Below are 126,266 nucleotides of genomic sequence, written 5' to 3' on the forward strand. Positions count from 1 at the left end.
AGCACGAGAGCAGCAGGGCTTTGCCTTGCAGAGGAGGAGGGCAGCACACGCGCTTCGAGGCCAGGGAACACAGGTTTTTGCAGCAAAATTCCAGAGCGAGTTCCCTTAGGGAGCGCTCCCACAAAGCGCCTGCCCGCCGCACGCGGCCACGGCAGCTCCCGGGCCACGAGGAGCCCTCCCTGCCCGATGCGGACCTGGAACAACCCCCAGCTCTGCTTTTTCCTTTAGTGTTTGTACCTGAGTTGAAAGCGGATCCACAGCCTCCATCCCGAGTGCCGCAAGGCTCCGCTCCGGCGGCGCCAGAGGGGCCCTTCCCGCCGGGGACTCGCTCCGAGGGGAGAGCGACCGGCCGGGCCCGCCCGGAGGGCTCTGTGGTGGCCCCGGGGCTTCCAGCGAGGAAGGGACGGCACCTTCCCAGGGAAGGCCACAGGAGCCCCGCAGGCAGGAGCCGAGGCCTTCCGAGGAGCCCGTCCCACGCGGCTGCGGGAGCGGCGGGACAGCAGGGTCCTGCCGCAGGCAGCGAGATAAGGCAGGTATGGAAACCTCGGGGCCGGAGCTCCCACGTGAGGTTAGCGCCTGGAGCCCACTACAGAGTGGATTTTGAAAGAGAAATCCAATGAGGAACTCGGAGCTCTTTTGAAAATCCATCCAGAGTGGAAACTCTGTGTGCTCAAATACTACAGTAACAAAAAACGTAAAAACCCCAGGGTGATGCTATGCACCAAGGGGCAAGATCAAAGAGGAGGAGAAACTTCTGTGTTCGAAGTCTGTTACTGGCAGAATCTCACGCTGCTTGTAAGAAAGAGAGTATTGAGAGCATCCCTGTCTTGCCTGGGCTTGCAGGGCTGGCTGGGCTCCTGCTGCCCAAGAAGCAGCTTTATTTCCTTGCAGCAAAGGCTGTGGAGCCCAAGCGGGCCCAGGGAGGGCTGGCAGCCCCGCTCTGCCAGGGCCCAGGCTCCCACCCGGGATGCTGTTGTAGTGGTAACCAAACAGGCTGCACTTCTATTGCAGCAAGGCAAGGAAGTGGCTGCCTGGGTTCTGCTTCCAAAGCAAGTCTTTTAACAAGAAAATGCAATTGTACAGATCTTTGGTTAAGTCACTGCAGAGCGCTGAGAATGGGGCCGGGGCCCCTGACCTAACACTGAACACAGCACTGTGAGAGCTAAGGGTACTTCCACTTCAGAGAGCAGCAAGTGTCCAGCTACCTCCTTTCCACAGGGGTGGCACTTCAAGAAGCACAAGAGGGGCAGGAAGCATCGGAGGGGAGTCCCGGCTCTTCGTCTGGATGCCTCGTCTTGCCCAGGTCCTTCATTTGTTCTCAATCAGAGTCTGGACTTTGTACACGAGATCCCGAGCCAGCTTCAGGATCTGCTTGGTGTTGTGCCGCTCCGCCATCTCTGCAAGAGAGACACACGGAGCCGTGAGCAGCCTCGAGCCAGAGCCCCGGCGCCTCCGGGGAGGACCCCGCGCCTGTCTGCTGCACCGAGGACTTCCAGACAGCAGCTACAGCTGCCAAGTTGTGTCTGAGTCCCCGGGCACCATGCGGAGACATCTGACTCGGACGGCCCTTCTTAACCAACTCATCGCTGAACGATCCCTGCCAGCAGGAATCGAGACCTGTGCCCAGTGCTCACGTTAAGCACAGGGGATGTTTAAGCGACTCAGCAGCAGACTCCTTCCCCAAGCAGCACAGGACCCCTCAAAGCCCTGCCCTTCGCAGCGTGTTCCGAACGCCAGCGCCTCACAACCACACGCTGCTCTGCTAATTTTAAACATTTATCAGCATAGTCAGACAGGTAGCCTCATCACAGACATTTGCTGGTTACATCTGAGGAGCTGCCACAAAGTCACGCCAACAGAACACAAGCTGTACCATTGAAAAACTTGATGATGTCTGTAAAATCCATGTTGTTCTCCAAGATGATGTCGCGGTACATTTCCACCAGAGCCAGGGCTATGAAGAGCACATAGTGTGCAGAGGAAACGTGTGCAGCTGCCCAGATGGTCTCCCAGACAGCAAAGACATCATCATACACCAGTTCTGTGAACAAAGGAAAAAGCCCCAAAAGTTACTAAGCCAGGCAACGTTTGCAATCATCCCCATTCCCAGAGGCCACAGCAACCCTGGGATGACAAGCGAGGCAGTTTCTTCCCCAAGAGCCAGTTCCATTGGAAAGAGCAAGCAGAGACATCTGTAGAGACAAATATTCTGGCCTGCAGCAGGTGACAGGCTGCAGGGCACAAACGTGGCAGAGGCTGAGCACCCACTCCGGGGAAACAGGCTCTATCTAGACAGAAGAGTCAGCCACAAATCTACCAGAGCAAAGCAGAACAGGATCACACAGCAAAAGACGACCAAACAGCTGAAATTGCAGAGTCAAAATGCATTTAGAAAGAGGGAAGCACACCAGACCTAGGCCTTCCCTTCCCATTTGCTGGTCTCAACTGTCCCCCTCCTCGCACACACCTCTCTTGAAGTCCAGGAGAAACCATCGGTAGCAGAAGTAGAAATGAGTGTAATCACCATTCTGGTGCATCAGCTCAAAGAGCTCAGAGTCTAGAATCTACCAAGAAAAGGAAAGGAAAATCAGTTCCCATCAGATGCACCAGCCATTCTGCTACCTCCTTCCCTTCGTTCCACTCCTCTCCTTCCATGCCCGCCACCTCCCAGCCAGTGTCTCCCTGCTTTGCAACCCTGTCCACGTCACTCCCGGCCCCCCTGCTCTCCTCCTGCTTCCCACCACAGAAAACCCCCCTCTCGGTCTCCCCTGGAGGTTTCCTTGCCCAAGAACAGGTTTCTCTCGCTGGCCCCAGAGGCTGCCCCCGTGCCAGGACCCACCTACCTGGATCAGAGATCTCATGTTAGCAAAGTGGGTGTCCATGGCTCCCCCATGGGGGAAATTCTGGTTCATCCTTTTCATAAGTTCAGTGAAACAGCTGAAAGCCAGAGCCTCTGGAGATGGAAAAAGAGAGTCACTGCTGTGCTGGGACAGCCACTGCTGGGTCTATATTCCAGCATCACTGCATCTGGCCATCCAGGAGCACCAGGAATTCCCCTCCACGTTGCGCACGCAGGGAGGAAGGCACCTCTGCTGTCACACAGTGGGGCCTGGCCCTGGCACAGAGCCCAAGGGGACCTGCGGAGCGGGGGTGGCAGTGCCACCACGGCAGGACACCCCCTGCCCTGCCTGGGCTCTGCCAGCAGGAAGGACAAGCAGGATCCCGGGCTGGTCCCACCTCTGAGCCCGCCAACCGCAGGACAAACGGACCCAGCAAACCGTCCCCACGCAGACCCAGCCGGGCACGAGGGAACGGGCAGAGCCGCCCACTCACCGTCATCCAGGATGACCAGGAGAGGGGCGAGCAGGTCACACATGCCCTGCACGTAGCCGATCTCAATGTGCTGCCAGATGTAGCTGCGAGAGAGAGCGGGGAAGGGGCCGTGAGCCCTCCCGCGCCGCCCCGGCCTCCCTCGGCACCCGCTGCCACGTCCCCGTCTTCCTCTGCACGTGCTGCAGCAGCGCCCTGCACCAACACCACCAACGGCCGTTCCCGGGGGACCGGGGCAGGGAACAGCGGGATCGGAGCACGGCGGAGGGGTGGTTTGACAAGGGACAGGGACCGAGTTTGCCCGTCCGGCTCCCCTCCGCATCCTGCCCCGATTCACCCTCGCGGGGAAGGGGCCGCCCTGCGGCGCTGCCTGCAGCTGCTCCCCTGCCCTCGGGACCAGCAGCCTCGCCGGGATGTCTTCCCATATTTGGTAGCAAGTCAAAACGCGTTCCGAAAGGACTCGGATCCGCCGCTGGCACAGGGACCAATCTTTTCCATCCTGCCCACTAGTCTTCCAAAATTTGCTGTATTGTAAGTCTCATCTCAGCAGAGATCTCCAACTCTGGCTGTCAGATACAGTGACAACTCTAATAAAATATCTGCTTCTCCTCATATTTGCAATATGAGTAACCAAGATTCAGCTTTCGCTGTCTCTGAAGCAGCTGCAATGTCTGAGCTGGAGGTGGCTGTGTCTGTAAATGTCATACAGAAACCTCTTAGTCAGAGGAACAATAATAAAAAATCATCATAAACCTACCCAGGTATTCCTGTCTCCCGGGTTCATTCTTAGGCACGAACCACGAGGCTGTTTCAGACTCTTGTCATTAGCACTAGAGCTCTGCAGGGCAATGCTCATTATAACGTGTTCCTAAAGCAGCGGGGCTGCGCGCCCGGGGCGGAGGCAGCATCACGGAGCCGCCGGAGCCCCCGCGCCGGCCCAGCCGCCCGCGCACGGCGGCCGCACGGGAGGAGCCTTCCCAGCACGAGGCCCTGGTGACTGCGAGGTCCCTGCTGCTCTGCGTGGCCACCAGTAAGGGAGACCATGAAGGGGTGTTGGGGAAGGAGGAGGCAAAACCCAGTAACTGAAGCAGAGGCTCAGGCACCAGGGCCAAGTCAAGAGGTGCGTTAGGATTGCGGGGAACATTAAGAGGTGACTTCTGGGAAGCCAAGAACCATCAGGAGCCTGTTCCCAGACAGACCCATCTGCAGGGATCCCCTCCAGCCTCCCCCGGCCCCACGCAGCTCCCACCTGCACATGATGTTGCGGAGTTTCTCCAGGTTGGCAGGGGTGAAGTACCAGTAGTTGCGGTCGCAGCGCTGCACGTCCTTCTCAATGCGGTGCAGGTTCACAGTGTACATGTCCAGCAGCTCCGGCTGCCCAGAACAAAAGCAAAGTGGATTGATTTTCAAGTTAAAAAAAGCACAACAGGAATCTTGCAGGGGCAAAAGAGCGACAGGGCAGAGCTTGGGTGAAGGTGAGGAGCCGCTGTGCACATGCAGCTCGACCGGCATGGAGCAGAGGCAGGGAAACAAGATGCCTGTAATGAAGCCTGCTCAGCACCCATCCCAAGCAAACACTTACAGAGTAGGTAACACCCGACGAGGAGACAGGAGATGCTTCGTTGTTGGCCAGATCAGCAACCGCCAGGGAATCCAGCTGCGGATACAAACTCTCCATCTCTGGCTCCTCAGAGAGGTTATCTTCGCTCTCCACCAAGCTCTGCTTTTCCGCTTCGCTGTCTGCCCAGCTCTCTACCACAGCGAGGGCCACCGCGTCGCGGTCCTGCAGCGCGGCCACCGAGCTCTCGCCCGCTCGAACGAAGTCCATGGCTCCGGCGGGGGGAAACTCGCCCTCCAGGCTGTCCTGGCCCTGCAGAGCAGAGTCTGAGCTCTGCGGGGCTGGCGCCTCGGACCCGCCGCCCTTGCCCTGGGAACTGGCCGAGGATTTGGTGGTTTCCAGGGCGCTGTCCTCGTTGCTGAAGCTGCGCTCTGAGAACCCCGAGGTGATGGAGAAGTTCTGGGAAGATGGATGGCCAGAGTCAGGGGAATATGTGCCGTTGGGAACCGTCCCATTGGGGATCTTGCCTTGTTTGCCATCTTCCAGTTGAGCATCTGCATCAGTCTGCTCCACTTCATCCACTGATTCGAACACCTGCACAGCATAAGCAGAGCCTCATGAGAGCAGGCAAGTCCTCCGCGCTCAGCACCCTTGGGGACCCAACGCCCACGCTCCCCACGGCAGCAGGGACAAGCTCTGCTCCAGAGAGCCCTGTAGGAGGGTCACAAACAGATATGCAGACAGGAAGGTAAGCAGCAGATCACTCTTGCTCCTGGTTAGCCCTCCAGCCCCGCGATGGGATGCTGACTGGCACCCAGCAACTGGCAAGTCCCTGAGGAACAGTGTTGGGCACGTCAATGCTCCAACAACAGCACAGCAACTCCAAAATACTATACTTTACTCAGCTTAATAGAGTGGGCAGAATGGCATTTAAAGCCACTGCTTAGACACGTGGTTGTTAACGCATGGAGCAGCCAGGAGCTCTGAAGGGTGCAGGCCACACGGGGCAGGTCTCCCCCGGCGCCAGGGCAGAGCAGGTTGGTGAATGTTAAACCTGGCCGAGCAGTGCACAGCCCTGAGCCCGGGGCTCCCACAAACACGGCTTAGGTTTGCCAGAAACCATCCTGGTTATAGAGGAGCTGCTGGGGAGCAGCCCGAGCTGGGGAGCAGGCGGAGGTGGCAGGCGCTGCCCGTTACCTGCGTGCTGGAGCTGGAGTCGCTCTGCAGCCGCGCGTGGTTCTGCCGCCCGGAGCTGCAGCTTTGCGAGGACTGCAAGAGAGAGCGGAAAGGGCAGCAAAAAGGCAAGAGGCACCGACAGCACACAGGGAGAACGAACGGAAAACACAACCAAAGCGCTCGCACAGAACACGTCTACTTCACATCTGCTGCGTGGATCCGCCACCCAGCCCTGCACCCTGCCTCAGAGGGCCATGACATTTACTGCTGCAGAAGATGATAAAAAACAAAGTCTCAGGCCAATTCAGTTGTTCAAACACTGTGGGTTTGGTCTGAAATGAGCTGCTTTCTTCTGGCCTTCTGAGAGGTCAAGCTGTCTCCCCGGACTGCAAGTTTCTACTAATCCCTATCCTAATTTGGCAGCAACGCGACTCACACGATCTTGGTTTACATAAACGATGAAGTCACCGGCTATAAAACAATCCCTTTAAGCATACTAATGCTTTTTCCCTATTCTTAAAAGACAAATATTGATGTTTGAAGCCAGTCTCAGTCTGTCAGAGTCAATGGCACCATTTTCCGCTTCCAGCTGAAAGGCAGAAACGCGCCCTGGGCTCTGCCCCAACCGGTTCCAGGCCCCGTCCTGGGGGTTTCCTCGGGGCGAGGAGCCCTCCCGCAGGGCCGGTCCTGCCCCGGGCCGTGCAGGGCAGCCCGCAGCTGCTCCCACGCACATCCAGCCACACGGAGCCCGCAGTCACGTCCCGCGGATACGAGAGTTTTAAGGAAACGCTGCACTTGGGGCACGGAGCAGGAGCCGTCCCCACCCTAATACTGTGGGTGTTTGCTGGGAAGGGCTCTGATGGAGAGAGGAAGGGCGAAAATTTTCCTCCATTTCCATGGGAGCGTTTTAAAACAGGAAATATCAGGTTTTATAATGGGAAAAGAGTGAACCTGTGCCTGCATTAACTCCGTTGGCTGCCCTGCCCGCACATGTCCCCGGAGCAGGGCAGAGGGATACAAAAAGAGAACAAGAGAGGAGGCGCTGCAGAGTGAGAACGATGCAGAGCCCCGGCAGGGCCGGCCGAGCAGCCCCCGCGCTCGGCGCCCGCGAGAGCTGCGTCACTCCAGCCCTTGCAGCAGACCCGGCCTCCCGCTGGCCTTCCTTGCACCTCTCGCTCCATATACACCCAAGTAGCCCTCGTGGTTGGAACCAACCCCTCGTCTCTCCAAAAATACCCACAGCAGCTCCCATAGGAGGCCAGATGAAGCCTCCACGGGGCAGGCTGGAAGCCGAGCGCTCTGTCCCGGCTCCGTCCCATGCTGGCAAGCTGCACACGCCTGTCCCAGAGCCACCCTCCTCCTGCCACCCGCAGGGCCCAGTCCTGCGTCACGCTTCTTGCTGCAGAGCTGCAGGTGCTGTCGTGCTGCCAGGGCACAGCAAAGTCACCCCGCTGCATGTCAGGCACCCACGGGGGCACAACCCGGGCTCCCGGCGCAGTGCGGAACCCGGGCAGTCCTGCAGCTGCTGCCGCTGCAGCTTCCGAGCTCCCCGGCAGCGCACACGAAAGGCATCAGAGGAGAAAGCTCCCGTGTTAACTCGCACGCAGCAACCAGCTCTGGCGCCCAGGTGCAGGTGGAGAGCAGGGCAGGAGGGCGAGCAAGGCTGCAGAACCGTCCCCAGCCCTCCTGCAGCACAGGCTGAAATGCGTCCCGGGGGCAGGGGCCCTTCCCAAGCCCCTGCTCCCTTTCCCTTACCTCGTTGCTGATGGTCGAATCTCGGTGCATCATCCTCTGGATGTGGGAATCCAGACTAGCTCCAGAGGAGCACTTGGCCAGAGCGGCCGCGTGCGACTCCTTCTCGCGCTGCCGGACGATGGCCTCGCAGCCCAGCCACTCGGCCATGGTGTGTTCGTAGCACGTGCGGGTCTGCGCGTCGGCCTGCAGCGACGGGACACGGAGCCCCTCTGAGCCGCTGTCCCGGGAACAGCCCGGAAACCAGCGCTTCCTGCACCCCCAAAACAGCCCCCAGAGACGAGCTGAGCGCATCCTTGTGTCACCTACGGCTAGAGGGGACGTAAAACCCCGTTTGACCTGCTCTCTGCTAGACAGTCTAACCGGGAAGCCTTGAAAAACTAGGCTGGAAAAGCCATCATCCACCTCCTTCCTATGCACAGATGGGAACAGGGCACTCTCTGAAGATGAGTAACTGGCAACTGCACAGAGGGACTTCGCCCTTGGTCCTACCAGCTCCTGAGCATCTGGATCTTTCTCCCATCTCCTGTCTATGGCCCCAGGACAACGGGAACACAGTGGCCTGTGGGTTCACAGTGTGGGCTCTGATATATGGATGCTTAGAGCTAGGCAGCATTCAGGACACACAAGTGCAGCCATACCCACCTCCTTCCTCTCCGCCTCCGTCATCCCAAACTGATAGTGGCCCAAAAGGAAGGGCCAGACAGCCCTCCTGATCTCATGCTGGATCCCACCGTAGTAGATCAGCCGCAGCAGCTCCCGGTCCTCGTAGCTCTGCGGGCAGAACTCTGCATCACTGCGCAGCCCCGGCGGCACTCGGGGCCCCTCGGCTCACAGATCCCAGGGCAGCCCCAGCTCCGTCACCCGCCAAACGGGCGCGTCCCGGCTGTCCTCCTGCCGTCCCTACCGTGCTGTCCTGCAGGTATCTCTGCCATATGTCCACGGTGAGGCCCGAGCTGGCGCTGCAGGGCACGTCGGGGGACACGATGTTGTGGTTAACCAGCGCAGAGAGGTGGGTTCGCACGGTGGACAGGTGCCTGCAGTAGGCCAGCCCTGCAGCAAGCAGAAGCAGACGCTCATCTGGAGCACGTGGGGGGCAGAGGAGATAAGATGAAGGGCAGAAAAGGGCTCTCGTGAATCTGGTCCCCAAAGGGCAGCCTATGAAGCTGCATCCAACCTAACCAGCAAAGCAAGGAGTCCGCTGGGACAGGCCAATATTTTGCTGTCTTAATCCACCAGCATCACTGCTCCTCAGGTCAAAGTCTGAGGATGGGAACCAGAACGTCTGCTCCCAATCGAGACCACGTCTAGTGCAACCTAGTGCCCCAGTGCCCTCAGCCACCACCCTGCTGCCCTAGCACCACTGCTCGCCTTGGGCCCAGGTCCTCAGCCCCGGCCCCTCACACATCTCTGGGGCATCACGGGGAAGACAGGTACTCACATCCATAGAAAGCTCTGGAGAGGATCTGGTACTTCATATTGTCACACAGGAGCTTCAGTGGGGCTCTGCCAACAGGAACACATGAGATGTGGGGAGCACAAGCGCCCAGCAGAGCAGGCCGGCCGGCTCCAGGGGGTCCCACCAAGGCGCTGGGCTGGCAGGTACCAAAGTGTGACCTGCCCCACACCTCCGCGCAGCTCAGGATGCGCCCGGGGCAGGAGGGCACCCTCCCTTCACCCTGGACACAGCCCCAGGCTGCCCACGGCCAACCCGCAGCCCATCCCGCCGGGCCTCCCGCGGCCGCCCTCGCGCTGCTCCATGCCCCGCTCCGAGCGCGGCCCGGGGCCGCCGCGGCTCCGCGATACCTCTCGTGGCTGCAGCCGTTGGCCGGGCCGCCGTCGGAGGAGCCGCTCTGCGAGCAGGAGGAGCAGGACGACTTGCGGGTGCTCGGCTGCCACATGGGAGGCAGGGCACCCCCCTGCGCGTCCATCAGCTCCTGGGGGACTGCGGGAGCGCAGAGAGAGGCAGCATCAGCTGCGGCCCGGGCACTGCCCCCGCAGCTGCCCCACGGGAGGCCAACAGCAAAGAGATTTCATTAGCAAACACATGGTCTTCCCAAGGAGACTTCAGTGACCAGGCAGGACCCACGCCAGGTGATCACAGCCCCAGCACTGACGAGCTCAGGAGAAAGGAGGGACACAAAGAACCCCGATGACAGAGAACAAGAGAGCACCATCTGCTAATTATTTCCAGTGCCTTCAGCAAGCTCATCCTGAATCACTGAGTGCCAATCCAGGCAGAAAACCCAGCCCAGAGAGAGCCAAGACAAGGGGCTGCAACAGGCTCCGTCACAAAGAGAAGCAATAACCTGATGAAACTTTGTCCCAGGAAGAATGGATCACTGGAAGAAAAAAGGCCCCATCTATCAAACATCAGGGTCCCACACGAGCCTTGGAGAAAGAGAGGAGCATCCCAGTCACAAGACAGGAAGAAAGAATTGATGGAGCAGTTGAGAGGGACAGCAGGAGCAAGCAGCAGCTCTTTATGTTGTCATTTGCTAAATCCCTGCTTAACCTCAGAAGCTCTGCTGACCTGAGCATTGGGCCTCCCTAGGACAGGGACTGTCCTGCAACGGCCCTTTAGTGTTGCATCTCCCTAGGACAGGGACATCATGAAGAAGGTGAACTATGGGATGAAGACAAAGAGCAGGGAAGAATAATCCTATTTGTTCCTCACTAGAAATCAAAACATGGTAGAAATTGAAGCTTTCATCTAGGAGAGGGCTTGCTCCTTGCGAGGCTCACCAGCTCTCCCTGCTTGCGATACTGAATAACTGCTGATACAGGCAAGAAGAGACTGCCATACTCTTACTAAAGCCTCTTCCCTCTCCCTCTGCCTGAGCAGGTGCCGATAGGTCTGTTATGGTCAGCGGTGACAGGGGACACCTCGCTGCAGGAATTGCCAAATGACAGCACAGAGAAGCAGTGGTACCAAACATGAACGAGGGCTGCATTACAGTGATGCCGAACGGCCCCCAGAGTGGCAAGGGGAGGTCGGGACGTGGCGAGGAGGCTCAGAGACCATTTGGGGATCACCACCGTCTTGCTTGAAGCTGGAGTCCTCGGGATCTTCCCTCTCCCGGCAGGGACGGAGATCACAGAAGCAAGTAATGTAGGAAAATTACCATTACTGGTAACTAAAGAAGACACAGAGACAGGACAAAGGCACAAATGAATGGCACAAAAACATAGTATGTAAAGAGCTGACGCAGTTCTACCCCCTCCTGGGAACATCCACAGGAACCGCACAGGCCTCTGACATCAGCTGAGGAGATGGAAACAATTCATTTAACAGAAAATTTGGCCTCCAGCATGGAATTTCATGGAGGAGATCAAAGGGAAGCTACAGAAAAGATCCTCTCTATCAGCTATTTTAGCTTCAGTCAGATTTTTATCTGATTCAATTCTGTTACTCAGCTAAAGGCAGCGGGGGAGACTAAGAATAATTTTTACTGATGTTATGGAGGAGTTGGAGGAGATGTGAAGCCCCTTATAGCCTCAAAAGTGTAGAAACAGATTTTTGATCAAATTTCATGCCTTTTAAAAGCACACCAGCAGGTTTATGTTGCACTCTCTGTTTCTCCTCTTATAAAAACATCTACAGACTTCCAGAGGGATCGTTGTAAAAGCGTTCATGGTATCCCAAAAGTTCAGACTGAGATGTACAGTCAAACACATTATTTAGATCATTCAGAACTAGATATTAAGAGAGATTTCTGGTCTGTGAGTTAGGCAGGATCATCTGCCTTGCCCTGTGAGCTAAGGAGGGAAGATACATGGCTCAAGCTTGGCAGTGCACAGAGAAGGTTGCTGCTACCACCTCTTTCTGCTGCAGGAGGAGCGAAGGAACACGGCTGGATTTAGTAGAGTGCTTCCCTAGTTGGCCTGGTGATAGCAAGAGAAGAATCAGACCTGGAGGCCAGAATGATGAAAACTGACCCCATCCACAGACACCTGCTTCCTTGAAGGAGAAGGCCCAAGAACATGATCAAAATGAACACTGGCACTGAGCTAAGTACAAGATTTTTTTCCCGCCATATCGGCACTTGTATTCTATTCTACATCTGCAGAAACAGAAGATTCAGTAGCAAGCAAAATGTCATGTTTTTTAAAAAAGTTTCTTTTAATAAAAGGCAGTTCTGCTATAAACAAACTCTTCTCTGGAACCACGTCCACAGTTCGCAATATGCCTGACCACGTTGGGTCTTGGGCTTTTCATACCGGCAGTGATAACCCTCCCGAAACGCTCACTGCCATCACACTTACCAAACTCAGACTGTGTCCCTGGATAGATGATTCTGAAAACATAATCTGTGGCTTCATCATCTTCCTTGTCAGACGCAGACTCGGAGGAGCCCTGGGGACTTCGCTTCCTCAGCTTGGGAAACACCTTCCCCTAGGTGAATAAAACCTGCCCTTCACAAAGATGCCCCATGCCCTTCTTGTAGTAAATAACCCTGGTTATGCACACAGCTGCTATAATCCATGTATCATAGATTATAGTAATCCATAATTCATGAGGAGGTCCATTGGACAAGGACCTAAACCCCCCATGCCTTGTGGACAGGCAGCACCCCCACACCTCCTCCCTCGCTCCGTGTGGAGACCCTGCTCTTCTAAGGCCAAGCAGCCACAAGAAAATGGCTTGGGATTAGCCCAGAGGCTCAAGGGTACGAGCTAAACCAGTCTGCCGTATTTCAAGTCTGTCTTTCTTCCCACTTTGGAGGGTTTGCCATTTGAAATACAGCACCAGTAACACTAGGTAGAGGGTCCTCCCCTTTAGATCTGCCCTGAGAGTCCCCAACACCGTGTCCTCAGGAACAAGCCCCGTTCCAGGTGCCTACCTTTCCCCGCTGCGACCACAGGGGTGGATCCAACTGCCCATGGGGTAGGAGGCCGTTTTCCAGGCAGGACAGGAACTGCAGCAAGTGTCCCCCTTTGGGGAACCTCAGTGGAGGCCGCTGAATCCCATCCTGGCTCACCAAGACGACGGTCCCACCACTGTCTACTATTAGCAACAGCAGAGAAAAGATATATGCACAAGTGAGGGAAACAAGAGCAGCCAGAAATGCAGAGGAAAATTGTCTTTCTGGCATTCAAAGCGCCAGGATTTTGGTGTTTTGAACTTGATGCTAAAGACATCTGCCCTGGAGCTGAATGAAACCATTCCCAAAAGAGCACATCCCCAAAACATGATGCAAATGTCAGGATGATAAAAGGAGCCCACAGAACCATCCAGTCCAGCAGCCCTCCACACTCTGGCCTTACCTTGCTGGTGACAGTGCAAATAGACGATTTCCTCCAGGCGAATAGTCATGGCATAATCCCAGTACACACTGGAAGAGAAGAAAAAGTCCTGAGTGGAGGGATGCAAGGAGCTCTACTTCACATCCACTCCAGATCCTGTCCCCAGCTCTCCTAATGCCTTGGGAAGGCAGGGAAAGGACGTGGCTCCACATCAGTCAGTGACAACATGTCTCCCCAAACAGCCCCTCTCTGCTCCAGCGCAACCAGAGCCGGTCTAGTCCCGCCTGCCCCAGGCTGCTCCTCTGCCCTTGCGTCCCCGTTGCCCAACAGGAACTCGGTGGCGGCAGACGGGGCGCAGAGGGCAGGGAGCCGAGCACTCTGCTCCAGGCACCCTGGAAGTGACTCCCGCGGTGCTGGGAGCCCCCAGGAAGCCAGGATGAGCAGCTCAGGAGCCCCGAGGGGACACGCGGTGCAGCCTGAGCCTGGCCGCTGCTCCGATGAGCTCCTTTATCCAACGGAGGCAATAAACCCTAACGACTTGTGCCTTTTCCAAAGCTCAGAATAGATTTGTCTCTGTTTGCTTCTGCTTCAGAATTGCGCTACCCCAGCACAGGCAGCCCTGGGCAAACACAGAACGTGCCAGGAGCATCGCGGGACAGAGGGCACGGGGACACCAGGAGGAAGCTCAGCAAGAGGACTGCCCTGCGAGACTGTCAGCATTTAATAATATCCTATTTCATTGGGAAAAATCCAGATCCTAAAAATCAGTATCTGGCACTTTGCAAAAATAGTGCTTAAAATATAGGCCTTAAAAAACATCTCGTAGGGAGAGTTTAATATGAGGAGGAGTGTGTAAGAGTCACTCCCAAGAGATACATACTCACTTTGTCATCTGGCTCCTCTCTTCTTTGGTCACATCTTGACACTGGGAAGTTTTAGAGCTTAGGCTGATGCCCAAGCCAAGAACTCAGAGAGTAGCATAGAGATGGAAATAGCAAATTGAGGGTGAGGGTACCAGTTATATGGAACAGCCCCCAGGAGCCAAAAGCAAAGACAAGATGAAAAGAAGACAGAAAAACAAAATGCAGAACTACAATTGAGAATCAACAACCCGAAAACAAGTTTTACTGAAAAGTCTTTTCCCCAGGCCAAAGAAACACGCTATGTCCTAAATGCTCCAGCTTTCCTGGAGCATCTACTAGGAGAAAGAGATTTTCTGTTTGTTTTGTTTTGTTTTTCAGGCAAATCGGCCTGGCATGATTCAGTAGTTGTTGAAGGATTGCTGCTGTCAAGAGAAGTGCCACCAGCACAGATGTCAATCCCAGATGCAGGGGCTCTGCAGCACATACTATCGAGTAAACTTCTCTTAAGTAGATTTCAGCCCTACCAGAAGAAAAAAAAAAAGAAATCCAGGGACTCCATTAAATCCAAAGGACTTTGAATACCTCTGCGAAAGATCAGCTGCAGAGCGCACTGATAAACAGCAGTCTGAAATGGCACACACTCTGTTACAGAGGCACAGTTACTTGGGAGCTGTTCATGTCTCCTCTCTCTGCAGATGCTCTTCCCCTTTCTACAAGCTCTTTGGTTCCCTAGACTAACCAGGGATAACAAATACACAGTGCAGCATGTGGTACATGTTCTCCCCAGGAAATCACTGGGGGCAATAAAGCAACCAGCTTTGCAGCTTCCAGAATAACCACCCTCCCCAGCTCATCTCTGCCATCACCACAGGCCTTCCCCTTCCCTCTCCCACCCTCTGTTACAAACTCCGGGAGGACAGTTCTGCTCTGCAAAGTCGGTGAAAAAACCTCACCGAGGGCAGCAAGTGCCAGATCCAAGCTCTGAGCTCCCAGGGTCACCTGCCTCCCTGCTGCCCACGTCAGGACGCGCTTAGAGCCAGTCACCTCCTCTCATAGTCCAGATCCCCCACGGAGCCGTTCATCAGCTGGTTGGGAGTCCACTTCAGGGCCATGATGTCGGCAGTCTGGTGAAGCGACAGATATCCCGGGATTGCTTCCATGTCATCTCGCTTTAGAAAGGCAACACAGGGAAAGCGTGAGCCAGTGCGAGCAGGAGCGTGCAGGCCCAGGGAGGCACCCCACACTGACCCACGGCCTGGAGCAGAGTCCTGGGTGGCAACGGGGCCCGGCTGCTGCCCGGAGCCCATCTCCTCATTGCTAGCGAGCAGCCTGCAGCAGCTCTGCAAAACCTCCCAGCAGAGCTACCAGGAGATCTTGCTGGCTTGGCAAGAGGCTGAGAGCAGCTGCCTAGCTGAGGCAAACCATCAGTGTAAGCAGTTCTGCTTTATTTGATTACAGCAAGCAGATGCGGAAGTCTGTCTGTGTTCAGACAGCAGCAGAGATCTTCCATTCCACCAGGAAGATCTGTATTGCCAGGACCTCAATAAATGCATTCCAGCTGCTGCCCTCACAGACTGAAAATGAGCTTGTCCCCATCTCCATCAGAGAGCACCCTGGGACAGAATTACCTGTAGGGGAGCAGAGCAGGAATTTAAAGCCCAGACATCCCATCGGGCACTTACTGGCTGCACCAGGACGTTGTTTTTGCCATAGAGGAGTGTGGCTCGGGAGTTCTGGTGCAGCGACTCCACGTAGTCCCTGGCAGACAGCGATGGCCGGTCATCCATACTGCCACTCGAGTGCCTTTTCTGAATCTGGAAGAGATCGGCTATGAATGTGAGTTGAGAACACACATCTACCATTTTAAAAAAGCCCATCCTGAAAGCTTCTTCCTTCCCTCAGTTACACACTGAAGAAATGCACTCTCCTTTGTGCCCTCCAAGAGGATTCTTGGCTCTAGCCAAGCTCAGGTTTGTACTTTCAAAAGCCCCAGGACTGCACTTGTCTGCAGTAAGCAGAGTAAGCTACAACTGCCTTTACCTTTAAGTCACATATGGTGTTCCCAAAGGGCAAACACCAGGATGCCCTACTGCTCCAGCAAGCCTGTGCTCCCCGCAGCCCACGTTTTCAGCTGTGCCACCTTGGAGGCTTCAAGTAACTGCACATTTCTACCCGCTCTCCTCAGAGGGCTTCAGAGCTCTTTGCAGAGACGGAGCCTCCAGCCCCGGCCCCGCGGGAGGCTGCCCACGCCAGCGCCCTGCCCGCACTCACACAGAGCGCAGGGCGCTTGGTGGGGGAGTCCTGGCGGCAGTGCGAGCTGTGGATGCGGTGCCTCTGCACCAGCTCGTCGGCCGACGGGTCTGTCCAGAAGTGATCGGCCGTCTTCATCTTGGTGTACTCCAGCGCGCAGGGCCCCACTGCGCAGGGAAGGAAGTCGCAGACCGGGTCAGTTTTAGGAAGCCACCAGTACAACACTCTGCTCCAGGACCTGCAGAGCCCAGCGCCCGGAGCAGGGCGGTGGGGTGGCAAGCAGCCAGCTCCAGGCCCAGGACACATTGCTGTGCTATGTGAGAGCAGCCAAGGCACAGCAACACGCAGCCACCCCGGCAGAGCAGCCAGCCCGTTACACCACCAGCCGTACGCACGCAGAGCCCTGCGTTACAGCACTTCACTGCTCTGCAGCTCCAGGCCTCAGGGCTGGGTTCTGCCTGTGAGCATTCCCGAAGCCTGGATCCTCCCATCAGCAGCCGGCTGTGCTCTTGCTACAAGCCCCATGCAGCTCCAGGAGCTGGTCCAGTACTATGGCCTCTAGAGTCCTCGCTAAACATCATGGAATTGGGAACACAGGTTTGGAAAGTCAGCTATGACAGTTGGATAAGAGGAAAGTGTTACCCAGTAAAGACGCAAGAATTGGCCCATCCACAGGATCCATCAGGAGAGCTTCTTTCTCATAGTACTTACTAGAAGAAATAAAAGAAAGAGAAGACTGCAGCATTTCAGCCCCCTGGGAGTGCGAAGAGATTCAGACAGCGCTTTGAAATCACAAAAATGCCCTTTTCTTTGTCCCCCCTTGCTGAAGAGACCACAAGTCTATTACAGGCTGCTCCTGCCAGCTGTGCAGTTGCGGGGGAACAAACCTCCTGAGGGCTGGAGACAAAACCTTCCAGAGCCAGACCCAGACATGCCCTCTGTAAAAGCTAGGGAAGGACAAGGAGAGCACAAATGCGGAGCGCTCGGCCACCAGCAGAACAAGCCTGTCTATTTTAGGAGCGGTCTTTTCCCTCCAGCGCTGCTCCTGCAGCAAGGGATCAGCTGGAGGCCTGTCCTGAGCACAGCAGGACACAGCAGGGCTGTTCCATCCCGGGTCCCCCACGGCCCCCCTGGCTGCAGCTCAGCCAGCAGCCCCTCCAGCACCCCGGCGAGATGCAGACTCTGGGGATGCTCCCAGGAGCAGCAAAGGGGTGGCCCATGCCAGCACTCACCTGCTGTTCTCAACTAAGTAATGCACGATTTTATCCAAGACCTTTTCGAAGAGGGCTGTGCGGATCCAGAGGTGCTTGATGGCCTGAGGAGACAGGTTAGGCAGCTTCGGCACTTTGCGCACGCTCTCCGGGACGCCTTGGACTTGGTTTCGTCTTTAGAGGCACAAGGCAGAAGACAAGATCAGCACTGAGGCCTGCAGGACTCACCCAAGGCCCCGCGTGGGCTCCAGCTCAGGATCTCGGCGGTGTCGGCTGCCACTGCCCAGGGAAACACGCGGGGACGGGGACGGGTCCTGGGGCCTGCTCCCTTCAGCCACTCCATTCCCTGCTCCCGAAGGCCCAAATCTACATTTGAAAAGGGACTTCACTAAAACCATTTCCAATAATAAAAACGTCCTGGTGAACTCTCCGGCTCAATGCCGTACTCAGACCTGCAGACCTTTTCCCTGGTGCCTGAAGATAGAAGTCTGTAAGCAAAGCAGCTTATCTTAGGACAGCTTAAACATTCCTGCCCCCAGGTAGTGCTTCATGCCTCTCCCTGGTACCCGTCCAAGGATGAGTAAGTCACTCTCAAGCAGCAGCTGGATAACTGCAGGTTAAAGCCCTATACACTGAGGAATTTGCCTCCAGTCGACTTATTGATCCATAAACTGTGACAGCTCAGGCACAAGCATGCTTAGCAGGGAGGGGACAAGAGGCACAGGGAATAGCTGGGACACTGTGCGTGCACTCAGGACACCCACAGCTAAAGGAGCAGCCCGTCCACCCTGCAGAGCCTCGGTTGAACCTGCGGCCATCCCACACGAGGACGCAAGCGACCTGCGAGCAGGCAGGAGTGCAGGTGCCTTACGCATTCTCAATAAGCTGCTCCAGGTCTTGCACCTTCTTGCAAAGCTCCTCTGCCAGGGGAAAGCTCTTGCCCACCTTCATGAACAGAGCCGCTATCTTGTTGCTGCGCAGGAATCCGGCCGCCCTCCGCTTCAGCCCGTGCAGGACACAGGCTTCCACCGCAGCTGCAACACAGGAGAGCAGCGTTGCAGGAGACCCCCAGGCCGCGCCAAACGCCCACGAGGAAGCCAATCCCTTGCTCTAGGCCCTGCCTAAACAGATAGAAAAGGTCAAGGTACCCAGATGTCAGCTGAGCCAAAGCAGCAGGTCTTTCTGCCTTGCAGCTTTGCAAAATGGAAGATGACAAACTGAGCTTGTTGAAGTCCACTACAAGTTTGGCTAGTCTGAATAAAAGCACTAGTTTCATGCACATAAACATAAACTGTGGGCATGCCAGGACACAAGTACTTTGGAGGAAAGTTAACTCATGCCTCATGATGAAGTAGGCCCAGGGTCCCCTTGAAAGGGGCTATTCAGCTGGCCCAGTCCATCTCAGACACGCTTCATCTGAGCAGCCAACAACCCAAAGAGAACTTGGGAGATGGGCAATGGGCAGGGAACGCGCAGCTTCCAGACAAGAGGCGCCCCTCGTCGCGACGCCCCGCGAGCGGCCTGCCCCGGCGCGCCAGCCGAGGCACCGCGGGGAGCCACCCTGCCCAGCGCCCACGGAGGGACCCGCAGGGCGGATGAGGGGGCTCCCGGAGCAGGAGACCTTCCCGGCGGGAAGGGCAGCCCGGCACGCGCCGCTTGGCCGGCACCGGGTCATGCCCGAGCTCCCCTGCTCCCACGGAGCCGCCGCGCCGAGGAAGCTGCCCAACCGCTGCAATCAGAGCACGGCAGACAGGCTCTAAGCTGCAGACACCCAAGAGCCAGGCAAAACTGCTGGGGCATCATTAAGAACCAGAAAGAGCCAGTAAGTCCTTCGTGCCTGGATGCCTCAGCTCCGTGTTGCAGGAGGCTATAAATAATTCCAGGCTGCGAAGCCTCGTGCTGTAGAGAAAAACAGAATGAGTCACACCTGGAGATCTGCTCTGCTCTTTCGATGCCGTTCTGGCAGCAGCGAGCAGACACACGCGGGCCGGGGCCAAGCACTTGCATGGCTTCTGTCCAGGGCCCTGGAGAAGGAGGCGGCAGCCCTTGTGCTCTCCAAAGCAGCCAAAGGAGAACCCCAGCTCCCTTCCTTCTCGCTTCTGTGCATCTGTCTGTGGATGCTGCAATCTCATTCAGGGCTGACAGCACCGTGTGAGTCTTCTCAGAGCATCTTCTCCAAGAGCGAGTTGTCCTCGTTGGGTCATTTTCTCGCCAGCGTCCAAGGCAGGATGCTGCCCTTCGGCGCTTGGTCAAACCGGCTGCCCGCGGCGCTCGCTCCCGGCCCGGCGCACACGTGCTCCGGAGTGGCGGAGGCAGCAGGCCGAGGAGGCTCGGAAGGGCCACGGCCTCCGCGCTCTTACCTGGAGGCTGCAGCTCCTGGCACTGGTGCAGGAGAGCAGCTTTAGCGCCCTGGGCATCTACTAAACTGCAAGCACTGGGCCGTGCAAGAGCTAGGGGCAAAATCTCTACCCTTGGGGAGGGTCAAAACTCATGTGAAAGTGGCCCTGAATCATCCAATCTGCCCTTGAAGCTGGCCCTGCCTAGCAAGGGACTGGACCAGACACCTCCAACGGTCACTTCCAGCTCCAGTTATTCTGTGACTACAAGTCACCGCAGCCTTTAACAGCCGCTGTCCTTGGCAGCTCCAGTTGCAAGGCTGAGCCGTGGGAAGACGATGGGGTTTTCCACCTTCAGAAAGTTTGGGGTTTCGCCCTTTAAGGAAGATTGCTCAGCCTAGGATCCCGCTTCCAAAACACATTCCCATCTCAAGCCCTGGGTGCAACAGCACCGAGCAGACGCCCCAGCGCAGCGGAGGCTGCCTGTGCTCCCCGGTCTCCTCTGCTTGCAGGATGGCAAGGTCGGACAAAAGGGCAGTTCAAAAGGTTCCAGCCGAGGCAGCTTGAGCATCAGCTCCAGCGCCAGGCCGAGCTCTGCTCCGCAGCACCGCATCCACCTGCACGTTGTCACAGACGCCGACGCAGCGGCCGCCAGCCTCCCTTTGCAAGGGCTCGTGGCAGTCTGGGCACCCCTGGTTGCTCAAGAACCTGCTTTACCCAGGGCATTAATGTGTCAAAGACAAGCACCTATTTTCCAGTTTAAACAGATGACTGAAACTTCAGAGAAAGGCCAAAACAAGAGAAACAATCTGATTTTGTCACCTTGGTTACAAACTCTCCCCGATGATCATGGAAAGCAGCTTAACAGAACAGAGAGATTCTGTTCTCATCTGTCAGAGGAGAGACGGGCAGCCGACGTGCTGGGCTATTAGCACAGCCCCGTGGGTTGCTCCAGCCCCCAGGAAACCTTCTCCGAGGCTTTGGCAGCCACTCGGCACGTTACTGCACTGCAGTGTCAGCTCGGCTGCTCGGAGGGAGCCGGCAGGACCTTCTCCCCCGTGAACTCCGCACACGGGGGCACGCGGAGCCGTGTCTCAAACCCATCATGTGTTCCAGCCAGGGCACCCCGAGGCACCTGAAACAAGGCTGCTCCTGCTGCCCTCCAGGTTCCTTTAAGATAAGAATCCTCCCGCTGTCCTGAGGACCTCTGCTTGCTCCTTGCTGAAAGTCCACCAGAAAGGTTATTTAAGAAAAATGTTTTGACAACATTTTGATGGGTTAATTCCAAAATACTTCCATGTTTACAAAATTGCCACTAACCAGTAGAATCAAATAAATAAAAAAAGAACAGGTCTGGCACAGCTAGCAGAAAACAGGCCCTAAACCAGCATGGCATCTGAGCAGATCCTCCTCAAACCCAGCTGTACATGGTATCAAGCAGTTAGTCTTGCTTTTCCTGCATTCACCCAACCTGGAGACTCCTTTCCATAAATTCCTATTTCATAACAGCAAATACCTATTTAGAGTTAACAAATCTCTGCTGCACTAACTCTCAAGGGGATTAAAGAGAGATCATTTTCAGTGATGCTAAAGTGATTGCATACACTGCCAATGTCCTTCCCTCCTCCAGCATGAATCAGTTCTAAGGACAGAGCAAAGGCCTCGGCACTGGCTTGCTGCCAGCACAACCCTCTGTGCCAGCCTGAGCACTGAGGTGCAGGAAGGACGTGTCCCCCCCAGGGACAAGGCAGCAAGAGCCCAACACCACAGAGGGCTCCAGAGGGGCAAAGCCGACTTCAGCGTCCTGCCGCGCGGGCCTCACCGCAGAAGGAGATGATGTGGCTGCTGTCCTCGTGCACGAACTTCCTCGTCACAGCTTCCTCCATGATCTGCTTCACCTGGGGAAGAGAGGCCCGAGTGAGACCCCAAATGGCCCCCCTAAACCAGAGGGGCCTGTGGCAGAGCGGGTACACGATGCTCTGCTCAGGCGGCAAGAGGCAACCAGGGCCCACGTGCACAGGGCAGGGACACGCACGGAGCCACCGGCCCCGCGAGGTCCCTTGGGGACCGCGGCACCGTCACTGGCCAAGCGCCACAGGCCGTTTCAAAGAGCCAGGGAATAGCACGGGGAGAAGCAAATGTTCTGAGAAACTTCAGGAGACATTGGACAGAGTATTAGCTGCAGGAATCAAACATGATTTAGATACAAGGCACCTTAGGGCCACTAAATCTTATTTAATGCTACTATAATGATTTTATTCTCCTTCATTTTATGAGGATTTGATGAATTTCACATCACAGAGCCACCCCAAATGACTCAGACCTCTTGTTAATGTCCAAGTCACCACCACCTGCTCACCTAACGTGAGCAGCAGAGTTATTTGCATAGCAATGCACCCAGCTCTGCCCTCCTAGTGACTCAGGCTAGATTGCTGGAGACACATTCTTGGCACTCATTTCTGTTCCCTCCATCAAAAAGAAACTGTCATATCAGGGGCACGGTAAGGGGAAGAAAATATGTGGGAAGAAACCCACATAAAATAGGAGCGTGACGTTTGCAGGCACAAGAAGGGATGTGGGAAGGGGACGCCACCATCCCCGGGCAGACGGCTCCAGCAGCCACGGGATCTTAAGGGCATTGCATTTTAAATGCTGACCTGCCATCAGGCCCTGCTGCATCTTTCAGTGCTCTAAAACGCCCTGCTTTTCACGCTCTGGGTTCAGAAAATGCAGGGGAAATGCAGGAGCCGTGGGTGCAAGAGGGACTCTTACCAAGGTGTTCCCTGTGGAGGGACACAGCAGAGAAAAACGGGAGGTCAAGACTTGCCTAAGCGAAGCCTGCCATGTAGGAGAGCCCTTTAACAGCATCATTTGGGGAATTAAACCCCTCTGGAAGCTATAACCAAGGCCAGTTATGCACAGCTTAATTAAAGAAACCCTTTTCCAAAAACTGATTAAGCAGAAGTCACACCTAATGCCCAAGAGCCCCTGCGGGTGTCAAAGCAAACAGGGCAGCTCTGCTCCAGCATGTGCAGCGACGCACGGAGGCTGCTCCGGCACCCAGGAGGGAGCAGGGCTCGCGCAGCGGCTTCACCCGCGTCCCCGGCAGCGCCGAGGGGCTGACGTGAGTCAGGAATTTGCAGCAGGGAATGTAACGGAGATGTGCAGCGAAGACGTTCTGGTCCGCTTGAGCTGGAGAGGGGCTGAGAACCGCGTCTGTGCGTGCAGGAGGGCCCAGGAGGATCAAGACTGGGATGCTGGGACAGTGACACGGCAGCAGCCATGGTCCTGCCAGGCCCCAGGAAACAGAGTCCTACGGCCACACGCTGCGGGTTTGATCTCCTGGCACTCCATAGCGGGGACAGGTGACCGAGACTGAACGCGGCTCCGCGCGCTGGAGGTTCCCGGGGGGTCACAGCACCTCCAGCTCCTGCGGTTGCAGCGTCACGACTCGGCACACGGAGCGCTGGGCTCAGCTGCCACGCAGAGCCTCCCCGCTGCCCCAGCGCTGCAGAGGAGCCAGCACGGGAGCCCTGGCAGCCCCTGGCAGCCCCTGCGCGGCTCTGCCCGCGGCCCAGCGCCGGCACCGTCCTGGCCGCCGCGCGCCCAGCGCCAAGCCGGGTCCGCACGCGAGCGCCAAGGCTGCCACCGAGCGTCATGTGGGACTTCAGCAGAGCAGAGGGAACACTGTGAAACAGGAGCGGGGACAGCACAGGGGACACCAGCAGGGCAGGAGGCCCTGATTTGCTGCACTGTGCCCAGGCACCTCTTTGACCTTTGCTGCACCACAGAATTAGACACAGGAAGAAAAACACAGGGCAACCTCTCACCCACCAGGAACCAGTGCCCAAGCACTTGCTGCACCAGATTCCTTCCTTTTCTGCGGTCCGACAGAAGTTTCTAACAATGAAGCATCATTCCCTTCTTTTGAGACATGAAACAAGCCAAGAATATCCCTGAACATCCCTCCCGCGCTGCTTTTATCCTAGTTCCCGCACACTCCACTGCCTCCTCTCCCACCCAGGCCCCTGCTGCCCTCACCTTCTTGTCGTGCTTCATCCGTCAGCGGCCCTGGGCACCTCTCTCTCATACTGAGCTGATCTATTAGAAAATGATTAACCCGCACAGATATAAAACACGCTTTCTTGGCAAGGCTGGTCTCTTCCCAGCCCCAGGAGCCCGTTTCTGCTTCCGTATTCCCGCGTGCAGCTCAGAGGACACCGCTGATCGTGGGGACACGCTGCTAACCATGCAAGGCGGTTCCTAAAACCTCTCCAAGAAAGAAAAGAGAGGGGGGATTTGTCAACTCCAAATAGTTCTGTGCATGTGGAGTTTCTTCAAGAACGTTGTGACTAGGAACTATCACAGGGAACTGCAGCTTCTCTATGAATCACCCAAATGTGAAAATCAACAACCCATCTTTAAAAAAAAAAAGAAATATATATATATATATATATACACACACACACGCACTTGGGAACAAACACACACAGTCCGTTACCATCCTCTGACTGAAACTTGAAGCACATTCAAACTGAAATGTTCTGTGCAAACCCTTCTCAGCTGCCTTCCACCCGCGTGTGCGCGAGCGCGGGAGCCGCCAGCCCCTCGTCCCGGCGCGGAGTCGGACGCCCGTCGGCTGCCCCGGCTCCAGGACAGGAAGCAGATGTTTATTCGGCGCCTCTAGAACAACCAGCACAACAGGAGTCTGCTCTGGTCAGGCACCTTGGTGCCAATGTAGGACAAATAACCTGCATTCACAAGGAAACCTTCCAAGAGATGCGGTTTAGTGGAAAATTACCCATTAAAAGAAAAAAAAGGCAAAAAAAGCACCCTATTGACTGAGGTTATCAAGCTAAACAGCATAAATCAAAGATATTTAAAGCTGCAGAAGTGGAAAGGGCATCGTACCAAGGGCACTCACCTGACAAACAAGGTGCTAGAAGAAAAGGAGAGCGGCTCAACAAGCAGCGGGGAGGTCAGAGCACTAGGGCCTGCCCAGACAGCTGCAGGTTCCTACCAGGAAACAAGGGTTACGCAGAAAAGGGTTTCTGGATGTTTGGACGGCTGCAGCGGGTCCCCAAAGGAGGCTCCGTGTGCCGGGCGCGCGGAGCGGCGCGGAGCAGAGCCCCCCCGGCCCACGCTGCGCTCTGCGTTTCACGCCAGCTCTCACATTGCAGCCGGAGGAACCACAGCAACTCTCCTCAGAGGAAGCTGCCCGCTCTTCCGACAAGCTCAGAGGAAGATGAGATGTTTACTCTTTTATTAGAAAGGAAATTAAAACAGTGACTAATAATTCTAGCTGGAGGTGAACTCGAGAGGGGGTGTTGTAAACTCTTGGACAGTAATGCAGCACTTCCCGAGCCGTGAGCGCGGAGCTCGCCGCGCGCCCAGCACGGCGCCGCACAACCCGGCAGCCCCAGGCCCTGCTCCAAACCGCCGGGCAGGGTCGGCTTCGCCGGGCACAATTTTTGGAATCACTGACTCGCACTAAGATACAAGCTTCCTGCACAGACAAATCTGATTTTTAAGGAAATTTTCTTCCCTCCTTGCCCTCCAGAACAGTTTTTACCTTTTAAACAGGGCTATATGCAAACCTCACTATATAGTAATTTATACTAAATACAGCAAAGGCTGTTCTAGTGGCTTAGAAGGAAGCACACGGTCGTTTTTCTTTGCCCTACACATGCAAGATCTCTCAGGAGAGCAGAACTAACAGCCCGTCAAGTCTCCCGCGTTTTTAGGCCTCCCAGCCCTCACTTTTCCTCGAACGGGCAGAGCTATCGGCCGAGCAGCCGCGAGGATCCCGTCCTGCTCTCCTGTCACGCAGCTCCACCACGGGACACGGGCGCTGCTTCCACGCAGCCGCGCTCACCTCCCGGCCCGGCACGCTCCCTCCAACAACCGTTCACAGGACTCGGGGTTCCAAATGCACAGGCAGAGCTGGCGCACCAAACGTACAGATGTTTTAGAGGATCCCAGCCCCAAGGAGCCAGAGCTCTCTGCTAAAAAATTCCCAGGGAGCTGCTGCACCTCCACGTTTGGTGTCGCCCGTTCCCAAAACCCAGTTCCCAACCGATCCCAGTCCCAGCTGGCACTCGCCCGGGTGGAGCAAGCCCAATATTACAGCAGTTCCAGTAAGAGCCACGGGGCAGCCATCAGGAGCAAACCAGCAACGCGGCGTTTAATTACTCTAAGGCAATATTTACCCACAACTCTTTTCACCTGGCTGGATTTTTCCATCCAATTTGCTATCCAATCTGTCCTCTAGATTATAAAGTGATGATGTTTACACTCACAATTTCCTCTGCCATCCCTCTTGCAAAGCCTTTTACCGGTTATCAAGGCATTTGTATTGGAGCACAGTATCTCCCATATGTTTCGTCATGCTCATAACTCTGCTGAACTGTTTATTGCCAGCCAGATGCAAACGGAGCGGGAGCAGCCAGGCAGCCTCGGGCACGGGGACCCGCTGCAGCCTTGGGAGGCCGTGGCACTTGCACGGGGGCATCCCGCACGTCTCCAGGCGGGACACGGGGCTGCATCTCCCTTTGCACGGCCTTGCTCTGCACATCTGCGCTGCGGCTGCGAGCGGGGCAATTGGCACCGTGGTTGGTTGTGCTGCACAGAGCTGCTTGCTGGGGCCGGGGCGATGCATTTCTGTGTCCAGCCCTGCAGATCCAGGGAGAAGGAACCCCGGGAAGGCTTCCTGGGGGGGACATACCGGTGACTGAGCAGCAAAGCCGAAAGTCGGCGCTCGGATTCCTCGGTCCTGCAGCGCGGGGACAGCTCCAAGTCCCCCGGCTTCCCGCGCTGACTTGCACTTAACGCTCTTTGGCAGCTCCATATCGTTGCTGCCACAGAAACATTGATTGCAATCCTGCCGACTGAGACCTTTGGCTTTTCTAGAAGTCTTGTTAAATTATTTAGCAACACTTACTAAATAAAATATAACACGTCCTGCAGCTGGGGTATCACTCACGTGTTACACAGGGGACTTTCAGGCCTGGCAGCAAAGCTTACACAGGAGCCACATGTACTCCAAGCTGGGAGCGCGGGTGCTTTTATGGAGGATGGGGAGGAGATGTTACTGGGTATAATATCTTTCTGATTTATAAATTCTGAATATTTGGAGTCAGCAACCCAACATTGTACTATGGGGAGAAGAAAACAGGAACCAGTTGTATCTGCAGACAGAATTTTGCACCAGACTGCCTGCAAGCGACCCCCTTCAGAGGGCATCGACTCTTGGCCCAGAAATCCATACACAGTGTATCAATTTAGGATTCCTGCATACACTGGAGCAGGTTCTATTCATTTGTCAAATGCAAATTTCCCTGTGCTTCTGCTGGCACTCCTGGGGCAGTTATCCGTAGGATGTTCAAGGCATACACAACAATATTTCAGGAAAAACTTCAGTCCCGCTTCTGTTTCACAAGTCCCACATGAAAACCTCATCCTGTCTCGTTCTGCACCCATCAAACCAGAAGCTTCTGTCTTCTGACATGCTAAACATTACATTGGCAAGTACTTTGGATTTAATTACCAACGTGGCAAAGACCGGCATTATTTGCACTGCAACCAAGTGCAACTTCCAAGCCTGCCTTGCTCTGGAGTAATGACTCTGTGAAAAGATTGGTATTTCTAGAATTTCTATGGCAACAGCCACGATGCCACAATGACAACAGGATGATATTTTGGCAGCCTACAAGAATCATAGAATCATAGAATGCTTAGGGTTGGAAGGGACCTCTAGAGATCATCTAGTCCAACCCCCCTGCATACGCAGGGACACCTAGAGCACGTGGCGCAGGACTGCGTCCAAGTGGGTTTTGAAGATCTCCAGAGAAGGAGACTCCACAACCTCTCTGGGCAGCCTGTTCCAGTGCTCTGTCACCCTCACTGTTAAGAAATTTTTCCTTAAGTTCCTATGGAATTTTTGATGTTTCAGTTTCCGGCCATTTCCTCTAGTCCTATCAGTGGCCACCACTGAAAAGAGACCATGACCGTCCTCTGCACTCCCTCTCTTGAGGTAATTATATACACTGATTAGATCCCCTCTCAGCCTTCTCTTCTCCAGGCTGAACAGGCCCAGCTCCCTCAGCCTCTCCTCATAGGGCAGATGTTCCAGGCCCCTGATCATCCTTGTGGCCCTGCGCTGGACTCTCTCCAGCAGCTCCACATCCCTCTTGTACTGTGGAGCCCAGAACTGGACACAATACTCCAGATGCGGCCTCACCAGGGCTGAGTAGAGGGGCAGGATCACCTCCCTCGACCTGCTAGAGATGCTCTTCTTAATGCAGCCCAGGATCCCATTGGCCTTCTTGGCCACGAGGGCACACTGCTGCCTCATGGTCAACTTGTCGTCCACCATGACACACAGGTCTTTCTCCGCAGAGCTGCTCTCCACAAGCTCGGTCCCCAGCCTGTACTGGTGTCTGGGGTTATTCCTCCCCAGGTGCAGGACCTTGCACTTGGCCTTGTTGAATTGCATGAGGTTTTTCACCGCCCAGTTGTCCAGTCTGTCCAGGTCCCTCTGGATGGCAGCGCAGCCCTCTGGGGTATCGGCTACTCCTCCCAGTTTGGTATCATCAGCAAACTTGCTGAGGGAGCACTCTGTGCCTTCATCCAGGTCATTGATGAATAAATTGAACAGGACTGGACCAAGGACTGACCCCTGGGGGACCCCACTAGCCACAGGCCTCCAACTAGACTCTGCACCGCTGATCACCACTCTCTGGGCCCTGCCATCCAGCCAGTTCCTAATCCATCTCACTGTGCACTCATCTATCCCACACTTCCGGAGCTTGCCCAGGAGGATGTTGTGAGGGACGGTGTCAAAAGCCTTGGTGAAGTCGAGATAGACGACATCCACCGCTCTCCCCTCGTCTATCCAGCCGGTCATTTCATCATAGAAGGCTATCAGGTTAGTCAGGCAAGATTTCCCCTTGGTGAATCCATGCTGACTACTCTTGAGCACCTTCTTGTCCTCCATGTGCCTGGAGACAACAGCCAGTATGAGCCGTTCCATCACTTTTCCGGGGACGGAGGTGAGGCTGACTGGCCTGTAGTTGCCTGGGTCCTCCTTCTTGCCTTTTTTGAAGACTGGCGTGACATTGGCCTTCTTCCAGTCTTCCGGCACCTCCCCCGTTCTCCAGGATCTTTCAAAGATGATGGCAGGTAGGTAGGAAGGAGTCTGCTCTGCAAGACACGTCTCATCCCCATGAGCACGAGGAGGGAACATGAAACCTGTGCAGGGTATGAAAGACCTTGTGAGGGTTGGCCAGAGCATGAGAGCCCCTCCGCACACGCGTGCTTTTATCTTCAGAAGGAGAGAAAATGCCCCTGGTGATTAGAAATACTCCTTTAGGCAGAGATCAAGGCAGACAGTCCAGAAATGCTATATTAAAGCCTTCCGTTTACCTTTGATATAGGAATATTTTTAAAAGGCTGATTGGGTGCTTGAGAGACATCAGAAGGTCCCCTGCAAACAGCAACTTCCATTGCAGACCAAGAGTGTATCAGCCTCATCTTCATTTTGTCTGAGCAGTTTTGACAGCTACATAAAGGCCTTTTTTAAATTTGGCCTTGAAAACATTTACAGCCATCAACATTCATTTTTCAGGACATCCGAATAACGTTAAATTAATTTACAATTTTCTACCCATCCAAATGAGCTAGCTGGCAGGGGCACTTGCAGGCTGGTATTTTATAGCTCTAGACATACATCCCCGCTCCAAAATCGCAGCGCCGGGCTGCCAAACAGCGCTATTACAAGGCACGCTGGATTTATTAGCCATGAAGCAAACTATCCAGTTGGGGAGCCGGGCCACGTCGGGAAGGTGCAGAAGGACCTGGCTGTTGCCCCCGTGATCTAGGGGAGAAGCAGCGAAGAGCTGAGCAGGGCCATTAAAAAAGGAGCCATTAAAACAGGAGCAGTGAATCTGATACAGACAGACCGTGGGAAGGCAGGGAGGGAACAGGCTCTGGTCAATCAACAGCTGCTTTCTATGAACATATCAAACACAAGCACATCAAATATTTATTTTTAAAAAAATCTTAAAGCTATTAGCTGAGCAGTAAGTTAAATAAAAACTAAGTTTTAACAGAGAAATGAACAACACAACTATAACTTTCACGTTTCATTTGATCATTTGAAGCACTATGACTTTCCAGACAGCTAATTTTGCAGACACAGTGTAGTACAGCCTACAATTTAACAGCAGCACCAGCTTTTCCACCCATTCTGTATGCAGTGCAATTACTTAGAAGTGATCAAAAACACATCACGAGCTTCTCCTCTATTACCAATGAAGGTGCAAAAAGAAAAAGGGGAAGAGTATGGGCTGCAGGAAAAATATCTTGATTTGAAAACCCAACACCCTTGTAAACCTTGACATTTCAGGGAAATGCTTTTTGTTTTTAAATAAGCCTTGTTTAATCTGATAAAAAAAAAAAGGTTGCGTCTTTTCCCCAACTACATAAAACAGGATTTCTCAGAAAGTCATGCAGCTGCTTCTGCCATTCTGCTGACAAATAGTCAGTTTTGCAGCTTTCAGGATTAGTTTGATTTATTTTAACCATATGGACTAAACAAAAAGAAGGCGACAGTGGCAGCACGACTCATTTCAGCCTGTGTATCTACTGCAGAGACTTTTTAAAAATTAAAATTCACTAACCATGGCAACAACAGAAGGCTGAAGTCCTTTTGCTTGTGGCAGTGCTCTGGGTAGTTGCCTTAGGAGATCTTTTTTCCCCATTTATCGATTATTTACCTTTTCTAATCAGACTTGGAAGTACCAGGCTTTACTCCCTCAGCTCCTGCAGCGGGTCTGGACGTGGCTTCTCCGGGAGGATCCGTGGCTCTCCCGGACCCGCTGTGCTCAGCTGCGCTTCAGGATCCCACTAGATCACATAAAGCTGTGGCTAAACCCCTCGAGCGCAAAAAGCCTCACAAACAAACCAGCAATGGTCTAAACAAACAAGAACACGTAGCCTAGGGAAAGGGAAAAGAATCCACGGATAGGTAGAAGGGGAAGGACATTTCCACAGTTTGGTTCTTTCTTTTACTGCCCAGAAATCCTTCAACCTGAAGTCAGGAGAGGAGAAAACAACGCAAATGTGACTTAAAATGGCCCCAATGAGCAGAGAACAACGGACAAGAAAATGGACAGACAACTCCCTATTTCAGGGATGTTGCTAGATAATTAGCTATATAATCTGCGAGCTCATGTTTCCTCAACTATTTTAATTCTAACAGAGAAAAAAATAGATGGAAATAGCGCAGGGAAGGGGTTTGGCATGGAATTCAAGTGACTGCCTTGCTGAAGCCAGGCCTCTGTGCCCCATGTCCCTGCTGGGGGCAGTTCCTGCAGCCACCTGGGCAAAGAACCGGCATGGCCAGACGTGCTGCGGCTGGGGAGCCCCGGGCTCCCGGGCACTGCGCGGGTGTAAATCCGCTCCGCACGCTGGCTAACGCGCTGCTGGAGAAACAGGCTGCCAACGCTGGCGTCACGAGCCCACGGTGGGCTGGTGGCATTTCACTGGCGTGGAAAGCCTTTTCACATAGCCCACCTCTCTCCTTCGATGCGAATGTCATTTTTGCTAGGCTCTGCCAACAAACTGCACAACGAGGTTAATCTACAGCCAGCCAGAGACGTTTCCCGTGTTTCCAGAAGGGCATTCCACAACCCCGCGCTCTTCCAGGCACAGGATGCACTTTCTTGCACGCAGGCGCCTGCGCAAGGTGAACGTCTACCCAGAGAAGCACGAGGCACTGCCTGCAAAAAGCAGCTCCCGGGGGAAGAGCAAAGGGTGCCGAGAGAGGCGCCCGCGCCGAGCGCCAGCCCCAGCGCTCCCTGCAGAAGGCAGGGCCCAGGCGCCCGCAGGAAGCTCCCGCTCGCCGGCCAAGCCGTTTCCCTGGCACCGGCAGCGCCGGGCAGCGCGCGCCGCGCAGCCTCCATGCGCAACCCGCGGGGCTGGCGCTCTCCGAGCCGCAGCAGTCGCAGACGGACCGTCGTAACGAGATGCCAGCGTTATCTACAACGCTAAAATAAATGTCATACCCTTTTCCTGGTTTAATAGCCGTTGTCAAGGCAACAAGTAGCATTCCTCACCACCACACCCAGCACAGGATTAGAGGTGCAGGAGGATCTGGATAAACAAACACGCTGCTCCATCCGATTCCCAAACCCCCCGGCGCCAGCCCTCGCTCATCCTGCTCAGCGCAGGGTCTCCAGCAGGGATGCTCCTCTTTCCCGAGCCCCTAAGCTTTCCATGAAGATGACCACAAGGCCAAAACCAAAGGGGACACAGCCCAGGAGAGACGACCTGCAGGGACAGGCCACAGGCAGGAGAAGGCAAGAGCTCCCACCAGCGCTGTCCTCCATCACGAGGCAGAGCCGGGGCCCGGCTTCCTCGGCAACGTGTCCCCCGAGACGCCACCACATTGGACTTGCCAGCCATGGGTGGCCAGCACAGGCTGTCCAGCTGGCCACGCTCCCGTGGCGCCGGCCTTGCAGCCTATTCCATCACACAGGCAACACATGGACCTCCTGTGCGTGCAGAGCGCTGCCCCAAGCCCAGACCTACCCTCGGCTCGCTCGATTAACGCTGCACGTACTTTAAACGTCAACCTCTGGCCTGAAAACGCACACACTGAGGCATTTCAAAACAACTATAAACTAAAGAGGTGGAAATATCCCCGAGAAAAGAGACTAAAGGAATAAGCAGACTTAAAACGACATCCCTTAGCACTGGCCACACAACACACAAATACAAATGCACGAGTGCCCAGCACCCATTTTTCTGTGGTCGTCACCCCAGAAGCACCGTCCTTGCAGGGTCCACAAACACCAGACTCTCTCCCAGGCCACGAAAGGTTGTTTTGCCATTAAAAAAAGGGTCGTGTCCCGTCCCAGCTCTCAGGGCAGGTGCAATTTTAAATGCAGAGACACCTCTTTTCCCCCAGCAGAAAGCCAAGACTTGTGTGCCCAGCTCTGCCAGGAGAGCGGGGCAGTGCCACGAGGGTGGCACAGAGCAGCCTGCGCCGAGACCAGCTGCCGCCCTGAAAACGCTCCCCGCGCTGCTGATGGACCCAGCAAGGAGGCAAGCACAGAGATCGCGCTGGACGGATTACCAGGAAAACAGATAAACCTGCACGTTTTTTTTTTTTTTTCCCCTCTCCAGACCGTTACATTTGATGCAGGGGACTATGACCGCAGCACCCGCAGGAGGCAGCGAGAGCCCGCACCGGGGGAGGGAGCCGCCTGCCCGGGCGGGCCCGGCAGCGCAAAGGGGGCCCCGGGCTGCGCGGGGGGTGGTCGCGCGTGGGGGGCAGCTGGTCCCGTGGGGAGGGGGGCTGGTTGCGCGTGGCGACTCCCGCGTGGGGCCCCGCTTCCCGCCGCCCCAGGAGTCATCCCTATCCCCGCACCGCAGGGTCCGCGGAGGCAGCGCTGGCCCCGCACCGAGGGTCCCGCAGCCCGGCGCCCCCGCACCCACCTCCTTCTTGACGGTGCGCAGCAGCCGCTGCCGGGTCTCCGCCTCTGTGGGGAGAAGGGGGAGAGCGCGGTTAGCGCGGCCCGGTGGCGCGGCCCCGCTGCCGGCCCCGCGCCCGGCCCCGCTGCCGCCCTACCCGGCGCCGCCGCCATGGCCGCGCTCCGCCGGCCCCTGCGCGACTGACGGGGCCGCGCGGCCGCCGGGGCCGCCCGCCGAGCCGGGGGCGGGGCCTCGGCGGCGCCCGCCAATCCGCGCGCGGCGCCGCCCGCGGGACGGCCCCCTACGGGCCGCGGGACACGCCCCCTGCAACGGTCGCGGCGCCTCAACGGCCAACGGCAACGGCCAACGGCAACGGCCCGTTAACGGCAACGGCCCCGCAATGGCTCCCCAACAGCAACAGCTCGTTAACGGCAACGGCCCGTTAACGGCAACTGCCCCGCAACGGCTCCCCAACAGCAACAGCTCGTTAACGGCAACGGCCCCGCAAAGGCCCCTCAATAGCGCCTCAACGGCCCCGCAACGGCAACGCCTCGTTAACGGCAATGGCCCTGCAGCGGCCCCACAACGGCACCTCAATGGCCCCTTAACGGCGCCTCAAGGCCCCTCAAAGGCCCCTTAATGGCAGCTGCCCCTCAACAGCCCCTCAGTAGCACCTCAACGGCCCCTTAATGGCAACGGCCTCTTAAGGGCAACATTAAGGCAACTGCCCCTCGACAGTCAGTGGCCCCTCAACAGCAACAGGCCCAAGGGCAAGAGGCCCCCAGCCAGCAGCGCCCTCCCCAGGGGCAGCAGCGCCCATGGCGGGCAATGGTGCCTCAACAACAGCGGGCGAACAAGCAGCCCCGCAGCCGCTCACCCTCCTCGGCGGGGCTCCAGTGTGCCCCAAAACGGGCACCTCCACGGCCAGGCATCCCTCAGGCAGGCGCCAGTGCTGCCGGTGTCCCCAGGGCCCCCAGTGTAAAAATGCAGTAAAAAATTGGGGGTTCATCTGCCTGCTGCATCCTTGGGCAGTGCTGCTTTCACGAGATGATCCGCTCTGGGAACACAGAGCGCCCGTGTGCTGGACAGAGGGGCAGTGAGCCCGGGTGGCACCAGGGCAGGAAGCTCCGTGCCACCCCGTTCCACAGGCAGCCTGCCAGGGCAGTCGTTTCCAGAGAAGCCGGGGGATAACCCGCTGATACCGCGGGGTTTACAGAGGCTCGGGAGCTGGATGCGCAAACCGCGGTCACTGCAGGCGCGAAGTGCCAAAGTCCTCTCGCTCTGCAGAGCCGCGTCGCCACGTGGCTCTCGGGAGGCAGCCGGGGCTGCAGAGCGCCAGGCACGCGGGCACGAGTGCCACCGGCCCCGCCGGTAAACACTGCGGAGAGAGCCCTGCCTGGCTGCCCGCATTAACATATTTTCTGTTGTTCCGTTCCCTCATTTGATGTTCCAGGACATTTCCATAGAAACCGGATCTTTGTTCCTGAGCAGTCCGGTTTCCAATAACTACAGAGCGCATTAGAGCGAGGGCAGCTGCCCCCGGCTCTGCCGCGCGCACGTCGGCGCGGCCGCGGGCTGCTGGCAGGTCGGAGCCGCAGCCTCCGCACATCCCTGCTTGGGAACGGAGCGAATTCCAGAGCTGCAGAGCGTGGCAAGAGGGCCCTGGCTGCTCGGAGGGTGCCGGCTGCTCTCCCTCCTCCGGCACTGCTCCGGCCTCTCATCCCAGCTGATGGATAGTAGGAACGCTGACCTGGCGATCCCCTCCGCAGTCTGCTCTGGGCATTAATCCAGCAGCACGTGGCTCTGCAAGGGAGGAAATCCCGGACTTGGGAGAAATTCAGCCTTTTCTGGAGTTTACCTTTTGCCCGGGCCCCTGGGAGTAACTAAGCAAACTGCTCTGGAGGAAACAGAGGTCTATTTGGAGTTTGCTGCCTTTTAATGTTAATTTGCCTGCTAAATAAACTGTTAACAGAGCTGCCGACAGCCCAAATGCTACTGAACTGTGACAACAGGGCTGGCTGGCGCAGCGGTGCCGTGACGCTGTAAACGGGCTGCAGACAGAGCCCGGGATCCCGGCCGGCCAGAGCCGGGTCCCCTGAGGCCGAGGCCACCAACTCCCGCTGGCAACCGCTGGTGTCGGCCTGAGCCTCGGGCTGCTGCCCTCAGCCCCGGGGCTGGGTTTGCGCCTGGCCGTGGGCACGGCGGCGGTGCTGCTCCCCGAGAGGCCTCGCTGGCTGCCGCCTGGCACCAGATGGCACCGTGACATCGGATTTAGCGCCCACGGTCTGCCTGGGTGCCCCAGAGAGCCGGGCAAGGCCTGGGCAGGAGCCTGTCCCGTCCCGCACCAGCAGCCACCCAGGGCTGGGTGGTTCGAGGCTCTTAGAACCGAGACCAGCCAAACGCTCCGTGGGGAAAGGGGCAGGTGCCGCTGAGCTGATTGCACAAAGCACCCTGAATCGGGGAATATTCTCTGCTTCACAGCAGGTTTCTCCTGTGCTTGTACCTGCACGCACCCCGTCTAGCTGGGGACAGGGCAGTGTGACAGCGTGGCAATGTTCATCAAAGCTGCATGGCCCGACGCAGTGTGGCCTCGGGTCAGGTTTTTTTTGACTCCCTTATGCAATTACACCAACACGGCAGGCTCTGAACCTGGACCTGGCTTCAAACCGCAGTGCAATGTGCTGATGTCTCGGGAAAGCTCCGGTTGCGTTCCGAGTCATCCCGTATGGCTCGTACACAGCTCTGCAGCGCCGAGTTCCTCACTGTCAGATTTATTTATGACAGCAGGTCCTACAGGGTTGCACAGGCGATTAAGACAGGCTAATAAACAATCGTAGTGAAAGCCTCAAGGGCTCGTGGAAGCCCGTGTAGGAGCTCCATCGGGTATCAGCAGTGCCTCCGGTCTCCAAGGGCAGCGACAGCCGCTTCGCTCCCGTGCCCCAGATGGCTCTGCATGTCCGCTGCCCAAGCTGGAAAGGTGCCAAGTTCCCCAAGGGCCGAGGGACATCACGGCTGTGCCGTGCCGAGCGCTCGCGCTGCTCTGATCTCCCTAAGGCTTCTCTGATCCGCGCTGAGAGGGTCTATACATACACTTACACCAAAGGACCTGCCAGCTGTGCCCACGGAGAGGGCCGCCTGGGCTGCTTGACCAGCTCTGCGTTGTGCTGGGGCAGGCAGGTGAATTCCTGCCTGATCCTCAGTTTTGCTACTGCAAAAATGGCACTGGAGCCATTGACCTGTCCCTCGGTTTATGAGCGAGGCTGAGCAAAGCAGCAGACCCTTCCCGTGCAGAGGAGCTGGCAAAAGCACGGAGCCCTGAGGGAGCTGCTCAGGTGCCCGATTCAGGAAAAGCCTCCGGCCGGCCGAGCCAGAAGGACAGTGGCTGGCGGGGGTGGCTGCTCTCTGCACTTCAGTTCATCAGCAGCTCTTTCCACACCCCCTTGTCTCTGGGGAAGAACAGAGCTATGCAAAGCAACAGGAGCTATTACTATTTTCTTACTCTCCTTTGGGGAGAAGTTCACTGAAATAAGCACAAGGAAAATGTCTCTCTCAACCTCATCAGTTTTCTTTCTAGCAAATGCTGCTTCTCAACGGATTAAGGATGAGCGGGATGCAAGTGGCCCCAGGTTTCCGAAGGCTGGAGAGCTTAAGCAGGGGCACGTTGATCTAGCCTTAATGTGATTAAGTTACATCTCTCAGTATCCTGCTAATTAAATTAAATTCCCCATTGCTGACTCTGCGGCTTGAATGGAATTGCCCAAAGTTGTTTCAAGACCGCAATTCGCTTCTCTGCGTTTCATTGCATGGAAGAGCAGGTAGGATGAAAGCAATCTGCTAATAAATAATCACATGGGTTAGAGACCTCTTCCAACTCAGTGGGAATTCAAGTTTCGGTCTGGTTTGAACTAGATTTAAACTACAAATGTTAAATCTATAGTGATTTTTGCTTTGAGTAAGGAAAGTAACTGGAAAAGCGAAGGTGAGCTGCTGGAGGGAGAGTGCAGAGCCGGCAAGCAAGGAAGGCAGGACCAGCTTCTGCAAATGGCCAAGCTACGGCAGCAGCGAGGCCATCCGCCACTATGGCAAAGCCACCCGCCGCCGTGGCAAAGCCACTTGACACCATGGCAAAGCCACCTGCCCGCACGACAAAGCCACCCACCGCCACAGCAGCACGTTTCCGCATGGCCCTGAAGAGCTTGGGACACTCAGATCCGCATTTACAATAGCCGGGCGAAAGAAGGGCCAGCCGTGGGAGGAGACATTACTCCGTGCGCGCTCTGGGGCACCAGCTCTCTTTGCTGTCATTCGTGCCCTTAAGGTGTTCTTTGCCAGGCGGGATGGCACGTGGCTTCCAGCCACACTCCTGTGACAGACCCGTGGGCAGAGGGGAGCCCTCCTGTTGTCACTAGAAAGGAGGACACGAAGGCCTCGGCTGCCGCAGCCCCACGCTCACACCCAGCCCCTTCTTGAACCTCCTCATTAAAGGCATTAAAAGGGCAGCAGCTGAAATCCCTCTCCTTGTGAAGCCCAGGAGCGACACAAATGCCACCAAAACCCGCCGGGATTACCTTGTCCCTCACCCACACAGCAGAGCCCCGCGGGGCCTCGTGCGCACGGGCCACACCAGGGCAGGATGCCCTGGGCCCTGTGCCGGGGCTGGCACGGGACGAGCTCCACAGTGCCCGGCTGAGCGGCTCGGCCCAGCTCTGCCTACCCAGGCCAGGGGTGCCCGAAGGAGGAGATGGGTTTTTAACGAGGCTCTTCCAACACGTCTTTGTGCCCCTGCCTGCAGGCCCCAAGTGCCCCGAGGAGGTCCCCCCGGTTGGCCCTGGGCGAGCGGAGCTGGTGGCAGTGCAGGTGTCCCCGGAGCACGAGGCGACTGTGTCACACCGTCACAGCAACCCGCTCCCTGCTCCGGGAACCGCCACCCGCTTTCATCTCCTTTGTAGATTCTTTTAATTACAGATGAGAGGTGCCAGCGTGGCCGGGGCGCTGGCGGGAGCGGCGGGTAGCACGTGGGCAGGGTGAGGGCTCCGTTGGCCCCGGCCAAGCTCCCCGTGTGCCCAGGCCCTGCAGCCACTGCCTGCGCGTGGGGCAGAGCCCAGGCTCGTCCCTGCAACCTGCCGTGTGACAGGGACAGCGCCCGGAGCGGTGCCCGCAGCGTGTGCCGTCGCCTTGAGCCGCGGACGCCGCGATGCTGCCGGGCTGCGTGACTGTGGCGAGCAGGGGTCGAGCCGGTGTGGGTTGAGTTGGCAAAACGCATCCCGCTCCTGGCTCCTTGGCCCGGAGCCGTTTGGGGCTGCTCTGGTGGGGGGCACCCTCGGTGGCGATGGGGATGCGAGGGCACCGGGCAAAGCGCCCACAGGCGCTGGCGAGAGCAGAGGCGGCAGCGCTCCCGCCTGCTCCAGTGCAGGAACGCGCTGGCCCCGGGGCCGTGCGCGCTCGGCCGCACCGCGCCGCCCGCGTGCCCTCCCGCCGCACAACGTGGGGCGCCCGCAGGACCTCCCTCCCTGCACGGGGCTGGGCAGCGCCGCGCTCCTGCCCGCACTGAGCGGCAGCAGCGGCACCATGGCCCGGCCGCCCTCCCCGCCGCCCTCCGTGCGCCACAGGGACAAGTGGAGCAAGAAAGTGGATTTCCTCCTGTCCGTCGTGGGCTTCGCCGTGGACCTGGGCAACGTCTGGCGCTTCCCGTACATCTGCTACCAGAACGGAGGCGGTAAGGGCGCCGCGAGCGCGATTCCAGCCTTCTTTTTGAGCAAGGACATTGTTTTTTTTATCCCTCAGAGCCCACAAACTTGCTCTTCTCCCCTTCGCTGTGTCGGCCGCTGCTCCGCTCCAGCCAGGGCAGCTCCAGCGAGCGCCCGGCTCGTGCTCCCCTCCTGCACGGCTCTTTTCAGTGCCTTTTCCAGTAAAACCCTCTTGCACCCGCTGCTCTGCTGTGTGATCAGAGGTGCGAGCCCACAGCTGCGGGATGCCCCGCGCACCTCACACCATTAGCGGGGCTGGGATTAAAACGGGAAAACTGAGGAGATTCAAACTGAATTCAGCGATGAAGTGTGAGCGGGGCAGGAGGTTCGTGCGCTCCAAACCCAGTGCCGGGGGCAGTGACTGGAAGCCTGTAGTAAACGATAGCTGAATGCACCCATTGCCCAAGAGTAGAATCCCCTTTCCACGGAGTGGCTGGAGTGGAAGGAGAACTCTGCGGTTCACAGAAATGCAGGGGATGCGATTGCCAAATCCAGAGGCGTTCAGGGAATGTTCTCTTAGTGATCGAGGAGATTGGGAGGAAATAATTAGTGCTGCGCTCAGAGGGGCTGCGGGAGCCCGGCACACGCAGCCGGAGCTGCACGGAGGCACCGAGCGCGCCGAAGGGAAGGGAAGGGAAGGGAAGGGAAGGGAAGGGAAGGGAAGGGAAGGGAAGGGAAGGGAAGGGGAGTGTTTGTGGCCGCGAGGTCCTCGGGGGCTGCTACCGGGAGCCCCGCACTTGCCCCAGCGCCCAGGATGGCCCCGTGCCAGCTGGATCCTCCAGGAATGGGCTCGGAGGAGCTGCGAGGGGCAAACGGGTGACCGCGGCGGAGTCATTGGACGAGCAGGGAGAGCGGCTCCCGTCCGAGCAGCCCCGTGGGTGCCGGCGCCGCTGGGAATCGCGCAGACTACGCACGCGTTACGCACAGCCGGGGTGACAGCACAGGCTTGGGGGGATTTTCTGAGCTCCGAGAGGACTCGGTGCCCCCTCGGCCGGGCCCTGCTGCCGCCTGCGCCGCTCGGGCGGGCGATCGCAGCTAGCGCGGCCGTCGCTGCCCGCAGGAGCCTTCCTCATCCCGTACACGCTCATGGCCGTCTTCGGCGGCGTGCCGCTCTTCTACATGGAGCTGGCGCTGGGGCAGTTCCACGGCAGCGGCGCCATCCCCATCTGGAAGCGCATCTGCCCCATCTTCAAAGGTGAGCGCCGGGCCGGGCGGGCGCCCCGCGGCACCGCGACCGCACCAACCTGCCCTCCTCCCCAGGCATCGGCTTCGCCATCTGCATCATCGCCCTCTATGTCTCCTTCTACTACAACACCATCATCGCCTGGGCGCTCTACTACCTGTGCTCGTCGCTCTCGGGGACGCTGCCCTGGGCGAGCTGCGACAACCCCTGGAACACACCCCACTGCACCAACTACTTCGGCGGCAGCAACGTCACCTGGACCAACTCCTCCCGGTCGCCCGCCGAGGAGTTTTACACGTAAGTGCCCATGGGATGATGCCACTGAGCTGGGGCAGGGCCCGAGGACGCGCCGGGGAGCAGGAACGGGAGGCGCCGCAGCCTCCCTGCACTCGGGAAGCTCCTGGGGATCTTCCTGGTCCCCTGGGCAGTGCTGCAGGAGATGGGCACTGTGCCACCCCGCGTTCCCTTCCCCGCACGGGGCTCTCGGGCTGCAGGAGGAAGGTCCTGGAGATCCAGAAGTCCGGCGGCCTGTACAACGTGGGGGGGATCCGCTGGCAGCTGCTCCTCTGCCTCTTCCTCATCTTCACCATCGTCTACTTCAGCCTATGGAAAGGAGTGAAAACCTCGGGGAAGGTGAGGGCACAGGGAAGAACAACCCTGTGCCACATGGAGCTGGGCACGGGGCCACACGCCGGGCACCCAGCGCCTCCGCTTTGGTGCCGCAGCGTGCGCACGGCCACCCGGCCCCTTCAGCAGGGGACATTGCCCCTAGGTGGTTTGGGTGACGGCCACGCTGCCCTACGTCGTCCTCCTCGTCCTGCTGGTCCGCGGTGCCACCCTGCCCGGCGCCTGGAAGGGGGTCGTCTTCTACCTGCGCCCGGACTGGGGCAAGCTCCGCAGCACGGCGGTGAGCCCCGGCCCCGCGCGCAGGGAGCCAGGGGATGCCATTGCCAAACCCAGAGGCCCCCACGGGATCACCCGCCCCATTTGCCACGCGCTGCGTCCGAGCCCCGCTCCGCAATGGGCTTCACTGGGGGCTCCCAGGACCGGGGACTCCCCGTGAAGGGAAACACGGGGCGCCGCGGGGCAGAGCCGCCGGGGACGCAGGTTTGGCAGCAACAGACGGAGGAGCCGCAGACGCCCCGACACCCCTCCTGCCTCTCCTGCCAGGTGTGGGTCGACGCCGCTGCTCAGATCTTCTTCTCCTTGGGCCCTGGCTTTGGTGTCCTCCTCGCTCTGGCCAGTTACAACCATTTCCACAACAACTGCTACCGGTGAGCGGCACAGAACTGCCGCGGGACACGGCCAGGCTCCCCGGGCGCGGGGACATCGCGGGGACGGAGCCGGTCTCGTGGGAAGGTCCCTGCAGGGATTCCCCCATCTGCTCCGCAGGGACGCGCTGGTCACCAGCGCTGTGAACTGCCTCACCAGCTTCCTCTCGGGCTTCGTCATCTTCACCGTGCTCGGCTACATGGCCGAGATGAGGGACGTGGAGGTGGAGGATGTGGCCAGGGACAAAGGTGGGTCTCACTGCGGCGCCCCAGTCCCACGCCACCAAAGGGACTCCATCCCCATCCCCATTCCCTGCTAGGGCCCAGCCTGCTCTTCATCACCTATCCGGAGGCAATAGCCAACATGGTGGGATCCACCTTCTTCGCCATCCTCTTCTTCCTCATGGTGATAACCCTGGGGCTGGACAGCACGGTAGGTGACCGCTGGGGACAGCGGGGCGCTGGGGCCAGGCCGGGCCGGGGGCCGGCGCCTCCTCACGCCGCGGCTCCCGCCGCAGTTCGGGGGGCTGGAGGCCGTGATCACGGCCGTGCTGGACGAGTACCCGCAGGCGCTGGCGCCGCGCCGGGAGCTCCTGGTGCTGGGCCTCATCACGCTCTGCTTCCTGGGCTCCCTGAGCACCCTCACCTACGTGAGTGCGGCGGCGGCGCCGGAGCGGGCGCCTTCCCGGGACCCCGCGGGGCCGCAGCCTCCGCGCGAGCCCCACGTGCCGGCGCTGCAGGGCGGCGCCTACGTGGTGAAGCTGCTGGAGGAGTTCGGAGCCGGCTGCTCCATCCTGGCCGTGGTGCTGCTGGAAGCCATCGCCGTGTCCTGGTTTTACGGTAAGCGCCCGCGAGGACGCACGCGCTGCCGTGCCGGTGCCCTGGGAGCGCCGTGACGGCCCGTCCTCCGGCAGGGATCCAGCGCTTCTCCAGCGACGTGAAGGCCATGCTGGGCTTCGCCCCTGGCATCTTCTGGAAGATCTGCTGGGTCGCCATCAGCCCGGCCTTTCTAGCCGTGAGTGTCCTTATCCCGGGGGACACAACTCACCAACTTCCCTTGGAGCCGAGCCCGGGGCTGCTCCGAGGAAACGCGCATCCCACTTTTCTGCAACACAAAACAGCCAGGGAGCTCCTCCGTTAAGTGGGAAACATGCCAGGCTGCCCCCAGCCTTGGACAGAGTGGGATTTCTCGGGAACAGGGAGATCCATTTTCCAGCGCTTGGGCAGCTGTGCTGGATGTGGCCCATTGACCCCCTGATTCAGGGGGGCTGTGGGTGTCGAGGCCGGCGGTGTCCCCAGCGCCCGTCCGGGGCGGCTCCATGGAGCCACCAGCCCAGGTGCGCTCCACAGGCTGCCGCCTGCACGGGGCAGAGGGGGCTAATCCCGACGGATTTGCAGCTGGAGAGCCTTGGGATTAGCTACGGCTCCGAGCCCCCTGCCTAGGTTATTAAGAGAGCAGTATCACAACCAAAGCAGACAGCAAACGGCTTCGTTTTGCCGCGGGGACGTGCAGCCTTTTCAGGCTGTTTGTCGAACAAGGAGCAACTCGGCACGATGGCGGCAGCCCCGGCAATGTCATTGCACGAGCTCCGGTGCCCGTGACCGTCCGGAGCAGCGGGCAGGCGACGGGGCCGCCACTAAGCCCCAGGATGAGCCCTCTCTGCAGCAGGACACCTTACATCCGTGCCCTACATCCTTACACCCATGCCATACATCCCTACATTCCTGCCATACATCCCTATGCCTGTGCCGTATATGCTTGCCGTGGCCATATGTCCATGCCGTACATCCCTACACCTGTGCTGTATATCCTTACACCCGTGGCCGTACATCTGTGCCGTACATCTGTACACTCGTGCCACACATCCCTACACCCATGGCCATACATCCCTACACTCATCCCGTACATCCTTGCACGTGTGCCATACATCCCTACATCCGTGCTGTAGATCCTTACATTCGTGCTGTACATCCTTAACATCCATGCTGTACATCCTTATATCCCTGCCGCACATCCCTACACTCGTGCTGTACATCCTTACACCCGTGCTGTTCGCCCTCCGTGACGCGGCCCTCGCGCTTCCCCATAGTTCATCATCGCCAGCTCCCTGCTGGAGCAGCCGCCCCTGGTGCTCTTTGACTACCAGTACCCGGCGTGGAGCACCTGGCTGGGCTCCCTGCTCGGAGCCTCCTCCTTCGTGTGCATCCCCGTCTACATGGTGTACAAGCTGGCGTGGACGCCCGGCTCCCTCAAGCAGGTGCGCGGGTGGCTGCGGGCGCAGGGGCCTCGCAGCCGTATCCCAGATCCCCCATCCCGGCACGGCCGGGAAGAGCAGCGCGGGGGGCAGCGGCGCCTCCCGCCCGCGCCGGGACGTAACCTGCGGCCTCTGCTCTTGTCCCCAGCGCGTGGCCGTCTGCCTGCGGCCCGAGCGAGCGGCCCGCGAGCCACGCGCCGACGCCGTGTGCCTCTCGCCGCTGCCCTAGCGCCGCAGGGATGGAGCCGGCGACGCAGGGATGGAGCCAGGGGCAATGCGCCCCCCGCGCACTGGCCCGGCCGGAGCCGCTGCCCGGCGGAGCGAGCGCTCGGGCCGCAGGACACCCAGCACATCCCTGTGCCCGGAGCGGCGGGAAGCGGCCGCGGAGGGCGAGCGGCAGCAGAGCCGTGACGCTGTCCTGCCGCGCAGAGCCAGCGGGCGCCTCCAGCCCCGACGTGGGAAGTAAAGCCGGAATCCCGGGGCAGGAGGAGGGAGCGGCGCCGCGGCGCTGACCCCACCGCGCTCTCGTGTCGCTCTCATTGCGGCCCTTGTCCCATCCCCGCGGGCCTGTCCGTGCGGCGCCGCTCCCGGCACCCCCGCCGTCCCCCTGCTCCCGCTTCCCGTGTCCTGCTGCATTCCCACCCAAGCGGGGCTGGGGTGCGGGATGGCACAGCCGGACACGCACATCCCGAGAGCCAAACCCATCGGGGAGCAGCATCCACTGGGAAACGACCCAGGAGAGGGGAGGAAGAGAGGCACAAGAGAGAGGAGGGGATGGAAGGAGGAGAGATGGGAATAGGGGAAAGATGAGGGAATGGGGAAGGGGGGAACAAGGAACAGGGAAAGGCAGAGGGGAGGGAAGGGGAAATAGCGGGAGGGAAGGGCAGAAAGGATGAAACACGAGGGCAGGGATCTGGGAGAGATGAGGGAAACGGAAAGGGGGAAAAGGAGTAAGAGAGAGGGGAGGGAAACAGGGAAAGGGTGGAGGGAGGGAATGGGCAAGGGGATAAGGGAAAGGAGGGAAACAGGGAGAGAAGGAAACGAAAGGAAGCTCCGAGAGCAGGGAGGGAGGATGAGGAAGGAAAAGGGGGGTGAGAAAGGGCGGAATGAAGGAGCAGGAAGGGGAGAGGAAGGAGGGAGAGAAGGGAGGACCGGGGCGGACGGGAGGAAGAGGAGGAGGAGGAAGAGGAGGAGGAGGAAGAGGAGCGGGAGGAAGGGGCGGGCCGGGCCGGGCGATGGCGGCGCTGCGGGGCTGGGCGCTGGCGGCCGCGCTGGGCCCGGGCCGCCCCTACGCGGTTCTGCAGCGGCAGAACCTGGGTAAGCGGCGGCGGGGGGCGCGGCGGGGCCCGCGGGGCCGTAACGAGGAGCGCGGAGGGGCCGGGGGAGCCCGCGGGGCCGCAACGAGGGGCGCGGAGGGGCCGGGGGAGCCCGCGGGGCCGCAACGAGGGGCGCGGAGGGGCCGGGGGAGCCCGCGGGGCCGCAACGAGGAGCGCGGAGGGGCCGGGGGAGCCCGCGGGGCCGCAACGAGGGGCGCGGAGGGGCCGGGGGAGCCCGCGGGGCCGCAACGAGGGGCGCGGAGGGGCCGGGGGAGCCCGCGGGGCCGCCGCGCTCACCGCGCCCTCCCGCAGTGCTCATGGGCAGCGTCCTGAGCGCCCTCCTGCTCGCCATGCTCCTCATGGCGCTCTGCGTCTACAAGCCCCTGCGCCGCCGGTAGCCGCGGGACTACGATGGCAACGGCAGGACCACGGCGGCGACAGCAGGACCACGATGACGATGGTGACAGCGCATGGCCAGCCGCCCGGCTCCGAGGACGGCGCTGGCATCCGTGGCACCGCGCGTCCCCACGGGGCTGCCGGCTCGGCCGCCGCGCGCGCCAGGCCCGGCTTCGCTTCCCCGGGAACTCGGCTCCCGCCTCAGCCGGGTTCCCAGTGGGGCAGAGCCCGGCCCTGGCGCGCGGTCGCCTCCGCGCCGGGATGCGGCTGCCCGCGGGAGCTGCTGCGGGATGCCCGGCCCAGCTGCTCTAACCCCCAGCTAAACATCCCCCTGCTCCAACACGGCGCTGAGTCTGCGCAGACCGGGTCTGACCCGCACTAAACACCCCCCCGAGCCGGGTCTGGGCTCTGGAGCAGGACACTGAGATCCAGGGAACAGGCAGGAGCCTCCAGAGGGTCGGAACAAGATAGTCCCACTGGAGATGCTGCTTTGGCCAAGCCCCTGGAGCGCCAGTCTCGGCTCTCCGGAGCCGTTTAAGCTATAGCCCCCGTCTGTCCTGAATTCGCGTGTTTACACTGAGACCACACTTGCATATGGATGCTGCTATTTTTGTTTTATCTTATTTTTTTGCACTGTTACGATTAATAACTGGATTTTGCTTCTATGTGTTACTTTGATATTTAACATAGGGTGTTTTGGGGAGATAGTAATTTATTTTAGCATTTTAAAGCTCTACTTCTAGAACTGCTGTGTCGTCATGTCCTCTAAAACCCTGTGTAGCATCTTGTGTGTTCCCATTCGGTTTAATGGATACTGACTAGTGATTTCCTTTGCTGCTCTGTTATTTTAGTAAAATGAATTAGCTTTGGTTTTTGGCTGGTTCAGAGTCCCGTATCGCTGGCCTCGTCCTTGATCCCACGTCCAATTCCCGCCGGCAGCCGCGTGCTGGGCGGGAGGGGGACGTGGCTGCTCCGGGCGGGATGCGGCAGCTCCTGGCGCTCCCGCTCGCTGCCTCCATCCCTGCTCCCCGCTGGGTCCCTGTGCAAATAAAAACCTCCGTCAGCCATCGCGGCCTCCCTGGGTTGTTTCTGGGCTCGGCCCTTCCTCTGCCGGAGGCAGCGGTTTCCAGCCCGGGATAGAGCTGGGATAAATCCACCATCCAAAGGGATGGGAAGGGCTGAGCAAGGGGCCAGCAGGAGCAGCGGTAACAGCACCAGCTCCTGGGGATCCTTTGGGACACTGCGGTTATCCAGGGCTCAGTGCTACCATTTTCTGGATTTTATGCAATGGGGCTGCCCCCTTGTTATTCAGTCTGGAGCAGCAGCAGTACCAAAACAGTAGCCGAATGGATGAAATAAGGGCAGTTTGTCCCCAAAAGTGGAAGTGAAGTGTGCAGCCTTTGCAGGAGCGCCGAACAGAGCCGAGCCTTTCAACACGATTTCAACCACTGTCCTGAAGAAGCCCTCCATAGAATGGCAGCATAATAACACTGCTAAAATAAACCAAAAACCAAGGACAGAGCGAGCACGTAAGCAGGGCCCTGCCTTAAACGGGCACCCGTGAGGCCAGGCTGGATCCCAGCCCAAAGGTGCTCCTGCAGGTCCCCACTGCCGCAAGGCAAAGCTCCACTACCTCTACTGCCTTTATGAAGACTAGACGTTTTGATTAAAAGTCAGCCAAAAGCAGCATGCTAATAATTTCCAGCTTAAACACAGCAGGAATTAATTTTGTTCATAGCTTAGCTACTTGAAATCACAGTTAAAACACAACCCAGGGCATAAATATTTATCCCTCCATGGAAGTGAGGGCAGAGAGACGCGGCACCGACCTCCTAAGTATAAAGGATCTCTGCTTACCTCCGAACCTGGAAATGCTCAGCAGGAATAAGCAGCGTCACACAGATGCTTTTATAAAGGCAACAGCACTCTTTATTTCCGCTGAAGGAAGGAGAAACCCTCTCCCCCTCGCGCCTTGTCAGAGCTCCAGGCCGATTCCTGTCCGCGCTGCCGCGACCCGACGGCTCCGGCCGCGAGCGGGGCCGTCCAGCCCTCCTGCAGACACAAACCAGCTCCTTAGGGACACAAGCCACGTGGCTCCCAACGCGCACAAGCCACGTGGCTCCCAACGCGCATGCTGCAGAGATACCTGCCCTAGTGCACACCGAAGGAATTTTAGCTGTTTTACGTAAAAATGGATTACTGGTTTAAAACTGCGTTCCAGGTTACCAACCATCTCACTGGTGGTGATCATTGCTATTTTAGAGTGATTTGACACTGGTTAACAGTTGGTCACGCAGAACTGCCCTGTTTTGCCCACGTAACAAGTGCAGGATGAGACAGCGGTATTAGACCACATGTACCATAGGTTCTTCACACTTCTGCCAGCCAGGATTAAAAAATATTGCTCACGTTTGGCTGAAGTAAGGCTTTCCTGTGGATGTACATCGTGTAATTGCGGAGTGCACTTTAGAGTCACAGCATAAATACTGTAAACACTGACAGAAGTGCAGACAAAACACTTGCAAATATACAGTCTGACTAAAGACCTGAGGAAAGCTGGTTAAAATATACTTTTGAATTGTTACAATACCCTTTTTTAATGAGTGTACTCTTATTGGCTTAAAATCAATAAAAAGATTCAGATAAAAAAATATATGTATTCACATGAAGGATGAACATTTGAATTTTAAAAAGCAATAGACACATTTCCCTTTCAGATGACAATTATTAAAACTTATTTCCCAATAAGTGTACATTAAAATTCCACCTGATTTTTTTGAGTTTAGCACCCACACGCAGGCACGCACGCATGCACAAACGCACACACAGCATCAGCTCAAGAAGCACCTGTACCTACCGGTTATTTTCTTGCTGCCCTCTGACTAGGTGAACTAGCTGGTTTTGAATCACTACAGAAACTGCTACCTTAAGAGACAGATGGTCCCGTTTCAGGATCTAAAACGTTACTGGCTTGTTTTGTCCTTTTTCAGAAAGCACTAGTTTAATCTTGAGCTTGGATTAGCTGTTCAAGTATAAAATTATCCCTCTTAAGCATAAGCATGTGATAAAATCTTGGTAAGTAGAGAGGAAATATCCTTAGTTGTGTATAAACAAACCTAAAAGAAAACATCTGTCAGCACGATACACTGTCAGCATGAAAGGCTATGTATGAATGTATGTATGTGTGTGTGTACATATATAGGTAGGTAGATATCCCTCCAGGTAAGAGAAGCACAGTCAATGGCTTTGAATTATTCAGAAATGACTAAACAGTGACTATTTCTTTGGTAAGTAATGAAGAAGCTTCCCCCAGACTCCCCATAGATCATGTTCTCAGGCTCGATGGCAGTCCTACATCCTGATGCTAAGCAAATTTCCATCTGCTCTTCCATAACGTGTTGATGTCAACCCTGCTTCCCAAGGGAAGAGTGCCTGGCCGGCGAGCCAAGCGCAGGTCCCCGTGTTCCCGAACTCCCCTCAGTTCAAGGAGTCCTTTTTCGTGGATCACACTGCAGCCCACAAACCAACAGGCTCGGACCCTCGTCTCATGCTAACGATGACGATCAAGAAGGCAGGTGAAATGTTTACTTCAGTAATCCAGGAGTAGTCCTCAGGCTGATAGCTACAAAAGCTTTCAGTTCCACGCAGCTTTGGTCATCCTCGCTCCGGGAGATCCCCGCGGAGTTATTTTTCCAGCAGGGAGAGCTGCAGGACTTGCTGGAGCTCCGCGTCCTCCTCCTCGCGCCGCCGCCGCTCGCGCTCCTCCTGCTCGCGCACCGACAGCTCCATGGCCAGCTGCAGGTCCTGCTCGAAGCTGGAGGGCTCCCCGGGCGAGCTGCCGCGCGACGGCCCCGCGCTGCCCAGGAAACTCTCCTGCAGCGCCCTGCGAACGAAAGCGGCGTCAGGAGCGGAGGCGGCGCCGCGGGCTCCTCCTGCGGCGATCCTCCCTTCCGCCTGCTCCCACACGGGAAGCCCTTTCCTGCAGGGAACGCAGCCGTTCTCAAGGTGGGAGAGCAAGGACTTGCAATGGCTACGAAGTTCTCAGGATAAAACTGTTCTGACTCTGTTTGAAGATTCCTCAGAATATTCTATACCCAGTAAATCCCTAACAGCTCTGTTTTCAGGGGGCTTCGAAGAGGATTCTCACCTTGTTTAAAGGTGCCATCACTCCCAAGTACACAAAGCACCAGGACACAGTTAATAGTGAGCACAAACATTTCTTTGTGCTTAGCTACAGGGCGACCCCCCCAGGATATTTCTCAAGGGTCCGTTAAACACGTTGCCAATTTTGTACCGATTACATAATGATTTTGAAATTAAATAAGAGCTACCCTGAAGTGTTCAGTACCTAATAAATATTAAACTTACAGGGACCAAAGCCACAGTTCTCAATTGTGCTTATTTTGTTGAGCAAACAATCTCAGCTATGTGTCTTCCACTCCTACAGCTCAGCAAAAGGATCATGTTATATAAACCAGAGAGGCCTAATCTGAGGTTCTTATTTCTTGAAACAATAAAAACCTATAAGAACAACAGGAAAAGAGCCTCAAGTTCTGTGCATCTATACCTGAACAGACATTTTTTTAAAAAAAGCAAGATTCATTCATGCTACTGTTGGAAATAGTTTTGCTTTATCACAGCATGGCTTGATATGGAAGCAAAAAGTGTTACCTCTGATACTGTAAGTTGAAGTCCTGTGAATAGGCGATCGCTCCGTTGGAGTGCAGTCCCATTTCCTAGAAACACAGAGAGGGGAAAGAGCCCACAGCAGTTAGCAGACTTGCAATGCAACTCCAAGACAGAGTGACTTAAGAGTTTCTTTTGCTTTTCTTTTTTCTTCTCCTTTTTTCCTTTTTTTAAATTTATGACTGTATTTTTTCCTCCTTGGAGGTAGTTAATAAAAGTAGGTCCTACAGAACTTTTTCCACACACTGGTGCAATTTAGAGGTGCAACCACCTCTCTGTAGACCCTGCAAAACCGTTAGAGTGGATTGCAGACACTTACTTTACTTCCACTGGATTCCAACAAACTCTGCTGAATAGCAAATTGCATAATCTCATTATCTTCATCCTGCACGTGTATGTTCCTACCATCATCTTGGACGTGGTAGGATTTAGGGATCTCGAACACTGACTGGTCAACCTCAAAAGTAGCACCTGGAGAAGCCAAATACAGTTACAAACACGGCATGGTGTATTTTTACAATTAAAAAAAAATCTGATGGATGTTTAAACTCAATTAAATTAACCCAGAGGCTCTGAAAGACTTACATGGCAACCAAGCACAGCAGTAGGAAAGAACACACAGAGGAGGTGACGCAGCCACTGCCTCTTCCCAGCTCTTACCTGACGAGTCGCTCTGGGCACCTCCACTGATCTGTGATGCTGGTTTGTCAGCTGTCCTGCAGCCATTAACATTTTCAAACGTAATTCGGGCATTCAGCACGTGAAATAAGGGAATCTCTATAGGAAAGAGGACAAGATTTCTATAAAAAGGGGAAGTCTGTCACTCACTTCCACACTCGCAGCTGCTTCAAACCCATATGGTTTACTGAGTGTTTTATAAACACCATCCCATAACCAGGAAGCAAAACGTAACCCACGTCAAGAAGTTGCACGTGGTCAATCTTGCTCTATTTCTAAGTCTTCTCAGATTTTAATGCAAGTTTTTAATGATCTAAGACACTGGAGACAGAAGAAAAAGATTAGCAAAGAGCTAGCTGTAACTGAAATATTATCTTTAAAATTGCATTACCCTGCTGGCCCTTCAGAGTTAGCATATAAGGATCCCCAGACATACACACAGATTATATCTCCTGTGCTTGGTTCTCACTTGGAGAGATAGTTAAGATGATGTTTACAAAAAGCTTGAAAATTGAAAAAAGAAGCTAACAAACTAATGTGTTGCAAGCACCAGTAGAATGGAAATGAAGACGTTAAAACAAAAGATGCTGAACATTACCAATTTTGACAGGAAATCCTGGGGGAAATTCCAAAGTGATGAAATCCTTAAGTCTGGCAAAATGAGCACTAGTTCTGGCCATCAGATCAATGATTGGAGTAACTTGTTCCATGAGAGACAAGGGGAACTCTTCACTCATCCACAAGGTTGCTTTAAACCTGTAAGATCAAGTTGCATAAAAGCATCCTAACTTGACAGTTTTGGAAGAGGCACAAAGTGAGATACCTGACATTGTCCCCTGCTTCATACAGCTCAAGGGACAGAAGAGTTATTGCACTGAGAAACCAAACTGCAGTCTGGTCAGTTTAAAGACAAGGTACAAGAAAGTATTGTACCTTGCAATAATAAGTAATACCTTACAAGAGGTAAGGACAGAATTTGTGGAAGTTACAGCACCACTCCACCTGCTTTCCTTCACCCAGGAGGAGAATTAGAAGATGGCTGAATAGCTCAAGATAACTCTTCTGATTTTTGTTTTTTTTTTTAATAAAAGGGAGCAAGGAGAATTTCATCAGACATTTGGACAAAATTGTATTCTAAATATTAGATGAAGAAAGAAATTTCAAAAGAAATTCGAGACACACAAAAACAGGAAGCAGTTAAAAGCATTTCTCACTTCTGTGTTCTAATGGTGACTTCTTTCGGTCTTCCTATGTCCCTCTCTTTCAAGTCAAACTCTGGGTCAAAATACTCCTCCAGAGTAATAGCAGTAGGATTGTTAATTGTGGCATACTCTGTTGTTAGATCCTATAAGGTAAAAAGAAAAAAAAAGTACAGAATGAATAGGCAGTGACTACTATAAGAAATTGTTTCCTCTTGTGAAAGAGCTCCTCTAGTTTAGCCATCAGTGATATGTAGACACACACACACGATTTAAGTCTGACTTAACAAGCACTTTCCACGGCAGTTAAAAATCTCCAAGCATTTTAGGGGCAACAGAATCTACCTAAAAGCCACCTTATGGTGTGCCAATTAAATACCTCAAAGGTAGGAAGTGTTCAGAAACACACAAGCTACAACACTTCCAGCTCCCAACCCTTTTTGAAAGGCAAGCTCTGAGGGGGTATTTTTAACCCAAAGCTCTAGATCCAAGTTAACATCTCCACTGATATCTTGATACAAAGCCAGATGTTTGCAAGCCTTCTCTGCTGTATGTAACACAGGGGTTCAAGGCAGTCTTTGCTGAAGCAACATTGCAATCATATTGCAATCATCTGCAACACGCATTTCACAGCCATTGAGGACAGAACCTTTCTGGGTTGCTGGAGAGCAGCCTGCTCCTGTGCCATTTCTCTGCTGGTCACTACACCCACCCATCTCCCAGCCAAGGCTCCTGGGGGCTGAGGCTCTTTGTCTGTGGATATTTCTGCTCAGATTGAATCTGGATGCCACCAAGAACTGCGCTTGTTCAGATTTACCACCACTGCTAAGGCCCAGCTCTCGCTTTGGTAATGCATTCTATGCCCTTCTCTGGGGAACCAAGCAACTGCTACCCAGAAAGGAAGAGTACAGGGTTAAAACCAAGCGAAAATCTCCTCAGGGAGAATTTAAGCCTCAGTACAGAAATTGCTGAACTGCAGAAACAGCTCAAACACACATCTTCTATGCACACAGATGTCTACGCTGCAGTGACCCGTGATGAGAACGGCAAAGACACTCACCTGAGCACCATACTCATGCTCCACTGTACCCAGAAAGGATTCCAGGGGATTCCTGTCAGCTTCAGACAAACAGGAGAAAAAGACATGTTATCTATTATTATTGAGCAGCCCTAAAATTCATGTGCACATGAGTTAACAAGCAAGGCTGCTAACCCAAAGTAAAGGAGACAGTTCAACATTTAGGGGAAAGCCCAGCTTTCCCATAAGCTTTGGCAGAAAAGACCAGGACCAAAATGTGACTGAACAAAAGAGATACAAGAAACAGAACAGGAAAGGGTTTGCAGTTGTTTCTATAATAAAATAACTCTAGTCTTTCACAGTCCTCCTTCCTGGGCCCCAAGGTAAATCAATGAAAGGCAGGTTACCATGCAAGGTTACTGCCTGATGTGCTTTTTACTCCAATTTAAATATTATAAAAACTAAGGGAACTAAAGCCAAACAGAAAGCCCAAACAAAGAAAACCCACATGAATCTTGTGGTCATGGCTAAAATGAAGTAAAGGCACAAAAACATCCGAAAACAGATGCTGAAAAACATGGAAAAAAGTGCCGACTTTTAAAACTTTCAATTGCTTTGAAGGGTTTTTTTCTTCCCCTCATCCAGATGCAGCTAGGATAAATAGTGGCCCTTACATATGATAGGAGTCAAGTACTGAGCCATCTCAGTAGCAAAATGTGAAGCTAAAGCAGGGCAAGATCAGCGAGTAGAGTGTTCCCCTTGATCAGCCTGCAACTACACAGAGAAGGCATGGAGGGGTTCTACTTCATCCCATCTACCCTCTAGGAAAGTTACCTTTATATCTTTTCTTCTCCTCTTCTGTTAAATGTTCCGTTCGGATTCGTGTGACTACGTTCACATTGTTTGCAGTGTACACCTAAAGCAAGAGGAAAAAAAAAAAAGGCACAACACAGGCTAAGACAGCCTTCTCTTTAGAGAAGATCACGAACACACATCTAAAGGCAGGATCAAGAAGAGTTTATCTCCTTCTTATGACAAATATCTCAAACACAGAGTTGATCAGCAAGAAACACTGCCCTTTTCACACGGGAAACGCCATGTGCTGTTTATACAGCCCCGTGCAGAGGTGACACTGCACAGCCACCTGCTGGCAAACGGATCAAACCAGAAAACTGCAATCACGTGGCCAAGTATCTCCAGATAACAGTAATTTTTCAAGCATCCTACACCAAGGAAAAAGCAAAAGGAGTTGGGCCATTGATTTCAACGGCAACAGAATTTAGCTTCTCAGTTTGCTGGGAAGTAAATTTATGCACTTTTAAATAGATTTTTGTTTTCCTTCAATCCAAACCAACTTAAGAACCAGACAAGCATTTCCTTTCTTGCTGAAAAGACTCCTCACCTAGGCAGATTTTACAGGAGAGACTGGGGAAGAAGAGTCAGACTATGTCATTTCTAAACAAAAGGTCTTCCAAATCTCCTGGGGAGTTCAGTTATACAGGAACACGAAAGATGCCCCGTGTCCAACTGAACAGTCCCACAGTCTAATGAGAAAAGCCTTCATACAAATCAGTGAAGCTGTTCAGCACTACCTTTACTGTGAAACAAAACTAAAATAAAGAAAGTGCTGAATTCTTGAAGTTTCTCACTCCTGCCCAGTTCTGCTGGCAAAATGAGAAAGCTCCAAGGGGAAAGTTTAGAACCAAAGATACTCGGGGAATAAAGGCATAACATGATCACACTGCAGTTAGCTGTGAGACTTCTTAGTTGTACAGAAGAGATTTTACCTTTGCTTCGTAACCATTCACACCTTCTGCCTTCTCCGTCCTCCATACCCAGAATCCAGATGTGGTTCTGACAAAAAGTGAACACCACAAGTGTCTGTGCAGTTGCATTTCTACACAGCCCCAGCCCATTTGCTCTAAAAAGCTTTGAGCAAACAATAACTTATTTGATTAGCAACGCCAGACAAAAGCACAAGACAATCTCTCCCCAGACACACGTGCCAAGAGGAGGCTGAGAAGACCCTGCTCCTCCTGTTCTTATTCAGTTTATGGCCAAAGCAAAGAGGTTCACAGAGATTTTAGGTCGGGAGTTAGAAGCCTGAGCCACAGCAGAGGAGAAACTAAAACTTACTGAATTATTTTGTCTAACAGCCATGATTTTGTAGTCTATTTCTCATGATAAACTTTGTATCTTACCTCTCAAAAGCAATATTTTTGGTATCAAGGCACGTATTAATAATCGGAGACGTAAGGCGTCTTTCCACATCTTTTCTTTTCGGTGTCATAGATCCCAAAGTCAAACGCTTCATGTGTTGGGAAATCTCAAAACGTTCCGTTGTAACAAATTTATCATCATGATTGATCTCAATTAGCTCTGCCCAGCCACCAGTATCTGTTAGAACAATACATCTCATCATCTGTAAACTTGCCAAGAGTATTTGAGAAGGAAAAAGTGAACAGGGTATATACACTCCATATGAAAATGAGGCTGGAAGTTAATTCATTGTATTTTGTAGTTATATTGGATAGTTTTTAGATACATCTCCAAATCAGGTTGTAGGTTCTTTCTTTGGATTTTGGAGGAGGGCAAACGGGAAGGGGAAATGGTAGCCTTACTCCCATATTTTGTCCCCAAAAGGCAAAGAAATCAAGCTCTTAGGTTAAGCTCCAAAATACTGACACTACAGATCATGAAAGATGCACAGAAAGCTTTTGTTGAATATACACATCCTCAACAGGTCTTTTCAAGTAGAACTGGCATTTCTCTTTGTGGCTTACAATGCATTTGGTGATCAATGATTCAGACGTGCTAAAATATTTACCTTCTCCCTTGAAAATTAAACTACGCCTTCCTCTCTCCCAGCTCATATTTTCAAAGCCCAATAACGTGATATCCACCCGGAGCTTGGAACCACTCTTCCAGATGCGGCACACATCGCTTGGACACACTCTAGAAACAAGTGGGACTATAAAAGAGAAGTATGAAATATTTTGAGACTAAGTGCACAGGAAGTCTGAACTCAATCAAAAGCTATATTCCTAATACAGGAATTGCTTAATGAAGTACTCCAATCATTGCTCCAAAAGAGGCAAGGCTGGTCCTCTTTACCCTTAAGGACGAGGAACTTAAAGAATTAAGAAACAATGCTATTAATTTAAAGAAAAACCTTCAGCAGCTCTGACAACACCTGCAGTTTCCATTAAAAGAACATTTTGTACAATCGAAAGATAAGCTAAATAAAGCTCTGAATATTGAGAGTAAAGATAAATACTAGGGGCAAGCAAGGAAGATTCCAGCAACCATATCTCTCTGCACATCTTTTGTCACAGAGAAATCTCTCTACCATTTAGAAGAGGTGACATTGATCAAGGTACTTACCCCAGCTAGTAAATTCCCATTTCATTTCCACATAAAAGTCAGGAGTCTGGGAGAAAACAAATAGTTTTAACCATAGCAAACCTTGAGACCTTAAACCTTAAACCTTAAAACAATGAAATTGAAACCAAGAGATAAAAAGACATTGGTCTAGCACAGCTGCTTTGTACTGAACTATTCTTCACTTTTTCCCCCTCCTGCTATAAAAGCAATAAGTAACAGCTTCAAGATTCAGCCTCTAATGCTGGAGTTCATAACCAACCATTCCAAAATAGCGAAGGAAAATAACTCTGACTATTGGGCATACCAATTGAAGAACAAAAATCACACAAATTCAGATCAGCTGAGTTCTAATCTCTGCTTATCTGGTTTCCATTTATTTAAGCTAACTACTTTGCACTTCTTGTTCCAGTCTGTAATTCTGATTCAACTAAATAACCACCTCGTTAATCTTTTGGAGTAATTCAGGAACTCCTCCAAGCGTCATAGATGTTTGCTGGTAGTCCCGATGCTGCAAAATCATATGTACCATCTCTGGATCTCCTGTACTGACAGCCTCATGTAAAACTGAAAGAAATCAAGACACAAGCTGGTTTCAGTTTGCTTTTCAAACAAAACATACTATATATATATATATATATTAAACAAAGCATTCAAAAATACAACATTTACAACTGAAAAAATGTTAACATACAGCTTCTTCCAAGCTCTCTTTACCTGTCCATCCCTGCGCATTTTCTTTGGTTACATCTGCCTTGTGTTGAAGAAGCACTTTGGCAGACTCTATATAACCCAAGGAAACAGCAAGGTGCAACAAGGTCCGGCCTCGTGGATCACGTTGATCAACATCCTGTTGATATCCAAGACAGGAATGAAACTACAGTTGTTCTATCAAATGCAATTAACTGGAATGCACTGAGGAGAGGTCATTGAAACAAAGCTTGACAGCAATAACCTAAAAGGAGTCAGTACTCCCATATATCAGTTTGTGACACCTAGTCAGCTCAGCTTTCATTAAGGCTGCTGCATAGCCCTCCTGCACTCCCTACTGCCCTCCTGAAATAAAAGTGAAGCAGAACAGGGCCCAAAAGTCTAACAGGATGAGAACTGGTATCACCGTAAAACGTTACACAAAGGGAAATGAGAAGCATCAAGAGCTCAGACATTATTTTCCCTTCTGCCTCCCTCCAGAAACTGCCTCATTTGGAAGACAGGAGTTTTATTCTTTGGGTTTTGCACCATGACAGTCAACAGCCTGAGAGACCACCAGAGGGTAGAACTGTATGATAGGACACGTTAAAATCAAGAGGGAAAAAAAGAAAAGAAAATAAGACAGAGCAACAGGCCATACAACTCTCACTTTGTATATGGAAGTAAATGGTAATTTACAAAGCATCTAACTGACACACACAGCACAACGAGGAGTGAGTGCATTACACAAGCCATAAAAAAAGGAAAAAAAAAGAAAAAAGTAACTACACAGGCGTAAATATCCAAAACATGCAAGCACAACATACTCATACCTTACATATTTTTCACTATTAGCTTAGAGATTTGAAACAGAAGAGCATCTATAACTAAAGGAAAAGGGGAAAGTCAATAGCAGAATAAGAAAGGAAAGTTATTATGGTTATCAGACAGCATCAGGTTTGCAAGATCATACACGCAGTCGGGAAAGCTTCATTGAGAGCATTCTCTTTTCACTTCTGTGGTCAAATAGTCATTAATTTATTTCCCCACTTCCTACAGCTCCAATGTCTACCACACCGACAGGTAATGCACTCTTAAAAGAATAAATCCTTCCCGATTTTCTCTGCTGCTGTTACAGATAATGCACATTCTGCTCACCACCGGCACAGCAAGCGCAGCTGCCTGCTTCTTTGATTCTGTCCCCCGCCTCTTCACAAGCAAGAAGCTTATCCCAAGGAAGCAGGAGGCAGCGTTATCTTTGGAATACTTTTAAATAACTTGTCTTTTTTTTTATATATATATATAAAAACAGATAAAGGAAATGAGGCATTTTATAATGTTGCTCATTTCCTTACAGTGTGCAACTTTTTGAGGAAGAAGCAGCACTTCACAGAAGTGGGTGCTAACCAAACCATGGCCTTAGACTAAGAAAAGGCAAAATTATCCCTTTTTAATCAGTTTTTCAAGGATGAGAACATTACCAAAATAGAAATAAGTACAAGAAACAGCGCGTCATTAAAATTAGGGATTTTAAGCGGGGCCTCAGATTACACGAGTTTGCAAACTAGCAGCTGCATTCCAAAGATCCCCCCGCAGGGAAGGGGAACATGCTCCAAGCAAGCGTTAGTGCGCCGGGTGCGCGTCGGGGCCGCGAGTGCCGCGCGGTGCCGCGCCGGGAGCTGCGCGCGCCCGTTCCCTACGTCACCACCAGCTCTCCCCGGGCTGCTCCCCGCACAGGGCCGGCTCTGTGTTTTCCTACTCCACAGCCTCAAACAATGATCCGTTCTTTAAACGGAGATGCTGAAAACATTCCAGCAAGTGTAAAACTGCTGCCCCTGCAGTCCCGGGCAGCAAAACAGCCGTAAGGACTGCTCATCCCTGGCAAGATAGTGGCCAGTTTCAGCTTTGGCAGCAGCATGCTCATTTTCCTCTAAGGTAAGCAGTATTTGCTGCTCCTCTGGCCCAGAAATCTTTTACATCCATCATATCTGATCTTTCTGATCTCTTTCAGTCAGTTTGGGTATTTTCTATAGAGCTATTTTGAAAAACACACTTGAATGCTCCGAGTGTTGCTTTACAGATAAGAACCCAAAGTCTAAGAAACAGCTTAGATAACAGAAGGGGTATCTCTGCATCCTCTCACAGCACTACCCCAAGCCCAATAGCTGGCTAAGGAAAAGGGGCCTGGGTGCACACACAGGGGCCCTTCTCCCCACACAGGGGCTGGGAAGGGTGCACGAAGCCCTGTGTGACACCACGGGGCCACCAAGGCTGCGGGGCCGGGGTGCACAGGTTACCTTATCCCGCAGCTCCTCGTCCAGCCGCCTGTAGTCATTATTCCAGACCAGGACGTGCAGGGGAAACTTGCTGGTGGCCCTGGAAGGGGAACTCGTCACGCAGCCCGTGGGAGGCAGGCGCCAGCCCTCGTCATCCCCCCACCTTTATTTGGGGGGCCCCAAATACCCTGGGGGGGGGGGTGTCACAGGCTCCTTGTCACTCCGATCCCCACCTCTCTCAGGAGCAGCATAGCTCACAGATCCCTCCCCCCCAGGCCGTGACACCCTGCAGGGCCTTCACCTCACCCCAGACCAAGGGGTGGCCCCCAGACCCACATGACTCCAACTGCTCCCCACAGCCCCACATATCTAGGGCTTCCCCCGTCCCAGCCCCACACATCTAGAGCTGTAACCCCCGCCCCATCCCTACGTGTCTAGGGCCATTCCCCTCCCTCAGCCCCACACGTCTAGGGCCGCTCACCCCCACCTTGGCCTCCCGCCTAGAGTCGCTCCCTGCTCCCTTCAGCCCCTCATGCCTAAGGCCGCCCGCCCAGCCCCACACGCCTAGGGCTGCCCCCCTCCTCCCTCAGCCCCACACATCTGGGGCTGCCCCCCTCCTCCCTCAGCCCCACACGTCTGGGGCTGCCTCACTTTCCCCTCAGCCCCACACGTCTGGGGCTGCCTCCCTCCTCCCTCAGCCCCACACGTCTAGGGCTGCCCCCACTTTCCCCTCAGCCCCACACGTCTAGGGCTGCCCTCGCTTTCCCCTCAGCCCCACACGTCTAGGGCCGCCCCCCTCCTCCCTCAGCCCCACAGGCCTAGGGCCGCCCCCGCCCGCGCGCGCCGCGGCCTCACCCCCGCCCCGTCTCTCCTCCTTCCTTCCCCTCCAGGGCAGCGGCCTGCGCGGGAGGGGGGTCCCCCCTCGGCTCCCCCGGGCTCCGCCGCCACCGGCGCGCTCAGCGGAAGAGGAAGTGCCCGCTCCTCCCCGCGCCGGGCGGGCACACGGAGCGGCCCGCCCGTCCCGTCGCCCTGCGCACAGGGGCGGCCGTAGGCACCAGGCACCATCTTGCGTGAGGGCGGCTTCACCACCGCCATGTTGGGTGCGGGCACAAGAGAACACCTCCTTCGGCCAGTTCTACCATGGCCCTGTGGAGTGACCGCGCTTTTAACACCTCGCCTCTCCTCCTGGCTCCGCCCCTGCGCTCGTTATGAGCCCGCTGCGCGGGGACAGCGAGCCACACGGAGCCGCTTAAAACACCTGCCAGCAATAACCATGGCCGGCAACGCCGTGCGCAGCCTCACCCCACCGCCTCCCGCCTTTGTGCCCGGAGTGAAGATGGCGGGGCGGGCGGGGCCGCCGTGCGCCTGCGCGCTGGGGCCGGCCGCCTGGCGGGCGCCGCCGCGGGGCCCCGTCGGAGCGGCAGGAAGCGCCGGGCGCCGCCGGCCATGTCGAAGCGGCTGCGGAGCAGCGAGGTGTGCGCGGACTGCAGCGCGCAGGGTGCGTACGGGGCGCGGGCGGGACCCCGGGCCCTCTCCGCGGGCCGGGGGCGGCGCCGCGGGGCCCTCCCGGCTCCTGTCAGCGCGGGCCGGGGGCGCCGCGACGTCCCTGGGGCCGGGCCCCGCCGCAGCCCCGCGCACCGGAGGGGTTTGTGGAGCCCTGCTGAGGACGAGCCTTGTTTTCAAGGCAGCTGCATCTCGTTTTCTCGTCTTCCATAGTTCCGCTCTTGTAACCTCCCGTTATCCCCCTCCCCCCCTTTCTAAAGACTTGCCTGTGTTTTTTGCTGTCTCAGGCGTATGCGACTTTTTATTATTTATGCGGCTTTATTATTTTTATTATTTACTCCTTGCACTGGTTCTTTCTATTCCATTGCTTATGCGCAAGCCGAGATGAATTAAACGTTGCCTCCAGCGTAGGTAACCCTTGGACAGTGAGAGGATGTGACATCGACGGGGGAGCTTAAACCCCCCAAACATTCTTTTTTTTTTTTTTTTTTTTTTTTTTCTTTTTTTTTTTCTTTTTCCTGGTCAGTTGAAATGCATTTTGGGTTTGCTTTCATCATCAGTATTTCAGCTTTGCTTCATCGCATTTGCTGGCCTTGGCCACTTCCTCGCTGGAGTTTGCGCGGTGAGAAACGCTCTCGGGGCAACCTTGCGAGCGCGACCACCTTTCATTTATATGGTCATGACATAGCATTGCAAGATACTTCTCTTGGGGAAAAATCTGCTTGATTTCTCATACAGATGAAGGGAGTCTGAACTGAATTCCCTCCTAGGAAAAAAAAAAAAAAAAACTTACAAAAAGCACCAAACAAAGGCTTCCTTCACCCCAGCCCTGCAGCAGGTGCCGGGGTGGTCGGCGCTGCTTGGTGTGAGCTCACCGCACTGAGCGCGTCGGCGCGGGCCGCGTTCCGCACGCGCTTTGCTCCACGTCTCAACCCGTTTCCGTTCCGCACGCGCTTTGCTCCGCGTCCTGGCCCGTTTCGTACCCTCCGGCGCGAGGCCGCGCTCCGAACGCGGTACCCGCTTGGCCTGGTCGCGTTTCCTGTTTTGAATTACCCCGCCGTGTTTCTGAGGACACGTTCACCCCCGGCTCTTCTCCTCTCATATCTTGACGCCGGCTTAAGCTTATTTTGGTCATACCTATAACTGGATTTCCTCAAAGGCGACTCCGATAAACTGGTGGAGGCTGCAGCACAGATGCTTTAAATTTAAACTGAACTATTGGTTTTGCTATAGTCTGACAGCTCTTTGTCTTGGGACTAACACCATGTTCCTTTCCCCTCCCAGCCCGTTACTTAAATACAGATAAGTTGTACTAGGTAAGCTAGATATGGGTTGAATTGAGAGCCCCCAAATCTTTTACAATTTAATTAAAAAAAAATCAGAAAATAGGTTGTATTCTAAGTTTCCGACTCCTCTTTCGATCAGTCTGTTCTCTAGTGCATGCACATGGTCAAATCTGCTATCATTTTCATCTTCCAGGCCTTCTAACAGGGATCTGGGATCTTAATACAACCTCTTTCTGGTCTCCCTAGTACTTGGTAACAGCTAAGAGCTGTTTTTACTGTTTTTTTTTTTCTTTTCTTTTCTTTTTTTGCATGATACAATCCAGTCTTTCAGTACTGCCAGTTTTTGACAGATTCAACACAAACATCTGGACTTGTTTATCTATATGCTTTAAGTAGAACGTGCACCCCAAAATTCCAAGCAAGAACTCTGCTCTTCAGAGGAGATTTGAAGCCCTGTTTCTGCTGTGAAACGGCCTTGACTTTATTGAGGCCAAGTGGCAATTGCTGGGAGCCAGTTTGGTTAAGTTTTGAGGCAGATGTAGAGATAAAAAAATATAGTAATGACCGTTAGTTGAAACGGGAGTAGGATTCAACAACAGCCTGATACTGCAGAGACTGAAATAAGGAACTTTGTGCCTTTTGAAAACTCCTGCAGCCCACGGAGGGGCGCGTGGTAAGCAGGGGCTCCACACGCTCATCGGGAACGTTGCCCGCAGCCATTGGTTCTTAGGCTGCAGTTAATACATCTCATTTCACTGTTATTTTTTTCTTTCCAAGAAGTGAAAGCTGTGATAATAATGGAATGATTTAATAAGGAGGTTTTGTGCTCGTTATTACTTTGTTTTTTAACGTGATGAGATATTTTCCCAAAATGTATGCTTTAATCTGGCTCCAGGCTGTGTGATAGTTATCAGCTGTGAACAGAGACTCCCTCCCCTTCTGGGCCATGGTTTGAATACGTTTGCCTGTGTTGCCTTCAGCACACACAGAGCACGAGCTCTGCTGGAAAACCACAACGACGAGCAGATGCTGTGTTTTGGGGATTCAGTCAATTTATTGCCGAATATATTGCAGCTTTTTTTATGGTGTGCAATTGCTCAGGTGTATTCTGAGATGATGTAGAAGATCTCTCGTTAGATACTCTGCTTGTGTTGTACTCATTTATTACTTATTTTTACTCTTGCACCCATTATTTTTTAGCATCAGCCATACCCCTGGATTTGGTGTTAGGGAGAATTTTCCAAAGTGGGAGAGATCTTGAATCCTTTTTCTTTCCCCCAGGATATGCTAGCTTAAAGAGCTGTCTTATGCCTCAGAGTATAGCTGTTTTGCAGGGTCCTGGGCACATTTAGTCCTGTCTGGAATTCTTTCCCCTGACTGTTTTGTACTTGCTCTGTTTCAGTTTGATGTAACATACTTTTTTTTTTTTTGTACTTTCTAGTTTTTGACAGATGCAGTTACATAGTAGTAAGACAGTAAATAATAGATATTAGCTATTGCTATTACCTTCCATCAATTGTCATATTGCCTTGTCTATAGATGGTTTCGATTTGCACCCCATCTGCCTGGGAGAAAGACTACCTTTCAGTAGAAATACAGGATCCATTTGGAGTTGATTAAGTTAGTTTGTTGACAAATTACGATTTTTACTGGACCTTTAACTTGACCTATATACATGTTATTCTCTTCTCTATTAAGAAGCTCTCATTTATTTATTTTAACATTTTCAGATCCTTGTTGGGCGTCTATAAACAGAGGGATTCTGATCTGTGATGAGTGCTGCAGTGTTCATCGAAGCTTGGGACGTCACATCTCCCAAGTGAGACATCTCAAGCACACACCATGGCCACCAACATTGCTGCAGGTACAGAGTAAATGTTCATCTTCTCTCATTAAGCCTATATTCTTTTACATTTTTTTACAAAATTTAAATTGATGAACTTATATTTGGAGTGTGGTAATCCTTTCAATGTTTTTAAAGTTATTTTCTTTTTTTTTCTCTTGTTTCACCATAGTACATCACCAAGACCAGAATTGTCTATGCCTTTTTAATCTGATGCCTTTGATTTGGATGGTCACCTTCAGTTAGCTTGTCAGACTTCTGCAGTGCATCTGCTTCAACATAAATTCTCAGTATATAATGCAACATAACTTTTCACTGTATAATGAGGCTTTCTTTGCAGTAGAACTGCTCTTGGTGAGGAGCAGAGATTTTAAAGAGCTTCCTAGGACATTCCCCCAATAACATGCAAGGTTCTGATATCCCACTAGGTGCTGGATAGTGGCACACGGAACGTGAATCCGCCTGTGTCTGCTCGGAAATTCCAGCTCCTTGGTAAGTCTGTGCAGCCAATGGTTCTTCACTGCCTGTTTTTGTGCATTTTGGATTTCAGATGGTTGAAACCCTGTACAATAATGGTGCTAACTCTATATGGGAACATTCTCTGCTGGACCCTGCATCTGTTATGAGTGGAAGGCGTAAAGCTAACCCACAGGATAAAGTACAGTAAGTGGAAAATTTACAGAGTTTTTCTTACTGTAGACACACAAGTTCAAGCAAACTACAGCTAATAACAGTGTTCAGAATCAGGAGATACACTAAGCCTTTAATTTGGACTGTTCAAGATAGTTCTAGAACAGAATCAATTACTGTAATGATTTGTATGTTTTATATGTCTGTATGAGTGTGTGTATGTTTTTTAGCTGAATTGTTTTATGATATGTGTCTCATTTGATTGGAACACTAAATTCACTGGGTTTGGATATAGTTTTTCTTGGTGCTTTTGTCTATCAGATGTTAGGGACACAATCCTCTTGTCTCTAGTTTCATTTGGAGCCTAGAGAAGGAAAATAGGGCTACATGTTCTTTTGATTCCTGATTAGCTTCAGTTGTACACTGAATAATGACATTAGCTGTCTTTCACCTTTGCTGCTTTTCTTACTCTTTACAGTCCCAACAAAGCAGAATTCATAAGAGCTAAGTATCAGATGTTAGCATTTGTTCATCGCTTGCCGTGTCGTGATGATGACAGTGTTACTGCCAAAGATCTTAGTAAGGTAACTTTTTTGTTTTATTTTTCCTTGCAGTCTGTGCAGGCTACAGCATGTGTCTAACAGCACACTGAAATCTGATCAAGTTAATTGGTTTTTGACTTAGTAGTGAGATAAATATTGTTGCTCTTCTGCACTATTATGTAGACAGATGACAGCTCAATTTCAGCATGAAGCAGCTTTCTTGGCAGTAGTATGCGTGGTTACTGGGTGGCTGAGAGCCGTAAACTTAATGTTCGCTTGAAGAAAAAGTCTAGCACAAAAAGGAGATACTAAGAATTTTTATACCTTTTTCTAAAAGCAATATTGAAAAAGCTGAATCAAAATTATTACCATTGTATTAAGTACAATCCTGCTTGTTTTGCAGCAACTGCATTCCAGCGTAAGGACAGGCAATCTGGAGACGTGTTTGCGGTTACTGTCCTTAGGAGCTCAAGCCAACTTCTTTCATCCTGTATGAATGCTTTTTTTTCCATTATTTTATTAGATCAATTCTTACAGTTTTTGATATTTATACTGCTTTCAGCTACTACCTATTGTATTTCAATCTTATATTGAGATCTCTTGGTTATGTAGAATCACGTGTCTTTTTCTGAATAACTTGCAGGAGAAAGGAAATACCCCTCTTCACGTTGCTGCTAAGGCAGGACAGATTTTACAAGCAGAGTTGTTAGCAGTTTATGGTGCTGATCCGGGGACGCAAGATTCCAATGGAAAAACTCCAGTTGACTATGCAAGGTAGAAGGCTCTGACATCTGTAGTGCTTTCGTATACTAACTCATGTTCACAAACTACCTAATGAGCCTGCTTAGTTTTGTTTCTCAGCCCTGATACTAATTTGACTAATCTTGGCCCCTTGGAACATACATGCTTCTAGGAATTTGTTTTCAGTGATACTCTTAGGTGTGTGCATAACGTGTGAACATTGACCTAAGCTAAATTTGTCTGAGGTTTTCTTTCTTTTTTTCAAGCTTTGTATCTTTTCAAAATGACTAATAAATGTCACCTTTTTTCCTGTGCCTGTAAAACAGGCAAGGTGGGCATCATGAACTGGCAGACCGCCTGGTGGAAATTCAATATGAACTCACCGACAGGTTAGCTTTCTATCTCTGTGGCAGGAAACCAGGTAAGTACGAAAAACTGCAGGCAGAGGTCTGTCTTTCACTGTTGGTTATCAAGCAGTTCAAGCTATAGCACATAACATTGATGGCAAAAATATTGTTGTTCTTTTTATATCGATTTAAAATATTCTAACATTATATAGATTAAATGTGAAATCCTAAAACTTCAATTAGTGATATAATGCATTTAAAATTCAAATAAAATTGCAGAATACAAGTATCCTTAAATTAAAAAATAAGTTTCTTAGTTTTCCAAAAATAAAAAGTGTTTTCTTTAAGGAGAAAACTTCTGAAGGCATGGAGAAATCCATCCATAAGCTGAATATTGTTTGGGTGAATCACAAGGGAAATGTTAAGTGTATAAAAGTTGAACATTCTACAGAAAATACTGTTGAAACATTTAAGTAGCCTCACTGAAATGCAGAAGCAAGGGGATGCTCAGTTAAGTTGAAGTGTAGTATGTACTGTATGTACTTCTTGAATATAAGAACATTTGGAAATTCTTAGCCATAAAGTGCTATAAAACCACCTAAACAAGAACATGAGTTTTATGGTTCTTTTTTGTTTGTTTTTAAGGAATGTTAATACAATAGCTAAGGCTTTTTGGAATCTCTGATAACACTAACAGTGGTAGGAATCTCCTTTCAGGGCTTACTAGTTTCTTATTATTGGAAATTGAGAGAGCACATGTAGATCTGATACCTACTATGTATTTTGACAACATTGAAAACTGTATTAAGGTATAATTTGTTTTCAATTCTAGAGCATAAAAATGGACAGCACTTTATTATACCTCAGATGGCAGACAGGTAAGTTGATGATTCCATAACATGTATCAAAACCTCAAAATAAGTGGACAAAAAATCTAGTAATAAAGCTTACTTTACTTGTTGTAATAGCTATTAAGCTTGTTGTAATTTTATCTTCTTATCAAGTTTTTCCTCTCCAGAATAGAATATTACAGTTTAAATCAGAAAAATAGAAAGTTAAAAAGAAAATACATGGGGAAGATGACACAGGTACACTAAAGCCCATGAGAATTTCTGGGAAACAGGCTTTGTAAATAACAATCTCCTGAATTAGCCCTTTGACACAGTATTTCAGAATTTACACTTGCAAGATGGTTGTATTTTTCTCTTAAAATACTTGTACTTTTGGTCCTCTAAATGTTCAGATGTTTTGATCGTGGTTAGTGAAATTGCATTTGTATAAAAAACACCAAGTATTAACCAATCATAAGTCCTTATTTTTCTTTTATCGCTATGCAATTGGAAATAAGGCGGCTGTAAGTAAATTATGTTCAACTCCTTCACATTTTTTTAATGATAAAACTGTAATCAATGAAAAATTGTAGAGGGAAGACATGTTGGTAGAATGCTTAGTAGTGATGTATGTAATTCTTAGTTTGTATTTAGATATTGGATAGAAAGCATTATATTTTAATTGCAAGGCATTTTGCAGAGCGAGTGTACTTTGCCTCATTGAACAGAGAAGAAAGCTGAGGCACAGAGCAAATAACTTGTTCAAAGATGCTCCTCAAGCTGCAGTCTGCAGGATAACGTGAGAGTCTCACTCTGCCTGCTCTCCTCCCCTCGACTGTCTCCCTTTTTCTTCTAGATGACTGCCTACACAAACTAAAAAAATCATACAAGTATAATAAATATAGATGAAATTAAGGAGTATCAAGTAGAAGTGAACTCTTCTAATCATTAAATGTAAGCCTGTTTGTAGAGTTGGTGCTTAGGGAGCTTTCCGATGCTGTAGATACAATGATCACGTTGTTGTTTTCATAGCAGTCTCGATTTGTCAGAACTTGCAAAAGCGGCTAAGAAAAAGCTTCAATCCGTAAGTAAAGCTTCCAGTGTGTGCTGTGCAACGTGCTTTTCTCCTGACATGGCAAACTGTGCTTCATCTCTCAAGCCTATTCTGGCTGCTATTAATTACTGCATATATAACTGTCACTTTTGTAGCAAGAAATTTAAATCTGGAGAAAGAGATGAAAATAAGCTGAAATGGAGGAGAGAGGAAGATAACAGATCCATGGCAGACATGAAATATTTGTTGGCCTTGCTTGGGGTAGTAGTATCTGGGTCTGTCTCTATTTCAAAAACCTTAATGTTGTAATTTGTCTTGCTGTTGCATATTTTATAATAATTTACATGTTAAATGTCACTAGCAGTTTTTAACTTTCTGGGATGCCAGAATAGTGAGTCACAGAATGCTGTTTAGTTTATTGTAATGCCAGTTCTTAAGGTGTTTGACTAAATTTTTATGCAAGTTAGGATGGGAGGTGTTTTCACTCTACTTAACTTTTGAGCATGTCTGCCCTCCTCTGGCTATTTTTTCAGCATGTTTAGTTCACTACTTAGGCTGCACAGTAAAGCTATATATTAAGCAGAGTTATGCACTGACATTTTTGATTATATAGAGGTCTTACTAGGTTTTATTTCCAAGCTGTAATTATTATTATTCTATTCTTAGCTAAGCAACCACTTATTTGAAGAACTTGCCATGGATGTGTATGATGAAGTTGACAGGAGGGAAACAGATGCAGGTGAATGAAGCTTTCTGGAGTGTGTATAAAATTGATTTGAACAGATATATTACATTCAAGATGCTAGTATAAACTACCTAAGCTAAGATTTAGTATAAATTACATAGTTTTTGTATTCAGAAATTACTGTTATTGGTAGTTTGCTTTTCTACTGTCAACATTTGACAAGAAACTTCTTTCAAATAACAGAAAAATATATATTTCCTTCCCCAAAACAGTTTGGCTTGCTACTCAAAATCATAGTACACTTGTGACAGAGACAACAGTAGTCCCTTTTCTTCCTGTCAATCCTGAGTATTCCTCAACCAGGAATCAGGTATGTGATCTTTCTAATACTACAAAAATATTTTCATTTCGTAGGCCAAGTATTCAAAGTAATATTCCTTTCCTCCGTTTCATTACTGTGAAAGCATTGCATGTACTTGTAGAGAGGTTAAAACAGTTTCACCTTAAGGCTACCTTGGAGTCTTATTTAAGTTATTTAAATAAAATCACACTTACTTTTCCAAGCAAATGTAGCTGTCAGCTCTCTGCACATACTAGAGTCTTCGTTTTACTCTAGAACTGTACTGTTCATATAATACTTTTTTTTTTTTTTTTTTTTTCCTCCCCCCCATCCACTAATTTAGGGAAGACAGAAACTGGCTCGATTTAATGCCCATGAATTTGCTACATTAGTTATAGATATTTTAAGTGATGCCAAACGAAGACAACACGGGAATCCACTCACTGGTTCAAAAGGTGAATATGCTCTTGGTTGTCAGCTGTTCCATATGCTGTGTGTCAGTGATTAAAAGCATACCATCATTTAAAAGTACTTACATTAATGAAGAGATATATATTGTTCTTATAAGTGACAGCAAGAGATAAACAGACACACGGATAGCAGGCTGTTGACAGCAATATGATACTGGGTATGATTTTATGATTGCTAGTCAACTTTACAGATGACTTGTGGACTTGTAATTTCTAGGACTACACTAATCAAATAATACCTTACTCAGCTATATTTTTAATTGTCACTCTGGTCAAAGTTCTGCTCTGTGTGCTTTTATTATGGGATTAAGTGTGCCCTTTCACTTGTGTTTCTAACTTTTTAGTACACATTTTCAAAATTCTGTTTTTTTTACAGAAAATGTGGAACTGATACTGAAGTCAATCAGCAATCAACACAGTAATGAAAGCCAAGATAATGATCAACCTGATTATGACAGTGTTGCTTCAGATGAAGATACAGATCTGGAAACAAATGCATCTAAATCAAGCAGACAGAAGGTAGGTTTAAAGTGTTTATACATAGGCACCAAATTTTATTGATAAAGGTAACCAAAAGTCACTAATTTTCCTCATAATAAGGGAATCTAATATGCATAAGTGATCAGATGTGATCAGTTTTAATTACTTTTCACCTTTATTTCAGAATCATGCCTCAGTCTATAAGGTTTTTAACAAAATTAAATGTTGTGGCTTAAATTTGTTATAAATAAAATGCTCCTTTAGGGAAACAGAGCTTAAACTGAGCACATCTGGGTATAAACTACAGACTTAATAGAACAGGTGTAATATTCGGTTCTACTGGAACACTGTTAATCAGCAAGTTCATTGACTTTCACACTGCTTCTGACTGAAGAAATATGTACATCAGCCCAGTAGTGACAGAGTGATTTAAACCATTTCTGAAAGTAATACAGCATGGTTTTAAAAAAAATAAAATGAAGGGAAAAGGCAATAAATCCCTGTTCTAGTATGTGTAATGTTCCTATTGGGCATCTGGTGATCTGTCTGTTAGGATTTAGTATTCCTTAATGCCCTTTTTAAACCATTATGAAACAGTATTATTTCCGTGTTTGAAATGCAAGAGACAAGTATTTTATGCATAGATGAGCTGTGTTGATTGACATCTGATTTCTTTTATAATAGTCCAAAGTTATTTTAATGAGTGAATGTTATTAATTTGAACTTGATTCAAACCACGATTCCTTTAAAGTTACCAAGGAAAAATCCCTTGCAATTTCACTGTCTTGTTTTCTTGCAGTAGTCTGTTGCTCAGTAGTGTAAGCATTTTACCCTTGCTGTTTGTAGAGCCTAGATTCAGACTTGTCAGATGGCCCAGTGACAGCCCAAGAATATCTGCAAGTAAAAAATGCTTTGGTGGCTTCTGAGGTAAAGATTCAGCAGTTAATGAAGGTGAACATCAACTTGAGTGATGAGCTGAGAATCATGCAGAAAAAGGTAACAAGCACAATTAACTCTTTTGTATGTTTAGTAACATTTATCTTAATTTCATTGACTAGAATAGCACCACTCAATTCAATAAACCAATATAAGGGTGGTGAGAACTTGAAATAAAGCTGTTGGAAATGGATATGATACAACAGAAATATATGTTCTTTTTTGTGGACATATTGATCATCTTAGCTCACTTTGACAATTCTTCCTGGTGATGAGACAAGTGTGTTAAATTGTGTATACTTTTGCTATTTTAGCAGTTTTCAGCACTTATGACGTAAGTGTAGCTTGCTCTTCAACTTTTCCAGTAGATCTTCTGTTTCATTCCATTAATAATATATAGAGTATATATAGAATGTGGGGAAATTAAAACCCTAACAGTTTTGTCAGGAAAGATTCTGAAGTGTGGGGATAAATATCATTTTTTTTTGTGTATAAGGAAGCTAAGATTTACTTGTTTGAATGCAGGTCTGCGGGAAGGAGAATGTAAGAATATTGTGTATTTTTAATTTTTCCTTACAATATTCAGCATTTGGAAACCTACAGTGTGTTTCTCTAAACAAGGATAAGGTAGAGATATTTCACTTAGACTACAGATACTCTGTATAGATATACTTGCACAAACAACAAAGTGATCATTTCTGCTAAAATGCTGAATTTAAAATCTGGGCTCTTAAAACTGTTTTAGAAGTTTATAATAGAATTAGAAAGTTTGACAAGTCATGTCACCTCTGAAAGGCCAAAGGTTAGTCTTCATGTGCAAGCAACTAAATTTTCATAAATATAATTGAGATAGCAAAAAATCAGGATGCAATGCATGCTTATCTTGAAGGAAAGTGAGCTTTTAGGATTACTGCCAATGTGTAAATTGGATTGCAAAAGATAAAACTGCTGAAAATTAACAGGAGATAAGCCCTTTCATTGTCACTTAGGACACAAACTTGTCTTGTAGGCTGTCAGTTCTTGATGCTAGGATGTGACTGGAGCCCTAATATTGGGGGTGTGTGAAGTTAGCTACCAAACCATTCAGAATTTTTGTGCTTTGCCACTAGTTGGGGTAAATGGACAAACCAGACTTCCCCCCCCCCCCCCCATGAGATAAGGGAGGACTTAAGATTACTGAATTCTCTATCCTGTCTGCCTAGCTGAGAAAGGGCTGGATACCCTCTCGAAGGGATTCTCTTCACTAGTGTTAAAAATCCTGTTTTCCAAGTAATTACGAGACTGCAGTACTTTGAATTGCGGCTGCAGAAACTCTCCCTGCACTGGCACTGTGCTTAGGAGTCTTCAGGCTTTGCTGCTGCACAGGTGGACTTGGGCTGAGGGTTACATGAACACAAGCCAAAAACAGGTATTTTTCCCCCTGTCATTTTGGAGCAAAGAGTCTGAATCGTTGGAGAGTGGTGGGTGGGATTAGCATCTAAGATTAAGCAAAATCAGCAAATGCAAATACTCTCTTAGGTTCAGTACAATCCTTTTATTACAACTTAGCCTTTTAGGCCTCCTGGAGTGAAAAATAGAGAGGAACATCAGATGTCTCCATTTTTTTTCAATGCCACTTGTACTGCTTAATCATTTTTCTACATTAGTTAATTTACCTTTTCACTGATACTGAAATTCTTTAGATTTAATCTCTTCTGAGAAAAAGAAAGATTCCTAAGGCCTGTGGATTAGTGTCGCTTTTAGTGTATGTGTTTGATGCAGCAGCAGGAGATCATCGCTCTTCTGTAGCGGAATAGGCTTTGAGAGCTGACATGCCGTGACTCACCCATTCTGCAGATCAGTTGTGCTGATTTTGTCCTGGTGATGTAGAAAGTTATTGGATTTCTAACTGGGATTTTACTTGTGAAGGGCAGATACAGCAAAGCAGGAGGAAGGGAGAGCAGCTGGTGGCCGCGAAAGGCTGTGGGGAACCTCCGTGCCCTGGGGCTCCTGGTGGCCACTGGGCCAAGGCACCTCTGGACTGTCCTGCTTCAGCAGCTCTAAAGCAAGAGACTCCATTGGAGCATCAGGCTCTTGGGGGATTTTTACATTTTTATATATATAGTTTTCTAAGCACAGAAGCTTATAAGCTAAAAATTCTCTTCACTTTACACATCACCTTGTTAGCTAACTGCGTACCTGATCTTTTGCATGCCAATTATTTGGGAAAGATGCTAATTAAAGAAAAGGCAAAGCTGTACTTATGCATGGTACTTACAAATAGATTCTTCCTAAATAAAAATAGACATTCTGATGGGGAAAAGAAAAAACCTTTTTAAAAGCTTGCATATTTGTTTATGTACCTAGAGGTGATAAGGCAAAGTTGATCTATTTAATTGTCCCTGATGTCAAACTCTAAAGAAATAGCTTAGTTTCTGGCTGGTCCTTGAAGCTTCATACATGGAAACCTTAATACACAGTGTATCTTACTACAGAGTACACAGAAGGAATGTGGAAAAACATAAATTATCTTGATAAAAGTCCCCACACTCAGTTTAGAGGTCTGGGAAATGCTCCAGGCAAAATGGAATTTTTTTTTTTTTAGTGGAATTAATGTTCTTGAAAGTTGATATGGTGCAAAGTAAATTCAAGTAATAAATGTACAATTTCTAGATAAAAGGCTGTCAACTGTTTGAAATATATTCAATATATTGTTAGAGAATTATTGGTACTGAAGTACTTTTTATCTTTATGATGTGTTAATATAGCAAACTTACTCTGAGTAACATCACATAAAAACGAGATTTTTTTGCATTTTTACTATCCACCAAATGTATATGATAAAGAGCGAAAATTAGTTCTTGTTGGCTTCGTAGAAAGCAGTAGCTGATACTTCATTTTCATAAGCTAAAACTCTCCTCTTGCTTTGCAGAGCAAGCTCTAGTTTTCTTTGCGCTGCCTCTGGCCTCTGTGCTATAATTTTGGCATTTGCAAACTTCATGGACCTTATGTTAAAGTCCTCTCTTAGGCCCGGTAGTGACTGCTGAAGTGGATCGCTTCACTTTAAAGGTTGTTTTCTTGGCAAGTCCTCCCCAATTTGCCTCCCCAGACAACCTCATGGCATTACACGACTCACGTGCAAGTACAATTAGGCTGGAGGAAATTGATTGTGTGCTCTTAACTCCAACCATTTTGAGATGCTGCAAATCAGCATGTAAATATTTACGGCATCTGGAGCCTAGATGTTTCTGTGCTTATGCTAAGCAAATGAAGCAATTTCTGAAAAAGACATGGAGCTGCAGCTGCCGGTGGCTGGATTACTAGTAAAGCTGACAAGCGTGTACCTGAATATTCAGTTTGCTTTTGACGCTTGCTATTAGAAAAACAAAGTCCCACTGCTAAACATTTCTTTCAGCTTCAAACGCTGCAGAGTGAAAATACCAACCTCAGAAGACAGGCCACAACCAATATATATCAGGTCCAAAGTGGTTCTGAATACACAGACCCTACCAACAATTCTTCTTTAAAGCGACGACCGTCTGCCCGGGGTAGCAGACCCATGTCCATGTATGAGACTGGATCGGGTCAGAAACCCTACCTCCCCATGGGAGAGGGCACTTACCCCGAAGAGAGCATAACGAGACTGCAGCCTTTCCCTGCACATGTAAGTAAAACTGCTGGTGCTTCTGCCTCTCTCCTCATGTTCAGCTTTTCTTTCTGTTCCAGCTGTGCGCATAAACTGGTGCTTCTCAACTGTTTGCTTCGTAGTAAATCCGAACTGTAAGAATTGTTACTGTTTGCTGTATTAACATGTCTGCAGGAGCTTGATGTTTTGGAGAGTAGAAACTATAACAATTCCTGGAGATGTAAACTGGAGCTCTTGGCTTCTGCTCAGCTCTTTTAACCACAGTGTATTTGCCAAATATTTGTGTGAATGTTTCAGAACCAGGTGTGTTGGGGGGAAAATAGTTTTCAAGAAGGTAGGTATAGTTCGTGGGTTTCTTTCATGAGATACACAGGCATGTGCCTATTTGTGGAACTTTAAAACCTCCTTCCAAAAAGAAAATAAAATTGAAGATAACATTTTTCATAAGGCAACTCTTTTTTTTGTCTTTTTTATTCTGAGTTTGTGAAACCTGAGGCTGAAGACAGACCTGTTAGTTGAACGTTTTTTTCTGGATTAGCATTTTTTTTTTTTTTGTATGATGCCCTAATAAGGAAGAAAGGCCCGTATCGGCCACTAGGATTCTGCACAGGGATTCTGCACCCACTGCAGATAAGTGGCCCAAACTGCATTAGTGCTTATTAAAGATAATATTTGTGGCAACTTTTTAAACTGCCTTGTGAGAAGGCATATGTGAGTATTTCCTGCAAGCCCATATTTAGCATTTGGGAATTTGTTCCAGTGTGTTCTGTTTCTTGTGCTCTGTGTTCTCCTGCCACATGAGCATTTAAGCCCTTTAAATGTATTTGAAAGGTACCATTTCTTGCCTGGCATGGAGGAAAGCAAACGCTCCATGAACATCCCAGCGATGACAGTGGATGCCAACAGCAGGAGCCCCCCAGGCGATTAGTGCAGATTTTTTCCCCCCCCTTCAGTTGAATTAATAAAAACTCTGAACAAACCAAAATCTGTATCATTCCAAATGAAGCTGGTGTGCCAGTGTGAAGGCGGTTCCAGCAAGAAGTAGTATAAGAATTCTCATGTTCTTGACAATGCAGGCAAAACATGATAGTGCTCTTGTACAGGTCTTTCACATTTCTCCTTTGGTTTTAAATTTGGCTGCTTAGCCGCAGTGGTTCTAAAGCTTTGATTTTTCTGTGGAGACTGGTTAATTTGGTACGATGGTGAATATATTGTATTCACTGTGGAATTTGGCACCTTCAGAATAACAGTGTCACAGCAATAAGGCAATTGTGTCTGGAAAGAATTAAATCCACTCAAGCTCAACCAAGTTCTCAATATCATTCTTGCTTTATGTCATCTCCTTGGTTTTAAGAATGTTCCATTATTTCACTTCAGAGTTATTTGTGTTTTGTTTTTGGTTTTCCCGAGTGTTTTTTTTTTTTCTTTCCCATTTTTAGATCGGGAGGAGTGCGTTTGTGACCTCCTCTTCATCTCTACCTTCCTTCCCCTCCACGCTTTCCTGGTCAAGGGATGAAAGCACCCGAAGGGTTAAGTACCTTCCCAATTAGTCTTTTACCTGGAGGAGGTGGCAATCATCCAAAAAGCCCTCATGCCTCTGTCCTCTCCCCTTTGTGCTAACTGGCCTTCGTGCCTGCATGAAGCAGCATTTCAGCATTTTGGTTTCTTTTGCCACATTCTGTGGATATTTGCCTCTCTCTAACGTCACAACAGCTAAAACCTTCAGCATTTAACACCATGCACAAAGTTGCTCCAAATCACTTGTTCAACTGCATAGCACTGAAAACAATCAGAGGACAAGCTGGTTGCTGTTTAAAAAGTAATTTGGTAGGCACTTTCCTGATATTTCATAAGCCAATATATAACTTTTCCTTCTGACTAAAATGCATTGCATGAGGCACAGGAATGCTCACGGGGCTCCAGCTTCAGCGGCTGCTTTCTCTGGGGCTGTCAGTTTGCATCCAATCCCCCATGGTCCTGATTGACAGTTTGTCTTACAGATGTTCAGCAGCTTGTTTGAAGTGAGTTCTCTAAGGGGCCCAACAGGTAACGCTGCAGATTGCCTGCCAGGTTAATACCAGCTAGCTGGCTTTCTGCTTACCTTGGCAGGCAGAGGACCAGAAAGGCACAGAAATTGCTTTGAGCAAGACTCCTTTCGGGTTAACATTGAAGACATTGTGATAGAATATGAAGGAAGTTCACATTGGTGTTCCATGAGGATCTGTGAAACTTTGTTAGTCACTATACTGACTTTAGGAAGAAAAATTGTTATGGTACTGGGAAACAGCAAGGGCATTCTGTATGGTCATGTTTTCTCAAAGGCACTGTTTTTGTTGCAGCCTCCTACGTGAGCTTTAGCTGTTTAGAGAAGCATTTTCCAGCTTCTTACACTTTTCTAATCATTTTTCTCTTTTTTTTTTTTTTTTTTAGTGGGACATTTACATTTGTTCTTATTCAGGTTCATTTGCTAGAAGTTAGCATAAAATGCTACCACAAAAGGACAAATTGAGTGTGTCCAGGATGGTAAACAGTTTGCTAGACTAGTGCATTTGTGACAGGCAGCTTCCTAGGCTACATTTTGTGTGGGATCCTAGGAATAATTCTAAGTTGCATATTCTAGAGTTGCAAATGTAACGTGCTTTTACACTCTGAATAATTTCAGGTTCTGGTTGTGGAAAGGCTTTGTAAGACTGTAATGGATCCAGAGTAGGCAATTTACTACAAAGTGATACAAATTTTAAGCGCGTATCCTTCTGCACAGTCAGATGGGAATCTGGGTTTGCCTGCAGCTATCAATACTGTGCTCTTAGAGTATGGTGGAACCTCAAAGCTTGAGGGTTTAGTTTTGCTTCCAAGCATTCAGGGATTTTGCTGCTATTTCAAGATCTTGTTTTCCTAGATGGTTGTTGTCTTGGTATTTTTCACCATAACGTACAGCCCTGCTGCTCATCAAGCTGTTGTCCATCGTACCCCTGCGAGAAGGGAAGGGTCAGAACCTGCATGTAGTAGTTTTGTATCTTCCCTGGTTCTCTGCCACTTGGTCTTTGTCCACTGCCTTGACAGATGATTCAAAAGGCAACTTTAAAAAAAAAAAAAAAAAAAAGTGCATAATGAATGGAATGGGCCCAACCAGTGAAAAGCATTTTCTGGTTTTTATTCATGTTGCTCCTCATTCCTGAGGGCAAAAACACTGTCCTGACTGTATGCATCAGGGATGCTGCCTGAAGGCAGCCTTCCCCGTCTAACACCTGAGGCCCCTTGGTCTTTACCTCCGTTTCTGCAGGGCTCAGGGGTGGTTCTGCAGCTGGGATGGCAGGAGGCCCCGTTGGGTGAGCGCTGCCAGCCGTGAACGAGCTGGAGCTGATGTGACCCCAGCTGTCCTGGCTGCAGGGTGACACCGATGTGGATGTGACCCCAGGCGTCCTGGCCGCAGGGTGACACCGATGCGCTGCGCTCGCGGGCGAGCTGTAGCAGCACATCCAAACAGCTCTGCAGGTTTAAGGTTAGAGCAGGTGTGGATGATCCCTGGCCTAGGGTAGGAGTGTGCCTCCAAGGAGCCTGAACTCAGAACTGCTGTGGAATCGGGACAGCAGGTACGGATGGCGTGTGGTCATCTAGGCTGTATTGCTGGTATCAACGATACCAGGAGCGCAGCCGAGGTTGGGGAAGGGAGACAGCACTGCCCAGGGAAGCTTGTTGAGAACCTCTGAAGCCAGTGCTTGTTGACGAGTAGGGGCTACGTTGGCATCTGCACGGTGCTGTTCTTGAGCTGTCCTAGCCAAGCATTGCAGGGGAGAAGAGTCATGATGAAGGTACGTAAGAAAAAACATACAACAGCGTCACCCTCTTACCCACGGATCTGCACTGGGCAGTGTGGACCGTGTCTGCTGAGGATGATGGGGTAACTCGCTCTGGAACAGGGTGCTCCCAAAATCCTGATGGCTTGGGGACACGGCCCAGGGTCTGCTGCTCCATGTGGGCTTGCTGGGACCCTCGGCGGTCCTGACCCTCGGAATGCCCAGCGCAAGGGAGAGCGGGAGAGGCTGCCGCAGCGAGCGCGGCTTCCAGGAGAGCTCATGCACCATTTCTCTATAGAACTACCCATAGCAGCCTGGGTAAAACACCTTCTCCAACACAGGTCTGATTTATACTCTAGGGAAGAATTTCTCATTAAGAAGGTAATACTTAACTAGGGGACTAGTGAATTTCTTGATTTGGAAGAAGGGAATGGCCTTTAGCATGTATGCTGTAAGCATGCTAAGCATCAAAGTCAATTGGGTAAAAGGAAGAAAAACACATGACAGCTGAAACAACAGCAGCTTGAAGCGTGTGAATGAGTAACCTAGAATTGAGCAGTGAATAATAGTGGGGTAGACTGAGTTTGAAAAATAAGACTGGTACAGGAACTTTTATGCAAAAGAACAAACCAATGTGCATAGATTATGCGTGAAAATAATTGTTTTTTGTTTTTAAACATACTACTTAAATAAATCTTTATTTGTTGTAGGCCTCAAAAATAGAAAAACAGAACAGCATGCCTGAAAGTGACTATGATAACCCCACCACCAGTTTGGAGCTGGATGAGACAGGGTAGGTCTGATGACATGTGGAGCTGATGCTTAAAAAGACAAGAGAATTATTTAAGCAATAATGAAATTCTGTTGCACACTGACAATGTCAATATTACCCTTTTCAAGGTCTGGTAGAAAAGGAAGGCAGAGGAGTGTCATCTGGCAGGGGGAAGGGTCTATCCCTGAAGACACTGACACAGCCCCCAGCTCCAGTTTGCCCAGTACAGAGGATGTGATTCGGAAGACTGAACAGATCACTAAAAATATTCAGGAGCTACTGAGGGCAGCACAAGAGAACAAGCATGACAGGTAAGTGCTGAGGTCCTTAAGTTCTGGAGTTTATGGAGAAAATCAAGCAGACTTAGTACTGACCTGCCTGTCTTCCACGGAAGGACAGGGACAGGGACAAGGACAGGGACAAGGAGCAGGACTTGCGAAAGACCCGCTGCAGGATGCAGGATTGCAAGATGCAGGCATGTAGTGCACGCCTAAGGCTCGAGGGGAATAAGTATTGCAGAGAGCTTGGTATGAGCAGCATTTCTGTTAGCTCCTCAGACTGCAGGAGAGCTAGGTAAGAATGCCCCAGGGAAATGGGACTGCAACACTGAGGCTTATTTCAGGAAAAAAAATCAAGGGCAGCAGAACTTGGCCTTCATGTTCAAATAGCACTTCTCAGTATGGCAGCATTTGTTATCTCTAGTCTGCTGTCCTGAGGGCTTGTTTTGAATGGGAGTTTTGCGGTGGTGGTGTTTGGTTTTGTTGTTTGTCCTTTTTAGAAAGAAACAGATAAGGTGCCAGCAAAAACTATTTCTGAACTGTTAGTTTAGGCACAGGGATACCTCGGTAAGTGGTGACTGCTTGTCAGCACATCAGTTAACACTCAGCCCAAGCTCCCTCATGTAATCTGTAACCAAACCTTGTGCTTATTTTTGCTGGTTATCCCTGTGCAAGTGCTGCTGATATTGTCACTATCTAATCGTGACAATCTTTCTGACCCCAGGACCCATACAATTCTTTGCCTGCTAAATGACTGGTGTTTTCGTAAAACCCCCATTTCCTGAGTTACTGAGGAAAATGGACAACAATGGGGCTATTTTGTTCTGTTTTTTTCCGTTCTTGTACTCTGCTATTTTTAGAAGGCTCCCTGCACGACCTCTGGAGTCAGTTCTGGGACGAGTGGAGAGCTCGAGTGTTTCTGATGAGCACGTTGCCCTTGTCCCTGACTTTCTCCCTGGCATCTTTGATGTTTGCTTGCCTGTTCCTCGAAGATGAGAATCAATGCTCCAGATAGGTTTGATTGGGTGTCGCTGCTTATGGAGTTCAAATTAAAAAATCATCAAAAGCAGCAATGCAGCATAGCAACAGCTTGTGCTGTTGAATTCACTAGGTTGTTTCAAAAACCTGTTTATTTTTTCTCTTCTGTACCACAAATAGCATATGTTGTTTGCCAGTATTTAAATGACAAGACGTACAGACCGCTGAGCTGTGAAACTGAAGTCCTTTGTTTTCCTAAGCCTTGTCTTTGTTTCCATGGGCCAGGATTTCCATAGCATGCATGGAGCATAGGAGGCAAGATGAGTAGGTTTGTCCCACCATTCCCCTCTAGCATTAGGAGAATGCTTCCTTAGCAAACGGGATATTCAGGACTGGAATGATACAGCTGGGAATGTTAAAGTGATGTGCTGTGCAGATAGCTGGACAGGAGTAGATTATATTCTTGTATTCATTTCATTAATGAAATACATTTTTCCTTTTTTCCTCACTTTTTTCTTGTTCTCTTCTCCGCTCGACCGCCCCGGCAGAGCGCTGGAGCGGGCAGGGCTGCCCGGGCTCAGCCGCAGCCCCGGCCGCTTCCGCGCGCTGCTTCCCAGGCCCGGGAGAGCTTCCCTGCAGCCTCCGAGGCTCCGGCAGCCGCATCCCGCCTCCTGGTGCCCCGGCCTCTGCCCCTGCCTGCCAGGCACGGTGCCCTCCTCGTCCCTCCTCCCTCGGCGCCGGGGTCGTGCCGGGCTATGCATGAAACCGGAGGGGCTGGGAAGCAGCGGGGCCGGGAAGCCGGCAGCGGGAGCAGCTCCTGGAAACCGCAACCAAGTCGAGATCCTCCTCTCCCCGTTCTGTTTATTGGCCATCAATACAGACCGTGACAACCAAGAGCACAATGTCCTGCTGCTGGTTTTGATACTGGTGTGAAAATAGGACCATTTTCACGGCCCCAACTTCCAGCATTCAAACCTTAGTGAAGCTCTTAACCCGCTCGCTATACAAACAGTTAAAACAAGATAATCCCATTCTTTGTTGATCTTGGATCAATGAACAAAGACTTACCTGTAAAATATTTATACCAGTATCTTGCACCTTGAGCAGAAATATTGTTATTAATGCCTAAAATGCAGCCAAATTTAGATTCTTTAAAATTTTCAAGTTTTAACACCAAACTTTATTGCCAGTGATAAACATCAAAATCTGAGCAAGAGGTTACCTCAAGTCCTCAGTTATTGTTAATGATGGGTTTTTGTTTTCCTCCAAGTTTACACACATTTTCAAGTAGCTAAAGCTTATCAAATGTGTCAGCTTATTTAAAGAGGGTACGGGCAAAAATGCCACCATTCCTCCAAGGTGTGCTAAAAACTCCGCAGCAAACCCAGAGAGCTGGAGAATGTTATGAAATAGGTGTCTCCAGCACAAGTTTCTTTTATTCAAGCAATTCTTACAGCTTTTTCTATGCTGTTGGTGGTGCTTTAACCAGCAAACAGGCTTTTATGTGGGATAAGGCACTGCTCAATGTGCCTTACAGGAGGCAAATTGTTAGCTCAGTAGCGGAATGGGGATTACAATGAACTTGAAGTATAAAGAGATTTTCTTCCACGTTAGTTATTTGAAAGGACTTGTGGTTTGAGACATGGAAATACTTCCTTTTTAAAGCAGTTTTTTCCTGCATTGCCCAAATGACCCCCGTGTGTTGCTGTTTCAGTGCGTTTGATGGGTTTTTGCACCTTTGGTACTGCAAGATCGCTGCCTGTCACTCGATTGTGGGGTTTGTTTGCTGGGTTTGAAAGGGCAGGGATGTGTCATAACCAAGAGCTGCTGAGCACTTCTCTGCTGGGCTTCTGCTTTGGGATTTTGACCATAATTATGATTGCACTGTGTTAACTAACGCAAAGCTGAGTCTTCAGCGCATGAAAATGAGTCTTTTGAAATTAGGCTTTTTTGGACCATACTAACAGAATGCTTCACAATTTATGGCAAATAGAACTAAGATGTAGCTTGAATAGACCTGTTTTCATTTGGTGTATGATTAAGATGTGAAAATTGTGAGGGCTAATGGGATTTGTTATCACTTATTAACTCAACAGGATTACCGAAAACAGCCCAGAGCGTATATACACCGTGACAGCAGCTCGTGGTTTAGCAGTGCAGACTTGTAAGCTGCTCCGGGAGCCCTTGCTCCTTGTGAATTGGCAATCCATTGTGTTTGAACTCATCAGAGAAGGCAGAAGGGATTTTTTTTTAGTTAAACTTCACTAAAAAAAGCAAGTGGGTGTCCTGCTTTTATCTGTGAGGGGAAAAGGGGCAGCCTCTGCATGAGGTGACATTCCCTGTGGAACTGAAAATGGGCTGGAGAGGTGTGGAAATGAATGTTACATGAATTGATTCACCTGTGCATGCTCTCACCTACAGAACAACGTGTTGAGCCTGCCTAGGCTGACTCCAACAGGCTGAGCAACTTTCTGCAGTCACTTAGAGTCAAACTGAAGCATTTCAATAATTTTTAGATAATGACAATGTGTGAATTAATGTGCAATTAGTATTTGCAGATGTGTTTCTGTAATCGAGTACAAATTGAGACTTTATTCTGATGATATTTGGTATAACAGGTGTGAACAATCATTCCTCAATCTTTGATCAAAGACAGAGCAAGATTGAAGAACTTACAGATCAAGATAGAATAACTACGTAAGGTTTTTTTTTTCCCTGAAGACACATAGTGTGGTTGTACTGCTGCACAAGTCTGTATATAAGGAAGCGTCACCATAAGGTGTTTAGGTTCTTGTGCCTCAGTTTTTTTGAGGGAAATTGAAAAGGAAAGAGTCTTTACATGGAGAATAATGTGTTGCATTTTTCTTGCAGCTACATACCGTGCTCCGAGAGAATACATGTGGCAGTAACAGAAATGGCAGCCTTGTTTCCAAAAGTAAGTGTTTTTGGTGTTTTAAGTAGCTTGGCCTCTTTCTGCTCTTTGTTAGTAAATTCTAAATGAAAACCAAAACCAGAAGGTAGGGAGAAGTGACTAGGTGTTTTTGCCAAATCTTGTGTTGTTGTGTTTATTGCCATGCTGATTGGAAAGGGTTAATCTATGAATCCAGGCCTTAAGACGGAAGGTTAAAGAAGTCCATGCAGTTCCCCTAAGAGTGGAGGATCTTTCATCTGGCTTAAGCAATCGTGTGGTTACACTGGAATTTTGCTAGACTAATCAGCCCCAGCCTTGCAGTGTGATGCCACTGCTTGGCTGTCCTGGCACAGTCATTTCAGACTGTTCACTCTGAAGCAGCCTGTTTCTTCAGAGCAGATTTTAGCTGGTGAGTGACATTTCCAGTTGTCATATCTACATCTGAGACTGCCAAGACAAGTAGCCTTTTGTGTCGTTAGACAAGGGGGCTGTCTGAGATCAGATAAATTACTCTCCATTTTGAGAGTAATTCGAGACCCGCGGTTGAAGTGATTTTTTTCTAGTACAAAATAATTCGAATGACTGCGGTCATCTCAACCTCAAATGTTCTGGAATCCAAATCAGATTTTCTTCCTGCTCCAATACTGCTGAAAATTCAGGTGTGTTCCTATGTGACCCCATTAGTGACACAGTCACAGACTGCACATCTGGGTTTATTCCCTGTATGAAAAATCTGTTTTGGGGCCTCCCTGGAGGCTGGTGACCAGAAAGCCCAGCTGGATGAGCAGCCATCCTGGGGAAGGCAGGAGATGGGGTCAGGGAACAGCTCTTGGGCTGCCCCAGTCATCGGTGGGGACCTTGGAGAGCAGAGCCCTGTGTCCAGTGTTACAGAACACTAATTCACAACTGCTGGCTAATTAAAAGTCAAACAGTTTGGTACCATCTGCTTCAGCTTTTGCTTTTCCCTTCCCTTCCCAGAAACCCAAATCTGAACTGGTAAGGACTTCATTGCGTCTGCTGACATCTAGTGCCTACAGACTCCAATCCGAGTGCAAAAAAACCCTCCCCGTGGAGAGCTGCCCCAGCACGGACATCCAGCTGGTGACGCAGCAGGTGATCCAGTGCGCCTACGACATCGCCAAGGCCGCCAAGCAGCTCGTCACCATCACCACCAAAGAGAACAACAACTGAGGCACCTGCAGCTGCTTAGTCCTATTGGGTTTTTTTAAGGTTGGATTTCAAATATAGGTGTGGAACTATTCAAATTTTTACGAGGAAAACTAAAGGGGGCAATTTTTTTTAATTCAGTATTATTTTTGCATGTTTTCTAACAATTTTAATTTAACCCACTGCCTTATTTTGTGCCTGTGTTGCCAGTTAGTTACAGATAATATAGCATGTTGCAAATAGCTGTTGAGCCAGCCTCAGGCACCGGTGTTGTATGGAGGTCCCCTAAGGTTCCCTTAGGGCCACATTCTGCTTTGGGACACGGCGTGCACAGCTCCTTGTGTCACTGCACGTGTCGGAGGGCAGAATCTCGCTGTGCTCTGTGTCCTGGAGCCTCCTCGGAAGCAAAACCAGGCCCTGAAGGCTCCAGGGACGTCACCTCCAACAGCGGAAAGGAAACAACCCGAGTATTATCTCTTCCCATATCAACTGTTGTGCAATAATACATTTTTAGTCTGCTGAAACAATAGTAGTTGTGGGCATCGGAGCTTATTAAATGTAACTATACAAGGTCTTCTGTCACTTTATCTGTTTTGGAAGGAATTTAAAATTTAATAGTTATTTCTTTTAGTTGTCACTATGCCATTAATATATATGTCTGATGTTACTTTAGGGCATTAGTGGTAAAATATTATCCTTTGTTTTTGACTTAGTAACTCATTCTGAAGTTTCCTACCAAATTTTATTACCTTTTAGTGTCATGTTCAAGGCAAAATTTTGTTAGTAGCAGCATTGTTCAGTATCTCTTGAGAAGCAATTTTACTGAAGATCTCTGTGATAGTCATGGGGAAAAAAAAAAAAGGAAATTAGAAGAGTGCCAGTTCCAAGGAATCTGTCTGCCATAGGATATTGCCTTTGTACCTCAGTGTATCCAAATGTGAAAAAATTTTATATGCAGGAACTTTCATGCAAAGCTTTCAAAATTTTACAAGCTACATATGGAATAACTCACTTGCCTATCAGGAGTGTAGATAGGTGACAAATGTCAGTGTATGTTGCATTTTTTTTCAATTCCTAAATTCATAAAAATTTCAAAAAAAAAAAATATGCAAGTCTATACTTTCAAAAACACTGGTTCCTTTAGGAATCTAAATCCCATGGAGATTCAAAGATACTCTGCCTCCTAACGGGTCCCATCTGGAAGTGTGCTGCTGTTCTCCATGCCTGTCCCATCAGTTTAACTGGAAGCCACTTAAAGCAGCACCGTTTTTAGCTGAAAAACAAATTTGGGAAACGGAGACAGGTGTCACATGTGAGCAGTCAATATAGGCAGGTGTTTTAGGGTCCCAGGGTGACCCTGGAGCCGTTTCGGTGGTAAAGGCAGAGGGATCATCCCGACAGACCCTGCTGCTGCCTGCAGCGAGGGGGGAAATGGAGTTATCAGAGTCTTGGATCTGGTTGAGTGTTTTGACAATTCCGCTCACCTTGTCACTCCAAGTCTTGTGGAGTTCAGAGGAAAAACCTTGATTTGGTAGCTGAAATGGGGGAATAGATGAATTGTAGCTGGTTGCTTGTTCAAAGAAAAAAGTATTTTGATATTTTTGATGCTATGGGACTTCATGAATCCTGCATGTTGTGCCTGTTTATGTATAAACATGGCAAAGCTTGTGAAATGTGAGAGTTTTTCACCATATAGATGACCCTTCCTTGTTTTAAGTAATCTTATGACTTTCCCCTAGATCCAAAAATCATAGGACCACAAATGACACCTGTGTTGCTGTGATCCCTGCGCTCGGTGTCACCGGCAGTGTCTGTATAAATGTCATCATAGTGTGGTCTGTCTGGATGGGACTCCCTCAAGCACTTGGTTTGGAAGCAGCTCCCTGCTCTTCCTGAGGCAGGCCTGGTATAATCCAGCCTTATTCTTCAAGGCTTTCTGGTGAAAACTGCCGTGCTTAGCTTAACAACCAACACCTAAATGTCAGTGGTTCTTTCCTTGGAGATCAGAGATGTGTTTGTATCTACACACAAACAGTGCCCAAGTGCCACAGTATTGTTGGATTTCTAAATGCTGTGAAGAGCTGCCTTCCTAAAGGATCTCTAGGTGCAAGAGAAGAGGGGTGGAGGAGAGTCGCTGACAAGCTAGTGCAGCCACCCCCTTCCTGAGCCGGCCTCCTCTTCTGAATCCTGGAACTGTTTCTAGATTTGCAGGAGTGTCGACAGGCTGGGGTTAGAACTGTGGAAGACAAATGCATTAAAAAAAAAAAAAGATTATCTATGTATTTTTTGTCTAATCTCATTTTAGGACTTTTTGCTTTAAGTTGGCATAATTGAAAGGTAAAGAATGTTATTTTTAAATCTCTCATGACATTGTTACATGGTTTCTTTAACATATCCTTCTCTGATTTCCAGATATCAGTTGTTTAAATTTGCCTCTGTGCCAAAACACAAGTGAACTTTAACTGCAAGCCCTTGTTCTCAATACACTAGCTATAGATTTTCTAAAATTTATGGTCGAACTGTAATTGGTTTCCTGTTCATTCCCATTTCTAGTGACTCCAGCCTCTCTGGACAAGTGTGTTTGAGATGGTGCTGATGACCAAGGTGGTGTTGCCCCAGAAGTAGCTTCATGTGGGATATGAAATTTTCTTAGCTAGCAGTGGAGCAGAAGCAGGGCCTGAGCAACTGCTCGTGTGCTTCATCAGGGCTTTTCAAAACCAGGCAGCATGGATCAAAAATAATTGTGAAACTAAGAGTAGTCCCTTAGCCCTCAAGTTGTGTGGCACTGCAGGTCAGAGGATACTGCCCTACCTGAAACAACCAAGATGATGTTTATTTTATGATTTGAAGTCTTTTCTCCCCTTCCCTGCCCCCTCCACATCCTCTTTACAAAATGCTGCATAGGAAAGTGAAAATGCCTTTCTCCAAACTTGTATTTATCAGTGTCATTCTGGCTGTACATTCTGACTTAATCTTTTGTTTACTGTATTACTATAAAATGCTAAAATCCTTTCAGTGTGTAAAAGTGTTCTGGGTTGAGTGCTGCTCTTGTGAAGAAAAGAACTTGGCTGGGTCACAGGGTTGAGCAAAGGCCTAAACCAGCCTTGCCCCGTCGAGGCTGCGTTCCTGGGGCTGCCCTTGCCTGGGGTGACATGAGGCAAGTTTGCAAGGTTGCTAAACCTCCCTCACTCCTGTGCTCGCAGCAGGCTTTTAACATAATGAAAGTAACACTTGTGAAGCTTGCAAAATGACTCATTATTTATAAAAACAAGAAAAAATAAAAACCCTTTATTGAAGTCTTCAACATGCTCCCCAGGGGACTGAACTGTCCCACACTGCAGGTTCTGGCAGTACCTCTTAACAGCATCTCTCAGTGATTTGCACTATGTTCTGAAGCAAGAGCTGGCACCTGGGGACATGCTGCTGTCCCCGGGTCACAAAATGCAACCCCTGGTGCCTCAGTGTTCCTGTGCTGCAGCAGGGAGCCACGCTGCAGGTTTTCTGACCACGCTGCATGTTTTATTGCCTTCGCTGTTCTTCCTGTCGAATGCTTCGACTCGCTGCCCTATGTGCCAAAATAAAATGCCACAACTCCCAAACAAAACAAGTGAAGCCATTAAGGGTGAAGCCCTCGATGTCTGGTTGTGCCTCTGAATGCACTGGAGCCAGCAGAAATTTGGTCTTGTGTTCAGTTAGGCTACAGCTAAGTATCTTCAAATATCTTCTTTCCATTTCTGTTGAGTCTTAGAGTCACTGTAAACTATTCTGAAAGCATTATAAGCTAAAGCATTCCTTGATTCCTTAAAATATTCTTTTTGTAGTATGCAAGTTCATTTAGTGCTCCTTCCTCAAGTATACAGGACAGGAATCTTCAGGTCCATGCTGCTTTTGGATGACCGTAGAGCTAATGGGGTCAAAACAAAAGAAATGATTAATATTTTAAGCACTCTAGAACTAGTTCTCTGTGCTGCTGTTACTAAGCAGTGAGAGAAAGTACTTGGAGCAAGACTTACAAATTACTGATAAGATTTTTCTTGTAAGGGTTGATTTAAGGCAAAAATTCTGCTTACAAGAAGGCTGTCACACTTTCTGATAGACCTAAGTGTCACGATTCCCCAAAGTGCTGCTTACCCTGTTGCGATATCCTTGCTCGGCCATGCGCTTGGCCTCTTGCTGCACGAGCTCCTCGCAGCGCTGCTTCGTTAACCTCTCCTCTTCCTCCTCCTCTCTCTGGCGCTCCTGCTCCTCCTGTTCTTGCAGGTGTCGTTCTGTCAGCTGAGGAGAGCAAAGACACGGGGTATCAAGGCTAGGTCAGATGTGCAGGCGAGTCTGGGAGGCTGCACGTGCCTTTCAAAGCAGCACTCTGCAGCAATAGGGTTTTTGTAACACAGCAACGTTTAACAAAGGCACTGAAAACTGTTCAGCTGACAAATCCACGTTGGAAACTTCAGCAGAACTGACTAGAAAGCCTGTTTGCCCACTTGGATTCTGCAAATTCCTTAACTAACCTCTCGGAAGCCGAGCTGTTCCCTGCTATTGTGTGTCAATATGTATTTTTTGGAAGCAACAGCTAAGCAGGGGCATTGCTGGAGCAGCTGGGCACACAGCTGGGAGCTGAACCCTACCTGCGCGTCCAGCTCCTGCCTGCGCGCCGACTTCAGCGACTCCTCCCGCGCTCTCTCGCGCCTGGTCAGTTCTTTGGCCTCCTCCAGCTCTTTGATCAGCTGCTCTCGCTGCCTCACGGACTCTTCTTGGGCCCGTCTGTTCAGCTCCAGCTTTTCCTGCACCTGGCGCTGTCTGCCCGCAAGCACCTGGGAGTGAGGAGGTCAAGGGAGGTGTCAGGCAAGAAAGGGGTCAAATGCAGAAGCAAAACTGAAAAAATCTCCTTGTTAAAGGAGCACTCAGAAAATATAATAAGAAAATAGAAAACTCTGGCCCTGGTACTGAACTAATTGATAGAGGTCTGTAATCCCCAAGACTTTTGCTTAGGCGAGTAACACGGCTGGAGTGATGGCTTCAGAGGAAGGAGACACAGATCATTAAAAAAAAGGTCACTTTTTAAAGGTACCTCACTCATCAGACGATCTCTGGCCTTCTTTTCTCTTTCCCATTCTTCTTCCCTCTTTTCCCATACTTTTTTAGCTTCTTCTCTAAATAGGGGATAAAGAATTATCTCTAAGGTTTAACTTACAGCTCAAAAAAATGTATAGGCCATGGTCATGGTCAACATCAGGGGACCACTTGCTTTAAGTGTGCATTGACTCACCTAAAAATAGTCTGCAGCTCTGCTTCTCTCTCCCTCTCTAACTGGAGCTGTTCCTCAATGACCCGTTTCATCCAGGCAGCATCTGCAATGGCCCGTTCTCGTCTCGCAGACTGCAGCCGCTGATCCTCCTCTTCCTTCTGAAGGAGGGCTAATAAAATCTGCCTGTCTGTCTCCTAAGAAAAGTCAAAAGATTAACAGTAATTCAACAGCCTCAAGCTTTGTGCAAAGCTGCTCTGAGGAAAGGCTAGCAGTGGGGAAGCTCACCAGCTCCTCCTGTATCTGCTGGGCACGCCGCTTCAGCTGGGCGCTGCACTGGTGTCTCAGAAAGCGACTGAGGAAGAAAGAAAAAGAGAAACACTGAAAACGAGTCTGAAGCTCTTACTATTATATTCTGAGGTGAAGATGCTGGCAGTTCATGCTATTTCTAAAATAAAGAAAAATAAAAGTAATTGCACCAATGTAATTTGCTCATTTGCTGTTCTAGGTGCTTCCTTCAAAAAAAAAAATTAAAGCATTAAAACCTACCACTGCTCTTAGCGAGTACTGAGACGGACACTGCAACAGGAACAGATTCTATCCAAGCCCTACTGAAACGTGCTACGTGCCACACCGTACCCAAGCTCCAGCTTCTTCCGGTGCTCTTCCATTCGTTTCCTTTCTTCTTCTAAGTTCTCCAGTTCCCACTTCTGCTTTATTAAATTCTCTTGTTCTTTCTTCAGTTTTGTTGCCTAATATTAAAAAAACAAACAAAACCCTAAGACACAGCACTTTAAAGAGCTAAGATACCCCAGAGGGAGCCTTTGTGCCAGTGTTTGCACCATGTTTTGCCACCAGCACCAGGAGTGGTTCCAAAGACTCAAGCCCTTTGCAAGCAGCCAAAATCCTCACTGCAGGAAATATCCCACTTTAAATTCCCTGCTGTTTTGCAGGTATATGGCACAGGAGGCACAGCAGAAAGCTCCAGCTGAGCAAAACTTCAGCAGGAAAGTGTCACCTCTAGAAGTTTTCACCACTCTTCCTCAGCTGATGCAGCACAAAGCAGTGAGCATGTTTAAAGGGGAGCAAATAAAGGCTCCCAGATCTCCATGACCACGGCAATGCTAAGGCAGAGGTCTGCATCACTAACAGAAACATTACCACGGCTTGCGTCATTGCTCGTGCAGTTCAACAGAAACCTGGAAGGAAGAAGTCAGGGCAGTGCTGCTGTGTTTGCAAGCAAAACAGCAACTTTTTTCCCAAATAAGGAGGTTACCTCTGTCTCCTGTAATTTCAGTTCTTTTATTTGCTGAAGTAACATTTCTGCTTGCTGCTTCTCCTCCAGCCGGCGCTTTTCTTGCTCTTGTCTCATTCTCTCCAGTGCCTCCCTCCGTGCAATTTCATATTCATTTTCATATCGTTTTCTCTCTTCTCGCTCAGCCGCCTCTTGCTTATCAAGCCAAAAGAAAGCAAAGTGTGTAAGGTGGGGCTGAACACAAAGAAATGGCTCAGGAAATCTGCAAATCACGAATTCCCGAAAGCTGAAGTGAATTTGGAGAACGTAGAACAAATACTAGGAAAGACTAAGGACAAAGTGAGACTCCCTGATGGCTGCAGCCTGAAAGTGGATGTTGGGCTCTCCAGCAGGACCCCGCAGGGCTCTCATCCTAAGCACAGGAGATGGGTGTTAATGTAATGAAGTTTTGTACACAAACAGCCTCAGTTTCTTACAGAGACCTACACTATTATTTTTGTTAGTTAAATGTTTCTTTAGTTGAAGACCTTCGTTAGGCTTTCAAATCAAAATTATTGTATCCAGTATTTGCAGATGGAGTCCTTGCAGCCTGGCACTCGGCCGCGTCCTGCAGGTGCCATCGGAGATGAGCGGGGAGGCGCTCAGCGCGTCCCGCACGGAGCGTCCCCAGCTCTTCTGGGAGACAGAGCGCAGCCAGGCGCTGGCTAGGAATGATGTCTCTTAATTAAAATTAATTGTGTTAACAACCCCAGCCATCCTGTGGAAACAGGACTCCCGATTGTTACAGGAACGAGCAAGGCAGCCCAAGTTGTTATTTGCTATGAAGACAGAGAAGCCACAGGCGAGTCCTGCTGCTCCCTGCGCACCCTGTTCCTGTCCCTACCGGCCACCGGGGTGTCCGTGAGCTGCGCTCGGAGGCGCGCGCTGGAAAACACAGCGTGCTGGGACACCGGCTCCCCGAGGGCCCTCGTGGCCACAGCCCCCGTGCAGATCCTGCTCACCTGCTTTTTCTGCACGAGCTGCTCACCCCACGCGTCTCTCACGTGCTTCTTGTGCAGCTCGGACTCCACCTGGAGAAAACAACGTAGGCAGCGTCACCACGAGCAACGGCAAGTGCGGAGGGGACACTTTGGAGACCCTGCTGGCACATGCCTAGCCCCAGAAGTCCCCTTGGGGGCTCCCTCTGCAGCGGCTGGGGCTGCACTGCTGCAAAACCCCAGGGATCCGGCTGCACGGCTGGTTTTCCAAAGGGCAGGAACCTTGAGGGGATTCGGCTACACAAGGCACAGGCGCAGAAACTCCGGTCTCAGTGTGAGAACAGGTTTCTCCCTGGGTTCTAAGAGCACGCACTTTGAAGCAAGCTCTTGCACCGTCCAGCCCTTTCACTACTTCTTTGCCTCTTGCCCATCAGAACCTGTGACCAGCGGTCGAGCTGCGAGCCGAGAGGAGCTACAGCAGCAGCTACACGTGCGAACACGTGCGAATCGGGTCCAGCAAGCGCGAGAGGGGGGACCAGCACACGGGCAACGTCACCTCCCGGAGCTCGGCGTTGTTCCTCCTCCAGTGCTCGTGCAGCAGCTCCTCCGCCACCTGCGGGCGCGAGGCGGGCGGCGTGAGAGCCGCGGCAGCGAGCGCCAAGGCCTCGCGGTGCGGCCAGGCCCGCGGCAGCGTCGCCGCGTGTCACGTCGTGTCACGTCGCGTCACGTCGCGTCGCGCTGCTCACCTGGCGCCGCCGGCGCTCGCGGGCCGCGCGCAGCTCCTCGCCGCGCTGGCGCAGGGCGGCGGGGCCGTCCCGCCGCTCGCGCAGCTCCCGCAGCTCGGCCGCCTGCGCCTCCCGCTCCTGCGCCAGCAGCCGCCGCAGCCGCGCGCGCCGCAGCTCCAGCTCCAGCTGCGCCGCCGCCGCCTCCTGCCGCGCGCCCGCCGAGCTGCGGGGGCCACGGCCTCAGCGAGGGCCCCGGGTACCCCCCGCTCTCCAGCCCGCCACGGCTCCCGCTGCCCTAGGTCCTCCCGGTGCTCCCCTGTCCAGCCCCGACCCGGTTACCTGCCCCCGGCTTCTGCCTCCCAGTTCCCCCAGGTCCTCCCACTTCCCCCGGTCCCTCCCGGTCTCCATCCCTTGCTCCTCGCTTCCCCCTTTCCCCATCCCACATCCCCTCGATCTCCCGATCTCCGCTTTCCAACCCCTCCGCCCCGGTGCTCCCCGATTCCCGCCCCCGCGGTCCACGGCCCCTGCTCCCCCCCTTCCCGGTGCTCCCCGGTGCCGCCGGCGCCACCTGAGCGGGGCGGCGCGCGGGGAGCTCCACTGGGCCTGCTTGGCGCTGCACAGGCCGGCGCGGGCGAACTCGCGGCTCGCGCGCTCCCACTGCAGGCGGCTCCGCGCGGCCGCCTCGCGCCGCCGCGCGCGCTGCCGCGCCAGGGCCCGGCCCGCCGCCGCCGCCATCACGCGCCCGCGCCGCCAACGGCCGCGTTGCCACGGCGACGCTTCCGGGACGGCTACGGCAGCCGCCGAAGGACAAGGGGCCTCGGCCCGCGCGCGGGCTGCGAAACCTGCAGCCGCTCCGCGTCCCGGAACGGGGGAACCCGGCCCAGAACGGGCCCAGAACCGGGCCCTGGGCCTCCCGAGCCATTGCAGCGCCCCGGCGGGATAAAAGTGAGATTCGGCGCTCTGCACCGTTGGAAACCCCTTGGATGCCTCCTGCCTCCCTGCGTGTTTATTGCACCCTAAAACCCGACACCGCCTTGGAGCTCCGGGCACTTCAATATTTATCGCGCTGTAAATATTTCAGGCGGGTTAAAGGTTTATGTTTCCGTCGGCCCCGGGCCTGGCACGAGCTCAGCACCACCCGCGGCGCTTCATCCCTGTGCTGGCCTGCGGGAGCCGCATGGAAACGGAGCAGGAGCCTCCATTATTAATGGGAGCGCCGGGAGCGCGAGCCGGCGAGGAGCGGGCGGCCGGGCCTGGGTCCTGCCCCGGCGGTGACCGGCCCTGCGCCAACACCCTGCGCTTTTGTTTGCTGCCGCGATAAGGTCGCTGTGGCCAAGCGAGCAAAGATCAGTGTTGTCCTATGACTTGTTTTCCAAGAGCGGCGTTGTACGAAACACCCCACGGCGCCGTCACGTGGAATGTTTTCCTGTGTCGCTCCCCATCTTTCCCAACCGGTCATTTTTCCACGCGCTTTTTCTTCTCTGGCTGCGGGGACTAAGTAACTGGGTGAATTCAGGCCTTTCGGGGCAAGAATTTTACGTGCTTTTCCTCAGTTTTGGGGAGTGATGCTTAAAATGAGCCACTCTCGCAGCAGGCTGGAGGTCGCTGGCGCAGGCAGCATGCGACCTGTCGCGACACGGCACGAAGCCGCCCGGCGCCATAAAGATTCATCAATAATTAAGGGCGGGCGGGCGGGAACGGCGCCCCCGGCGGGGAGGCCACGCGGCCGTCCCTGTCGCGACACGCCGCGTCGCGACACGCCCCGCCCCGCCCGCGGGGCGCGGCCCGCCCCAGCAGCGTGATTGGGCGGAGCGCGGCGGGCGGCGCGCGCCCATTGGGCAGGGTGCGTGGGCGGGGCGTGGCGGCGCCCCGCCCTTCCCGGCAGTGGCGCTGCCGGTTCGGGCGCTCGGCTGCAGGCGCTGCCGGCCGTTCCGCTCGCGCTGCCGGTTCGCGTCCCGGGCCCGGCGCCGGCAGCGGCGGCCGCGCCGGCCATGGCGCTGCTGCTGGAGCACGAGTTCAAGCCGCTGCCCGCCGACAAGCAGATCGAGACGCTGCCCTTCCTGGAGGCCGTGGCGCACCTGCCGCCCTTCTTCGGTGAGCCGCCCCGGTGCTCCGAGCTGCCCCTTCCCGGCGGCCGCCAGCGCCGGGGTGCCCCCCTGTGTCACCACGGGCACTCCAGGGTCCTGGGTCTCCCCCCATCCTAGTGCTGGGTGTCCCAAGGTCCTGTGTCCTCCCCACCATAACACTGCTGGGGGCCCCAGAGCCCTGGACCTACCCCCCGCCGTCCCTTGTTGGTGCTGAGCCCAAGGTGCCGGATCCCCCCTCTCCTGGTGCTGGGACGCAAGATCCTAGGACCCCTCCATCCTGTCCTAGGGGCCCCAAGGTCCTTAGTTTCCCCTCCCTATCCTATCCTGGGACCCCCAAGTTTCTGGGACACCCCCCCCCATCCCAGCGATGGGGACCCCAAAGTCCTGGGTCCATCGGGGTGCGGAGCCCCAAGGTCCTGTTTCCACCCATCCCGGTGTTGGGGGTCCCAAGCTCCTGCCCGCCTCGTCCCCTTCCTGTCCCAGGTGCCCCTAAAGTCCTGGGTGTCCCCCCACCCCACCCCATCCCATTCCGCCCCATCCCGGTGCTGGCTGCTCCAGGTGTCCCCCGCCCTGGTGCTGAGCCCCGTGGGAACAGCCGGGTTGCGTCAGGGCCCGTCCGACCCGCTGAGCCGCCGCGTTGGGAAACGCCAGGGAGCCGCGTTGGGAAACACCGAGGGAATTGCTGGGGAACCACATCGGGAATTGCTGCGGTGCCGCGGAGCTTGGGGAGCACCGGCTGCTCCTGCCCGCGCGCCCGGGGCTCCACGAAGCCGTCAGCAGGGTCTAACGGGCTGACATCAGTGCCCCCGTGGTCTCTTCTTGGCCTTGACGCTCCACGGAGCTGAGTCCTTCCATGCTCATGACAGCACCCAGAGAAGCCACTGGGTTCCCACGCGTTCCCATTTTGCCGGGTGCCGCTCCGGACGCCCTCGCGCCGCGGCGGCCGGTGCCGTCCCGCCCCGGGGCTGCCGCCCTCCACAATGTCCCCTATTATGCTGGAGCGAGGCCGGGGGCTGGCGGCGCCGGCCTGCGGAGCGCCCCGAGCTCGGGACCCGCGTGGGGAGAATGCTGCAAAGATCCCTCCCGGCTCCGTGCTGGATCCAGGGATGCACCTGCAGGGAGCTGCCGGTGCCCCTGCTCCGGGCTCTGCGTCCACTCCGGAGCATGGCCAAAGGCCAAAGCTCTGTGGCTGGAGGCAGGGAGGGATGTTGGAGCAGCCCCCCTTGCGGCCGCGCTCCCAGGACCAGCTTTTCCTTGGAAAAAAACAGCCTTTGCTGCGTGTTCGCCCTGGGAGGTCGCAGCGTTGCCTCCCTCGGGAGGACCCCAGCGCTGGCCGGTCCTCGAGGCTCTCCCTGTCTCTGGGGCTGGGTGTAAAACTAAACGATCAGCCCAGGGTTCACCCCCCTGCTCCGTCGTGTTCTGGCAGCCCCTTCCCAGAGCATCTGCTCCCCGGTGTCCCCTGCCAGGCTGCGCCGCAGGTGCCTCCTGGTGCCTTCCCTGCCGCTGAGGTGGAGCTCGGTGGCTCGGGGGGTCTCATGTGGCCGCAGGGACCAGCTCCCCTCTCGCTCTGTCTCCACAGATTGCCTGGGGACGCCCATCGTGTACTCGCCCGTCAAGGCAGACCTAGCTGGGAATATCAAGGTAGGAAAGGGCACCGGAGCTGTGCTCCCTCTAGCGCACGTTGGGCATCAGGAGCGCCCAGGAGGGATCAACTCCTCCCAGCCTGAGGTGCTTTGGGAAGGGAGAGACAACGTCCTGGGATGTTTGAGAGGCTCCTTCTCCGCAGGGCTCCTGCAGGGGCTGCCCCTGTCCCTGCAGGTTTAGCAGCGAGGTTTGTGAGCGAGGCCACCAGCCAGCTGGGACGCGCAGGGTGGCACATGTGGCCCCAGGAGAGCTGGCTCCAGCGCTCCCTGGGTGCCGCACGCTTCCCCTCTTCTCCTCCCCTGGAGCCTCCGAGCCTGAGGGCTCCTCGCTGCGGTCGTTTCAGAAAATCCGAGCGGTTTATGAAACCAACCCCGCCAAGTTCAAAACGCTGCAGAACATCCTCGAGGTGGAGAAGGAGATGCACGGCTCGGCGTGGCCGAAGACGGGGGCAACGCTGGCGCTGATGTGGTTGAAAAGGTGACTCACGGCGTCGGAGGCTGTGCCAGGCTCCGGGGTGTGTCCTGGTGCTCGCGGAGCGACCCGAGTGCCAACGGGAGGATCTGCTGCTGCCTTGGCTCTGGGCTAGCCAAGAAAAGCTGGCGTGTGCCCGATCTCCTGAGGACTGCTTGTGTCCAAAGGGTGTTTGCCGGCCTTGGGTCCGGCGGGTCCCCCCGGGCTGGGTTTGAAGGAGGCAGCGAGGGCAGCCGCGTGCCCAGGCTGCAGCCTGGCATGCACCGAGCTCCCTGCGCGGGCCGGGCCTCAGCTCTGCTCGCCCCGGGGTGCAGCGATGCTCGAGGACTTGGCCTTGGCTGATGTTCTCCTGCCTCTTCGGGGGAACTCGGGTTCGCATCCCGCTGCCTCCCTGCCGGCCTTGCGGCTTTGTGCCGCTCCGTAAACCTCCTCCGAGCGGGACGCAGCCTGAGCCGCGGGTTTCCGACGCGCCTGGACCACGCGGGGCTCGTGGCAACGTGTTGGGTGATGCCACGTCCAAGGTGGCATCACAAACAGGCGGCCCGTCCGCGTCCGCACATGCCCATCCGTCCGCCTGACAGCTCTGCTTCCCTCGTAGGGGCCTGAAGTTCATGCTCGTTTTGCTGCAGAGCATCTCTGACGGCGAGAGGGATGAGGAGCACCCAAACCTCATCAGAGTGAACGCCCTGAAAGCCTACGAGATCGCTCTGAAGAAGTACCACGGCTGGATGCTGCAGAAGCTCTTCACGGTGAGCGCGGCGCGCGCGGCGGGAGCCCCGAGCACCCACAGCTCCTTCCTTACCGCCCTTCCCCCTGTTTTGTAGGGCTCGGTCTATGCTCTTCCATACAAATCGGATTTGCTTAAGGCTTTAGAGAAAGGTAAGGAAGTGAAGGAGGAGGAGACCATAGAGAAGATCCGGCAGTTTCTCACACGGGTCGGCCCCATCCTGGATGCGATTTATGAGATGTACACGAAAATGAACGCAGAGCTGAGCTACAAGGCCTAGCGCCTGCACGGGACTCGCACGGCCGAGAGCACGGTGCGGCCATTACTACCTGTGTCTTAATCACTGTGACAGCTCAGGCTGCTGCTGCTTGTCAGATGCCTGATTCTGGTCTGGATCTGCAGCGGATACCCTACTTTTTTAAAAAATAATAATTTTCTATGAATAATACAGCAATAAAACAACGGTATCCCGAGTTGTCTTAGAAGAAAAAATCAGTGTTTCTAGTCCTTAGCGGAGGGTTTATTTGTGATACTCCGTGCTCTCTGGCCTGGCTCTGCTCCGTGCCCCGGCGCGGTGGTGATGGGCACGGCTGGCCGTGCCCGGGGGCAGCCGGCCCCTGTGTGGGGCGGGCTGGGATGTGCCACCCCCGGGCCCTGGGGCGGCAGCGGGGCCGGGATAGGGGCGCTGGGACCCTCCTTGGGACGTGTGCGGGACTGGAGGGCAATGGGGGCGCGAGCTGCTCTGCACCGAGCCGGGCACCGCAGGGACCCGCTGGGATGTGGGGGGCACCGGGACTGCACCCGGGCTCGGTCCCGGGATGCAGCGTCGGGGCGGGATGCAGGGCTCAGGCCAGGGCTGTGGGTCCGTGTGCCCCATCTATCCCCAGCATCCGCACGGCTGCATCCCATGGGATCAGCGCGCGGCATCGGCCCCTCTCCCCCGAGACAGCCTTTGCATCCCGGGGATTTCTCCAGGAGGGGGCCCGTGCGCGCGGCTCCAGCGCGGCCGGTGCCAAGTGCCGGCGCGGGGTGTGTGAAGGGGAAAGGGAGCGAACAGAGGGCGCTTGTTCGGCCGCCGGGGCCGCCGCGCGGCCGCTCCGGCCCAGGTGAACGTGGCTGTTTGCTTTGGAAGGAGGCTGGAGCGCGGCCGTGAGTTTCCGTGGGGCCGGGGGGAACATGATGCGGTCAGACTGATTCACTCCCACCTGGAGCCCGGCATCCCGGCGGATCCGCCGGCTGGTGCCCGCGGAGCCGTGCTGGAAAAGGGCACAACCATTCGCGCTCCTCCTTGACTCATTCACTCCAAAAAGGGAGGAAATCTAAAAAATCAGAACCCAAATAAGCCACGAGCCCAACATAAGCAGCTGGGTACCACCTTTCCGGGTGGTGGCCGGGACGGTCTGGGTTTATGGGATGGGCCAGCAAGTCCGTCACTTCCAAAGCAAATTTCCTGCCGTGGGGCTGAGTCCCTGTGTTTTCCACTCCTGTCCTGTGCTTCGCGGCTCCGCCGGCTGCAGCTCTCCCGAGGGGTAAGACCCAGGGGGGACATCCCATGGGGGCTGGAGCGCTCCGGCTGTGCGGGATGGAGGTGCAAAACTGGCCCCGGTGCCTCGTGCGCTCGGCTGGAACCTGTGGGAAGCGGCAGGATGGAGGGGAGAGCGGGATGAGGAGGGGCAGCGGGAAGGGGACAGCCGGCGGGATGAGCGGGGTAGCGGGACGATGCTCCCCGCGCGCTGCCCGCGCTATTCCGGGCTCGGCGCTCGCGGCTCTCCCTCCCGGCTCTGCTTTGCCTGTGGTTTGGGCTGGGATTTCCAAGGCGCCCGGAGAAGCCGGTGCTTCATCCTGGGGCAAAGCCTGGGGCGGGAGGAGGACACAGTGCCGGGCCGGGGACGCGGTGCCCCATTGCCGGGCGCGCGGGGAATCTCTCACGGAGGTGGCGGTGGCCGGAGGAGGCCCCACGTTGCCGCGGTGGGGATTTGCCGCCCCGGTGCCGCCGCTCCCCCCGTGGAGCCGGCTCTAATGACACGCTGCCTAATTAGAAGCCGGCCCTGCGGCGGGGAGAGGCCGAGCCCCGGCTGGGGCCGGAGCCGCAGCGGGACGGGAAATGACACGTTCCCAGGGTGCTTTTTCTGTCCCGCTCCGCACCGCCTTTCCCGGGATTGTGTGTCACGCTTAGCGCAGGATTCCTGCCCTCTCCTGTGCCTCTCTGCAAGCGAAAAGACGTGAATTCCTGGGATTGCTCACGCGTGTGTCCATCACCCTCCTCCGCCTCCCGGTGCTGCCAGGTGGCCGCGGCTCAGGAATATCCCGGGTTTATCCCGCGCGGGAGCCCCGAGGGGATGGCGGAGGCGGAGGCGGCGGCGCGCGAGGCCGCGGAGGCCGAGGACGGCTCGGCGCAGCCCGACGCCTTCCCGCTCTCCTCGCTCGCCGACCTGTTCGAGAGCGAGGAGGCGGCGGGGGCCGAGGCGGCGCGCGGCCCCGCCGGCGACGCCAGGCAGAACCTGCGCATGAAGTTCCAGGGGGCCTTTCGGAAAGGCGGCCCCAAGGCCCCGGAGCCGCCCGAGGGCTCCATGTACGAGGCGGCCGTGGCACCCGCGCCCAAAAAGGCCCCCATGGACTCGCTCTTCGACTACGGCACCTACCGGCAGCACCCGTCCGAGAACCGGCGCTGGCGCAGGAGGGTGGCCGAGTGAGTACCCCAGGTGTGGGGATGTGGGGGCTCAGGGATGCGGGATACAGGGATGCCGGGATGTAGAGATGCGGGGATTCAGGGATGCCTGGATGCGGGGATGCGGGGATGTAGAGATGCGGGGATTCAGGGATGCCTGGATGCGGGGATGCGGGGATGTAGAGATGTGGGGATACAGGGATGCCTGGATACAGGGATGCGGGGATGTAGAGATGTGGGGGCTCAGGAATATGGGGATACAGGGATACGGGGATGTAGAGATGTGGGGACTCGGGGATACGGGGATGCGGGGATCTAGAGATGCAGGGACACACAGATGCAGGGATGAGGGAACATGGGGACACAGGTCTATGGACATGCAGGGACATGGGGATGCAGGGAGCCAGGATGAGAGGATGCAGGGATATCGGGGCACTGGGGCATGGGGATGTGGGGCTGCAGGGATGAGGGAACACAGGGCTGGGGGGATGTGGGGATATGGGTGTGTGGGGTTAAGGAGATACAGGGATGGAGTTAAATGGGGACACAAGGAGATGGGGAAGTGGGGACACGGCGATGCGGGGACACAGGAATAGGGGGATGTGGATGCACAGGAATGCAGGGATGAGGGGACACGGCAATGAGGGGACACGGCAATGAGGGGACGAGGGGGCGCAGGGGGGCGGGATGCAGTGCCGGTCTCGCTGGCATCGGGGTGGCCCCCCCCGGTGCTGGGGAACCTGCGGCTCCGACCGCTGCGCCGTGAAAGAGGCGTCTGTGCGGCGCGCTCCACCCGGCCGCGCTGGCAGCCGCCGCTGCCGCTCGCCCGCCGCCGTCAATGGCCTTTTCAGGAGCCTCCACCCTCCGGCCGCGCCAGGAAGCCCGGCCGGGGGGGCTGCGGGGCCGCACAATGCCGGCCTGTGCCGCGCTCCCGCGGGACGGGACGCGGCAGCTCCGCAGCACCCGGCCCTGGGGGTGCCGGGAGCCGGGGGGCCGCTCCGCGCTGCTGGGGGTGCTACAAGGGGCTGCATGGACCCCCAAAATGGGGGTCTCCCTGGCGTGGATGAGCCCTCGGGGCAGCCAGGGCAGCAGAGCCGGGCTGCTTCCTCAGAGCCGGGTGCATCCATAGAGCTGGTTGCATCCTGCAGAATCCCGCGGTCCCCAGCAGCATCCCGTGGTGCTGGGTCACATCCCGCACAGCCGGTTGCATCCCACGCTCTCCGGCTGCATCCCGCGCTGCATCCCGCAGCGACGGGGAGCATCCCGCAGAGCAGGGCTGCGTCCCGCAGCACTCACCCCGGGACGGCTCCGGGACGGCAGAGCTTCCTTGCAGCCCGGGCTCCAGCTCCCGAGGCGCTGGCAGCCGCCCAGCCCCAACCAACCAGTCAGGCAGGAAAATCCTGCTCGGAAGGGGCCGGGAGCGGGGCTGGAGCCGCATCGCTGCACCCGTGTCCCGAGGGTGCCCTTTCCTGGGCATCCGTCCCTCGTGTTGCATGGGGGGAACGGAGGCGCGGAGGGGCCGACGCCGCGGGCCGTCCCCGCGCCAAGTCACCCACCTCGCAGGAAGCCCTCGCCCAAGGCGCCGGCGCCCAGCCCGCCGCCCGTGCTCAAGGTCTTCAACAGACCCATCCTCTTCGACATCGTGTCCCGCGGCTGCCCCGCCGGCCTCGACGGCCTCCTCGCCTTCCTGCTGGCCCACAAGAAGCGCCTGACGGACGAGGAGTTCCGAGGTGAGCGCGGGGACCGGCGCGGGCGTCCGCACCCAGGGGTGCCCGCTGAGCCCCCCGTGCCCGCCCGCAGAGCCCTCCACGGGCAAGACCTGCCTGCCCAAGGCGCTGCTCAACCTCAGCGGCGGCCGCAACGACACCATCCCCGTGCTGCTCGACGTGGCCGAGCGCACAGGCAACACGCGCGAGTTCATCAACTCGCCCTTCCGCGACGTCTACTACCGAGGTGGGGCGCGAGGGGCCGCGGGGGGCCGGGGCCGGCGCAGCTGGTGCTGACGGGCGTCCCCGGCGCAGGCCAGACCGCGCTGCACATCGCCATCGAGCGCCGCTGCAAGCACTACGTGGAGCTGCTGGTGGAGAAGGGGGCGGACGTGCACGCGCAGGCGCGCGGGCGCTTCTTCCAGCCCAAGGACGAGGGCGGCTACTTCTACTTCGGTGAGACGGCCCCGGGGTCGGGACGGTGCCGGGCGGGAACAGCCCTGCGCCAGCGGGATGCTCGGGAAGGCGGGAGCGGATGCGGGAGGGCGCCGAGCCCCGGCGCAGCTCGGTGCGGCGGCGGGGGCTCACGGGGCCGCCCCGCAGGCGAGCTGCCCCTCTCGCTGGCCGCTTGCACCAACCAGCCGCACATCGTGCACTACCTGGCGGAGAACGGGCACAAGCAGGCGGACCTGCGGCGCCAGGACTCCCGGGGCAACACGGTGCTGCACGCGCTCGTCGCCATCGCCGACAACACGCGCGACAACACCAAGTTCGTCACCAAGATGTACGACCTGCTGCTCGTCAAGTGCGCCAAGCTCTTCCCCGACACCAACCTCGAGGCCCTGCTCAACAACGACGGCCTCTCCCCGCTCATGATGGCAGCCAAGACCGGCAAGATCGGGGTACCAAAACCCGGCCGAGCCCCAGCGCGCTCGGAGCGCGAGGCCGTGAGAGGCTCTTGCGCCCACCCAAGTGGTGGTGAAGGGCACAAAACCAGGGTGCTGCTGGGTCCTGCAGATCTTCCAGCACATCATCCGGCGGGAGATCACGGACGAGGACGCCCGGCACCTCTCGCGCAAGTTCAAGGACTGGGCGTACGGCCCTGTCTACTCCTCGCTCTACGACCTCTCCTCGCTGGACACCTGCGGCGAGGACGTGTCCGTGCTGGAGATCCTGGTCTACAACAGCAAGATCGAGGTGCGCGATGGGGCCGCGGGGGTCTGCAGGGCGCCCGCTCCCCGCTGATGCCACCGCCGACCCCGCAGAACCGCCACGAGATGCTGGCCGTGGAGCCCATCAACGAGCTGCTGCGCGACAAGTGGCGCAAGTTCGGTGCCGTCTCCTTCTACATCAGCGTGATCTCCTACCTCTGCGCCATGGTCATCTTCACCCTCGTTGCCTACTACCGGCCCATGGAAGGCACTGTGAGTCCTGCACCACCTCTGGCAGGGACCTTTTGGGGGCTTTCTGCCCCAAATAAAAGCTTCTGCTCACCCTGGGTGCCGCTGACAGGCTCTGTCCCCACAGCCTCCCTATCCGTACACCACCACCGTGGACTACCTGCGCCTGGCCGGGGAGATCATCACCCTCTTCACCGGTGTCCTCTTCTTCTTCACCAACGTGAGTGCTGTGGTGGAGACAGGGACAGGATGCCCTGAGGCCCGGTGATGGGCTCTGGACATGCGAGACCTGCCTCTTGCCCCATCCCAGCTCCTCTCCAAACTCTTGTCCCCCGCCAGGTCAAGGATCTGTTCATGAAAAAGTGCCCAGGCATCAACTCCTTCTTCATAGATGGCTCCTTCCAGCTGCTCTAGTGCGTGGAGAAGCCCGGGTGGCCCCGGGGCTGGCGAGGGGCCGGTGCCGGCGCTCACTTCACACTCTCCTGCAGCTTCATCTACTCGGTGCTGGTGATCGTCACGGCGGGGCTCTACCTGGGCGGCGTGGAGGCCTACCTGGCCGTCATGGTCTTCGCGCTGGTCCTGGGCTGGATGAACGCGCTCTACTTCACCCGTGGGCTCAAGCTCACCGGGACCTACAGCATCATGATCCAGAAGGTGTGTCCGTGGCTGGGGGTCTTCTCCTCACCACGCAGGGCTTGTTCCTCATTTCTCATGACTGCTGCGGGCAGACCTTGGCACAACCGGCCTGGCTGGAGGTGCCTCAAGAGCTGCTCCCAGCTGGAGAGCCCGTCTCATCCCCATCTCCATTGATTCCAGATCCTCTTCAAGGACCTGTTCCGCTTCCTCCTGGTCTACTTGCTCTTCATGATCGGCTACGCGTCAGGTAGGCACCAGGCCGGGCGCGCGGGGCCGGCGCCGTGGGCACCGGGGGGTCTCTCCGGGACCCCATCTGCTGCGGCCCCCCTGGACTCGCTGTCCCTCTGCCTCCTCCCCGCCCAGCCCTGGTCTCTCTCCTGAACCCGTGTCCCAGCACCGAGTCCTGCGGCCAGGAGCCGTCCAACTGCACGCTGCCCACCTACCCATCGTGCCGCGACAGCCAGACCTTCAGCACCTTCCTGCTGGACCTCTTCAAGCTCACCATCGGCATGGGCGACCTGGAGATGCTGGAGAGCGCCAAGTACCCCGGCGTCTTCATCATCCTGCTCGTCACCTACATCATCCTCACCTTCGTGCTCCTCCTCAACATGCTCATCGCCCTCATGGGCGAGACCGTGGGGCAAGTCTCCAAGGAGAGCAAGCACATCTGGAAGCTGCAGGTAGGAGCGGCTGGGCCGGCGCTGCCCGTGGGGCTGGCGGTGCCGTGGGGCTGAGGGCTCCCTGCTCTCCCCACAGTGGGCCACCACCATCCTGGACATCGAGCGCTCCTTCCCGGTGTTCCTGCGGAAAGCCTTCCGCTCCGGGGAGATGGTCACCGTGGGGAAGGGCACGGACGGCACCCCCGACCGCCGCTGGTGCTTCAGGTAAAGGGCTCATTTGCACCCTGGGGAACTGCACGGCCACTGGGTGCCCGGATGGGCATCCTGGCACTGCTCCGGGCCCTGGGAATGTGGCGGACGGTCCCAGCCCCCCGCTGCGGCCCTGTCCTGGATGCAGGTGGTATCGTCAGCATCACTCCTGCATGGGGTTTGGGACCATCTGCTGTGAGACTGAGGGCTGCTGTGGGGGCATGAGGAAGTGCAGGTGCAGGGGTGGCATGTGGGGACACAGACGCTGGGACATGGAGATGCAGGTGTGGGATAGGGAGATGCAGGTGTGGGGATGCAGGTGTGGGGATGCAGGCATGGGATGCAGGGATGGGACATGGGGACATGGGGATGTGGGCACCCTGTAGCCCCAGTTCAGGTGGTGGCGGGTGCCTGGATCAGGGGTCTCCTTGCTGCCTCCTCCGTCCAGTCTGTGCCCGCAGGGTGGACGAGGTGAACTGGTCCCACTGGAACCAGAACCTGGGCATCATCAGCGAGGACCCGGGCAAGAGCGACACGTACCAGTACTACGGCTTCTCCCACACCGTGGGCCGCCTGCGCCGAGGTGAGCGCCCGCGGGGCCCGCGCGGTGCCGCGACGGGCACGGGGGCCGGCGCGCTGACCCGCTGCCGCCCCGCAGACCGCTGGTCCACGGTGGTGCCGCGCGTGGTGGAGCTCAACAAGAGCGCGCCGCCCGCCGACGTGGTGCTGCCGCTGGGCGCCGTGGGCGCCGCGGAGCCGCGCGACCGCCGGCACGGCGCCGCCGCCGCCTCCGCGCCGCTCTAGGGCCGCGGCCCCGCGGCACCCGCCGGCTCCCGGGCCCTGCCGCCCGCCTGCTTCCTCAGGGATTTGCCCGGTCTCCTCCATGGCTCCTGTGGGCGCAGCCCGGCCTGTGCCAGGCCGTGCCGGGGCCATGCCCTGCTGTGCCGGGACTCGGCACCGCGGCTGTGGGCGGGCGGGCGGGTGCTGCAGGGCCGATGCTGTTCACGTTTTTGCACAACATTTGTACGACTATTTATTTAGCAATAAAGGCAGAGCTGCAGCCACTGTGTCTCTGCATCCGTGGCCTCGAGTGTGGGGAGAGGCAGGAGATAGGGCCCTGCATGGGGGTGAGTGCTGTGCCATGCCGTGCCGTGCTGAGCCAGGCCAGGTGCCCGCCTGGAGCAGGCTGATAGTGGCCAGGACTGTGCAGGGCTGGGACATGCTGGTTTGCTGAGCTGCAAAGGGCTGTGCATGGTGAAGGGCTGTGCATGGTGCAGGGCTCTGCATGGTTGTGCGTGGTACAGGGCTGTGCATGGTGCTGGGCTGTGCGCAATTCAGGGTTGTACTGTACGTGGTGCAGGGCTGTGCGTGGTGCAGGGCTGTGCATGGTGCAGGGCTGTGCACGGTTGTGCACAGTGCAGGGCTGTGCATGGTGCAGGGTGTGCACTGTGCAGGGCTGTGCGTGGTGCACAGTTGTGCACAGTGCAGGGCTGTGAGTGGTGCTCGGTTGTGCAGAGCTGTGCATGGTGCATGGTTGTGCAGGGCTGTGCGTGGTGCAGGGCTGTGCACGGTTGTGCACAGTGCAGAGCTGTACGTGGTGCTCGGTTGTGCAGAGCTGTGCAGACCTGTGCGTGGTGCAGGGCTGTGCACAGTGCAGAGCTGTGCAGGGCTGTGCATGGTGCATGGTTGTGCAGAGCTGTGCAGGACTGTGCGTGGTGCAGGGCTGTGCGTGGTGCAGGGCTGTGCACGGTTGTGCACAGTGCAGAGCTGTACGTGGTGCTCGGTTGTGCAGAGCTGTGCAGGGTCGTACGCGGTGCATGGCTGCGCAGAGCTGCAGTGTCGCTGGGCCCGGGCTCCGCTGGAGGGCACCACACACCGCACAATGCCCAGATCCAGCCCATCCAGGCAGCCAAGCGGGCGCAGGGCCCAGCTCCAGGCCAGGAGCCAGGCCCTTGCGATGCTCCGTGATGCTCCTGCTTTGCCCAGGGTCGTCCCGCTGGAGCCCCGTGCCCAGCGCCGTAACGGCACCGGCCCCCCTTAAACGTCACTTACATCCATCTCTCTCCTGGCGCTGGCAGGATCCGGGGAAGCGGGGGGCGAACGCAGACGCTGCATTAGCACCACACGTAGCCTGGGCGACTTCCCGCAGGATGGAGCTGGGAACGGAGCCGCTTTGCTCTCACCTAGGGCCAATCCAGGTTTCCACCTGTTTGAGAGGGGCACAAAGCCCCTGTGCCATTGACATCAGCTGCAAAAAGTGGGGTTTTCCAGCTGATCTGCAAGTAAGGCCGGCTTTTCCCCATACAAACAGCGCAGGGCGCGTGTGAGCGGGTTTTATGGGAGCCTTTGGCTCCACTCTGGGCCCACGGCGGGTCCCCGTGGGGAGGGGATGAACCCACGGCGGGCAGAGGGAGGCACTCACCACCCTCCGTGCATTTGTTTTTAGCTAAATCCAAGGCTTCATTTGCAAAGATACCATCAGCCAGAATGAGAGATGTTTTTTAAAAAAAAAAAGTCATTTTGCAGCGGTGCAATTCACACCGCCCATCTCTCTGCTGTGCTCCCAGGCCGTCGGGGTGGCTCCGGGTTTCCCACAGCGCCTCCCTTGGGAATCATCCACGTTATTTAATGGAGAGGCATTTGCAGACCCAGAGCATCCCCAGCCCCGCGCCATTCCCTGCGGCTGAGCAGGGACACAGCGGGTTGCACCGTACACACGGAAGGGACCGGAGCCGGGAGCGGGATGGCCCCGCCGGCAGGACACAGCAAGCAAACAAAACCCAGAGCACACGTCCATGACAGCCTGGTTTTACTTTGGGAAAAACAACATCCGGACACACAGCTTGCAGGTTTTGTGTGTGTTTCTTTTTTTTTCTTTTTTTTTTTCTTTTTTTTTTGCTGTTTTCTCTCATTTTTAAAACAATATAGTGCAGCCAGCACTTCTCACAGTAGAATATAATGGTCGATTTTAGTATAAAAAAAAACATTCTCAGAGATTTGTAAATGCACTTAGTGCTTGAACAGGCCTTTTAGGGATACAGTACCTCCTTCCGAGCACAATCACCTTGGGTTTCATTGGGGCGGGTTTCTCTTTTCTCTTTTAAACATCCAAACACTTTGTCTTTTCCATGATGTCTTTTTCTTTTTTAAAAATTAATAAATCTATTAAAACACATAATTACACGCACTGAATAAAGGACCCTAATGAATGTTTTGAAACTGTTGGAAAAGAAAAGAAAAGGGAAGTCTGCAGAGCAGGGCCTGCTCCGGGCCTGGAGGTTAGAGGAGGGTCTGCTCCTTCTCAACTGCAAGTTGCCTCCAGAACAGAAATGAGAATGGGAAAAAATAATGGGAAAAAAAGGAAGAAGAAAAGAATGAAAAAGAAGCACCCCTGGAAACGTTGGGATTGGGCCTGTCTCGATGTGTGGGGCCGGGGAGCGGGTTCCCTGCGCAGGGAGCATCGGAGCCGGGTGCCGAGGAGGCCCTGGGTAGCAGCCCACAGCGAGGATGCGCAGCCTAGCGAACTAACGGAAAAATAAAATTAAAAAAAAAATCTGTTCAAGTTTTCAAGTGTTTTTCTTAAATAGCCTCCAGACTGTCCCCCGTCCTTAGCTTTAACCAAAGCAGTGCAAGTTACGGCCTCTGCCGCCGCGCGCGGTCCCGGGGCCGGCGCGGCACCGCGCGCCGTTCCGCCCGCGCGGCCCTGCGGAGCGGAGCCTGCTCTCCCTGGATAGCAGCAACTGGTAGCGATTCCCTGTTCACATTCGTGGAAATAAAATGATTTCTGAGCTATACAAACAAGCATTCCTTCCCGGGGGCGGGCTCCGGAGGCGCCGCGCGGCCCGGGCGCCGGCGTCCCCGGGCGCGCGCCCTCCTTATCTGTAGACGGGCAGGCGGATGTGCGCGTGCTGGTGATCCAGGAGCCTTGGCACAGACACGGTCTCGTAGCCCTTGCCCAGCATCTGCTCCTTGATGCAGGGCGGCCGGATGTCGTTGATGAGATACTCGAGGGACTGCAGGCTGCTGCTGAGCGCCGCGGCGCTGCCCAGCGCCTTGCCCGGCGCCGCCTCGTAGCCGTCGCTCGTGGGGGTCACCAGGACGCTGTTCCAGGCCGCGTAGGGCCCGGGCGCCGCGCTGCCCGGCAGGCAGTTCAAGGGCGACGAGCCCACCTTGTCGGCGGCGCCCGGCGGCCCGTAGGCGCGCGCGGCGCCCGCGCAGCTCTCGGGGGACTTGCTGTAGCCGCGCGCGTGCGCCGGCGGCGGCGGCGGCTGCGGCGGCTTCTGCTGCCAGAGCAGGTAGTCGGCGCCGTCGCCGTAGGCGCCCGCCTTGGCCTCGGCGCCCTTGCGGCACTCGGCGTAGGCGAAGGCGCCGTGCTTGGCGGGGCTGCCGCCGGCCGGGCAGCCCGGCTGCGCGCCCGGCGCCTGGCACTGCTGGTTCAGCTGGTAGATGATGCTCTGGATGGAGGGCAGGTTGGGCTGCGGCAGCGCCAGCCCGCGCGACGACAGCGGCAGCGCCGAGGCGGCCGCGGCGCCGGGGGCCGCCGGGCCCTCCATGGCCTTGGGGCCGTGGTAGAGCAGCTGCCCCGCGCACGACGGCCCCGCGGCTAAAGTGCTTGCGGGCGGGTAGGGAGCGATGCCGACCTGCGCGGGCGAGAGCTTAGTCCGCTTGCCCTCCGAGTTCTTCACCACGCTCTTGCCGGAGGCCCTGACGATGGCCAGCAGCCCCTGGTAGCCGCTGGCGTGCAGCGGGTAGGGGCTGTAGCGCTGGCCCGTGGTGTCGTAGCCGTTGACCGTCCGGTTAAGGTGCTTGTGCTGTGGGACCCTGATGTTGGTGGGGAAGATCTTGATGGTGAGCGGGCTGTGAGCCACCTTCTGTGCGTAGGCGTCCAGCTCGGCGGGGCTGGGGTAGCGCGGGGAATGCATGGAGGCCGCCGGCTCGCCTGCGGGAGAGAGCACAGCGTGAGGGCCGGCGGCCGCGCGCGGAGCGGGAGCGCGACCGCGACCCACACGCCGGCGCCAGCGCCAACGCGTGCATGAGGGCTCGCGAACATGCACGCGCTGGTGCAAGCTCTTGCAAATGCATGCACCAGTGCTAGTGCAAATGTAGGCACCGGTGCAAAACTGTGCCCTAGTGCATGCTCTGGTGCAAATCTGCAGGCCAGTGCACCGGTGCAAAACCCACACGCTGGCACTCTTGCTGTGACATGTCCTTGCCCTTGGCCCCATGCATCAGGCCCGGAGCAGTGCCCTGCGCTGCAGGTCAGAGGCATCAGCAAAGGGGCAGCAGGGACCCGTTGGGCTGCTCTCACTCCCTCCACTCTGCCTCACCATTCCCGGCATTCCGGGCTTCTCTCCGGGCGCTCCATGGCTCCCAGCTGGGAAGCGGCACCTGGGGAGGCCACACCGAGCCCGTGAAACCAGGTCGCAGCGCAGACCTGCCCCCGCTCTCATATAAAGTCACTTCTAAGTGGCCTAAAATAAACTCAGTGTGGAGAATGGAAATGTCACTTTACCCAACGGGGGAATCTTTCTCCGAGATTGGATTTAAACTACATTATACAAGCAATTTCATGGGTGCTTTGCGCTGCTTCGAGAACCTCACCAAAAACGGCGCAGCCTTCCATTTACCAGCCATAAATCAGTAGTTCCCGTAATGAGCACAAAAATGTCACTTTTATGCAATTTTACAGATGAACAAAACTGGTGAAATTAACTGTGGTAACCTACTGTAGTCAGCAAAAGCCTCCGCAGGAAAAAAGAACCCTCTATGTATATATTTTTGTTCCTTTCAAACTCTTTCCCGAGCAAGTTTCTGCCACTCTGGTGTGAAAACTCATTTGTCGTCGCCATTATACTTTCATTTGGAGTTTATCTTGAGTATCCAATGAGCCACCAACTGTGAAAATGATTAAATCTACAAAATCTATCTAATAGATGGAATAAATTAGGTGTTTAAAACCTCGGCGATGCCGGGCGAGCAGGCGCGTGCGCCACGACGAGCGCCCTGACGGAGGTGGCCGCGCGTCATCGAGGCCCCGATACGGGCTCTTACAGGTGTCTCAAGCAGGCGTTGTTATTAACGAGGGTATTAAGGCAATTAAAAGTGGGCCTTGGAGGAGGATTTAATGCAGCCGCTGGGAAGGGAGAGATGGATGGAGTGCGGGTCTAGGGGTCACGCGCGGCTGTCGCGGAGCTGCATTCCCCTTCATGCTGGCCCCGCTGCCCTTGGAGGTGGCGGCATCGCGAACGCTCAATTAACGTGACGCTAATTAGCTGGTGACACTTGCAGCATCCCTAATGAAGGCACGGCGCAGAGGGAGGGAAACGCTCCGTTCCGGGCAGAAATAGCCCCAATCCAAGTAAGGGAGGTGACACGGCGGGGCCGTGGCGGCTGCTCCCGCCGGCGGCACCGATCCGCGAGCGCCTGCGCCGGCTCCGTGTCCCGCCGGAGCGGGGAAGCCACCGCCGGCGCCAGCCGGGTTCGCGGTGACAAGTCCCGAGCGCCGCGTGTTGTCACATATCAGGGTGACGCCGCGAGCCCCCACCGGGAAAACCACAGCGCTCCCGCTATCCGAGAGGCTCCCGGCGCTCGCTGGCACCCGGCCCCCGCTCTGCCGAGTAATTACTGCTTTGTAACGGGCTGTAATTACTGCGGGAGGCGAGCGCCGCCGCGTCCCCGTCAGGCGCAGACAGTCGCTGGCCGCCACGTCCCCGCTCCCGACAGGGGCTGTCACGGCTGCGGTGGCCGCCACGTGGCCCTGGAGGAAGAGGAGGAGGAGGAGGAGGGCGAGCGGCTCCCTCTGCCCATTACCAACCTTCGCTCCTGCAGCTCCGCAGCTGCCGTTGCAAGGAGGGCTCCTGTGCGGAGCAGCCACCAGCACCCTGCCACTCCGAGCCGCAGCTCCGGCTTCGGATCCTGACGCTGGGAATGGCTGGGATGGCAGCAGGGATGAGGGCCAAGTTTGCTTCCTGAAAGCACGGCAGGGCACGGGGCAGCATGGCACGGGGCAGCAGTGCATGGCACAGTGCAGGGCATGATGCAGCAGTGCAGGGCACAGTGCAGCAGTGCATGGCGCGGTGCAGCATTGCACGGGGCGGTGCAGCGTTGCATAGCAGGTGCAGCATCGCATGGGGCGGTGCAGCAGTGCATGGGGCGGTGCAGCATTGCATGGCACGGTGCAGCATTGCATGGCAGGTACAGCATTGCATGGCACAGTGCAGGGAATGGTGCAACAGTGCATGGTGTGGTGCAGCATTGCATGGCGCGGTGCAGCATTGCATGGGGCGGTGCAGCATTACACGGCAGGTGAAGCATTGCATGGCAGGTGCAGCGTTGCACGGCGAGATGCAGCATTGCATGGCATGGTGCAGCACTGCATGGCACGGTGCAGCATTGCACAGCGTGATGCAGCATTGCACGGCGTGATGCAGCATTGCATGGCATGGTGCAGCACTGCATGGCACAGTGCAGCATTGCACGCTGCAGCACGGTGCATCTCTCCTGCTCACCTATGCACACACACTCGCTGGGGCCGCTTGTCCCCGACTTGTCCCCATCCTCGTCCCTGTCCCCATCCCTGAGCGAGCGGCCGCGCGGCTCCCGCGACGTCCATCAGGAACCGCTCGCCCTCTGCTCGCTGCCTCCCCGGATAACGACGGCGCAGGCAGCCGGGGGCTCCCCCCCTTCCTGACCTGCTCTATTTTCCCAGCCTGCACTCAATAACAGCTAAATAATTGAATCTGCTCAGCAGCCAAAGATTTGTTTTGAATTTTATTGGAATTTTAAATTGTTTTGTTTCTTCAGTATTTTATTACTGTAAATGGAAAATGCATCGCCCGCAGTAATAATCCTATGGCTTTTTATATTACTCCAAGCTTCTGCTCAGAGCATTATTGGAAAGCTCGGCAGAAATGAGAAGCCATTATAATGGCAGCATAGGCTTATAAGATTACGCCTCCAGCTAAACAACTTTTTACTTTAGCAAATTGGCCACCAAACTTGGTTCAAGACACAGATTTAAATCCTGGACCCCAACAATTCTGCAACACGGAATAAATCTTTGCTCAGAGATCGGGGGAGCTCCATTCCCAACCGTGCTCTGTGCTGGAAAATCTTTGCAAAATGTCTCGATAAGGGGAAGCCCAAGACCTTGGCCGCGGGGTCGGACACCGGTGCTCTCTGAACCCCAAGCGTCGCTCTCCCCATTTAAACACCAGCAGCTCCCGCCAGCTCTTCCAGCTCCACATGGAGCCGGGAAGCGGCACATTGCATCCCTGGGTACCTTGGGGACACTCAGGGACACCATTCCAGTCCCTGCCCAAACCACTTAAATCCTGCAGGAGCGGAGGGATCTCCATGGCCTGGAACGTGCCAGGAGGTGAGTAGAGCCCCACACGGTAATGAATCATTGCGAATGGAAAAGAGAAGCCGGCAAAATCCGCCCGCACGTTGGCGGCGGGGAGGAGATCCCACGTGCCCGCGGCCGCCGTCCCCTCCCCGGGAAGCGCGGGCGCTGCGCCCGGGCGCTCTCCGCGCCGGATCACCTCCGGGCGAGCACTTTATTATCTGCAGTCAAAGCGTCACCGCAAATACCATTCTACACACACACGTGTCACTTCCCATTTGTCTCCCCGGCGAGGTATTAGCGCCGCCGGAGCCGCCGGAGCCGCCGGCGGGGGGGCGGGAGCCGCGCGCTCCACGCGGGAATGAAGGCGGGATGGGAAAAGCGGAGCCGCTCAGGAGCATCGGGGACGCGCGAGGCCGAGGCGCTGCTGAACGGCGCCTGCAGCCCCGGGCACCGCTGCGGCCTGCGCCTTCCCCTCCGCAAATCACTGGGAAACGGGATTTATGCCAAAGAAATGCCCGAATGCCCGTGCTGCAACATAACCTCTTTGTGCCAGGGCTGCCGGGACAGGGGACACGTGGGGGTCTTGCATGGACCCCAAATCCCTGCCCCAAATCCCCAATGCGGGGAGCCCCAACTCCAGCACCGGCAGCCCAAAACCGACACTTGCAACGACCGGGGTGCCGAAAAGCTCCGATGCAGAAGCCCCATTCCAAAGGTTTCACGAAGGATTGCGCCCTGTGCCTCCCTCCACGCACGCGGCCGGGCGGAAAGCAGCTTTGCAGTGTTTCCTGGCCAGGATAGTCCTGGTCAGCAGCACGTTTGGGGCATGGGAGTTAATCGAACTGCTCTTTACGGCATGCATATAAATACAGGGGCCTGGCATTAACAGATCCCTTCCAGAAACTGGAAATGAAAGAATTAATCTTATTTCACTCATGTGTAACCCCTCATGAAATTAAAATGATATTTTATGGGTGTGTACAAAAGCAGGGCTTTTGCCGCAGCTCCTTTAATGAAAATGCCCTTGGAATCAGTAGGGTTGCGTAATGAGAAGCCATTAAACGTGGTTCCAGCCCGTGTGCAATTAAAGAGCTTTATCACGGGGGTGAGTGGCAGTGCGCGGCCCCTAGCCCCGCTTGCCCCGACCCCAACGCAGCAAAACCAGGAGCCGAGATGGGATGGTGGCTCCCGAGGCCCTTCCTTGCACGGGGAACATCCTGCGGGAAGCGGCATCCGGCCAACCCCACCGAGTGCTGCAAGGCAGTGATGGCCCTTAGCCCCTTGGAGCCCTTTGGATCCTCGCAGCTCCTCGCAGGCTCTGCTAAACCAAGGGCACGTGTTACCTCTGCTGCCCAAAACGCACCTGCAAGCAGGCAAATAATAAACAAAAAGGAGCGGGAGAGGAGGATCCCGCTGCGGCCGACGGGGCTGCCGGAGCCGCTGCAGATGTGCAGGGCCCCTAATCCGCTCGCCAGCTCCCGGGTCAGCGCTCCCGGCAGCCGCCCACGGCGCCCTCAAAGCCCCGGAGCGCGCGGGTGCAGCCGGGGCGCCGCAAAGCCGCGTGCGGAGTCCGCACGGCTCCGTGTCCCCATGCGCGGGGACAGGTCAGTGTTCATCCTGCCTGGCGCGGGACGCGCTGTCCCTGCATCCCGCTCGCAGCATCACACGGTCCTGCCTGGCTCTTCCCGATTGGAAACACTCAGCACAGCAGGTTGCCACCCTGGCCAAATCCACGGGCCAAGGGCCCACAGGGCTCCAGCGGTTCCCACTGCGATGCTCCGGGATGCTGTGCATGGATCGCCCGGCACGCACAGCATGGCTGGGGCAAGGCCACGTGCGCTCGTCCCCCCGGAGCAGGCTGGCTCCGTGGAGGAGGCGGGAGAGGGAATGTCAAATATCCCCCCGCTCGCCGGGATGCGCCTCATTTGTCGAGCGCCGTTCCCGGCTCCGTGACCTCCCCGCCGGGCGCAGCGCGTTGCTCCCCTCTCTGGCGGTAATAGAACAACTGGGAATTGCCCGGCGAGCTTCGGCTGTCACGGCTCCCGCAAATAAGCTGCTCGCGGGAAGCACTGGTGGAACAAATCCAGGCAGGAGCAGGGCCGCTAATTCCTGCTCCCTGCTCCTCTTCCCAGCCCCTAATGAGCTCGGCTGGTTCCCGCGCTGCATCCGTGTCCCTGTATGGATCTTGGGAAGACCCTAAGGAGTGCGAGGGCAGCCAGGGAGAGGCTGTACCTGCCTGGACCATGTGGATTGCATGGAATGAGCAACACAGGGCAGCCCAAACCAGCGCTCAGATCCACTGCCACTGAGCAACACTCGGAAATCCATCCGCATGGATTTGGTGCCCAAGCACCTGCTCGGCACCCAAGCCATGCGCTTCCGACTGGTGATGTCTCCATCCTCAGGCCAGGTCTCCATGCCTGGATTTTGGCCCTGCTCCATGAAAACTCATCCAAGGAGCTGGTAAGCAAGAAGCCCCTTCCTACGCATGGCAGTTTTTCCCATCCATGCGAGAAGAAGCAAGTCGGGATCTCCGGCTCGTTTTGCACCAGCCGCGAAGCTGGTGACTTGCGGAAACGGAGCCGCTTAGCCAAAAACCCCCATTCAGGAACAAACCTCTGTGCCACGTTAATTGTTTGATTTTGCCAAGCAGCCGTGGGCTGGGTGCAGGAAACGTCCCACACGGAGCATCCGTCTCACCCGGTCCAAGCGGCGCGGCCGAGCCGAAAGGGGAGCGCGGATGAAGTAACATTTAATTAAATATAAACCATTGCTACACGACTGCAGAGAGCGAGAGCAGCAAAGAGTTTGGCCGAGCTGAGAGCGGTATTATTTGATTTATAATTTAAATAAAGCTCGGGATTCCTGTAATGCACACAGAATAAAATCAAAAGGGACCAGCCTGCCGGAGCTAATTGGATGTGATGTTTTCCTGAGGATGCTGCTTTTTCCAGAGGATCTGGCGAGGGCTGGGAACAGGAGCGGCGCTGGGCAGAGCAGCTCTCGCGGGAGCTGCACCCGCAGGGAAGGGGGAAAGGGAGCGATGACCGAGCGGCAAAGTCACCGCACAGGGCCAGACCCCGGGGCCGCAGATCCTGGGAGGCCCCGTGTTCTCACCTTTTAGGTGAAATTCATACAAAAATTAATCAGCGGCGTGGGCAGGATAATGGGATTTCACAGCGGTGCTGGGCCAGACGGCCAAAGCGCCGGGAGCCAGACTCATTTAAAACCGACAGCCACAACGCCGGAGGACGGGAATAAGACCCATAAAGATAATTACTGAGATACTCAGGAGCAAATTAAGTAATCAGAGGCACTTCTAAATTGTGTCTCGTTTTAAGAGAACACCATCTTTTCCCATTACCTCGGCGGGCGGAGGGAGGCCTGGCCCCGCGCCGGCGCCGTCCGCGCGGGAGGGCCAATTATTGTCCCAAGCAGATGCGCGGCCCTGGGTGTCACCTGTGAGTTAATGTGAAATAGCAGGAGGCCACGAGCAGGGAGAGCCGCTGCGCCCGCCCGTGTCGCACGGAGCAGCCGGGGCAGGTAGACGGTGACCAAGGTGGCCTGGCCGAGGGGACACGAGCGGGACAGAGCCTGCACGGAGCTCGCGGAGCGGGTCCTGCCCCAGGGAGCTGGAATTGCAGGGTGCAGGTGCTGCCGTGGTGCTGTCCCCTCGTGCCGCCGGCTCCGAGGCAGCATTCCCGCATGGAGGCGGCACGCTCGGAGCCCCCGTCCTGGGTGAAGCTCGGGTCATGTTGAAGCCTCCCGGAGCGCAAACCGCGAGCGTTTTCGGAAATGCAACCCCAGCACCCGGCCGAGCAGCCTGCAGCAGCACCCGGACCCAGGGCAATCCCGTCCCCGGGAAAATCCGGGTGGCGAAACGGAGCCGGTGCCGCGGCGCGCTAACGAGCAGAGCGTCGGCAGCCGATCTGTCTTCAGCCCCAAACGTTTAAAAATCCGACTGAGACCAGCAGAAAAATATCCACTCCCCTCTTTAAAACACACATTCATCACTCGGGAATCTTAATGTGCCTTCCGCAGCCAGGGAGGTCAAACACGCCTGCCTAAAGCAGCCTCATTAAATATACATTTAATCATGGTTTGGATTGAGAGACAAAGGCAGGGAGAGACAGGTGCTTTGCTGGAGTGACCTTTTGCAACCCATTTTAATGTAACTAGTTTACAGCTTATCTGAAAGGCCAGCTCGTCGGGAACGCGGAGCCGGCGAAGCAATTACGGGGGGGAAGGGAAGGAGGCGGAAAAGCGGGAGAGGTTTGGGAGGCTCCGGAGCAGGTGCCGGCGCATTGTCTGCTGCGGTTCTTTGTAGGCATCTGCGCGAGATTTTCTGAAGTTCGACTTATCGAGCGCAGCAACCCAATTTAATTTGCTTATCTCGCCTCCTTCCTCCTCCCCCCTCCCCTGCTTCCCCTGCTCTTTTTAATTATCGGTTAAATAAATGTCTTTTTCAATAAGACGAGGAGCATCAAAGCAGCGAGCGGGGAGGGCGGGTGGGTGCCTGCTGGGTCCCATGCGCACTTACACTGTGTGTGCTTACACCATGTGCACCTACATCGTGTGTGCTTACACTGTGTGCACCTACACCATGTGTGCTTACATCATGTGTGCTTACATCATGTGCACATACACCATGTGCACCTACACCGTGTGCTTACACTGCACACACTTACACCGCGCATGCTTACGCTGTGTGCACTTACACCGTGTGCGCTTATACCACCTACACTTATACTACACTTGCTTACACCACGTGCACTTACACTGTGAACACTTACACTGCATGTGCACTTACACCATGCGCACTTACACCATGCGCACTACACCATGCACACTTACACCTCATACACTTACACTGCATACACTTATACTGTGCACATTTACACTGCATACACTTACACCGTGCATTTATACCGCATACACTTACACTGTGCACACTTACACCTCATATACTTACACCGTGCACTTACACTGCATACGCTTACACCGTGCACACTTACACCACGCACACTTACACCACGCACACTTACACCATGCACACTTACACCGTGCACACTTACACCGTGCACACTTACACCGCATACGCTTACGCCGTGCACACTTACACCATGCACACGTACACCGTGCACACTTACACCGCGCGCCCTTACCCTTGCGCGGCTCCAGGCTCTTGGTGGCACAGGCGAGGTGCTGGCCCGGCGGGTTCTGGGTCCGCTGCAGACACGCCAACATGGTCCGGGTGTCCCGGCCGGCCGCGCCGCCGCCGCTGCGGGGACAAGAGAGGCGGGTGAGCGCGGGGGACGCGGGTGGCCCGTGACACTGCCCTGTCTCCCGGCTGCGGCGGGAGCGGGAAGGAGCCAAGGGGAGCCAGGGAGCTCCTCGCACCAACCATGAGTGTGCGGGCACCCGCCGGGCCTTTGCTCCTTGAAAGATAAATAAATAACTGCTGAAGCCTTAAATAAATATGAATGCGTATAAAATAAATATGAACATCTCAGTGGGCGATTTGTGGTGACTGCAAAGCTTTCTGCTCTTGCCGCAGTAAAACGAACACCTTCCCTTCGCCTTTCCATCTGGCACGCGGCAACGGGAGGATACGGGTTCGAACAGCAGCCACAAGCGCCCTGCAAGGACCACGAGCAACCTGTGAGGACCAGCAGCAACCTGTGAGGACCACGAGCAACCTGTGAGGACCACGAGCAACCTGTGAGGACCAGCAGCAACCTGCAAGGACCATGAGCAACCTGTGAGGACCACGAGCAACCTGTGAGGACCATGAGCAACCTGTGAGGACCAGCAGCAACCTGTGAGGACCAGCAGCAACCTGTGAGGACCACGAGCAACCTGTGAGGACCATGAGCAACCTGTGAGGACCACGAGCAACCTGCGAGGACCACGAGCAACCTGCGAGGACCATGAGCAACCTGTGAGGACCATGAGCAACCTGTGAGGACCACCTGCAAGAAGCACGAGCATCCTGTAAGGGCCACAAGCACCCTGCGAGTGTCAAAAGCATCCTTCAAGGCCATGAGTATCCTGCAAGGACCATGAGCATCCTGCAAAGGTCATGAGCACCCTGCAAGACTACAAGCACCCTACAAGGGCCAGGAGCACCCTGCAAGTGTCACAACCATCCTCTAAGGCCCAGGAACACCCTGCAAGGTGGCCCAAGCGCTGGTGGAAACGGCAACTCCTGTGCTCCAAGTGCTACCTGCGTCCCCGGCCCAGCCTGGTCCTTGTCCCCACGCAGGGGACGCCGGCGCGGCAGCATCCCGCCGGCCCGTCGCCGCCGATAAACCCCGCGCGCGCTCCGACGCGCTCCGACGGCCACGCGCTGCTTAATGGTCGCGTCGGAGCGATTAGGGAAACATCTTTCCTTCCCGTATGCAGCGGGCAGACGTTCCTGGGAACCGCGCGCTCCAGCCGCCGAGTTGACGAATGCGCATGGACACGCGCGGCCCGCGCGCCCGCCGCCCGCTCCCGCCGTCCCCGGCCCTTCCCTTGGGCCGCTCCAAAGTTTGGGACACGCGGGAGCCTCTCCGGAGGAGCCGGAGGGGAGGAGGAAGTCACTTAGCACCAAGCAGGTGTCTGGAGCACCCAAATTGTGCTGTTTTCTCCTAATAATGAAGTATTCATGAGTAAAAGCCTTTTTCACTACTTTCTTAAGATACTAATTTCACAACAAGCGCCTTGTTACCATGCAATTATTCCAATCTTGCATTTCTGCGAGATTCCATCTGTCCTCGCGCTCGCTAAATGAAAGACAATCATGTAACCACCTTTCATTATTCACTATTTTACTTTCAGCAAAGGTACCCTGAAAGAAATGATTTCCTCTGAAAGGGACTTTTATTCAGTTTCAAAACCAATTTTCTCCTATTACTGTCTTAAAAAAAAAGAGGAGGGGGAAGGGAGGTGTTTTTATTTCGTGCATTACATATCCTTTGTTAATGCAGCTCGCAGTAAAAGCAGCCGTATCCATTTTCTGGCTTCGATTTCTGGTAATTTTAAAATATGCCATTACAATCAGGCAGAAATTATACAGTTTGAAAAGAGAATGAAGTGCTTCTTATTCAGAGACCGAGCGCACTTGACTGCTCGCTAGCGTGCGCCGCTCCGCCGGGACCGGGTTCATTACGCAGCGGAGACGGGTGGCAGCTCGCGGCGGCGCGCGGATGCAGGGCGCACACGGATGCACGGCGCACACGGATGCATGGATGCATGACCCGCATGGATGCATGGCATGCATGGCGCACACAGTTATGTGGGATGCGTGGACGCAGGACCCCTGGGGATACACGGTGTGCATGGATGCATCATCCGTGTGGATGCATGTCCCGTGGGGATCGGATGGTTGCACGGATGCATGGCATGCACAGAACACAACCCACGTGGATGCACAGCATGTGTGCATGCACAACCCACGCAGGTGCACGGCCCACACGGATGCAGGGCCCATGCAGATGCATCTTCCACGTGGATGCAAGGCCCACACGGACGCAAGGTCCATACAGATCCATGGCCCATGCAGATGCATGGCCCACACGGATGCATGGCCCACGTGGATGCACAGCCCATGCAGGTGCACGGCATGCACAGATGCACATCCCACGCGGATGCACGGCACACATGGATACGTGTCCCAGTCGGATTCATGGCCCGAGCGGCCCCGTCGCCAGCGGAGCCGGGCGCGCTAAGCCGCGTGGCGCAGGTAGGGGCCATCTGGGCGATTAGAGCGCTAACGTCACCGCTGCCCCCGGCACCCTGCGCTCCCGGGGGGAGCATCCCGCTGCTGCCGGCCCGCCAGATCCACGCGGGAAGGGGCCGAGGGCCGGCGCCGCTTCCCGGAGCCGCGCGGCGGTGACGCAGGCTCCGCCGGCAGAGCCGCGGGAGCCACATGCCAGACTAAATAAAGGCAGCGATTAATTCAGATCACAGTTTTGCCCCCGTCTCCCGGTGTCACGCAGCTCTTAGCAGAGACAATTTTTTAGACAGCTAAGCTAAGCTTCACCCTGTATTAATGTGCACGCTTAATAACTCCCGAGGTTCCCCGCTCAGCGCAGCCTGCGCCGGGCCTCCCGGACCTTCTCCATTAACGCTTCCCAACCCGGGGAATACTGCGGTGATGTGGGGGCAGGGATGTGCGGATACAGGATCTGCACGGATGCACAGCACGTGCAGATATAGCACCCAACTGAACGTAGGACCACAAGGACACACGGCACACGGGACCCGCCAGGACACACGACATGCATGGATGTCCAGAAACGGGCACGCAGGACCTGCCAGGACACAAGGCACATGTGGATGCCCCTGACGCCGCTCCGAAACGCCCCGGCGTCCGCGGCGGGGCACAGGGCATCGCGCTGCCCGGACGCTCAGCGCGAGCTTCGTTAGCTCCATCTGCACGGCAGCTAATTCCAATCAGCAGGATCTGCTTTAGCGCAAGCTGCCCTGCCTGTTTCAGAGCAGGAAAGGCAACACTCAGCAGTTCTGCAAGCCTGCCTCGAGTGTGCAAGGTCTCTGCCATGGGGGCAGAGCCTGTGGCCGCTGAATTAGACACAGGGCACCGAAGCACTCGGGGCCACGCGGAGCCCACGGCTCTGCCCGTCCTCCTGCCTCCGCGGGCTCCTTTCCAGCCCTTTCTGCCACCGCCTGCTCAATTCCAAGCCCTATCGCTACATCGGACTATTTATAAGCCCAAGGTCTTTGTGACTTTAATAAAAAGAAGAGCCCCGATGGCTGCGGCAGCCGCACCGCGGCACCTCGCCTGACACCGGGGCTGATAAGCCGGGCTTATCTCCCGCGGGAGCTCCGCGCGGTCCCGCCGGCGCGATAAGGTGGCGGGCGCAGCTGGCGACGGAGGCTTCCGCGGGCCGGGATTTAGATAAAAGGAAATGGGATGGGGTGAGGGGACGGCGACGACCGACGGAACGGGGCTCGGCCCCGGGAGCAGCGGGATGGAGGCGGGAATGCGGGTGGCTTTGCGAGGAGCCTGGAAAAGAGGGGGATGGATAAAGGGATGGGGTGAGGGATGGGACAGGACCGCTCGCCCGGAGCAGCGGGAGGACACAGGACACCCCCGCATGGGGTGCACGGCGCCGGCACCGCTGATCCCAGTGCCGGGAGCAAGGTGGAAATTTACACAGCAGAAAAGGAGGCCTCGCGCTGCCAGCGAGGCCGGCGGCACAAGGAGCCAGCGGGAAAGGTCACCCCCGCGGTAAATCCCGGCGCGGGGAGCCGAGAAAACCCGCAGGGAAGCTGGAGCGTGCGGGGAGCGCGCGACCTTCCCGGCGCGCCAGCTCCCGGCCTGCCGGGGGGCCCCGTTAATAATTAAATGTTAATCTAAAAAGCAATTTTAGCTGCGGCGCGGCAGATCTGGTTAGAGATTACATTAGCATGTACGAGTCAAGGGTAATTTTCTCTAACCCTGCTTGTGATCTTTAAAACCGGCAGATCTTCCAGCGCCGCCGGCGCCGCTGATTAAACCCGCGAGCCGGGTCGCTGGCGGATAACGATGCTGGAGGTGATTAGATGCCCACTCCCCGTTTCACCGGGGCACACGGGGGGCTGCAGCTCCCTAGCACCTTCCCTTCTCCCTCCCACATCCAATGACCCCCGTGGAAGAGGCGCCCAGGAATTAAATCCCCGTTCTGGGGTGCTCATGTGGGATCTGAGTGCGCGAGCATCCCCTTGCCCTCCTTGTAGTAAGGACACATCCATGGGGAAGGAGCAAAGGTTTCCCATCCTGCTCCCTGCTTGAGCTGCTCCATCGATGGGGGATCTTGCAGGGAAAACCCCTCTGCATCCTGCTCTCCCTTAAAACACCTCCCGCTGCGACAGCCTCTCCCCTTCCCACCTCCCTGACGCTGCTGCAAAAAATCCCAAGCCCAGAACAGTTTGGGAGCAGGGCCAGGAAGAGGGGGCAGCTCGGAGCACGCCGGCCCCGAGCGGGAAAGCATCCGGGATGGCACGGAGCATTAAGGAGCCAGGAGCAGCGAAACGGCCCAGGGCCAACGCTACAGGTGGCACCGCGACACCCGGCACCGCGCGGAGGCCTCGCGTCACGGGCGCTATTCCGGGCAGGGATTAAGCCGCTACCTGAGCCGCACGGAAGGGCTCTCGCCAAGGCGGGATGACGCTGCGGGAAAGGGATGCGGCTCCGGGGACTTGGTCCCCCCTGCACGGCCCGGCCAGGATATAGGGGAAGGAGAAGGTGGAAGGGATGGACAGGATCGCAGATGGAGGGGATGGATGGAATGGAAGGGACGAGGAACGTGCCGCGTCCGCAGGGCTGGAGCACAGGATGGACCATCCACACAGCAGCTCCTGGCTCCCGAACTCCTCATGTTCCACTCGGCCGCCCCATCCACCCGGCATCGTGCACCAGGGCTGGACACAATCCAGCCCCATCAGGCCGGTCCCGAGCGCCTGCACTGCAAAAGTCCCCACAGCGGGAAGGGAACCGGGGCCGACGGCGCTACCGGAATTACTGTGATCACCGGCTTCCACAAAGGCTTCAAACGCCACCGATCCCCCAACGCGGCCCTGCGTGTCCCGTCCGGCCACCCCGTGTGCCCCCCGGGGCAGCCCCTCGCCAAGGGAGGCCGCGCTGTTTCTTTCAAGAAAAGAGGAAAATCCAACTTCTTTCTTTTACTATTTAACAAGCCCGGGGTCTATTTGGTAACGCAAAGCTCAGGAAACCTCGAGCCCTCTTCCAGAGGCAAGCGGCGCTCCTCAAGACCCCTTCCCGCAGGGACAAAGCGTCCACTGCGATCCACAGACCAGTTTTCCCAAGGCCAACTTCTCCCGCTGCTCGTGGGGCAGGACAGGCCACGAAGGCGCCGCGATGAGAGCGAGCAGGGAACGAACGCGGCGGCTCCGGAGCGCGCGGAGCTTCCTTTGATGTTTGCGGGAAGCCGCGCGGCGGCGAGCGGCACGCGCGCGAGCAAACGAGCGGCCGCGCGCCCGCCGCTGATTGGCATTAATTGCGCACGTTTGCAAAGCAGAGCGCCGGGCCTGACACTCGCTTCAAGCGAACGCTTCCCCTAATAGTCTTAATGATCGCGCCGAGCGCTGACGAGCGCCGCGCCGAGCGGTGCCGCCGCGAGCCGGGGCAGGACGGAGCTGCCGGGAGGCGCCGCATCCCGGGCGCGGGAGCGAGAGGGCACCGGGGACCCAGGAGAAGACGGAAAACCAGCATGAGGGCGGAAACCAGCAGAGCTGCTGTTTAGGGGCTGATTAATTAAACCTAATCCCAGTTTTCCACTAGGACTTTTTACCAGATCGGGCGTTGCTGGACTCTCTTTGGGAGCGCCAGGTTTTATCGCCCTGCTGGCCCCGCTCCGCACGGCGGGAATGCCGCTGGGCATCGCGGAGCCGCACAAAGCGGGAACACGCTCCTATCGGATACAGGCTCCGGTTATCCGCAGCTCCCAGCTCGTGGGACATCAGAAAGGTCCCAGCCCAGCACTGGGTGTCTCCTGGCCATGTGGCTCCGCATTGCAAGCCGCATGCCCTTCCTCTTTGGGAATTCTTGGATCAGGAAAAGCTGCTTCCAGGTGAAAAGGAACAGGGACGCGTCCCCCTGCGCTCCCTTCTCCCCCGAAAGCGCGGAGAGCGCGAGCGGTTGTTATCTCACCTCGCGCGCCGGGCTGTATGTTACTGCTAATTGGGTATAACATCCTTGTCTTGTTCTGCTCGCTGAAGCTAAATCAAGAAAGCGCCACTGCTGCGAACTAATTATATCTGCGGACTGCAGACTCCAGCTTGTCTTCCCCTTTATTGAGTTAAAAAATGGTCACTAACCTTAATCTCTCATATCCCCAAGCATTAGGGCTGCTGGAAAAGCAGCGCTTCCCTCCGCGCCCCCGCGTGCGCCGAGGGATTTACCCGCGAGCTCGAGCCATCCCGCTCGCGCGCAGCCGGATCCTTCCCGGGACAAGTTTTCCTGCGGGACGCGGGGACGGCTGGTGGCACCGTGGGGACAGCTGGTAGCAGGGAAACCAGCACGAAGTGGCAAAAGCAACAAGCAGCGCCGCACACCCCGGCTCCCGTCCTGGCTCCGAGTCCCTTCCCGAGGGGAAGTTCCTTTCCAAAGAGAAAGTTAAGCTGGCGCCATCCCTTAAAAAAGTGACAGATCCGTGTGCCAACGCCATGCGCTTCAGCAGGGAGGACATGGTGGCAGCGGGGGCCAAAGTGGAAGCCAGGCTGGAAGGCCTTCCCACCTGGCTCCGTGGGTGCCGTTTTGGGTTAAAACACTGCTATATTTGCTCTTTAGCGGAAGGAATCCCAAGGGCTATAAAAATTCCCAGCAGGCTCTCGCCGTTGCAGGCCATTAACTTTCTTTCATCGGGAGTTTGTTTACAGCGAGCCGTGAACAGCGGCGCCCGCGGCAGGGCCTGCGGCGGCCGGGATTCGCACTCAGCGCCAACGTCCTGCCCGGCCCCGCGGAGCGGCTCCGGGTGCTCCGAGCATCCCGCGGGAGCAGCCAGCCCCGCTCCAAGGCAGCCGCTTCCCGGGAAGAGCTGGATCCCCGCGGTGCCGCGGTCGCATCGCTAGTGCAGAGTGTCCAACCTGCCGCTCATTCCCGCTCATCCCATCCCATCCCGGCGCCTCGGCACGGCCCGGGTGCTGGGCAAGGCAGGGAACCGCACGCTCCGGCCGCACCGGGAGCGCGGAGCGCACGCCGGGATGTCTCCACGTTTGCAAAGCGGCCGCAGCGGCCGCAGCCCCCGCGCACGGAGCGGCAACGTGTGCCCAAACCCCCCGCGTCGCCCGGCGCGGCCCCGACCTCACGCCCCGGAGAAATTAATCACGGCCGCCCAGCGCGCGGCCCATCTGGCAGCATGGCCGGCGACGGCGCCGCCGCGACCCACATCCCGTCCTCCCTTTGCCAGCCCTGCAACCAGCGCGGCGCGTCTCGGCGACCGTGCGCGGGGACGCGGCACCACCATATCCCGCCGCGGGGATATCCAGCTCCGCCAG

At 54.2% G+C, this 126,266-nt stretch overlaps 9 protein-coding genes across 15 annotated transcripts; 5 read left to right on the top strand and 4 right to left on the bottom strand.

The window, feature by feature from the left end:
- Window positions 1-1,201: 1,201 nt before the first annotated feature.
- SGSM1 (small G protein signaling modulator 1) lies at window positions 1,202-33,386 on the bottom strand. 3 transcript variants are annotated; one of them, XM_088525056.1, is made up of 26 exons: window positions 33,357-33,386; window positions 33,224-33,267; window positions 21,546-21,621; window positions 18,259-18,421; window positions 17,409-17,561; window positions 16,819-16,886; window positions 16,198-16,343; window positions 15,609-15,740; window positions 14,971-15,095; window positions 13,948-14,010; window positions 13,085-13,152; window positions 12,661-12,824; window positions 12,083-12,212; window positions 9,623-9,761; window positions 9,258-9,322; window positions 8,724-8,869; window positions 8,462-8,590; window positions 7,820-8,002; window positions 6,086-6,157; window positions 4,913-5,482; window positions 4,580-4,704; window positions 3,334-3,416; window positions 2,844-2,953; window positions 2,468-2,564; window positions 1,874-2,041; window positions 1,202-1,397 (listed from the first exon to the last, which is right to left on the bottom strand). In XM_088525056.1, the coding sequence occupies exons 1-26, from the start codon at window positions 33,370-33,372 to the stop codon at window positions 1,309-1,311; spliced, it is 3,324 nt and encodes a 1,107-aa protein (XP_088381182.1). In that variant the 5' UTR covers window positions 33,373-33,386; the 3' UTR covers window positions 1,202-1,308. The 3 variants fall into 3 exon arrangements, with proteins under 3 accessions (XP_088381182.1, XP_088381181.1, XP_088381180.1); XM_088525055.1 differs by lacking the exon at window positions 13,948-14,010 and having other exon boundaries at window positions 12,661-12,821; XM_088525054.1 differs by lacking the exon at window positions 13,948-14,010.
- A 5,381-nt stretch (window positions 33,387-38,767) lies between these two features.
- On the top strand, window positions 38,768-43,884 carry LOC104570608 (sodium-dependent serotonin transporter). Its single transcript, XM_088525133.1, has 13 exons — window positions 38,768-38,915; window positions 40,007-40,141; window positions 40,207-40,426; window positions 40,624-40,762; window positions 40,902-41,036; window positions 41,300-41,403; window positions 41,522-41,649; window positions 41,721-41,833; window positions 41,919-42,050; window positions 42,141-42,240; window positions 42,315-42,415; window positions 43,491-43,658; window positions 43,804-43,884. Exons 1-13 carry the CDS (start codon window positions 38,768-38,770, stop codon window positions 43,882-43,884), a joined length of 1,704 nt encoding a protein of 567 aa, XP_088381259.1.
- Window positions 43,885-44,867: 983 nt separating this feature from the next.
- On the top strand, window positions 44,868-45,375 carry CUNH12orf76 (chromosome unknown C12orf76 homolog). Its single transcript, XM_088525156.1, has 2 exons — window positions 44,868-44,972; window positions 45,284-45,375. Exons 1-2 carry the CDS (start codon window positions 44,891-44,893, stop codon window positions 45,367-45,369), a joined length of 168 nt encoding a protein of 55 aa, XP_088381282.1. The 5' UTR covers window positions 44,868-44,890; the 3' UTR covers window positions 45,370-45,375.
- Window positions 45,376-48,944: 3,569 nt separating this feature from the next.
- ANKRD13A (ankyrin repeat domain 13A) lies at window positions 48,945-60,281 on the bottom strand. 2 transcript variants are annotated; one of them, XM_088525057.1, is made up of 17 exons: window positions 60,151-60,281; window positions 59,317-59,395; window positions 57,853-57,906; window positions 57,047-57,179; window positions 56,772-56,896; window positions 56,333-56,378; window positions 55,776-55,919; window positions 55,150-55,345; window positions 54,736-54,802; window positions 53,783-53,864; window positions 52,991-53,049; window positions 51,946-52,076; window positions 51,330-51,487; window positions 50,714-50,830; window positions 50,373-50,524; window positions 50,039-50,103; window positions 48,945-49,250 (listed from the first exon to the last, which is right to left on the bottom strand). In XM_088525057.1, the coding sequence occupies exons 5-17, from the start codon at window positions 56,859-56,861 to the stop codon at window positions 49,052-49,054; spliced, it is 1,506 nt and encodes a 501-aa protein (XP_088381183.1). In that variant the 5' UTR covers window positions 56,862-56,896; window positions 57,047-57,179; window positions 57,853-57,906; window positions 59,317-59,395; window positions 60,151-60,281; the 3' UTR covers window positions 48,945-49,051. The 2 variants fall into 2 exon arrangements, with proteins under 2 accessions (XP_088381183.1, XP_088381185.1); XM_088525059.1 differs by lacking the exon at window positions 57,853-57,906 and having other exon boundaries at window positions 60,151-60,216.
- Window positions 60,282-60,712: 431 nt separating this feature from the next.
- On the top strand, window positions 60,713-84,534 carry GIT2 (GIT ArfGAP 2). 4 transcript variants are annotated; one of them, XM_088525060.1, is made up of 20 exons: window positions 60,713-60,793; window positions 63,815-63,948; window positions 64,478-64,590; window positions 65,036-65,141; window positions 65,503-65,589; window positions 65,743-65,873; window positions 66,167-66,261; window positions 67,020-67,065; window positions 68,050-68,101; window positions 68,738-68,810; window positions 69,029-69,126; window positions 69,440-69,551; window positions 69,943-70,085; window positions 70,893-71,042; window positions 74,377-74,625; window positions 76,047-76,136; window positions 79,115-79,197; window positions 79,305-79,487; window positions 83,304-83,367; window positions 84,322-84,534. In XM_088525060.1, exons 1-20 carry the CDS (start codon window positions 60,742-60,744, stop codon window positions 84,532-84,534), a joined length of 2,274 nt encoding a protein of 757 aa, XP_088381186.1. In that variant the 5' UTR covers window positions 60,713-60,741. The 4 variants fall into 4 exon arrangements, with proteins under 4 accessions (XP_088381186.1, XP_088381187.1, XP_088381188.1 ...); XM_088525061.1 differs by having other exon boundaries at window positions 68,053-68,101; XM_088525062.1 differs by lacking the exon at window positions 76,047-76,136.
- A 3,647-nt stretch (window positions 84,535-88,181) lies between these two features.
- TCHP (trichoplein keratin filament binding) lies at window positions 88,182-93,444 on the bottom strand. Its single transcript, XM_088525134.1, has 12 exons — window positions 93,278-93,444; window positions 92,731-92,932; window positions 92,541-92,597; window positions 92,009-92,077; window positions 91,029-91,202; window positions 90,392-90,504; window positions 90,041-90,107; window positions 89,777-89,949; window positions 89,579-89,660; window positions 89,136-89,321; window positions 88,642-88,785; window positions 88,182-88,414 (listed from the first exon to the last, which is right to left on the bottom strand). The coding sequence occupies exons 1-12, from the start codon at window positions 93,442-93,444 to the stop codon at window positions 88,382-88,384; spliced, it is 1,467 nt and encodes a 488-aa protein (XP_088381260.1). The 3' UTR covers window positions 88,182-88,381.
- A 1,235-nt stretch (window positions 93,445-94,679) lies between these two features.
- GLTP (glycolipid transfer protein) lies at window positions 94,680-98,113 on the top strand. The gene is made up of 5 exons (XM_010217629.2): window positions 94,680-94,803; window positions 96,376-96,437; window positions 96,784-96,917; window positions 97,510-97,660; window positions 97,736-98,113. The coding sequence occupies exons 1-5, from the start codon at window positions 94,701-94,703 to the stop codon at window positions 97,916-97,918; spliced, it is 633 nt and encodes a 210-aa protein (XP_010215931.2). The 5' UTR covers window positions 94,680-94,700; the 3' UTR covers window positions 97,919-98,113.
- A 1,864-nt stretch (window positions 98,114-99,977) lies between these two features.
- TRPV4 (transient receptor potential cation channel subfamily V member 4) lies at window positions 99,978-105,721 on the top strand. The gene is made up of 15 exons (XM_088525064.1): window positions 99,978-100,327; window positions 101,870-102,036; window positions 102,107-102,259; window positions 102,328-102,468; window positions 102,616-102,914; window positions 103,030-103,209; window positions 103,278-103,436; window positions 103,540-103,632; window positions 103,752-103,825; window positions 103,901-104,066; window positions 104,229-104,295; window positions 104,412-104,728; window positions 104,805-104,932; window positions 105,379-105,500; window positions 105,576-105,721. The coding sequence occupies exons 1-15, from the start codon at window positions 99,978-99,980 to the stop codon at window positions 105,719-105,721; spliced, it is 2,562 nt and encodes an 853-aa protein (XP_088381190.1).
- A 3,049-nt stretch (window positions 105,722-108,770) lies between these two features.
- Window positions 108,771-118,914, bottom strand: FAM222A (family with sequence similarity 222 member A). The gene is made up of 2 exons (XM_088525157.1): window positions 118,430-118,914; window positions 108,771-109,856 (listed from the first exon to the last, which is right to left on the bottom strand). Exons 1-2 carry the CDS (start codon window positions 118,509-118,511, stop codon window positions 108,793-108,795), a joined length of 1,146 nt encoding a protein of 381 aa, XP_088381283.1. The 5' UTR covers window positions 118,512-118,914; the 3' UTR covers window positions 108,771-108,792.
- Between the last annotated feature and the right edge of the window lie 7,352 nt (window positions 118,915-126,266).

The sequence above is a fragment of the Tinamus guttatus genome, unplaced genomic scaffold, assembly GCF_059628265.1.
Source record: "Tinamus guttatus ecotype Peru unplaced genomic scaffold, ASM5962826v1 Tinamus_guttatus_pri_ptg000223l, whole genome shotgun sequence".
Lineage (NCBI taxonomy): Eukaryota > Metazoa > Chordata > Aves > Tinamiformes > Tinamidae > Tinamus > Tinamus guttatus.

What these genes read in the sequence shown, in the direction of transcription:
- SGSM1 (XM_088525056.1), bottom strand. An exon ending in CCACATCATCTCCTTCTGCG is followed by an intron (nt 18,422 to 21,545) that starts GTGAGGCCCGCG and finishes CCTGTGTTGCAG; the next exon opens with CTGCGGTGGAAGCCTGTGTC. An exon ending in CTCCAGAGCTTTCTATGGAT is followed by an intron (nt 8,870 to 9,257) that starts GTGAGTACCTGT and finishes TGCTTGCTGCAG; the next exon opens with GGCTGGCCTACTGCAGGCAC.
- LOC104570608 (XM_088525133.1), top strand. Translation starts at nt 38,768, where the DNA reads ATGGCCCGGCCGCCCTCCCCGCCGCCCTCCGTGCGCCACAGGGACAAG. An exon ending in CTGCTACCAGAACGGAGGCG is followed by an intron (nt 38,916 to 40,006) that starts GTAAGGGCGCCG and finishes CGCTGCCCGCAG; the next exon opens with GAGCCTTCCTCATCCCGTAC. An exon ending in CCCTGGGGCTGGACAGCACG is followed by an intron (nt 41,834 to 41,918) that starts GTAGGTGACCGC and finishes CTCCCGCCGCAG; the next exon opens with TTCGGGGGGCTGGAGGCCGT.
- CUNH12orf76 (XM_088525156.1), top strand. Translation starts at nt 44,891, where the DNA reads ATGGCGGCGCTGCGGGGCTGGGCGCTGGCGGCCGCGCTGGGCCCGGGC. An exon ending in TCTGCAGCGGCAGAACCTGG is followed by an intron (nt 44,973 to 45,283) that starts GTAAGCGGCGGC and finishes GCCCTCCCGCAG; the next exon opens with TGCTCATGGGCAGCGTCCTG.
- ANKRD13A (XM_088525057.1), bottom strand. Translation starts at nt 56,861, where the DNA reads ATGGTACATATGATTTTGCAGCATCGGGACTACCAGCAAACATCTATG. An exon ending in AAAAATATTGCTTTTGAGAG is followed by an intron (nt 54,803 to 55,149) that starts GTAAGATACAAA and finishes ACTTTTTGTCAG; the next exon opens with AACCACATCTGGATTCTGGG. An exon ending in TGCCCAGAGCGACTCGTCAG is followed by an intron (nt 50,525 to 50,713) that starts GTAAGAGCTGGG and finishes TGGCTTCTCCAG; the next exon opens with GTGCTACTTTTGAGGTTGAC.
- GIT2 (XM_088525060.1), top strand. Translation starts at nt 60,742, where the DNA reads ATGTCGAAGCGGCTGCGGAGCAGCGAGGTGTGCGCGGACTGCAGCGCG. An exon ending in GGCCACCAACATTGCTGCAG is followed by an intron (nt 63,949 to 64,477) that starts GTACAGAGTAAA and finishes TTTGGATTTCAG; the next exon opens with ATGGTTGAAACCCTGTACAA. An exon ending in TTGGAGCTGGATGAGACAGG is followed by an intron (nt 79,198 to 79,304) that starts GTAGGTCTGATG and finishes ACCCTTTTCAAG; the next exon opens with GTCTGGTAGAAAAGGAAGGC.
- TCHP (XM_088525134.1), bottom strand. Translation starts at nt 93,444, where the DNA reads ATGGCGGCGGCGGCGGGCCGGGCCCTGGCGCGGCAGCGCGCGCGGCGG. An exon ending in ACAACGCCGAGCTCCGGGAG is followed by an intron (nt 92,078 to 92,540) that starts GTGACGTTGCCC and finishes TGTTTTCTCCAG; the next exon opens with GTGGAGTCCGAGCTGCACAA. An exon ending in GGCAGGAGCTGGACGCGCAG is followed by an intron (nt 88,786 to 89,135) that starts GTAGGGTTCAGC and finishes TGCTCTCCTCAG; the next exon opens with CTGACAGAACGACACCTGCA.
- GLTP (XM_010217629.2), top strand. Translation starts at nt 94,701, where the DNA reads ATGGCGCTGCTGCTGGAGCACGAGTTCAAGCCGCTGCCCGCCGACAAG. An exon ending in GCACCTGCCGCCCTTCTTCG is followed by an intron (nt 94,804 to 96,375) that starts GTGAGCCGCCCC and finishes CTGTCTCCACAG; the next exon opens with ATTGCCTGGGGACGCCCATC. An exon ending in GCGCTGATGTGGTTGAAAAG is followed by an intron (nt 96,918 to 97,509) that starts GTGACTCACGGC and finishes CTTCCCTCGTAG; the next exon opens with GGGCCTGAAGTTCATGCTCG.
- TRPV4 (XM_088525064.1), top strand. Translation starts at nt 99,978, where the DNA reads ATGGCGGAGGCGGAGGCGGCGGCGCGCGAGGCCGCGGAGGCCGAGGAC. An exon ending in GGCTCCTTCCAGCTGCTCTA is followed by an intron (nt 103,826 to 103,900) that starts GTGCGTGGAGAA and finishes ACTCTCCTGCAG; the next exon opens with CTTCATCTACTCGGTGCTGG. An exon ending in GACCGCCGCTGGTGCTTCAG is followed by an intron (nt 104,933 to 105,378) that starts GTAAAGGGCTCA and finishes CTGTGCCCGCAG; the next exon opens with GGTGGACGAGGTGAACTGGT.
- FAM222A (XM_088525157.1), bottom strand. Translation starts at nt 118,511, where the DNA reads ATGTTGGCGTGTCTGCAGCGGACCCAGAACCCGCCGGGCCAGCACCTC. An exon ending in GAGCCTGGAGCCGCGCAAGG is followed by an intron (nt 109,857 to 118,429) that starts GTAAGGGCGCGC and finishes TCTCTCCCGCAG; the next exon opens with GCGAGCCGGCGGCCTCCATG.